We start from the raw sequence: 122,733 nt of genomic DNA, 5'->3' as shown, positions 1-122,733 counted from the left end.
CGAGTTTCTCGCAGTAGAGCAATGCGAGAAAAACTTGCATTGGAATCGGACACGTTAGTGAATGATTCAGCTCGCATTTGCGATTTTTTTCTCAGTCCAAATCGAACTGAGAAAAAAATCGCAGCATGCTGCTTTTTTGCGAGTTTCTACTGCGAGTTTCTCCAATGCAAGTCTATGGGAGCGTGTAAATAATCGGATGTCACGGGACGGCACTAACACCATCCTAGTAACATCCGATTTTCTAAATACATTTCTCGCATGTTTTCCGAGTAACCTCAGTGGCAGCTCAGCTGATCGCGCTACTCACCTCAGTTGCTGCATGGAGGTGACAGGAGCGGCGGTGTCTGCTGCAGCTCCTGTCACCTTCATGCTGGAAGCGACGCTGGAGGTCCGTGGATTACGCTGGACATGAAGGGCTTTTTGGGGCTTATTAAATTGGTAATGAGGGAATTTGTTTGTGTTTTTTATTTCTAATAAAGGATTTTTCGTGTGTGTGTGTTTATTTACTGTAATTTACAGATTAATCATGGAAGGTTTCTCGGGGAGACGCCTGACATGATTAATCTAGGATTTAGTGGCAGCTATGGGCTGCCATTAACCCCTTATTACCCCGATTTGCCAACGCACCAGGGCAAATCGGGAAGAGCCGGGTACAGTCTCAGACCTGTCGCATATAATGTATGCGGCAATTCTGGGCAGCTGCTGACTGATATTGTTAGGCTGGGGGGCTCCCCATAACGTGGAGCTCCCCATCCTGAGAATACCAGCCTTCAGCCGTATGGCTTTATCTGGCTGGTATTAAAATTGGGGGGGGACCGCACGCCGTTTTTTTAAATTATTTATTTCACTGCACAGTATAGACCCGCCCACCAGCCGCTGTAATTGGGTGCAGTGAGACACCTGTCACTCAGCGTGGGGGCTCGTCTCACTCCAACCAATCATAGGCGCCTGTGGGCGGGGAAAGCAGGGAATACGAGATTTTTGAAAAAGCCGGCCGCTCATTAAACATAGTAAAAGCCGCCGCAGCAGTGTGAATGCCGTGCAGCGCCGCGCCGGGGATCGGGGAACGGTGAGTATGAGAGAGGGCTGCTAACTTCAGTCACTCCGGGGGATTAGCGGTCACTGGTGAATCCTTCACAGGTGACCGCTAATCAGGACGCGGCACAGACAGAGCCGCAGCATGACAATTAAGTCGGGTGAAGTTCACCCGAGTTCATTCTGATCGTGCGGCTGTCTGTGTCTGCTGTCATCTGCCATTCAGCTCTGCTACATGGCTGTCTGTGTCTGCTGTCAGTGGCCATGTCAAATATATAGGAATAGGAAAACGGGTTTTAGCCGCGCTGAAAAACCACTGGAGCAGGAATAATGAAGAAGTTTCTTTTTATTACAGCATTTCCTACGCGTTTCAGAGACAAGGACCGTCTCCTTCCTCAGGGAAAAAAGAAAAAAAAAAGTTTTCTTTTTTCCCTGAGGAAGGAGACGGTCCTTGTCTCTGAAACGCGTAGGAAATGCTGTAATAAAAAGAAACTTCTTCATTATTCCTGCTCCAGTGGTTTTTCAGCGCGGCTAAAACCCGTTTTCCTATTCCTATATATTTGACATTTTGCAAGTCACGGGGCCGCTGCTTTTAAACCAAGCTGACACTCACATGCGATTTCAGGAGTTGTGACTGGCACAACCAGATCAGGTGAGTGTACTCTTATTTCTGTCATCCCAAGTCATACCGGGTAAGACCCTATTTGCGCCTTCTGTCTCCCCACCTCTAGCACCTGTATAGTCAGCGGCCATGTAGCAGAGCTGAATGGCAGATGACATAGTAAAAAATACGCGTTACACACGCTAGTAAAATCATTAATTTATTCAGAAAAAGCATCGCACTTGCGTTGCACTCGGGCCTAACGTGAACTAAAATCAGCCGAGTTTTTTTCAGCCCAGTCGGACCGATTTTACTCGCATAGATGTGTTTCCACCCTTAATGTTGTTGTCTTTTTTAGCTGCAGCACCACACTGTTGGCTCATGTTGATTCTGGGATCTACGACTATGCCCAATTCTTTTTCCCCCAGTGTTATCCCCTAGTTCTATTCCGCCCATACTATATATGCTTATTACATTTCTTTTATCCAGATGTAGGACTTTGCATTTGTCCCTGTTACACACCATTCTGTTCTCCTCAGGCCAGTGTTCGAGTATGTCTAGATCCTTTTGAATACGCTCTTTCCTCTCTAGTGTTGACTACCCCTCCTACCTCAGTGTCACCTGCAAAGTTTATGAGTTCCCCAATAATTCCATTGTCTAGATCAATTATAAAGATATTAAACCACAATGGGCCCAGGACAGAGCCTTGCGGCACCCTGCTTTTAACTTTTCTCCAATTCAATGTATAGCCATTTAGTATTACTTGTTGTGCACGATCATTAAGCCAGTTTTTAATCCATCTGATTTTTTGTCGATTCCGTACTTGATCATTTTTCCAATGAGGATGTTATGTGATACTTTAGCGAATGCCTTACTGAAGTCCAGGTATACTATATCCATGGCATTCTACTGGTGCAACCATAGAACTTTGTTATAGAAGGAAATTAGGTTGGTCGGAAAAGATTTATTAGTGCTGGCTTTGGTTAATTAATGCCTTCACATTACTAAAGAGCTGTAATTCCTAAACCCTTACTCTAAATTAGGCCTCCTTCACACGTCCTTGTTTCCGGTACGTGTTTAGTCAGTTTCCTCATGTGCCGGAGAAACGGGCACACGTAGACCTATTAAAATCAATGGGTCTGCACACGTGCATGTTTTGCTATGGACCGTGTGTATGTGTGGAACATACGTATGCCTTTGTGCTCCACACGTAGACATGTCAGGTTTTTCTCCGGTATCACGGGTGTCACACGGCCCGCACAGATGTGATCCGTGTGACACACACTGGAAAAAACACTCGTGTTTGTAAGAAGAAAAAAAACTAAATTCTATACTCACCTTCTCCAGCACTGCTGTCTCTGCTGCTGCTGTCACTTACCTACAACCCCCGCTCATTGAATATTCACTCCACTGCTGGTCGGAAGCAGCAGCAGCGGGGAGTCGGCAGGACCGGAGACCGAAGATCAGCACCATGGACAGCAACGCCAGGGACCGGTGAGCAGAATGTTCCAGTTCTCCGTGTGTTATCACAGAGAACACACGTTGTGCCATAAAAACGGCACACGGAGGACAATACGCACCTTTGACACGTCCGTGAAAAACTTGCGTGGTTTTTCCCAGACGTGTGAATGGGGCTTTACGATGTGAATACTCAAATTAAGGGTACGTTTCCACTTGCGCATAACTTCCCATGTAAGAGCATCGGAAGAGATATGCTAATGACCCTCTGCTGTGAGCATCAGCCGTGGGTCATGCGACTGTGATGCGATCTTGTTATCGTATCACAGCTGCGGAGAAGAGGGAGGTAGCACTTTTTCCCCCTATCTCCTCCGCTACCTGTCTCTGCGTATATCGCACTGCAGTTGGATGACATGCGAGTGCAGTGCGATGTTTCACAAGCTCCCATAGACTTGTATGGGGGTACGTGAGCCAAGAATTGTGATGCGATTCATTTCTCCGGCCGATATGGCATGTGAAATCAATCACAGAGGGACACTACCCCATAGTTTTGCACTGGTGCGAGTGCAGTGCGATGTTTTATCAGATTGCACTCGTCCATGCAAAACTCAAGTGGAACCGAGGACTAAAGCTGAGAGTTTGCACCTTAGCCCTTATTGCTTTTATAACTTTCTTGAATATGTTTTGGTCAAAAGCTAAAATTGCATTATAAAGTGAGTCTAGAGCAAATTCTGTATATGTGTAAACGGCTTAACTCTAGCATGAAAAATATTCTTATTCATGCACAGCAGAGAAGAGTTTATTGATTAGTTAGTAATATTAACATCTTTGCACACCATGATGGATATATAGGTCATGGAACGTTGAAAGGACTTTGGAGCAGGCTAAGAAGCAAAGTCTGCTGTACACAGGGCAGATGCCAGCTATAGCTGGCACTTGCTTCTAACAGTAGCGATTCACTGACAGCAGTGATTCAGCATTTTAATTCACCCTAAACATTAGTTCAGGCGCCCACTGTTTCTCTGCAACGTGAGCGTAGGAAAACAATGGGCTGCCATGACAGGAGTTGTATGAAGACCCTCACGCTTGTCATGTGATCTCTTCTGTGATGACTAGCCTGTGGCTGCATATCATAAACTGCTATTTTCACTAGGGAGACAATAACAAAAACAGAAAGAAAAAAAAGCTTTAAAAATAAATAAATAAAATATATATATATATATATATATATATATAATTTTATTTTTATATATATATATATATATATATATATATATATATATATATATATATATATATATATATATATATATATATATATATATATTCCCAGTTAGTAATAAACAACAGCTTGTAAAAAATGTAATAAAATATACATTTTGTATCGCTGTGTTCAGAAATGTCCAATGTACCAAACTAGCAAAAAATAAAATAAAATCAAGTCGATTGTTAAATGTCAAGAAACCAGATTTGCAGGTTTTTGTTGCTTACCGCAATAAGAAAAAAAAATGCAATAAGTGATCAAAACATAGCATCTACCCCACAACCGTTAATAAAATCACCAGCCCCCACACACCTTCTCTGATGGTACTATAAACAGTAATGGATGTCTTTGATCAGGTAAGCTAATACAATCTTTGGAACATTAGTTCATTGGGCTGGGTAAAAACATGTGATTGTGAATAAAAAACCTTTATTCCGCTCCATCCGCAGCCGTGAAGGCCAATGGTTTGATCTCTCAATATTTCATAACAGTATTACCTATAGAAAATGTGCTGTGCCACATACGAAATAACCAAAACACGAAAAGTATAGCTCTAGCTAGACCCTCATATAAGCTAGCTGCTTATGCAGATGACCTCCTGTTCTTCGTATCCTCACCCAGGATATCCATTTCCAAACTACGGTCTGAACCTCGGACATACTGGGTGTTATCCAATTTTAAAATAAATTACCAGAAATCAGAGGCCATTAATATCTTTCTCTCATGTTCTCAAGGCTCAGATCTGTCAGACTTTTTCTTTAGACAGAGCGAAAGATTTCTTTAAAAGAACTTGCCAGCCTTTATCAATTAAAATACTTTCCATTCCTCCAGCATATAAAAATGACGTAGACCCTGCCCAACGGGTTCACTTACTTAGCACGGAGATGTGCTCAATTTAAAATTAATATTCTCTCCAGCATTCTATACCTATTTCAAGCTCTTCTCTTTCATGTTCTTAGTCCATTTTTCAAATCCTTACCAAAGATGCAAATGTATTTCATTCAGGCAAGGATAGCCCATAACATCCTATTATGTCCTAAGAGTGAGAGATGCTTGTAGATTTACCAGATTCCTATGTTATTACCATGACTCACATCCTCTATGTATTGTTGACTGGTGCAGACTTAGAGAACATAAGCTGTGGGTCTTGATAGAACTATATTTCCTTACCACCCACTGGTTGGGAGGAGAGACCCCATTAGAGGCCCATATAGTCTGCTATGGTGTCCCTCCTAGTCTCATGATCCCAACTACATTCTTGAGTGGGAAATAGATGTACAGCGTACGTTCTCTTCTGAACAGAAATCTGGCTTAGGCCATGTGCGCACTTGAAAATGTCTTTTTCTTAAGGATATACTGGACCCTCTGAAAAAATCCCACACTTGCGGTAAAAAAAACCAAAACACCAAAACTGCAACAAAATCCGCATGCGGTTTTGCCACGGTTTGGTGCGGATTTGCCACGGTTTTTCCACAGGTTGGTCCCTGCAGATTTTTACCATCATCTATGGCAAAAACCACAGGTACCTGCAGAAAAGAAGTGACATGCACATTAATTCCACAGTGGAAAATCCGCGGGTAAATCCGCAGGTAAAAAAAAACGCAGTGCGCACGCAGCATTTTTTTTATACCCATAAGTTTTGCTGGGGAGTGACTCCAGAAATGTTAGGCACATTTTCTGCAGCAAATCCGCAGCGTTCGCACATAGCCTTATACACTTTTACTAACAAATCAACAATAGCTAGCAGAGTACAAAAAGACTGGTTTTAAGCATATTTGTAGGTGGTAAAGGTTGCCCTCCAAGCTGCAGTCTTATGCCAAGTGTATCACCTTTATGTGAGAGATGTGAAGGAAAACGAGGCATGCTTTTACACATTATTTGGGAATGTCCTAAAATGTTACAGAAGTTTGGCGAATTAACTCCACAATTTGACTACTCTATTCCCAAGTCTCACACCTTGTTCCTATTATGCAACATCCCTTATATACCTAAGAGGTTCATCATCTGATGAATGCTACAAGGCTGTGGATTCAAATACAAAATGTCCCCTTCTTTCAATTGTGCTCTGGCTACATGAAATCCAGGAGATCACGAAGCTGGAGAATCTTACAGCATCCTGGAGAGATACATCTGAAAAAATGTCAGATCTTGCTAATATTGGATTCTTTTTCTAAAATAAGATGAATATAAAAGGTTTGTGCAGTTATTAGTACATGTAATTTCTCTATGTGATCTTTGAGTTTCCCCATCTCCCTCATCTTTTACCCTTTACCCCCCCTCTTTTTTTCTTCTCTCATTTTTTCATTCTCCCCTTCCCCTCAGGAGTGGTCATGTGGTATTTATTGAGACTATTTAAGGCGAAGTTCACATGTCTACAAACACAACTTTTTAGTCCGTTAGTAAAGGGAACCTGTCACCTAGAATATGTGTTCTGACTTATCAGCAGACGCATGTGTGCCCTAATTACACCTCCCTACCCATCCTTGTGTTGTAAAATTGTGAAATATGAAAGTAATAAAAAAACGTTTTATTAGTTTCATATTTCCTATGTAAATTAGAGAGCCGCTGGACAGATGGGCAGCGCCTTGCCCTATGGACGTCTGCACACTTTTCGTGGTATCACGCCCCTGTGGGCGTGATACCATGCAGTCATGAGCAACGTCCCCGTCGCTCATTCTATCCTGCGCACGTTTATACTTACCAGTGCGGCAGGCTTCTCTTCCAGGTTCTCCTTGTCAGTTTCATACGTGGTCTGAAGCCGGCGAGTGAACACCCGGAAAAGAAGCCTGCCGCAATGCACGCAGAATAGAATGAGCAACGGGGACGTCGCTCATGTTACTCCATGGTATGACGCCCACAGGGGCGTGATACCACGGAAAGTATGCAGACACCCATAGGGCAAGGCGCCGCCCATGTGGCCAGCGGCTCTCATTTACATAGGAAATATGAAAGTAATAAAACGTTTATTACGTTCATATTACACAATTTTACAACACAAGGATGGGTAGGGAGGTGTAATTAGGGCACACATGCGTCTACTGATAGGTCAGAATGCATATTCTAGGTGACAGGTTCCCTTTAAATAACTGATGTCTGACTTTTTTTTTTTTTAAATATTGGAGCCTATGGAGAACAGATCAGTTAAGAAATTACCATTTAGCCATGTGTTTTTCTTGCATTTTAACAGATTCATTTTTTTTTACTCACAGGATTCATTTCAGATGGAAGATAAATAGAAATCCATTCTTCAGACTTCAATGTTAATAAAACGGATGTGGCAGACATTTTGTCAACGGATCTGTGCAGGATCCGTTCTAATGAATATTTACACTACATGAGAACTCAGCCTAAGGCCATGTGCGCACTAGAGATTGACTTTTTCTCAAGGAAAATTCGGACCCTCTTAAAGAATCCCGTACCTGCGGTAAAAAAAAAAAAAAAAACGCACAAAATCCGCATGCGGTTTTGCTGAGGTTTGGTGCGGATTTGCCGCAGGTTAGTCCCTGCGGATTTTTACCATTATCTATGGCAAAAACCGCAGGTACCTTTGGAAAAGAAGTGACATGCACATTAATTCCACAGCGGAAATTCCACTGGTAAATCCGCAGGTATAAAAAAACCGCAGTGTGCGCACACCATTTTAGTTTTTCATACCCATAGGTTTTGCTGGGGAATGACTGCAGAAATGTTAGACACATATTCTGCGGCAAATCCACGGTAAATCCGCAGCGTGCGCACATAGACTTAGCCTGGTTCTCTTTAAAAATATTGCATGATTCGCATTGATGTTAGGCCGCTTTCACATTGCATTCCTCTCCCAGTTCAGTGTCCAGTTGAGGCTTCCATCCAAATCCCTCGCAAAAAGGGATTTGAACGTATGTGCCAATGGGGTCCACTTACTATAATGGTGCAAATTGAATCAGTGTGTGTACTATCGTGCACCATTTTCGGGGGTCTAAGTAATTAAGTGTATACCCCCGAAAATGGTTCACGACACAGCACATGGTGACTGAGTCTGTACCATTCTAGTCAGTAGCCCAGTTGGTGCATGCGTCCGAATTCCGTTTTGCAGGGGGTTCGGATGGAAGCCCCGACAGGACCACTGAACGGGGAGAGGAACGCAGTGTGAAAGTGACCTTTTCTACTTTTTTGTGTGCAGAGATGTCTTTACATGACAAACCCATAGGCATTTCATTTTAGTTGGGTCATCTTCCTTCATTTATATTAGTTTATTTGTATGTCTGTTCTAAAACTTGTTAAACAAAAGAAATAAAAACTAAAAAAATAAAAAAAATTAAAAAAAAAAAAAAAGATGAAGTTACAGGTCTCAGAAAATGGTGGTACTCACATAATCATACTAACCTGGGCAATCGGGTTTCCAGGTTATTTTTACTGCACAAGGAACAGTGTTTAAAAAACAAACAAACAACAAAATAGAGGTTTTTTTGTTGTTGTTTTTCCCCTCAACACTTCACAGCACTTGGAATTATTTATTTTTTCATTTTGTCTACCTTTATATAGTGAACTGAATTTTGTCATTCAAAACTACAATCTGTTCCTTAAAAATAAGCCCTTATAAGTCTATGTCTGTGCAAAAATAAAGTTCTGGATAATAAAAAAAAAACAAAAACAAAAAACAGCAAAAAATAAAAATACAAAAACAAAAAATTGTCTACAACCATAAAGTGTTGATGTGCAGATCCCTTGAACGGTCATTATTCAGGTAATAGGGTCAATGTTCTCATGGAACCAGATCTTTATTGATCGGTCAACAACTTTTTTTTTTGTTAAAAACACACAAAAATGTTCATACATGCGTCGCACACCGTTACATTAATCAAACTTTCCTTTGTAAGTGATGAATTACTGTCTCACCACAACAAATTTCCATTCGTCCCAGGCTGCCAGTCTTCATGCTATAGAACATTGTGCTTATACGCAATAACCACAATACACAGACTTTTTTATGAAAAATAATTATATCATTCAGAAACATGACAATAGCAGTAATACATGGGGACCAATAGAGATAAAATGTTGAAATAAAGGTAAAAATTTAAAATTCTTTGGGGGAAGGGAGGCTATTTCCCTGAGAGCTGAGATATTTGGGGTGCAAAGGTCACACCCAATCTGCACCCGCACCTTTCCAGGGTACAAACATGCAGAATATTGCTCCTTCAGCATAGCTTCTTTCAAGTTCTGCGCAATTTCAGTGCATGCCTCTCTCCATGTTCCTGGTTACTATGCTCACTACACTTCCCATTAAATTCTTGCACCCAGCTATCAGCTAAATGATTTAATGGAAATTCATGGGAATATTTTTCCCACTATGCAATTAAGCACATTTTATTGCATGTTCTCCATCTTCTGATGATAGAGTAGCTGGACATGCTTACAGCAACCATAAAATTACCATAAAATCCCTCCCTCACCAAGAAACCTTTGGAGTAAAACCCTCCCCAACTCCCCAACCCCCAGATAAAACCCCCAACCCTTAATATGTCAGTCTGCCTTGGGTCTGTCCTCAGGATTATTCTTCCTGGCACAGTCCCCATTCTGCAGGACACGTGATGGCTTCCTACGTGCTGATGCTGGAGGGCGCAGATAGAACAAAAAGAGATGGCGATAACATGGATGGCTTATAGCAAATTTCAGAAATCCATCTGAAAAGAAAAGAACAGTTCAGTAAGAACATTGATAAACACCTAACGCTTCAAATGGCATGTTATAGTTCTACCTATTAATGCCAAGTACTGACTATGCTTCAGATAACATACAATATATTATGCTGAAATGTGGTCTAAAAGCTTTGTAATTATGGCAACTGCAGACGGAACTGTGGTGTTAGCCCCCATATACACAGATTACAGTGTAAGAGGAGAAGGTGCTCAGATCTTTGCAGTCACCACTTTTTTATAGAGTGACTAGCCACTTTATCAGACACCATCTAGAGCTCTGCGGCAGAAAGAGCGCAATAGGGTTTTTTTCTGATGGTGCAGAAATAAAAAAAAAAATGAAGGGTGTCCCCTCATCTTATCTAGTTGTGTGGTACCCAACAATTGAGGGTTTACACAGGCTGCTGCAGACCCAAGGATGATGCCACAGAGAAAGACAATCTGATATGGAGTCGTATGTGGCTTCTCTGCACGACCATTGAACTGGATAAAAAGTTGGAAATTCCAAAATATATTCCGTATGGTTTATGATCTATGCGTTTCAAGGCTATCCAGCCTCTTCATCAGGATACAAGCATTACAAGATTATGGTTATAACCAGGGGTGGGATTCAGCCGGTTCTGTCCGGTTTTGGAGAACCGGTTGTTAAAATAGCAGCCGGTTCCCAGAACCGGCAAGAAACAGCGCTGGCGATCCGGTTCCCTGTATTAATTTGTGCTAGTGTCTCTTTAAGACACTAGCACAAATGAATCTCCATACCTCCGCGCCGCACTTCCTGGTTCAGTGAAGTGTGTCGGCTCCCTGACCCGGCGTGCAGAGACGCGATGACGCTGCACAGAGGTCACGGCAGTGTGAGGAGGTAGCTCCTCCTCCTGCCGTCTGTCAGCGTCACTGTGACTGCAGAGAGCCGCGGAGGAGGACGGAAGACAGAGAAGCAGCCGCCGGTGTTTGGAACAAGGTAAGCGCTTATAGAGCCGAAGATGCAGGGAGAGGGGCCGCATAAGAGGGCAGCTATATGGGGAGAGAGGCTACATAAGAGGGCAGCTATATGGGGAGAGGGGCCGCATAAGAGGGCAGCTATATGGGGAGAGGGGCCGCATAAGAGGGCAGCTATATGGGGAGAGAGGCTGCATAAAGATGGCAGCTATATGGGGAGAGGGGCCGCTATATGGGGAGAGGGGCCTCTATATGGGGAGAGGGGCCGCATAAGAGGGCAGCTATATGGGGCGAGAGGCTGCATAAAGATGGCAGCTATATGGGGAGAGCGGCTGCATAAAGATGGCAGCTATATGGGGAGAGCGGCTGCATAAAGATGGCAGCTATATGGGGAGAGCGGCTGCATAAAGATGGCAGCTATATGGGGAGAGCGGCTGCATAAAGATGGCAGCTATATGGGGAGAGCGGCTGCATAAAGATGGCAGCTATATGGGGAGAGCGGCTGCATAAAGATGGCAGCTATATGGGGAGAGGGGCTGCATAGATGGGAGCTATATGGGGAGAGGGGCTGCATAAGAGGACAGCTATATGGGGAAAGGCTGCCACATAAGATGGGAGCTATATGGGGAGAGGGACTGCATAGATGGGAGCTATATGGGGAGAGGGGCCGCAAAAGATGGCAGCTATATGGGGAGAGGAGGCTGCATAGATTTGAGCTATATGGGAAATGGAGCACATGGGATAAGATCTGCTGGGAAAATAAGCCATGATGGGATGGGATCTGCAGGGGAAAGAGACCACATGGGATGGGATCTGTATGGGAAAGGAGCCACATGGGATGGTATCTGCACTGGAAAGCAGCCACATGGGATGAGATCTGTATGGGGAAGGTCGTCTGTTCCAAATTTTAGCAGGCTCCTTTAGTAATAATTTTTAAAAATTGTAGAAAAACCATTTAATACAATATGACTGAAAGTGACGAGAACAACTAGTGCTGGACGGAAGAGTGAAGGTAGAGGAGAGGAAGAAGGGGAAAGAGATTATACTTTAAATTACTTGTATTTTTTGGTTGAGGAAAGTGCGTGAAAATGAATGTGGCTAACAAAATGGGTGTGGTTACAGAATGGGTGTGGTTTTCAACTGCGCGGGGTTTACAGAGAACCTGTTAAAAATTTGAATCCCACCCCTGGTTATAACCTGATGAAGAGGCTGGGTAGCCTTGAAATGTGGCGATAAACAATCAAGAAAATATTTCAGAATCTGACTCTTATCCACTTCAACAGTAGAGCAGAGATATCACATACTACGCTACTCCATTTCAGACACCCATATAGTAGCATATTAAACCTCCTTTGGAACTGCAGCTTCTTTTCGTGGCCTAGATCCCGCTAGGTGCTCAAATTGTGCTATAAAGGTATTGGCTTATGGGGGCATGAGAGCTTTTCACATGTGGTGCAAATTAGAATGAGGAACTTACAGGTTCTGAACTGCACATTCTACCTTTCCCCAGTGATGCTCTGTAGTATTAAGATTGGATTGTAAAGTGCAAGGAAGCAATAAACACTCGGTTATCTTCCTGGAACCAATCCATTATACAATCCTTGTGCAAAGGAGTCTTTCAGGTGTTTAAGCAATTTATCTACTGTTGGCAGCGGGTCCCCAAGAATCCATGTGCACTTACCCTTCCTGTCCAAATGTCTATCCACAGGTATCACAGGACCTAGGGTGTGCCCCAAAAAAAATATTCCCCACACAAATAATCCATCTCTGCCAGCTTTATCTGTTGACAATTGCTTGCCCTTCCATTAGCATGGTGCTACAAAATTCTGGATTCATTGACCACGTCTTCACTACTGAGGGATCATATTTTTTCCTCTTTAGCCCACTGAGGTACCTGTGTTCCTTACTCTATCCAAATTGTACCTGCACACTTCTGGTGGAGACACCACCACTACACAACAGCTGCACAGATATACCATGGCCAAAGGAATGAAGAAAAAAAAAAAACCAAAACAAAGAGAGACACTCCAAATCATAAAAATGAGGAATCTCTACTACAGTGGCCATAATGTGTAGACTGCCAATGTGTAAGCAAACCCATACCCCAATATATCAGAATATAAAATCCTGCTGTACCAAATGTAATGAATTATTCAGTAGTTGTGGAAAATGTTTAACAACAGCAAGTTCTCTAATAACAGCTACGGTACTTAATAGGTTTCTCACCTCGGGTAAGGCCTCTAGTCTCATGTGGGCACAGCTCTGAATATACTTTGCCACTTTCTGCAGGAGGTGATCCCACAAGTGAACGAAGAATGGATGAAAACCCATCAGCGGAGAGTAAAAAGCAGCCATCAGCATCACAGGTAGAAAAGAGCTAGAAGAGAGTGAATGATAACAGAATATAATTGGCGCAGTTCTCACTGGCTGGAAAGCACTGCCATTTTCTTTTAAGCCATGTTCACATAGCGTTTTGCTGGGGTTTTTTTTTTTGGGGGGGAGGTATGCAGATTAACCCCTTAACAACCGCAGGCAGTAATATTACCTCCTAGCAGTCATAGTATTGCACAGTATCTGCTGCCGGCAGCATGCCGCGATCGGCACACATCTCAGCTGATTTTCACAGCTGAGATGTGCGCCTGCTAGGAACGAGCAGAATCGTTAACTGCTCATGCCGTTTAACCCCTTAAATGGCGCTGTGAATATGTGACAGCGCCATTATAACCGCATCGGCGGTAAACATTTACTTACCGGCCGATACTAGAAGTCACGTGACGTGATCACATGATTTCCAGTGGTTGTCATGGTAGCACAGGGTCATGTGATTACTCCTGTAGCTCACATGAATTACTTTCGGTTTCACCCGGCCCGGAGCAGAGTGAGGCAGAACATATCTGCTGTTTACAGCTGTGTAGCTGTGATCAGCAGATAGGGCAGAATGATCGGATTGTTGATCCATATAGCCCCCTAGGGGGACTAGTAAAATAAAAGAAAACCCTAAAAAGTTCAAATCACCCCCCTTTTTGCCTCATTGAAAATGAAAGGGTTAAAAAAATAAAAAAATATACACACATTTGGTATTGCCGCGTTCAGAAACGCCCGATCTAGCAAAATATAAAATCAATTAATCTGATCAGTTAACGGCGTAGCGGCAAAAAAAAATTCCAAACGCCAAAGTTACGTTTTTTGGTCGCAACAAATTTTGCGCAAAATGCAATAACAAGCAGTCAAAACGTAGCATCTGCGCAAAAAATGGCACTGTTAAGTCAGCTCGAGACGCAAAAAATAAGCCGTCAGTAAGCTATAGATCCCGAAAAATGAGAACGCTACGAGTCACGGAATATGGCGTAAAACATGCGCCACTTTTTTGGACAAATTTCCGATTTTTATTTAACCCCTTATATAAAATTAAACCTATACATGTTTGGTGTCTACGAACTCGCACTGACCTGAGGCATCACACCAACACTTCAGTTTTACCATATAGTGAACACAGTGAATCAAATCTCAGAAAACAATAGTGCAATTTTTCTGCATTTGGAATTTTTTTGCAGTTTTCCAGTACACTATATGGTAACACTTATGGTTTAATTTAAACGTACAGCTCGTTCCGCAAAAAAACGAGCCCTCACATGACCACATTGACTGAAAAATAAGAGTTACGTCTCTAGGAAGAAGAATGGCGAAAAAAAAACGGAAAGCGAAAAATCGTCCGGTCGTGAAGGAGTTAACAGTTTGTTTGTTGGGGTTTTTTTTTTTTTTTTTTTTAACGGTATCGGCAAAAGCTGTAAGATATCAGAAATCTCATCCACATGCCTGATTGTTTTTCCCCTAACTGAATTAGAAAACTACAGCATTTCTTAAAACCTACAGCATTTCAATTCTTGCAGTGGCTTTTTTTCCACCCATACAAAGCAATGAAAAAAAAAACAAACCAAAAAAAACACCCAGTAAAATCTGCAGCAATGTTTTTGGGGAATAAAACTAAACTTTTATTAAAACATATACCATACTGAAAATGCTGCAACAAAAAGGTGTGACAATGTAGAAAAGAAAGCTGCAAAAACGCTGATAAATGGGCGTTTTGAATGCAGCGTTCCTAATGCTTAAAAAAATAAAAAAAAAAAAAGCAGGTTTTGGCACCAGGGAATATAAAAAGCAAACAAAACAAAAAGAAAAAAAACACACACACACGAACATAGTCTAAGGCAGGGGTCTCAAACACGCGGCCCGCGGGCCGCATGCGGCCCGTCAGGCTGCTTCGTGCGGCCCCCAGGCCCATGCCCCTGGTCACTATCGCGGCCGGTGCAGGGGCCGCAGCCACTGTCTGCACTTTGTTAGATGAGTGTTTTGCAGGTACTACGTTCTCAGAGGCAAGGACTGTGCGCGCGCAGCGCCGGCAAAACAACCATCTGATCTGACATAAAACGCTGCCAGGGGCTGCGGTCCCTGCACCGGCCGCGATAGTCACCGGGGCACGGCCTGCAGACAGCAAGAAGCAGAGGTGAGGAGCCGAGGGAGCGCGGGACAGGTGAGAAGAAAGGTGTTTTTTTTTATTTTTTGTGTATGTGAAGGACGGCATATTAACCCCTTAGCGACCTATGACGTACTGGGTACATCATGGCTCCCTGGTACTTAAGGATCCATGACATACCCAGTACGTCATGGCGAAATCGCAGCCCCGGTGGCTGCGATCGCTGTTTGCATTGCAAATAGCAAATACCTTAGATTCGGGGAGGAGGGGACCTCAGGAGGGGTGGTGTCTCCTCCACGGACCTACGGAGGCTGTGATTGGCTGTGCGGCGTTCGTCAGCCAATCACAGCCACTGTAATGTTGCAGCCATTGAAAATGGCTGTAACATTGAAATCCAGCCCTGATCAGTGCAGCTGTAGCACCGATCATTGGTTGGAGCTGGGTGACCTCAGTTTCACCCGCCCCCAGCTCTGATTGGAGAGACCGGCCTTGTGACCGATCTGTCCAATCACTGTGGATCTGGGGCCAGAGACCGCCCCCTCAGCTTCACTCAGGAATCTGTGGGTGGAAGCCGAGAACGATCGGTAAATTATCACCTTTCACCCGCCGCCGCCACTGCCCCCACCACCCATTACTACAGGATGGGGACATTACTATAGAATAGGGACAAGGTGGGCACATGACTATAGAATAGAGACAAGGTGGGCACATGACTATAGAATAGGGACAAGGTGGGCACATGTCTATAGCACGGGGACAAGGTGGGCACATGACTATAGCATGGGGACAAGGTGGGCACATGTCTGTAGGATGGGGACAAGGTGGGCACATGTCTATAGGATAGGGACAAGGTGGGCACATGTCCGTAGCATGGGGACAAGGTGGGCACATGTCTATAGGATGGGGACAAGGTGGGCACATGTCTATAGGATGGGGACAAGGTGGGCACATGTCTATAGCATGGGGACAAGGTGGGCACATGTCTATAGGATGGGGACAAGGTGGGCACATGTCTATAGGATGGGGACAAGGTGGGCACATGTCTATAGGATGGGGACAAGGTGGGCACATGTCTATAGGATGGGGACAAGGTGGGCACATGTCTATAGGATGGGGACAAGGTGGGCACATGTCTATAGGATGGGGACAAGGTGGGCACATGTCTATAGGATGGGGACAAGGTGGGCACATGTCTATAGGATGGGGACAAGGTGGGCACATGTCTATAGGATGGGGACAAGGTGGGCACATGTCTATAGGATGGGGACAAGGTGGGCACATGTCTATAGGATGGGGACAAGGTGGGCACATGTCTATAGGATGGGGACAAGGTGGGCACATGTCTATAGGATGGGGACAAGGTGGGCACATGTCTATAGGATGGGGACAAGGTGGGCACATGTCTATAGGATGGGGACAAGGTGGGCACATGTCTATAGGATGGGGACAAGGTGGGCACATGTCTATAGGATAGGGACAAGGTGGGCACATGTCTATAGGATGGGGACAAGGTGGGCACATGTCTATAGGATGGGGACAAGGTGGGCACATGTCTATAGCATGGGGACAAGGTGGGCACATGTCTATAGCATGCGGACAAGGTGGGCACATGTCTATAGCATGGGGATAAGGTGAGCACATGTCTATAGCATGGGGACAAGGTGGGCACATGTCTATAGCATGGGGACAAGGTGGGCACATTACTATAGCATGGGGGACAAGGTGGGCACATGACTATAGGATGGGGACAAGGTGGGCACATGACTATAGGATGGGGACATTACTAAAAGATGGGGACATTACAAGGATGGGCATAATACTATTGGATGGGGACATTACTATAGAATAGGGACAAGGCTGGGGTCATTACTATAGGATGGGGACAAGGTGGGCACATTACTATAGGATAGGGAACATTACTAAAGGATGTTGGCCAAAATTTCTATATAGTGATAATTGTAACACTATTAGTTACAGGAAAGGGATAAAATGTAAAAAAAAAAAACAACAAAATAAGGCATGACTTTTTTTTTTAACATCAATTTTTTTTTAGATTTAACCAAAAAATGTGCACATTTGTTATAATAAACAAGTGAAAAATGTTGAAAATCAGTCATCCAAAGGTGTGTAAAAAAAATATATATGGTACCAATAAAAATGTCACTTTGTCCTGCAAAGAATGCGGCCCCCCAAATTATTTTTTTCCTCGGTGCGGCCCATACACCCAGCCGAGTTTGAGACCCCTGGTCTAAGGCTATGTGCGCACTTACCGGATTTTGCCGCGAATTTTCCGCGGATTTGCTGCATGTTTCGCTGCAGAAAATGTTCATAACATCTCTGCAGTGAATCACCAGCAAATCCTATGGAGAAAAAAAATCCTGTGCGCACTAGGCGGAATTTGACAGCTGCATGTTTTGCTGCGGGAATCCCGCAGCAAAAACAAGTGCATGTCACTTATTTTCCGCACATCGCTGCGGGATTTCACTCCATTGACTCCAATGTAATCATGAAATCCCGCAGGGAATAACGCAGGCAGCAAATTCTGTGCGGTTCACTGCGTTTTGCTGCGTTATTCCCTGCGGTATTTCGCGGTTTACCTCCGGTAATGTGCATCGCTTGTCTGCGGTTTGCAGGGAAGTGATGTCATTACAGGAAGAGGAAGCCGTGCAGAGTAAACACACACAGATCACAGACACACACAGACACACACATCACAGACATAGAACACATAGACACACATAGAAAGCAAACGGAAATATAGAAAACAAAGCACGTGGGCTCCGCTGTATATTTACCGTCCAGCCGAGGTAAGCACACAGCGGCGGCCCGGTATTCTCAGGCTGGGGAGGGAGAGGGGCAGGGTTAATGTCCCCCGCCTCACTCCCCCTCCCGCAGCCGAGAATATCAGCCGCAGCTGCCCCGGGACTGTCGCATCCATTATGCGGCAGCACCGGCGTGTCCTCGGCTCTTCTTGCTGCCATGTAGCAGTGGCAGCAAGGTAATACAAGGGGTTAATCGTGGTGGATCACCGCCATTAACCCCAGGCTTGATCATGGCAGCGTCTATGTGACAGCTGACATGATCAACCCGTAAGTAAAGTGAAAAAAACACAGACACCAAAAAATCCTTTATTTTAAATAAAACAAACAAGCCTTGTTCACCATTTTATTAACCCCTCCCGCACCAAAGCTCCGGCGTAATCCACCGCTCCAGCATAATCCACAGGGTCCTGCACTGCTGACATCCAGCCGCGACTGTCACAGACACAGCGCTGAATGAATGCAGCAGACAGCAGAGGTAATTACCGGTCATTTCCCACGGCCGGTAATGTGAACTCACTGCCGACCGTGGGAAATGCAGCGATCTGTCATCTATCTATCTATCCCTCTATCTATCTATCCCTCTGTCTGTCTATCTATCCCTCTATCTATTCTTCTGTCTATCTACTATCTCAGAATTAAATGACTTTTTTTTTTTTTTTTTTTTTTTTCAATGTGCTTTATTGCATTGAATGCAATAAAGCACATCCCAACCCGCACGCGGCAAAACCGCGGCAATACCGCGAATAATACCGCGGTAAAACCACAGCAAACTGCATGCGGTTTTCGGGTGCGGTTTCCCGCGGTTTTTTACTGAGAGCCTGCGGAATGTACGCACGGAAATTTCATTTCCCAGTGCGCACATAGCCTTAATGTAAGTCTACAAGAGCCTGGTTCTACATCTCAGACAAATTGAGAAGTGACTTCCATTCTGCACAGCAAACACTGTGCATACACACAGAACACAGTACACACATACATAATAGATCATATATATATATATTTTATATATATATATATATATATATCTATATATATATATATTATATATATATTACACTTAACTACAATACTAAGAGCCCAGCAGAATAACTTACATCAAACGCAAGCTTTGCCAACTCCTCTGCGGAGCGCGTGGCATCCTGAGCTGCTAGGACCAGTGATACTTCTCGGAAATCAATCATTCCACTAGCATCCTGAGGAGACAGAAATTCACATACTGAGCTATTACTTTGTTTTTCAGTCTTCTTCTATAAACTACTGTGAAGTGCTTATCTGTGTTACCATATCATGCACTAGGTACGTGCTTTTGTGTATATCGCATCTAATGCTCATATATCCTGCATACATATATTGTAAGCCTGCGCAAGGAATAGCTTTGTGGAAGTGCAAGCTTGGCTTAGTATGACAGGTACGTGTTCCTTCTAGGCCTGGGTTTTTTTAATTAGACAGTGGAAAGTTTGATAGTGGGCGGCCATCCTCTATCCCAATTTTGCTTCAATAAACTTTTTGCGGTTTGATTTTTTTTTTCCTTCTTCATGGCGCTTATTTTATGGGTTAAATATTTTAACATTTTGACAGACTTTTATAGCTGAAGTGATACTGAATATGGTTATCTGTTTTATTTTTCCTTATGTTTATGTATATATAAAAACATAAAAGGAGGAAAAGTTGGTTTTTTTTTTTAATAACTTAATTTTTCTTCCTAGTCTACTTGGAGGACTTGAATATGCAATCATTTGATCAGTTGTACAATATACCAAAGTTCAATATGATGACAGGCCCATCAGTAAAGGATAATGAGATAAAAGCCAAGAGTGAGCTTAATAAGATTTTCCAACTGCATTTTTTAATGGCTACAATAAAATCTGATTAGGAACATAACAAAAGTATTTCCCGCTGTGCTTTTTACTGGTTTCAGGAAACCACGATCAATATTTTTAGCTCCGATTCCATTTGGATACCCCTAGAAAGCCTCAATACCACAATGCTTTTTTATGGTTTTCCAACACGAGTAGTTAACATGACATTGTATATCATTAGATAGATCAGTGCGTCTGGAAATGGGAGGCTGGTCTTACCAGTGAGGACCCCCCATGGTTGTTGGCAGCATTAATAAAAGACAATATACGCTGCACAGACTTGTTTGTGCCCCAGCAATGTTTGGTGTAGTAAAATTATGGACTCATTTGGAGTTATTCACAGTTCAGGAGACGAAATGGATCTGTAGTTTTAATTTTGGCATGGCCTTCCACCACACAGGGTGAGGAAGTCTAGCGAGGAGGCCCAGGTGTGACCTTAGTCTGTCTGGCCAGGCCTAGAAGAAGCCCTTATCTGCACTGGACTTCTAGGGTTAGGTTGGGGCCAAATGATCAATGGCAGAAAGATCCAGAGGAGAATTCAACTGGACATAACTATACTGCATTTATCTTTACTCTCATCACTAAAAAGAAATCCATTCCCTACAAAACATAGACTGGTTATTTCTGCAATAATGTTTTTAAAGTAGTTTTTAACATATAACAAACTCTTACTCCAAATGTGATGTGAGCTGAGCTTTATATAGCAAAGAGGTCTAATTATACTGAAAATTATGACAGAAAGTCAGAAAAATGATCCAGTCTCTCAATAGCGCCCCAAACCCTTACCTTGTGAAAGTAACTGAAGACTCGCGAAATGACATCAGTCTGCGTGAGGCCAAGTTTCTCTGCCAGTTCATCCAATCCCACACGTGAACAAACCCCCTCCAAGCAGAGATCAATGAGTCCCTGCACACTGTCAAATGAGAACCTGTGGAACAAGTGGACACATTCTCAGAAATGTAGGGCTTCTTTGTTAAATGGGATGTAGCTCCAGGTTTTCAGTATAAAACAGTCTATATAACATACAGTGGAAATACTGAGGAGGGTTGCTTTACAGTACAGTTTAAGTCCTCCTCCCTGAATAGACAATTTGCATAATCTGAACACAGTAGAGGTTAAAGCAGTGAATTCAGTCATGTATCTCTTATCAAGCTGCCTGCTGTTTACTTGTATGAAGGTGTTATCACTAGGGACTTATCATTGCGATTGTGATTAGCAGCTCACTGTCAACACACAATGTATATACAGAGTCTGGTGTGGCCAGGGTTAGGTTGCTCAGCTCTGCTTCTTGTTACATCTAAAGGCCTCTTTACACATTGAGACTTTCTAGCGATCCCACCAGCGATCCCAACCTGGCCGGGATCACTACAAAGTCTCTGGTGAGTCGCTGGTGAGCTGTCAAACAGGCATACCTGGAAAACGACGCAACAGCGATACGGACCTGCAGAACGACCTAGCTAGTCATTGGGGACGTTGTAAAGCAGCTTTTTGAAAGGGAAGTCGCTAACGAAGTCGCTGTAAAAGGCCCCTTTACACACAGACTTTCTAGCGATCATGCTGCACAGTGGGAAAAAAAAAGGACCAAAGAATGGTCCTGAGAGATGTGTAGTGATCAGCAACCTCACAGCAGGGGCCAGGTCGCTGATGTGTTTCACACACACTGCAATGTCGCTGGGGAGGTCGCTATTACGTCACAAAACCGGTGACGTTACAGCGATGTCGTTTGCGATGTTGCAGTGTGTAAAGGGGCCTTAAGAAAGCGGATTGTGTCACAACTGCTGCACCAAGTACACAAAGTGATAAATCTCTGGATTCAAGGTCTCTCTTTTTCTACATTATGCTGCTCTCAGATGAGGTAGCAAAAACCTGGTGACAGATTCCTTTGAAAGACCTGCCTGGACCTTGACGCATATATTTTTCTGAAGGATCAGAATCCTTGATCCTTCTCTGAAAACTATGCACAATATTTATTAGGTGGTGACGTTTTGCCTCGCCAACTGAACCACCCAGCAAGCAGTATTGTTCCTCATGTCCAATGTCAGATAGTTTCATGTTCTATGCCAGGAAAAAACGGATTTTTGTGTACTCACCGTAAAATAGTTTTCTCTTAGCCATCATCGGGGGACATAGGACCATGGGTGTTATGCTGCCTATCCATAGGAGGACATTAAGTAGATGCAAAAAGCATTAGCTCCTCCTCTGCAGTATACACACCCTGGCCGGGCCAGGCAACCTCAGTTTTAGTACACAAGCAGTAGGAGAAGAAAAATAGTAAAAACTTCTCAACTGAGCAACATGAGAAAAAAAAAAAAAAAAAAAAAAAAAAAAGAAAGTCATAACCAAACAAGGTACTGAGAGAACTAAGGCCCAACAGGGCAACAGGGTGGGTGCTGTGTCCCCCAATGATGGCTAAGAGAAAACGATTTTAAAGGTTGAGTACACAAAAATCCGTTTTTCTCTGACGCCTCATTGGGGGACACAGGACCATGGGACGTCCTAAAGCAGTCCATGGGTGGGAAAAAATAAAAGACAACACAACCCAAGGAATAGGAACCAGTCCCAGACAGCCTGGAGCGCCTACTGAGAGAGGTGCTCTACTGCAGTTTGCAGAATTTTCCTACCCAGATTTGCCTCAGCTGAAACCTGGGTATGGACTCTGTAATGCTTTGAAAAAGTATGTAGGGTAGACCAGGTCGCAGCCTTACACACCTGTTCCACTGAAGCCTGATGCCGAATGGCCCACAAAGCGCCAACTGCTCGCGTGGAATGAGCCCGCAGCCCACTAGGAATGGGCTTGAGTTGCAAGCGGTAGACTTCCTGGATCGCAGAGCGAATCCAGCGAGCCAGAGTTGCCTTTGAAGCTGCCTGTCCCTTCTTAGGCCCCTCAGGAATGACGAACAAAGAGTCAGTTTTCCTAAAGGGGGCTGTCCTGGATATGTAATATCTGAGAGCTCTGACGAGGTCTAACAAATGCAGAGACCTTTCCACCCTATGAACTGGGTGTGGACAAAAAGGAAGGCAGAACAATGTCCTTGTTCAAATGAAACGGGGTAGGAACCTTTGGAAGAAAATCTGGAAGGGGGCGCAGAACCACCTTGTCCTGGTGAAAGATCAGAAAAGGCTCGCGGCAAGAGAGTGCTGCCAGCTCCGAAACCTGTCTGATGGACGTAATTGCCACCAGGAATGTTACCTTCCAGGACAGAAGAGCAAGGGAGGATTCCTTGAGAGGTTCAAAAGGGAGACCTCTGGAAACCGTCCAGAACGAGATTGAGGTCCCATGGGTCCAGCGGCCGTTTGTAAGGGGGAACTAGATGGGAAACGCCCTGGAGGAAGGTCTTGACTTGCGGCTTTTGAGCCAGGCGGCATTGGTAGAAGATTGAGAGCGCTGAGACCTGCCCTTTAAGGGAACTGAGAGCCAACCCCACTTGCAAGCCAGACTGCAGAAAGTCGAGAATTTTGGGGATGGCCAGAGGCATAGGCTGGACGTTAGTTTCCCTGCGCCATGAAAAGAAGATTTTCCACGTACGGTGGTAAATGCGGGATGAAGCAGGCTTTCGGGCGCTGATCATAGTGGAGATAACCGCGGGGGAGAATCCCGCTCTTGTTAATACCGAAGTCTCAATGGCCATGCCGTCAGCTTCAGGGCTCTGGAGTTCTGATGGAAAATGGGCCCTTGGGTCAGCAAGTCTAGAATGTCTGGAAGGCGCCACGGTATGTCTGCGAGCATTTGAACTAATTCGGTGTACCAGGCGCGCCTGGGCTAGTCCGGTGCTATCAGTATCACCGGGACTCCCTATGCCTTGATCTTCCTGATTACCCACGGCAGCAGGGGTAGAGGAGGAAATATGTAAGGCAGGCGGAAGTGGTGCCAGGAGCAGACTAGAGCATCCGTGCCGATGGACTGCGGGTCGCATGACCTGGCTATGAACGCGGGTACCTTTGCGTTCAACCTTGAGGCCATTAGATCCACGTCTGGTGTACCCTAGCGAGTGCAGATGTGTAGGAACACTTCTGGGTGTAGAGACCACTCTCCGGCGGCCAGGCCTTGGCGACTTAGAAAGTCTGCTGCCCAGTTCTCTACCCCCGGTATGTGTATCGCTGATATCACTGACCCCGTCGATTCAGCCCAGCTGAGGATCTTGTGGGCCTCGAGATAAGCAGCTTTGCTGCGGGTGCCCCCCTGCCGATTGATATAGGCTACAGCTGTCGCATTGTCCGATTGGACTCTAATCTGACGACCCGCTAGCAGAGGGCAGAACGCCCTGAGCGCGAGGAAGATCGCGCGGATTTCCAGGATGTTTATGGGTAGGGAAGACTCCTGGGGCGTCCAACGTCCTTGAGCAGTGTGGTGCAGATACACTGCACCCCAGCCTAGGAGGCTGGCGTCCGTGGTCAGGACCAGCCAGTTCACTGGGAGAAAAGATCTCCCCTTCGATAGGGATGAGGGCCGAAGCCACCAGCTGAGTGCATACCTGACTGAAGGCGTCAGGTGAAGAAGATATTTGTCCAGGGAGAAGGGGCTCTTGTCCCAGGCAGCTAGAAGGGCTAGCTGCAGTGGGCGGAGGTGCAGTTGAGCAAAAGGTACCGCCTCCATAGCCGCCACCATCCTGCCGAGCACATTTATGCTGAATCGAATGGAGCGAGACGGAGGACGTAGAAGGCAGCGTACCGCTTGTCGAAAAGCGATCGCCTTGTCCTGAGGGAGATAGATCAAGCCCCGACGGGTGTCCAGGGGGACATGCCCAGGAAGGTGATGGATCGTGCTGGGACCAGGGATGATTTGTCTAGATTCAGTAGCCACCCTAAGCGGGATATGGTGTTCACGGTAATCTGTACGCTGGTTGAGCAGTCGCGGAAGGAGGGGGCCTTGATGAGGAGGTCGTCCAAGTAAGGGAGAACGACTACTCCCCTGGCGTGAAGGACGCTCATGGCGGCCGCCATGACTTTGGTGAAGACCCTTGGTGCGGTGGCAAGGCCGAAGGGTAGGGCTACGAATTGAAAATGGGAGTCCTGAACTGCGAAGCGGAGGAACTTTTGGTGATCTGGGGCGATGGGCATGTGCAGGTACGCGTCCTTGATGTCTATGGATGCGAGGAATTCCCCTTCGACCATGGATGCAATAATGGACCTTAGGGACTCCATTCTGAATCTCCGTACATGCACGTTTGTTCAGGTGTTTGAGGTCCAGGATGGGTCGAACTGACCCATCCTTTTTGGGGACCACAAAGAGGTTGGAATAAAAACCCCTGAACTTCTCGTTGTCCGGGACGGGTATTATCACTCCTGCTGTTTGGAGCGAGTGGATTGCTGAGAAAAAGGCCTTGCGTCGTTTTCGAGTCTTTGAGGGGTTTGAGAGAAGGAACCGACTCGGGGGTCTGGTCCGAAATTCTATGTGGTAACCGGAAGACACAAGGTCTTGCACTTATTTGTCGTCTGAGGCGGCAGCCCAGATGTGTTGAAAGAGCCGCAGTAGACCTCCTACAATGAGTGTGTCTTCTGGGGCGCCAAAGGAGTCATGAGGGGGGAAAACGTCGTGGACGAGTCTCCCTAGTCCTGGACTGTTTCGGTCTAGGCTGCCATGACGAAGTGGTTTTCGGGGAGAGCTGAGCAGGTCGGTCCCTGCGTAGTCCTCGGCTAGTGGCGGGGGCAGAGCGGGATGTCGACCAACCAAATGAGTTCCGAAAGGAGCGGAACGAGGACTGTGGATGTCTGGCGAAGGTTGTCCTGGGCTTCAGCTGGGGAAGGGAGGTACTTTTTCCTCCCGTGGCGTCAGAAATGAGCTTGTCCAGACGTTCGCCAAACAATCGGTCTGGAAAAAAGGGAAGGCCCGTGAGAGACTTCTTGGAAGCAGAGTCCGCTCGCCATTGTCGGAGCCAGAGAGCTCTACAGATGGCTATGGTATTGGAGGCATCAAAAGCTACGCAGGTAGCAGCATCAATGGAGGCCTACATGAGGTACTCCGCCGCAGCGGCAATTTGAGCTGTTACCTCTGTGATGGTATGAGGGAACTGGGATTCCTCAAGCGAAGTGTTAAGGGATTCTGCCCAGACCGAGATCGCCTTTGCGACCCACACAGAGGCAAAGGAGGGCGAGAGGGAGGAACCCGCAGCCGCAGAGCGGGCGAGGTGCTCCACCTGTCTGTCTGTCGGGTCCTTGATGGAGGAACCATTGGGTAAAGACAGGAGCGTTTTTGTAGCAAGGCGGGAGACCGGGGAGGGGTGGGGGTGGGGGGTCGACGAGGGCGGATCGTCCCAGCCCTTAGGAGCAGGTGAGGCAAAAGGGTATCGAGAGTCCATGAGTTTACGGTTACCGAAGCGCCTGTCAGGCCCTTTGCTTTGTGAGGATATCCTAAAACTCTGGGTGATCAGCGAAAACCTTTTGGGGTTTCCTTGCCCTCTTAAAGGAGACCACATGGTCAGTGGTAGTGGATGGGGGATCCTCCACATGCAGAGTTTGGTTGATTGCTGCTATAAGGGGGTCTATTGCAGTTTGATCATCTGAGGAGGGTGAAACCAAGGAATCATCCTGGTACAAACAGCATTCTGCCTCCTCCAGCTCTTCAGAAGCCGTGGAGCGAGTGGGAGAGCCTGCCCTGTGTGCTCCCGAGGGAGAGCCATGGGGGCCATGAGAGAGTGCTGGAGACACCCGGCCGTGTGCTCTTTTCCTGATCCCTGCAACCGGTGAAGCATGGGCCCGGATTACCTCAGAAGGATCCTCCATAGGGGTATCCTCAGGCTGCGTTCCGTCCAAAGACCCAGAAGGGTGTGGAGGACGACATTTCATAGCAAGCACCAGGTTCTGTGACAGTTTTTCCATGGATTGGGACAGAAACTGTGCCCATTCCGGTGGGCTGGGAGCCCTAGGCTCTGGGCTGACGGTTGTGGCGGTGGTGGCGCGGGAGTCTTGGGGGGCTATAGGGGCACAGGACTCACAGAGAGAAGAGGTGTGTTTACGTGGTAGCTCAGGGTGGCAGGCAGTGCAGGCTGAATAATAGACTATGTGAGCCTTAGCACTCTTAGTACCCTTAAGCCTGCTTTACATGGTACGATCGATTGTGCGATTTCACAATCGATCGTACCCGCCCCCGTCCTTTCTGCGTCACGGGCAAATCGCTGCCCGTGTCGCACAAAGTCAGTAACCCCCGTCACACATACTTACCTCTCGTGCGACCTCGCTGTGGGCGGCGAACGTCCACTTCCTGAAGTGGGAGGGACGTTCGGCGTCACAGCGACGTCACACGGCCGCCGGCCAATAGAAGCGGAGGGGCGGAGATGAGCAGGATGTAAACATCCCGCCCACCTCCTTCCTTCCACATAGAGCCGGAGGCGGCCGCGGGAGGCAGGTGAGCTGGTCATCGTTCCCGTGGTGTCACACGGAGCGGCGTGTGCTACCACGGAAACGATGATCAACCAAATTAAACGTTATTATGGAACCTAACGAGCAGTACCCGACTCACGATTTGTGAGCGATACTGCGTCGCTAGGAGGTGTCACACAGGCCGGCATCGCCAGCGATGCCGGATGTGCGTCACAAAAACCGTGACCCCGACGATCTATCGCACGATAGATTGTCTGGTGTAAAGCAGCCTTTAGAGTTCTGCATGTTCCTAATAGGAGTATGCCAGGAGGGGGAGCAATGATATGCAGAGCTACAAGTGAAGCAGTGGGAAGCAAGGATTGTATTTGCTTCGGTGTACCTCACCAGAATCAGCCGATGGCCCTGCGTCCTCAGGAAGGAGTCTCTGTGGAGATCTTCGCGCGGTTTCCTGGGGGAGGGGAGGGGGGGGGCTTATCGCAATCAGCAAGGGACTCCCCCTCCTCCAGCCAGCACGCAGCTAGAGGGAATAAATACTGAGTTTATGAACTCTGGGAACCCTCCCCCCGCCACCGTTAGATTATCTCTGCAGGATTCCCTGCAATCAGCAAGGAACTTTCCCCTCCTCCAGCCAGCACGTAGCTATGATGGGAATAAAGACTGTAAATTCAGCAGTCACCGTCTTTCTCCCTTTGTCTGGGAAACCAGTCAGGGGGGATCTCACCTTAACACTGCCTCAGTCCAGGTAGTGGAAATAGCAGAGTCAGCCTGCTGTGTCCGGCCACACAGGTGCAATGTATCAACTCAGAGCCTGCAAAGAGGGGCTGAGGAATTGTGCCTCTGCCCTGGGCTCTGGAAAATCTGTGTGTGTGGGACTCGTCATCCAGTAAAAGGCAGCCCAGGATCCAGCGTCGCAGGAGGAGGTACGTGGAGGCAACACTCCGCGTTCCCGCCCGTTGATGGTATTGGGAGATCGGTCCCTAAGGGAAACAGTCGCCCTCAAAAAATGACAAAACCTTGAAAGGATGTGCCTCCTACAGACACTAAGCTAAAACTGAGGTAGCCGGGCCCGGCCAGGGGGTGTATACTGCAGAGGAGGAGCTAATGCTTTTTGCATCTACTTAGTGTCCTCCTATGGATAGGCAGCATAAAACACCCATGGTCCCATGGTCCTGTGTCCCCCAATGAGGCGTCAGAGAAAGTACTTCTCTTTCTTTGACAGGTTCAGTAAGACTCCTTGCACACTTCCGTTGTTTTGCACTGATGTGACGGATGTGTTGGAGATTGTGGTACAACTGATGGGACGGATCCGTTAAAAAAAACTGATCCGTTGTAGCAGTTTGTACCTGGCATAGAGAATCCAGCTGTGGCCGCGGGTAAACTGAGTGAAGTCATTGCTGATAGCGCAACTCACTTCAGTTGCTCTGTGGAGCTCACAGCGGTGTTCTACGGCCGCTCCTGTCAGCTTCCGACGTATTAGAGCTGAAAGCGCCGTGGGACCTAGTGTGGATTACGTTGGTTTGGGGATTAATAAAGTAGTGAGAGAGGGTGTTCTTTTATGTCAAATAAAGTATTTTTCAGTGTTTGTGTTTATTTACTTTCATTACAGCTTAGTGATAGTGATGGCAGGCGTCTGAGACACCCCCTAAGCTAGGACTTAGTGGCAGTTATGGGCTGCCATTAACTCCTTATTACCCAGATTGCCACCGCATCAGGGCAATCGGGATGAGCCGGGTAGAGTCCCAGGACTGTCGCATCTAATGCGGCTATTCCGGGCCGCTGCTGGCTGATATTTTGAGGCTGGGGGCTCCGCATAACGTGGGACTCCCCATCCTGAGAATACCAGCCTTCAGCCAAGTGGCTTTTCCTTGGCTGGTATCAAAATTGGGGGGGGCGCACACGCCTTTTTGTTTTTAATTATTTAATTTTGTGTACTGCACTATATAGACACACACCCAGTGGCTTTGATTGGTTGCAGTGAGACAGCTGTCACTCAGCATGGGGGCGCATCTGACTGCAACAAATCATAGGCGGCGGTGGGTGGGGAAAGCAGGGAATACGAGATGAAATAATGAGCGTCCGGCATTTTCATAAGCAGGAGAAGCCGCCGGAGCAGTGTGACAGCCGCGCAGGTGATGAGATAGATAGATAGATAGATAGATAGATAGATAGATAGATAGATAGATAGATAGATAGATAGGAGATTTTCTAACCAGCAAGGAATTTACACATCTGAGCATGCTCGGTTGCTAAAAGACTGAACCGTCACGCCAGACTCTGTCATTTGACAGATTGGACGGATTCAGGCGCTCATAGGCTTCCATTATAACCAACGATGGATGCCGACAGAATCCTGCGCACTACGTTTTTTCGAAGTTACAAAAAACATTACATTCTGCATTGCTTCCGCCCGGCGGTCAGTCATTCCATGAATGATCAGTCGCACAACGGATGCAACACAGGGCCATCAGTCACAATCCGTCGTTAATACAAGTCTATCTAAATATTTTGCAGGATACCGTATTTCCTCAAGACGACGTATTGTGACTGACGCAAAACAACGGAAGTATGAAAGCAGCCTAAGCCTCTTATTGAGCTAAACATTCAGTAATATACTGAACACACAGTAAGGCCAGAGTCACACTTGCGAGTGCCTCGCGTGTAACTCGCAAGAGTCTCTCATTGAATCACCCGGCATGGACTCACACTCTCAGGACAGGAGCATCTCAGCTGCATAGACATACATGCAACCGACCCTCTCCTGTCAGGAGAGTGTGAGTCCGTGCTGGATGATTCAATGAGAGACTCGCGCGAGTTACACGCGAGGCACTCTCACATGTGACTCTGGCCTTAGAGAACTTAACTTACCCTGCCTTCTGAAGAATTTTTCCAATCTCCCAGATCTTGGGGTCTAGTGGAACCTTTAGGTGCCCCACAGGGGAAACTGGTGTGTCTCCAATCAGCTCAAACTCAGTAGCTGGTTTCTCTAGGGCTCTATAAAACAATAGATGAAAAAGTTCAATTGAAGGCTCTGAAGAATATGTAAATGTTTTCTCAAGTCATATTCCTACTAGTGGTCATAAGTGGTCCTGCCACTCACATACTTTGCCATAACTTTTTGTATGTTGTTGGCATATAACACAGGATCTGCTCTTTCTTCTGGAGTAGGATTATACACTGGCAAAAACTAAAAAACAAAAAAAAAATTACATGTAAACTCTCAAGGCAAAATCAAAACAAGAAATATTGAATACATTGGTTACATGGAGAGCTCCTATTAAAGAAATTCAGATCTAAAAGACTCCTTGAAGGAGTTATTACTTTAATACTGAGGACCTATCCATATGACTCATTTAGATAAGCCAATAATCAGCAAAGTATTCAGCCCATCAAACACCTGACAAATGAGCAAAACACTTGTTAGCATAAAATAGCTATCGACAATACATTGCTCCATGTTAACAGGAGATACAGTGTCATGCTGTCTAAACATGCCAGTAAAAGGCCACTGATCGGCTTGTATATAGCAAATTGGCAGTTGTTAAATTGCTTGGAGTGCCTCGTGTAAAAGGCCAATTAAAATAGATCATTAAAAGAGCACTCCCATTAACATTTTTATTGGCTATACCTGTAGTGTAAGTGCCGTGATCTACTCACCACACCAGTTCTTTTCGCAGTCTATACCATCTGGGGTCTGATTCTCAGCCGGAAGTCATGTTTCCAATGTAAGGTTATGGAGCCTCGTTCTGGTGCTCCTTACACTAACAGCGACTTCTGGCTCACATATTGGGAAAGATTTATTAAGAATAAGGTTGCATAAGCCAGTCCTAATGAAGGGCTCGCTAGAGAACAATGTACTGAATTCATTAAAAGGGGTATGTCACGTAATGAATTCTGTACAGCTACCTATTGCTATGTGCCTCACCAGAACGGTTACTCCAGTACATCGGCACTTAGCTCCACCCGTTTTGTCAGAAAAAAAATCCAAAAGCAACTGCCAGAAAGACTTTAATGAATCAGTGCTCGACAGCGGGGTAGATAGCGATCATTGAGTATATGACAACACACACACAGGTATAGCCAATAATATTTTTAACGAAAATGCTTCAAGATCATAGAGGGGAGGGGAGGGGAGGGGAGGGGAGTCGTCGAAACATGGCGCCTATCAGCTGTTGTCTGTGGTCTGATCAACTATTAAGCATGTAGTAAGCATTGTTTAATAGATGAGCTGCCGTGCCCAGCAATGGCTATTAAATTGAATAGGAGCTGTAGGAAACGGTGGCTACAGTGTACAGAACTGTTTTTTTTGCTCTATACAAGGTTTACATCTGCCTATCATGAGAGACACAAACAACAGACTTGTGAAGGTGCTGGGTATTAGACCTTCACCATCATTTATGACCTATGCTGTTCTCCTTGATGGCAAGACCATGATCAAAGGTAGTCGAATGAAGCAGCAGGATATCATACTGATGCATTCACCTTCTCCTGGCTGTGGTCATGTTGCTCGGGTATCAAGGGGAGCACAAGTTCCCTGTTCTGGTGATTTGTGGTGCTCCCAGAAGATATAAAGATTGTAGATTTGAATGATTTTAATAATGCTAATCAATTATGGGGAATGATGGTAGCATGGTATGGAAAGTAAAATAAAAGTGGTACATCAGATTTCTTGAATTGTATTATCTTTTAAGCTTGAAAGGTCACATGGACACGAGAGTGAACACACAAGTGGCTCATGCAGTACACCATTTCTATACGACAGGTTTTCATTTGTTTTAGGGTGTGTACACACCCGAGGGTGTGATAGGATTATGAACTATTAAAAGAAAAAATATATGTCCTTTTGCTTTCATGTGCCAACCACACAAGAAGCAGAACAAACAGCGTGTGAATGTAGAGCATGTGTATTTCTTCCATTATAACAATTCTGAAAATATAGGAAATATTTTTGGGCAGTTTACAACTTGGAGGAATATTCTGATCATTCTTTTTGCTTTCATTTACTACTGAAAAAGAAAAAAAAAATTAAATTATATTCGGATTCATTTTAAATTGCTAGAATGTGAAGGATCATTTTCATTTTTCCTATGTACGAGGGGCTGCTGATAAGTCTTTGGCTTTACCTAGCAAGAAACGAGTAAAATGATGACACTTTACATTTATTCCACATACTCTCCACTGATGTCAACACACTTCTTACATCGGTATTTCAAGTTCTGTAAACCTAGCAAAAAGGAGGATTTCGGTTGTGCCTCAAACCAGGCATCAGTCTCAGCCATGGCATCAGAAATGTTGTGAAATTTGGTACCCTTGAGGAGTTTCTTCAAATTTGGAAACAGATGATAGTCGGAGGGAGCTTGATCTAGTGAATAAGGTGGGTGGTCAACCAGCTGGAAGGCCAGCTCTGCCGTAGTCGCTTGTGCAGTGTGAGCGACGACATTGTCCTGCAGGAACAAGATTCCTTTGGACAGCTTGCCACACCTTTTGGCCTTCAGAGCTGCCTTCAGTTGGTCCAAAAGTTCAATACAATACCTTGCATTTATGGTGGAACCCTTTTAAAGGTATTCCACTAGCAGCACGCCCGTCTTATCCCAGAACACAGACGCCATCACCTTAGAGGCGTAGTATTGTTCCATGAACTTCATTGGACGAGAAGAACCATTTTGCCTCCACTCTTTTGACTTCTCCTTGTTTTCAGGGTCATACAAATAAATCCATGTCTCATCCATAGCGACCAGTTGATCCAAGAAGTTCTTAGCAGTCAAGAAACGCTGACACATAGACCGTTAAGTTTTCACTCGCATGCTTCTCTGATCTGTTGTCAAACATTTGGGGACCCACTTTACAGATAGCTTCCTCATGTACAAATGTTCATGAATAATGAAACAAACATGTTCATGGGAAATTCCCATGATGTCTGCTATGACCTTATGTCATAGATGGACATAAGGTCTTCCTTCCGCCTTACAAACTATGTCTGCTATTGCTTTAGCATTCTCCAGTATGAGGTTGTGCAGAGCATCAATGATCTCCAGAACAACAACCACTCTCGGTTGTCCAGGACGTTCCTCATCATTGGTGCTGAAGTGGCCAGTTTTAAATTTGGCAACCCAGTTCTTAACTGTGGGATATGAAGGGCATTGATTCCCCAATGTCTGTGACATATCACCATGAATATCCTTTGCAGACTTTCCTTGCAGAAACAAGAATTTTATCACTCCTCTGCTTTCAGTTGCTGTGAATATCACATTAGAATCCGCCATTTTGTTTTACCACATGCGTAGAACACTGTTGCCTTAAGCAATAAACACAAAATTTTGAAAACATATATTAGACACATAAGGCTTTCATGTGATGTAATATTCGTTACCATAGAAACAAAAAAGATCACAAAGCCAAAAGACTTAGCAGCCCCTCGCACTCACACTCACACTCCTTGCCTAATCCAAATGTCAGCCAGTCCACAGAGAACAGTTGAATAGATGCTTAAAACTGTAAGGCTGTGTGCCCACATTGTGTTTTTACTGCATTTTTTGTTTGCAGATTTTCACAAATCTGCAAGGAAATCTTTATGCCAGCAAAGTCAGACAGAATCCTGAAATGTTGTGCACACGTTCAGGATTTTTTCCTTGCAGTTTTGTTTGCTGTAGAATTCTTTTTGCATTTTTACCATTGAAAGCAATGAAAAAAAAAAAATGCATAAAAAACCCGGAGGCAAAATGCGCATTTTTGCCGCTGCGTTTTTTCTGCCGAGAGATGCAAATTTGGTGGAGAAGTTTCTGCAACAAAACTGCAATGTGTGCACATAGCCTAACTATTTAAAGCACCACTCGAGCGGGTGTTTTATTTCCACCGCTAGAGTGGTGTTTTAAACTTAAGTCCCCTGCCCTCGATCTTCTACTCACTTTCCAGTGGCTTCATATTTTTCATAGTCCCGCGGCACCATCTTGTGCCCAATAACTTTTGACTGGCAATCAAAAGTTAAAGTCACAAGAACTCAATACATGTTGGAGAGCCAAAACGAGGCTGTTGTGACCTCCGGTGAAGGTGCTGGAGTGTAAGTATAAGGCTGGGGCCACACGGGCACTACTGCGATCCACTTGCATGAGACTCGGCTCGTGCTGGCAGTACAGCAGAGCCGAGTGTCATGCCTGTGTCCTTGCAACTGAGGTCCGTTCGTGCGAGCAGACCTCAGCTGCGGGGGGCGGGCCGGCACTCAGGAGGGGAGGGAGGGATTTCTCTCCCTCTCTCCTGCGTAGTCTGCTATTGCCATTCTCGCACTGCACTAGCAGTACACCGGTGTACCGCGAGTGCAGTGCGATTTTTCTCTCGCCCCATTCACTTGAATGGGTGCGAGAGAAAGAGACTCAGCTTACAATCGCAGCATGCTGCGATTGTTTTCTCGGTCCGATTAGGGCTGAGAAAATAATCGCCCATGTGTGCTGACACACAGGCTAGAATTGGTCCGAGGGGAATGCGATGTTTTATCGCACTCCACTCGCACCGTTTTTCTCGCCGTGTGGCTTAGCCCTAAGACTGGGGTCAGGGGACTTAGAGTGAAATCACCACTACTGCGGTGAAATTAAACCAAAAAAGTTGGAGCAGTGTTTTAATTCCAGTCTCTGGTTTTAAAATTTTCTTACCTCAATCTCCAGGTTGATGTAAAACTGAGACATTGTGAGCCAGAGGACTTTTAGCCTGTAAAAAGATACAGTAAAGACTCACAGGGGAATGGTCTCCAAGTGGAAAATTAACTATTGAGTGAAAGACGGGAAAAAAGTAACACAATTAGAAAAAAAGAAGAAAAAAAAAAAAAAAAAGGACCCTATGAACTGGTTGTCTGTATATGGGCAAACATGCACAAATATATAAAGATCAGACAAGCACTACATTACAAAGCCCATGAAGCCACAGTTTGTACATTGATTTTTGTACGTAGTATGATACATAACAGAGCAATTTCAGGACATCTACAGACACGAGAACAGAATATGTGGTGCAGACACAAGAGTACGGATGTAAAGAAATTAAGGATACTCCACTCCACAAAATTACTTACACTCCATTGCCTTTCCAGGTCCATATTGTTGCTGGCTGCAAATGGAGAAGGACTGATTACTAAAGTGAACCTGTATGTAATAAAAAGATGTCTCCCAAGACATTTAAAATCATGTCCTAGGAAAGGGATCATTAGAAAATCAATTAAGAAGGGTTAGTTAAGGTCGGATTGCAGGTGTTTTAGTCAGGTACTCAGAGGTAGATTGGTCACTGATCTATGCCTAAGTGTTTATGAATATAAATGTACAGAAGAATATATTGTATATATTGAGTTGAATAAGGGATTTTGTTTGGGGGGAGGGGAGTGGGAAGGGGATGGGTTTGCATACTTACATGTATGCTTTTTCTTCTTTTGTTAAGCAAAAATGTTAATAAAAATTATTTGATTTAAAAAAAAATGAAGGGTTAGTTACCTCTCTAAACCACCACTACTTCAGTAGTGTACGCTGGGACCTCAAGTGAGGATGACCCATCCCATTCATCTGACTGCCAGGATCACTGGGTACAGGGTCAGGTGTGTAATGACTGGGCAATGTTTCACCATTGGCCTCAGCAGTCAGATAACTGACTTGACAGGACATCATCACCTGCGGTATTGGCAAAGATCAACGGAACAGCTACTGTTCAGAGCAAAAAAGAGATTTTCCCTCACTTTAAAAGTTATTCTCAAATTGGGGAAATTAAATCTTTCCCTACCGGAATGGCACCTCTCCTCTGCATTCATGTGTCCCCTACTGGTCTCCGTGCATCAATCCAGAGGGGGCATCACATGACTGCTGCAACCAATCAATCAGTGGTCGCTGATCAGCTGCAGTCTTCAAGGTCCAGATGAGTAGTGGAAGCTTGATTTTAGGTTTTTATTTTATTTCACTAATGTCTCTTCAGCTCATTGAGAATAACTTTTAAATTAAAAGGGGTTATCCAGTCTAAGTACACAGGTCTGCAGTCACTGTCACTGTAGACCACGCACAACTCACACCACGACTAATGCGGACTGTGAGGATTCTCTGGTGTCCGCGCTGGGAACGGCAGTCACGTGAATGCAAGTATGTGATATGCATACTCCCGGCAAGAATCCAAATACACTATTTCCGGCATACATGCATACACTCACGTGGAGAGCGCTGGAAACAGTCTAGTCTGATTCTAGCTGGGAGACTGTATATCTCATACTTGAATCCTCATCCTCGTGACTGCAGTTCCCGGTGCTGGCAACAGAGAATCCACATAGCGCACAGTGTTCACGGAGTGACGACAGACTCGTCATTTTAGACCAGACAACCTCTTTCAGGAAAAACAAACAAAACCCCTTTAACATAACTTACCAGCTTGTTTGGATATCTCATCAGCACTGGCTGTACAGGCACTCCAGCCACAAAGGCACCTGCGAAAAAAAAGTGGGCCAAGAAGATTGGATATTAATGTAAGAACACTTTTGGCTAATGTACCATCAAATGAGAACTTATGATATTTACCAGGTTTAAATTTCAGTAAAACTTCTCCATTTCCATTTGTCCCTTCTGGGAAGAACAAAACCTACAGAAAAAGATGCATCCACTGAAACATAGAAAGCCAAGGAATGGGGAGGCAAAGAAGGAAAGTAGAAGAACGTAGTTTTGTAGTCCGTCAATAGAGTGTTCTAGAGAACAGGAAATTAAACTCCCACCTGAGGCCACTCTCCATGTGAGGTTGCTCGTCTCTTCACTTCCTCCACCACCTTTTTGCGCGATGCTGGGTCATGACGGGATACCATAATAGATTGATTGAATCGAAGGAGAGCTAGGGGAGAGATGACAATACTGTAGCAAAATTCGGTTCAAATGAGAAATTCTGAAGTCCTTTACAATAACTCAACAAGACATAATACTTATAAGTAAGGAGGAGTGGGCACGGCTTCTACAGGATACAAATGTGTAAAGTGCATAATTACCTTAAATCTTATTTTATAAGCCATTCCGTCCACGTGGATATTGTCTCAGGCATACTCGCCACATGATGGATACTGCAAGCATGACTTGCTCATGTTCCTACAAATTATCCTGAAATCCTCTACTAGTTTCTCAGAGGTGCCTATGCATGTAGAACATAGACAGATCAACAGGACACAGGAAAATGGAAATCTAAAACACTTCCTGACCAATACTCCTGTCCAGCTTGCTTACAAAGGAAGGATGCATGGATTAAGTGGTTGACTATAAGGGCTTATTGGGCAAAGTCTCTCCCCAAAGATAGCCATATTAGATACTGTCTCATGGAAACATGAGCCTCTCTTTTGGTTGGTGTGCAGGAAGACCACTTCTGAATAAATGTACCCTTTAAAGAAGCACCCCCACAAAATTATTTATTGCCTAAACTTATATCTAGTGTAGTTTGATATACTCAACAATCTCCAGCTTCCCGTTTACAGTGCTGCACCGGTTCTCTTCTCACTCATGTGACTTCTATTCTAACGCCAGATCACAATGGGGGCTTGTGTGTAAACGGGAAGTTGCTTTTACAACGTAAGTGTATGAAGCGTCTGAACGAGGTCTATAGGCTTCCACTGTAATAGCTACTTACAGCTCACATATAGATTCCAATGTTATCTAGCAAGTCTGGATAAAAGTCACATGATCCAGAAGAAAAAAAAAACTGTAGCAACGCTGGAAACCAAGAAAGACAGCGATTAGTGAGTATGTTAATGCACTTATAGTCCATTACATATACATTTAGACAGGTTTTGGGAGTAAAAAATCATTTTGTGGAGGGCACTACTTTAAATAAAAAGAGTTTGTCAGTACAAAATCATTGTTCAAATCAAGTATCGGCAGTCGGTGCACCCTTGGTGTGGCCAACCATTACGTGCAGCTTCCCACCTACTTGTTTTACATCTATTGCAAACCTTCCCTGGCTCTTTAAACCTGAGTTATCAATCAACAGAGGAGAGAAGTGGGGAATAGAAATCTAACTAGAAATAAAACAAGCATATGATTAACCATGCCATGATGCACCGCCTGTACTTGATTTGAACAGTCATTCTGTACTGATTGAGTCCCTTAAAGCTCATGAATACCTGTAAAATTATTCAGATGTACTGGGCCTTTCATAAGTTACAACTATTGTGCTCACCTCCAATCACAGGAATGTTGAGATTCTCCACTCTGGACACAACGGATGGAAGATCACACACCACAGTAACAATGGGATCAAAGAAGGTGGAGTGAGGGGCCACAACCAGAAGTGGGGCCTCAGAGCTGGAGGCACGGCGTCCACGGATGGTGATCCAGTGGAAACCACACATGAAGAACATTGTGCGGCTTAGAAGGTAAATCAGGTGATGTAGAATGCTGTGTGCATAAATAGACACATGGAATGGGAAATGGAGGGGGAAGATATGGAAATAAATGAACATGTTGCATTCCATAATGAGGACAAATACCTCTATACACTACCACTATAACCACTATGAAAAGCTTTGGACTTACGTGCGTCTGTATCTTATTGGGCGGCTGAGATCTTCCTTGGTCATCCCAGCTACGCGCAGAGCGGCAATTGGCCACATCAGGAAGAGGAAGATGGCAGCCAGTAGGAAACGCAAGGGGAATAGTATTGGACCCAGGACATAGAACTGATGGAAACAAAATACAGAGAAACAGTGAATAGAAAGAATATGATTAACATGGGTCTACAATACGCAACTCTTGTCCTACAAAGAGCACTGCAAGCTCAGACCAACACTTGAGTATGTCTAACATCCATTTCTTTTCTCACTAATATTAGGGAAGCCGATGGTGAATGATGGATACCACTTCTAAAAGAGAACAGCATTATAGCCATTTTTAACAATATTACCATCTGAATTAATCCTTTGCTTTAGAGATCAACCTTTAGAGCAGGTGATGGACGCAAGGGAGGCTCTCCTCTGAAAAGCTAATACGTAAAAGTTTTCACGAATCATAAGCCTGCTCTGACTATCCAGGTTCACTTTAAAATGACTGTCCAGTGACATAGTAATGGTCAAGCATGGGGAGGGGGACTATTTCCTAAGAAGTCCAATTTAGAGATGAATGTAAACATCCTACTAATTGGCTTAATGGGCCGGAAGCCAAAACTTCACAAGCCACAAGAACAGACAGTGACATAACACAGTTTCATACAAAGCATATTCCTTTTTTCCATAACACCGATCAACAGATATTAAATGAGTACTGTAGGTTGTACGTAAAGCATTTGTGAGTGCCAATTCAGAATCTGCAATCAGAATTTTCCTATCATTCTCCAATTTTCCATCATTTTGTTTGGGGTTTCTTTCCAATAAATTTAGCCCACATAAATCAGTTTTTCTTTTTAGGTGCTGGGATTGCTAGATCTTTGCACTTTTCTTATGAAGTCTGTTTGTTTTCATACTTCGGTAATAAAGAGCTCTGGGTTTTTCCCAAGGTTGACTAATATTAGGGATTTGCACACTTTGGGGTGTCACAGTTACATGCCAAAAAGCTTCATTATCTCACTGTCCTTTATGAATATCAAAGAAAAAACTGGAGAAAACAGGTTTTATGCCGCGCTTGAAGACCACAGACATTGATGTCGGAACAGATGATTCTTTTATTATTTCATTCCTACGCGTTTCGGAGATCCCAACTGTCTCCTTCTTCAAGGAAAGAACTTGAAACTTGAAAGTTCTTTCCCTGAAGAAGGAGACAGTTGGGATCTCCGAAACGCGTAGGAATGAAATAATAAAAGAATCATCTGTTCCGACATCAATGTCTGGTCTTCAAGCGCGGCATAAAACCGGTTTTCTCCAGTTTTTTCTTTGATGTTCCACTTGTGTAGCAGGGAGCTGCTGGACCGCTTGGGCGCTCATTTTTGCTATCAATGGTGTTGTGACTGGCACAACCCGATCAGGTGAGTGCATTACTTCTTTATGATTTTGCCCAATATATCGGGTAAGACCCTATTGCGCCTTTTCTCTCCCATATAGTCTGTCCTTTATGAATATCAGTTTTCTTTTACTTTAAACTGTTTTTCTAATAAATTGAATTTTAATTCCGTTTTTGTGCCTTAGGACATTCTAGTAAACATGTCGCACAGTTGTGTAAACCGCCCCAACAACTTTTGCTATATTTGTGGTGAAGGGACTATAAAAATCACAGAGAAGAAGCAGAACGCAGTTAATGAAGAAAAGTTATTTCATGTATTTTCAGTGCAAAATTGGAGATCAAAACTAATTTTGGCCCCCCAAATTTCTCTCATATCTTGTGCTACACGACTAACAAGTTGGCTCAGTGGTAAATCACGGCACATGGCTTTTCCTGTTTCAATGGTATGGAGTGAGCCAAGAGACCATTCTACTGATTGCTATTTCTATATGACAAAGACTGCTGGAATAACAAAGTAACAAGAAATTCAGTGAAATATCCAATCATTCCTTCAGCAATTAGGCAGGTCACATAGCTCAGCGTTGACAGTCCCCACTCCACCAACATATAGGACCTTGGACCCGGAAGAAGATTCAGCTGCCGATTTGGTTGAAGAAGAAGCTGATCTAATTTTCTAGGCCATGAGTCCAGGGAGCATCCCAAACTACATCAGGTTGATCTAAATAATTTAGTTTGTGATCTGAACCTTTCAAAAGTCAGGCGGTGATTCTGATTGAGGCTCAAAGGCTGGCACTTGCTGGAGTAGGGGGACCAAAATATGTTCTTTCCACCATAGGCAGTAAGAGCTTGACCCATGAGCATAGCTACCAGGGGAGCAGACAGGGCAGTGGCCCATGGCCCGGCCACCTCAGGGGCCCATCCAGAGCTTCCGCTAATGTACCAATACAGTTAAGCTTTGCAGTAGTGCAAGGAGACACGATCTCCCTGCACTACCGCTCTCAGACACACAGACAAGGCGGAGAGGTGGAGCGACGTGATGATGTCACTGTGCTGCCCCCGTGCCAGTAGCCGGGCTGCTCGGATCCGGATCCGCGGTGGCTCGAGGGGTCTCCAGACCCGGGGGTGGCGCGGCCACTGAAATGAAGGGGGGTATTTACAAGGGATTGAGTTTAGAGTTAGTGACGCCACCCGTGGTGCATGGTAATGTGGAGTACCACCGCTGCAATTTGGAATACCCGGGGGCGATGGAGTGGGGCAGCCAGGTGTTAGAACCCTCCACGGGTGGGGGGGGGGGGGGGAATGCCCCGGGACTTGGTGATGGTGTTCAGGGAGTGCCGTTGGGTGCGAAGGGGTCATTTACATACTCAGTCCGTTAAGCTGACACTGACAACTGGATAAACCAAAGTAATGTATACCACTGCCGCTGAGGGGAGCTAGTTTGGATCTCGTCCCCAATGGTGCTGCCTGGTGATTCGTGACCTGCCTCCTGACCCTAAGTTTACTTCTTTGTTGGTCCCGGTAGTATGGAACTAGTCGGGTCCCGCTCCCCACTATGGCTAAGTGTGGGAGCTTGCTCTCAGGGTTCACGCTTGGGATTTTCTGGACCGTTTGAGTGGAAAGTCCTATCCCCCTCATTGCACTAGTACCCAGATTTTGGAGTGGGTGGAGAGCGGATCTTGAAGGCTCCATTCTCGTCGGGTAAATAAATTGTCAGGTTGCCTGAAGCTACTCCCTGAGCTAGGGTACACATACCCAGTCGTGCCCTGGTCCCAGCCCAGTGATGGTGCAAGTCCACCGGCTGTCCTCCTCGACAGTTCCGTGCCCCTTGCAACGATCCCCTGCGACCAGGGGTCCAGCTCCCCTAGGCTCAGACCACCGTCTGCCACCTACGTAACTACTTAGGAGCCCTGCTCCTGACCTCCTCTCTCCTTCACTTCCAAACTACCTCCCTCGACTCACTGACACTCCAGACATTCCTGACCTCCTCTAACCAACCCCCCAAGTGGGCGACCCTATTCCACTCAGGCCGTCCACTGGTGTCTCTGGTGGGTGTGGAGCAGAGTGTACCCAGGATTTCGATTAGCTGATGTAGGCAGCACAATGTAGTTGGGGACCCATAACCAAGAAGGAGGTGGATATTGCAAGGGAGGGCAGATTGTGCAATACCCTGTGACAACCTGATATAGTCCAGGGGCGTCATATCACCACGCTGGGACTCTACGTACCCAGCATGATGACATCACTGCGTTGCTTCTCCCACACCTTGGTCCCGTTGCTGACGGACACCTCATGATCCATGGAATCATGAGTATAGGAAGTTTGTATTTTTATTTTTTGCTCGTGGGCGGAAATATTGGGGGTCATGATATACTGTAGAGGGAATAGAGGGGGCCATATTACACTGTTGGAAATCGTGGGGGCCACGACATAGTGTGGGGTAAAAGTGGGGTCCATGATATAGTGTGGGGGAGATACCGTACTCGGCCATATATTACAGTGTGGAAGCAATGCTGGGGGCCACATTATAGTGTAAGGGGCAATACTGAGGGCCGTCAGAGTGAGTAACGTTACTGGGGGCTGTCAAACAGTATGTGTGTTGGAAGGAGGTGGGGGGAATCTACCGGGGATCGTTATACAGTGCGAGGGGGCTACTATGGTGGACATCATGCTGTGTAGAGGGTAACTATATATGGGAGGACTCAGGGGACATTGTTAAATGTGAAGTGGCCACTTGAGAAGCAATATTATTATAGCAGTACTCAGTGTATTGTGATTGTTAAATGGGCACACTGGGGGCATTATTACTTTCTTTGTAGCGGGCAAAATGTTGGCACTATTTTCTAGGCCAATTCAATCAGTTATATCAGTAATAGGGACATATACATCAGCAGTGGTTCGGCATTGGGGTATCAGAAGGATGAGGAGTTTTTGTAGATTGGGAATAGATGGGGTGGGGCTAGAAATGTGAGAAGTCAAATGTGTGTTTTTTGTAATCTCTACAGGAGAGTTGTGACTGGAAGAAGTTGTTTGTTGGTCTGGGCCAGATGGAAAAACTGGGAAAGTAAATAACGTCAGTTATAAGTCACCATATATAAAATTGTACTGTAATGACTTGTATGTTCTGCAAGACTGGTATCTACCAGAAAAAAGATTAACACCGGTATTGCCGCCATATGGCGACTGTGGTTAGTGATTTACAGTAACAGTATGGTCATCTGCTAATGTTCCCTTATACTTATCATTCGTATGCGCCACCATAGTTGTACACATGGTTATCTGGGTAGGGGCCACTCAGATGTTTGCCCCCACCCCTATGCAACTATGCAAACTCTGTGCTAGAAGCAATGGAACAAAAGCACAGACAAGAATAGAGGCTTTTTATAGAGTTTTGAAACACGAGTATAAAAGCGATACTTCTGCATAATGGCAATATTAATCCATCTGTTCCTCTTTATTATGGAGCAAGTCTGAAAGAAAAATGAAAATATGCTCCTTCTGTTGTCAAAAATTTGTGACGAAATCCACAAGTGGAATATTTGTGGTGATCTGAAGGTGATAGTCTCGGTGCTTGGGTTGCTGCTTGGCTATACAGAGTTTCACGGTTTTCCCTGCGAATAGGACAGCAGAGATCGCAAAAAACACTTCACAAAGAAACAATAGCCACCAAGAAACAGTTTGACTCCTGGAAGAAAGAATGTCCTGAATCAGCCTCTGGTAGCTCCAGAAAAAGGTTTTCCTTCCGTCACTCCACAATAAAATTGGGCTGATGAAGAACTGTGTCAAGGCGATGGATCAAGATGGCAAGTGTTTTGCATACCTCAGAAACAGGTTTCCACAAATTTGCGAGCCAAGATCAAGGAAGCAATTTTTTGTGGGGCCACAAATAAGGGAAATTATGAAAAACTGATTTTGACACAAAACTAAGACTGAGGCACCAGCTTGGAAGTTATTCAGAAATGTAGTGGTGACCTTCCTTGGCAACCATAAATCACTAAGGTATTACAACTAGTAATGGGTTGTCCAGGACTAAAAATCCAAATCCACGCAAATTCAAAAGTACAGTGCACCGACCCTGGGCCCGGAGTTCTCAGGGAACTCTGAGTAACCATCTGGATCCGGCAGCTCAGATAATTAAAACAAAAATAAAGCAAGAGCGTTATACTTACCAGTGTCCCGAGTGGCTGTAACGCTTCTTCCGGGGTCGCTCACTATCCCTCATGCATATGTACTGCTTCCCCCGCCCACTGGCAGTCCCAGAGTCTGTGACTGGTTAAAGGGAACTGGTCACCAGATTTTTCACTATTAAACTAAAAGTATCACCTTCTGCAGCTCCTGGGCTGCATTCTATGAAGGTGCACCTTGTTCCTGACTAAACTTGTAGACCCCTGAAATAACTTTATAAAATCTGACCGCCAGGTATGCCAATTACCTTATCTAGTCAGATGGGCGTGATAATTTTCTGCTACTTTATCTCCCTCTGGCCACGTTCACCGTCCTCCTTTCCTGATTGACAAAGATGGCGCCGTCGTCGTCATCCATGCTGCTCGGCCAAATCTCACGCAGGCGCAGTTAGCTCTGCCACACTGTGGGCCGAGCAGGAAACAGTTGTCCTCGCGCGCGCCGGTGAGGTATTTGCACAGGTGAGAGATTATGCCTATTGCCAGTCCACATTATACATATATAGCCTGGATCTCAGCTTCCCATACACAGTAGGTTTTTTAACTGCAAGAGAGGACACACATTAGCTAGGGATCCCAATGTAAGAGAATACCGTGACGAGGTGTTGGGGCTCTGTTGTATTGCTCAATTCAATAGCTAAATTTCTCTTTATTCTTACAGTTCATAGCAGTTATGCAGATATCATGGTCATATTTTCATTTTTACATATAGCTATTGTATTTTTCATGCCAGTATTCATAGAGCAGTTTCTGCTTTACATTTATTCCCCTTGCACTGTCGCTGGTGTGCAGCCCTTCTCTGTATATAGGTTCCCTTTAAAGTCAAACAGCGCCTCCCAGCCTGTGTGACAGCATGTCTGTTTACTTCAATCACAGACAGTGTGTGTCTATATTAGTGTAAAAATAAATAAAAATTGGCAAAGGATCCTCCGATATTATGATACCTAGCACATATAAATATATGGCTACAGGCTGCAGTCCCCAGCCATATGCTTATCTTTGTTGTGTGCTTGTGTAATAAAAGTAAGAGGGACCGCATGTGTTTTGTTAGTTTGGTTTTTTAACCGTTTAAATAAGTACAATAATAAAAAAAAAAAAAAAATTGGTATGCAGTGCCCCCCAATTTTCATAACCAGCCATGATGAAGCTGACAGCTGAGGGCTGGTATTCTCAGGCTGGGGAGTTCCATGGTTATTGAGCCCCCCACAGCCTAAAAATAGCAACTTCCAGGTGTGACCGCAAATAAACAATGATGTTCTCGCTCATTGCGGCGGCTCAGTCATTCAGCATAGTAGTTCCAGCCAGGAAGTAGTGTTCCAGTCATGTGGGAGACTGGTAAGTATAATGCAATTGCTCTAGTCCCCCTATACCTTCTACCACCATTTTAAAGCAACAGATTCTGGTCCCCATAGACTTATATGGGGACCAGGGTTTTGTTTGTTTGTTTTTTTAAACCCGGTTGGACCCGCCGATCCCAGGTATTTGCGGGTCTGCCCATCACGAATTACAACAAAACAAAGACATATTGCATCCTATGGTCTCTCAAAATGCATTTCCTGGAGACTCCCATTTAGATTTTTTCCCTCCAATAACCTTGGAAATGTCAGTGACAAGCATGGAAGCAGTTTCATCAGGACCTTGTGCTACTTGAAGGCTAAAGGGAAATGAAGCCTAAAAATGCTGGCAGACTACTGTTGGGGGCTTAATATTCAAGAAAAATAAAAACAATTTCTTATTTTTTTTTTAAAAACCCTAAAAATTATTTTAAGTATTTTCTGTAAAAAATAATACAATTTCAAACGTGTTTAACCCCTTTAGGACGAAGCCAGTTTTGTACTTAATGACCAGGCCATTTTTTGCAATTCTGACCAGTGTCACTTTATGAGGTCATAACTCTGGAACGCTTCAACGGATCCCGGTGATTCTGACATTGTTTTTTCGTGACATATTGTACTTCATGATAGTTATAAATTTAGAACAATATTTTTTGCTTTTATTTGTGAAAAAAACGGAAATTTGATGAAAATTTTGAAAATTTTGCAATTTTCAAACTTTTAATTTTTATGCCCTTAACCCAGAGAGTTATGTCACACAAAACAGTTAATAAATAACATTTCCCACATGTCTACTTTACATTAGCGCAATTTCTGAAACAAAATGTTTTGGGGTTAGGAAGTTAGAAGGGGTCAAAGTTCATCAGCAATTTCCCATTTTTTCAACAAAATTCACAAAACCATTTTTTTAGGGACCACATCACATTTGAAGTGACTTTGAGAGGCCTAAGTGACAGAAAATACCTAAAAGTGACACCATTCTCAAAACAGAACCCCTCAAAGTACTCAAAACCACATCCAAGAAGTTTATTAACCCTTCAGGTGCTTCACAGGAACTAAAGCAAAGTGGAATGAAAAAAAGCAAAAAATAAAATTTTACCTAAAATGTTGCTCTACCCCAAATTTATTCACTTTTAGAAGAAATAACACAACAAAATGAACCCCAAAACTTGTTACCCACTTTCTTATGAACGCGCCAATACCCCACATGTGGTCAGAAACCTTTGTTTGGACAAATGGGAGGGCTCGGAACAGAAGGAGCAATATTTGAATTTTGGAAAGCAAATTTGGCTGAAATAGATTGCGGGCACCATGTTGCATTTACATGTCCGCTAAGGTACCTAAACAGCAGAAACCCCTTACAAGTGACACCATTTTGGAAACTAGACCCCTTAAGGCTTCTATCTAGGGGTATAGTGAGCATTTTGGATCCACAGATTTTGATAACGTTACGTTGTCACATTGAAAATTTTCATTTTTTTCTCAAAAATGTTGCTTTAGCATCAATTTTTTCACTTTTTCAAGAGGTAATTCCAAAAATTTGACCCCAATGTTTGTTACCCACTTTTTTATGAGCGCGGTGATACCTCACTTGTGGTCTGAAACCTTTGTTTGGAGAAATGGGAGGGCTTGGAACGGAAGGAGCAATATTTGAATTTTGGAAAGGAAATTTGGCTGAAAAAGATTGCGGGCACCATGTCGCATTTGGAGGACCCCTAAGGTACGTAAACAGCAAAAAAACACCACAAGTGACCCCATATTGGAAACTAGGCCCCTCAAGGAATTTATCTTGATGTTTGGTGAGTACCCTGAACCTCCAGGTGCTTTACAGAAGTTTATAACGTTGAGCCATGAAAATAAAAAAATAAAATTTTACCACAAAATTGTTACTTCAACCAGGTAGCTTTTTTTTTTCACAAGGGTAACAGGAAAAAAATCACCATGAAATTTATTGCGCAATTTCTCCTGAGTTTGTTGATATCTTGTATGTGGTGGAAATCAACTGTTTGGGCACACTACAGGGCTCAGAAGAGAAGGAGTGCAATTTGACTGCAAAATTGGCTGGAATCAATAGCGGACGCCATGTTGCATTAGGAGAACCCCTGAGGTGCCTAAGCAGTGGAGGTCCCCCACAAGTGACCCCATTCTGGAAATAAGACCCCTCAAGGCTTTAATCTAGGTGTATATTGAGCATTTTGAATCCACGAATACTTCACAGAATTTGATAAGCTTAGGTTGCCATATTGAAATTTTCATTTTTTTCACAAAAATGTTGATTTAGCGACACATTTTTCACTTTTTCAAGAGGCAACAACAAAACGTGTACCCCACAGGTTGTTATCTAATTTCTTATGAGCGCAGGGATACCCCACATGTGGCCAAAAACCTTTGTTTGGATAAATGGGAGGGCTTGGAATGGAAGGAGCACCATTTGAATTTTGGAAAAGTTGAAGTAAATTGCGCGCACCATGTCACATTAGCAGGGCCCCTTGGGCACCTATACATCAGAAACCCCCCACAAGTGACCTCATTTTGGAAACTGGACCCCTCAAGGATTTTATTCAGGAGTATAGTAAACATTTTGAATCCACAGGTACTTCACAAAACTGTTGCTGTAGCAACAAATTTCTCACTGTTAAGGGGGCTTTACACGCTGCGACATCGCTAATGCGGAGTCGTTAGGGTCACGGAATTGGTGACGCACATCCGGCCGCATAACGATGTTGCTGCGTGTGACACCGATGAGCGATTTTGCATCGTTGCAGCAGTAACGATGTAGTTCGTCGCTCCTGCGGCAGCACACATCGCTATGTGTGACGCCGCAGGAACGAGGAACCTCTCCTTACCTGCCTCCCGGCCGCTATGAGGAAGGAAGGAGGTGGGCGGGATGTTCCGGCCACTCATCTCCGCCCCTCCGCTTCTATTGGGCGGCCGCTCAGTGACGTCACTGTGACGCCACACGGACCACCCCCTTAGAAAGGAGGCGGTTCGCCGGTCACAGCGACGTCGCCGGGCAGGTAAGTATGTGTGACGGGTCTGCGCGATGTTGTGCGGCACGGGCAGCGATTTGCCCGTGTCGCACAACAGATGGGGGCGGGTACCCACGCTAGCGATATCGGGACCGATATCGCAGCGTGTAAAGTAGCCTTTAGGCTATGTGGCCATGATCCAGCGACACGGCGTCTAGTACCCAGTGTCAGCCTCCTGCAGAAATGTGAGTGTTGTCCACGGGAGAACGCAGCTGCCCGTGCCCACGATTTGGGTTCAGGCTGCTGTGGAGCTCTATGCTACCTGCAGAAAGCACTCATCTCCGCAGCATAAATTGACATGCTGAGGCTCGGGAAGCTGCGCCACAGGTCGATTTATGCTGCGGAGAAAAGAAACACAGTGGGCACGGGATTTCTAAAAATCCTGCCACTGTGCTTCTACTGCACAACGCAGCGTTATGGACGCAGGGAAAACACTCTGCGCCCAAAACGTTGCAAACCCTGATTGTGGGCACACAGCGTAAAATGCTACAATGGATGAATGGATAGATGTCAAACATATATAACGTCCCACCCCCCTGCATATTCTAAGCTGGCGCCCTTTAGTTCCTTTCATGTGACACTAAAGGATGCCTAGCCTTGTATTTAGTCCAAAAAAAAAAAAAAAAGAATTAAAATAAATGACGTGGGGTCCCCCCTATTTTTGATATCCAGCTAGGGTAAAGCAGACAGCTGTAGCCTGCAAACCACAGCTGACAGCTTCATCTTGTCTGGTGATCAATTTGGAGGGCTCCCCAAGCTGTTTTTTTTTTTTAATTATTTATAAATAAATAATTAAAAAAAAAAAAAAAACAAACGTGGGGTCCCCCCAAATTAGATCACCAGCCAAGGTGAAGCTGACAGCTGGGGTCTGGTATTCTCAGGATGGGAAGAGCCACGGTTATTGGACTCTTCCCAGCCTAAAAATAGCAGGCCGCAGCCGCCCCAGAAGTGGCGCATCCATTAGATGCGCCAATTCTGGCGCTTCGCCCCAGCTCATCCCGCGCCCTGGTGCGTTGGCTAACGGGGTAATGAATGGGGTTGATACCAGGTGTGTAATGTCACCTGGCATCAAGCCCAGCAATTAGTTATGTCACGGCGTCTATCAGACACCCGACATAACTAATTGACAGTAATAAAAAAAAAATTGACAACAAAAAAAATTTTATTTGAAAAAACACTCCCCCAAACATTCCCTGATTGACCAATTTATTGAAAAGAAAAAAAAAAAATCCACAATAATCCATTTGGACGTCCCACGTCGACTCTGGACCTTCTAGAATATAGGGGACACGTTCAGGGAACGTATCCCCCATTTTCTAGGAGGGCAGACCCTCCATTTGAGGAGAGTGGGTGCAAAGAATCTGCACCCACTCTCCCCGGGTCACAGCTGCAGTGTGCGAGCAGCCAGCGTCCTGAACACAGGAAGCTGACAGCTGCGCTCTGCTCATGTGACCGGAGTCTGCTGTGAAGGAGCCGGAGGAGGGGGCCGCGGGGGATCAGCGCTCCGACAGGTATGTGTGACACCGGGGGACACCGGGGAACACCAGGGGGGGGTAGGGGGGGACCCGGCAGGGCCTAGGGAGCAGGTTTCTGTCGTATGTGTTTTGGCACATACGACAGAAACCATAGGAACAGTGGAAATGCGGCCGGCGCGCTGCTGTGCTCGCCGGTGCGCGCGGCCATCTTGGATTTTCGGGAGGGGGTTGGGGGTCGGGGGGGGCACTTTGGGGACACCGGGGGACCGGAGGGAACCGGGAAAAAGATTTATCTCCCATCTGGCATGTTTGATCATGCCAGATGGGAGATAAATCATTTTTTACCGGCGCGGTCATTTACTATAACTTGATGATCGGTATACGGTGTATACCGGTCATCAGGTGAGCGGGGACCGGAAAAACCGGCCAGAATCATGATCTCCAGGGTCTCAGCTACCCCCGGCAGCTGAGACCCCGGAAATTTTCTGACTCTGGGGGGCGCTAGACCCTTTTTTCCGACCGCCGTTAAAAAGCGGCGGATCGGAAAAAGTACCCTTATTTACCGCCGTTAAAAGGCGTATCGGCGGTCGTTAAGGGGTTAAAAGAAACTTTTTTTTTTAATCCCTGAAAAAGTTTGACAGCAGATTTGGAATCCGGGAACAAATTATCATAAGATACAAACTATTTCATGTATTTAACAAAAGAAAAAAAAAAAAAAAAAAAGTAAAAGTTTATATGCTAGTTATAATTAGTATTATCTCTCAGTGTTTCGAAATGTAGCCAGGTCACACAATCAATGATTAATATGGACAGAAAGCATAGGGTAACAGATACCACATCTCGTGCGCTGTCATTGTAAAAACACAGAAATACATTTTCTGATTTTTCATAACGATGTGTAAAATGATCTGCAGTGCATTTGTGAAATTGCAACACATCAATTTCTCTTGTAGGTAAGCAGAGTTTTATGTGCATATTTTCCCTATAGAATTTTAGATTCAGAAAATGAAAAGCTGCATGTAAAAACCGCAGGTTAGAAGGAAAAAGATTAAAAAAAAACAAAAAAAAAAAAAAAAACCTTAAATAAAAACCTAACGTAAAAAACATGTAAAAAAACAGAAGTGACTACATTATGGTAACAAGCGCAGGAAATGCGCAGCAATAAAAAAAATTAACAAAACATTAAATCGCAGGAACTTTGACTTATTGCAACGGCTCAAAAGAATAAAACAAAAAGCCTGCATGTGAGGTTCTGGCCTTATGCTGCAGAATACACAGAATTTTAAAGAATTGCATTGTCAGTAAGGGACCTATTAGAACTATGTATGGTGCAAATGAAACAAGGGAGGTTCGCTCTCACCTCAGCCACTGCACCAACATTTCGGTTGTATATTAATAGGGAATCTGTCACAGGAGTTTTGCCACCTAATCAGAGACAGAAACCCTGATTCCAGAGATGTATCACTTACTGGGCTGTTTAGTGTAGTTTTCATAAAATCAGTGTTTAATCAGCAGGAAATTATCATTAGCACGCTACTTGGTGTGCTGCCAGGTAGTCAAGCATATTCATGAGCTCTGTATAAGCCCACCCACAACACTAATTTGCAGCTTTCTATATACACTGTATATAGGCAGAAAGCTGCCAAATCAGTGGTGTGGATGGGGTTATAGAGCGCCACATTCAAATAAATGCTAGATCTGCAGCAGAGAAAACCGTTATTTTATCAAAATGACAGCAAGCAGCTCAGTAAGTGACACATCGCTGGAATCACTGTCTCTGTTTCTACATTACACTGCTCGCAGAGTCACATTTACATATTGCTTCTGATGCGAAAATGATATGCTGATAACTCGCAGCTCAGGTTTTGCTGCGAGCATGAGCCGAGTGTCATGCGACTGTGGTCTGTTCCCGAGATCGGATCACAGCTCCGGAGGAGAGGGAGGGATTAATCTCCTTATCGCCTCCATTGTCAGCCTGTGTGTATATCGCACTGCACTTGGATAACATTCAAGTGCAGTCTGATGTTTCTCTCACACCCATACACTTGAATGGGTGTGAGTGACACGGCTCTCGCAGACAATCACAGCATGCTATGATTCTTTTCCTCAGTCCGTTTAGGGCAGTAGCGATCTCGTTATGTGTGACACCTACCAGCGATCAGGCCCCTGCTGTGAGGCAGCCGGTCATTGCCGAATGGTCCAGGCCATTTTTCTTCAAAGGCGATGTCCTGTTGGGCAGGACGCATCGCTGTGTCACTACTGCGACCTGTATCGTTACTGAGTCGTTGGTAAGGTCTGACTGTGTGACATCACACCAGCGACCTCCCAGAGACTTACCAGCGATCCCTATCAGGTCGCATCGTTTTCGGGATCGCTGGTAAGTCGTTGTGTGTGACTGGGCCTTAAAGGCCCAGTCACACACACAATGACTTACCAGCGATCCCGAAAACGATGCGACCTGATAGGGATCGCAGGTAAGTCGCTGGTGAGAGGACACACGTTCAGATCTTACCAGTGATGCAGGAACAATACAGCAGTTGCAACCTGTATAACGATCTCAGCAGTCACTGTGACCCTGTCACACAGTGTCAAACACAGAGATGTGTCCTGCCCAGCAGGACATCGCCTTTGAAGAAAATGGCCTGGACCATTCTGCAACCACTAGTGATCTCACAGCAGGGGCCTGATCGCTGGTAAGTGTCACGCATAACGAGATCGCTAACGGGATCGCTACTGCGTCACAGAAACCGTGACTCAGCTGCGATCTCGCTAACGATCTCGTTGTGCGACGGTACCTTTAGGAGTACTTCACACACAGCGAGATCGCTACTGAGATCGCTGCTGAGTCACGTTTTTTGTGACCTCATTAGCGATCTCGCTGTGTGTGACAATGAGCAGCGATCTGGCCCCTGCTGTGAGATCGCTGCTCGTTACACACAGCCCTGGTTCATTTTTTTATTGTTGCTCTCCCGCTGATAAGCACACATCGCTGTGTGTGACAGCAAGAGAGCAACAATCCTGAATGTGCAGGGAGCAGGAGCCGGCGTCTGACATCCTGCGGTAAGCTGTAACCAAGGTGGTTACCCGATATTTACCTTCGTTACCAGCCTCCGCAGCTCTCACGCTGCCAGTGCCGGCTCCTGCTCCCTGCACACGCCAAGTTAAGCGGTGTGAGCTGGTAACTAAGGTAAACATCGGATAGCCATACCCGATGTTTACCTTAGTTACCAGTGTCCGCAGCTTCCAGACGCCGGCTCCGTGCAAGCGCAGCGTCGTTTGCAAGTCGCTGCTGGCTGGGGGCTGGTCACTGGTCGCTGGTGAGATCTGCCTGTTTGACAGCTCACCAGCGACCATGTAGCGATGCAGCAGCGATCCTGACCAGGTCAGATCGCTGGTCGGATCACTGCTGCATCGCTAAGGGGTGCTTCACACATAGCGACAGCGACAACGACGTCGCTGTTACGTCACCATTTTCTGTGACGTAACAGCGACCTGGTAAGTCGCTGTTATGATCGCTGCTTAGCTGTCAAACACCGCGACGCAGCAGCGATCATAACATCGCTACATGTGCAGAGAGCAGGGAGCCGCGCACACTGCTTAGCGCTGGCTCCTTGCTCTCCTAGCTACAGTACACATCGGGTTAATTAAACCGATGTGTACTGCAGCTACATGTGCAGAGAGCCGGAGCCGGCAGCACAGGCAGCGTGAGAGCTGCGGAGGCTGGTAACTAAGGTAAATATCAGGTAACCACCTTGGTTACCCGATGTTTATCTTGGTTACAGCTTACCGCAGCTGCCAGATGCCGGCTCCTGCTCTCTGCTCGCTTCATTTCGTCGCTCTCTCGCTGTCACACACAGCGATCTGTGTGTCACAGCGGGAGAGCGCCTTTGAAGAAAACAAACCAGGGCTGTGTGTAACGAGCAGCGATCTCGCAGCAGGGGCCAGATCGCTGCTCAGTGTCACACACAGCGAGATCGCTAATGAGGTCACTGTTGCGTCACCAAAACCGTGTCGTAGCAGCGATTTCGGTAGCGATCTCGCTATGTGTGAAGCACCCCTAAAGTGTGAAGGTACCCTAAAGCTGGGTTTACACACTGCAACATCGCAAAGGACATCGCTGTAACGTCACCGGTTTTGTGACGTAACAGCGACCTCCCTAAGTCTCTGTTAAGTCGCTGGTGAGCTGTCAAACAGGCAAACCTGGCCAACAACGCAACAGCGATCCGGACCTGCAGAACGACCTAGCTGGTTGTTGGGGACGTTGATAAGCAGCTTTTTGAAAGGGAAGTTGCTAACAAAGTCGCTGCAAAGTCTTTCACACACTGAGACTTTCTAGCGATCATGCTGCACAGCGGGAAACAAAGGACCTAGGAATGGTCCTGAACGATTTGTAGCGATCAGCAACTTCACAGCAGGGGCCAGGTCGCTGATGTGTTTCACACACTGCAACATCGCAAACGACATCACTATTGCGTCACAAAACCGGTGACGTTACAGCGATGTCGTTTGAGATGTTGCAGTGTGTAAAGCCACCTTTAGACTACACAGAGCAGATAAATTAAGTTGTCATGATACCGTAGTCAGTGTGTGCCTCTATACAGGGATATTGACAGAAATCATTGTTTAGACTCTACTGTATAGTGGTTCCTATTCTTTTACATGCCATCAGTTATCACAAAGTCCAGCATTATCAGTCACTTATCATATTTTATAGCTTCGTCACGGCTGGAGAGGAGGTAATTGTGTGAGGATAGCTCCCACTAGATTACTCCTATGTAGATAAGTAGAATTTATAAGCAGTACAATCTTCCAGTGAACTGGATATGCATGTAAAGACGGCAGAAGACGGTGGCAGGTCTCACACCTATCACAACTCAATGGAAACCGTGGCACAGCCTGTGCCAATCATACAACAAGGCTCTTTTGCTGATATTTTCTAACTGCCATTCTAACTGCCGATTAGGTCACCCTCGGTCCAATTCTACAATCATTCCATTTTGCTTGAAGTGTATACTTCTATCCATTATGACACAAAATGCACAAATACCGGTTTCTTTGATGCTTGGAGACATTAACCATATTAAAAGGTATACCGAGGATTTTTATTTTGCTAAATTGTACATTTATTTATCACTACATAACCAAAATCAAAAGTTAGAGAGGATGTCAGCATTTATGTATATAGATTTTATTTCAAGATACACTGCCTTATTTATTTTCCATTTGTGCAAATGAATTGCTGCCATATTGGTTATTAGGCTCCCATCTAACTGCTAGTAACAAAAGGAGTCACAGAACGGCACGTACAATTCAGAAACCATCAAAGAAATAAAAGGCAGCCGTATATACTGTATGTACAGACCCCAGGTCACTATACTAATGCACTGCAGGATGCAGCGGCCCCCCTGATAAAGGCCGAGGCAGCACAGCTCCAAAATACTGAGGAGACAGCCATGCTCCTATGTAGTATTCCAACAAAAGTCCAAAAATACATCTTTAGTCCAGCCACAAGAGTAAAGTATACAAATCCTTATTGAGTACTGAATAAAAGCATACCATGATTAAGGAAGGTAAGCTGCTCGAGTCGAAACGCGTTGGCTCAGAACCTCATTTTTAGGTCACTCTCTTTAGGCTTTCTTCCTGCGGTTGGACTAAAAATGCGTTGTTTTGTTAATTTGTAGCTGTGGTGCATCCTTTAGTGCTTTTTAAGTATTATGAGGTGATACTGGTAAATATGGCTGCCTTTGATTTTTTTTTGTTTAATGGTAACAAAGTGGCATAAAGTGACAGTCTGCTGCTGAGAAGCAAATAAAGGGACAAGTAAAAAAGACGGACCTTGTTAATTAATATATTATCGCGTTTAGAAGGGTTGTCCTACTTCCTCATAAATATGAAAAGGCAGGGCATGTGATTACGAATATTAAGGCTAATTAACCTTTCGGATATTTTTGATATGTCGTAAGCCCTGTCATTCTGTGCAGGGCGGTGCGGTTCTGGGTGAATTCGTACTTGGCCCTGTTGAAGCTCTCAGGCAGCAGCTTATACATTCCTGCCTGCAGATACGCACACTACTAGGGGGTTTATTGAGAGATTGATGTGGTGTCTGGAACCAAACATTGATCTGATATATAGGGCCTACAGCAACTAAAAAGTTAGCAAAAAATGTATTTAAACCAGCAAGTATCAGAAAAAGTGGTGATGTTCAACTCAAATACTAGCCAGTGGTGAGAAAGGTATGTTGTGTGGGGTTTACTGTGATAGATCGTTTTAAAGGTGTTGTCCAGCACTTTATTAACCATCCTTAATAGGAACCTGTCAGGTGCAATATGCACCCTGAACCACGAGCAGGTCTGTGTGTATATTACTAATCCCTGCCTAACCGTCCCTGCATACACTAGCATAGATAGAAATCTTTAGAAAAAGTATATCTAAAGATCTTATATTGTGTGCTGAGCAAGGGGACTAGTCCCTTGGGCGTTCGTTCCCCTGGGCTAGTTGGCCATTAGCATGTTAGCACACCCCTGTGGGCATACTAAAATGCTAATTAATACGCAGCGTCACAGGATGATCTCACTGACCTCTCCGCTGCCATCACGTGTGACACTGGATTTCGGCTCAGTGCGTATGATCCCGGACTTTTGGTTATGCGCACTACTTCAGTTTGAAGCCAGGACGTGTACACCCGGCTTCATAGTGCGCATGACCAAAACTCCAGGGTCATGCGCACTGAGCCGAAATCCAGCATCTGGCAGTGGAGAGGTGAGGGAGATCATCCTATGACGCTGCACATTCATTAGCAAGTTAGCATGCCCACAGGGGCGCAATAACATGCTAATAGAGCCAACTCGCCGGGGAACTAACGCCCAGGGGACTAGTCTCCTCGCTCATTAGCATACGATAAAAGATATTTAGAAATACTTTTCTAAAGATCTCTTTATCTATGCAAGTATATACAGGGACGGTTAGGCAGGGATTAGCAGTATACAACCAGAACTGCTCGCGGTTCTGGGTGCATATTGGACCTGACAGGTTCCCTTTAAAAAGGAGACCCATCAGATCCTCCATGCCCCCAAACCTAGCAGCATTCACATCTGTAGAACTTTATTCCCTGCCTGACCAGCCCTATATAATGTTATTCACTTAATGTTTAAATGAAAAGTATTTACTAATCTCCGCTTTTGCTATGCCAATTAGGACTTTCACTAGTTGATGGGGCATTAGTTTCCCCAGACTAGTCGTCAGGGTGGATAAAAATCTTGATTTTTTTAAAAAAATCAAAAAAATCAGATTTTTTTGATTTAAATCAGATTTTTTTGATTTAAATCATTTTGATTTAAATCAGATTTTTTAATCAAGTTGTACACAAGCAAAACTTTGTCTTTTTGCAAATCTAATTGTTTTACACAAATAAAAATATTAAAACAGTTGATTATGAAACCTAATAATTTTTATTTGCACTATTAAACACTCAGAATTGAACTACAGAGAGTAAGTACTTTTTAACAATAGCCTATCTCTAACGTTTGAAGTATAAGTGAAAACTGTGGAAAAAGAAAGCGCAATAGGGTCTTACCCCAATATATATAGGGTGAAGCAAAGAATAATCCTACTCACCAATTCGGGTTGTGACAGTCACAACACCTATAGCAGCATGTAACACCAAGTCCCGGCAGCGGTCCCCAAGAGGCAGATAACAGAGAGTAGTAGAGAATGGGTTTCACAGCCGCGCCAAAAGACTACTGGATTCTTCTCAGATTAATGTTTCTTTTATTTCATAACAGGTCAAGTCTACGCGTTTCAGGAGAACACAGCTCCCTTCTTCAGGACAAACCAGCAAAGAATCATCAAAGATGATTCTTTGCTGGTTTGTCCTGAAGAAGGGAGCTGTGTTCTCCTGAAACGCGTAGACTTGACCTGTTATGAAATAAAAGAAACATTAATCTGAGAAGAATCCAGTAGTCTTTTGGCGCGGCTGTGAAACCCATTCTCTACTACTCTCTGTTATCTAACGTTTGAAGTAAGCAAACATCTTCAGTGAATACATCAGTAATTTAAGCCTACTGTTTATTTAGGACTTTTAATAGGAAAACCAGTTGTCCTGCTTTAGCAGTTCCTAAGCGGTTAATTGCCAGACTTACCACTAGTACTAGGCTCCTGGTGCATAAGAAGCTGTGGGGGTTCATTGACATTAGTTGTATCACTATCAACATCTTCATTTCCCTTCTGGTTGCAGTTTTCATAATGTGATTTCAAACGGCAAACAAGTCCTTGGATATCCTTTTGACAGTATTTGCACTTTGCTCTTGCACCTTTCTTTCCAAGATCTGCTGCTGGCATCTCAACAAAATGAACCCAAATAGGGTCTCTCTTACGACCTGCTGCCATGGCTCACACAGATCACTTATGAAGTTTGATTGTTACTACAGCCTGAGCCAAGCACTGCTGATGTTACTACAGCCTGAGCCAAGCACTGCTGATGTTACTACAGCCTGAGCCAAGTACTGCTGACTATCCAACAAGTTTGGGCATGTCAACTGAATGCAGGGAAAAAGAAACTAAACCAAAACTGAAACCAAGCTAGAAGTGTGGAATTAAAGGGGCAGTATGAACAAAATGTGGAGGCTATTAATAGTTTATACAATTAAGACATGCTGCTTTTAAACACCTACCTATTGCCATATAGTAAAACAAAAAAGATTTTTACTTACTTTGGGGTCCCCCCCTCACCCTGGCGTTAGATCGTTGCCCCTAGTTTCGTCCGTGTAACTATGGGCGCACATGCACACTGCTCTCACTTCTCATTTTAATCGTGATTTATATTAAAAAAAACCTTTTGATTTAAATCAGTGATTTAAATCATGATTAAAATCATGATTTAAATCGATCCGATTTAAATAGAAAAAAATCTTGTGATTTAAATCGTGATTTAAATCATGATTTAAATCGGCGTGATTTAAATCAATCCACCCTGCTAGTCGTCCCTCTTTCCATGTTATCATGCCCCTGTGGGTGTGATAACATGATGTCCAAGAGCCAGTGTCACCGGCAACTGCTCGAAATCTCGCGCATGCGTGCGGCTCATTTCAATAACATCACTGCACCTCTGTAGCAGGTTGTACGCGTCCCGGCTTCAGAGAGGTGCACTGCGCATGATCGGAAGTGGAGAAGCTGTTCTTACGATTATGGTCAGTGCGCCTCACTGAAGCCGGCACTGACGCTGCTGAAGTGAGCCCTGCATATGCAAGAGATTAAGGCTATGTGTCCACGGTAGAATGTACCTGCGGATTTTTCTACCTGAAAATCCGCGACTTTCGCGGCAAATCCGCACCCGCGGATTTTTTTTTTTTTTTTTTTCCCCCATTCAAAACCAAAAATCCGCACCAAATCTGTACCAAACAATTGACATGCTGCAGATTTTTCCGGATCAAAATCCGCGGCAAATCCGCAGCGGAAAAATCCGCAGCATGGACACAGCATTTCCAAAATGCCATTGAAATGGCTTGGAAGTGCCGCTGCTGCAGATTTTCGGGAAATCCGCGGCAAATCCGCGGCAAAATCCGCAGCGTGGGCACATAGCCTTACAGTAGCTGGTGATGACACCGGCTCTTGGAAATCAGATTAATGCTGGTGGGTAGAAGGGCATAGGGGACCTGACAGGTTCCATTTAACATAGGTCATCAATATCAAATGGGTGGGGGTACGACACTCCCAATTAGCGGTGTCCGATGCCAGACGAATGTGCTCAGTTGCAGAGTGGACCTAAACAGCGCCGTCACCTGTACACACACATACATACATACATACATACATTTGCATGAAATGAATATTTGATCACTGACCAACCAGCATGAACTCTGCCTCTCACAGACCTGTTAGGGTATGTGCCCACAATCAGGGTTTGCAGCATTTTGGACGTAGCGTGCTTCGATTGCGTCCTAAACGCTGTGGTGTACAGTTCAAGCATAGTGGACGGTATTCATAGAAATCCCGAGCCCACTGTGCTTGTTTTTTCTGCAGCAAACACTGACCTGTGGTGCGTCTTTCCAGACTGCAGCATGTCAATTGTTTCCTGCTGTTTCAAATGCGTGCTCCGTAGGAAAAAAAAAAAAAAAAAAAAAAAAAAAAACACAACACAAGCGAGAGACCGCAGCGCACAGAACCCTGATCGTGGGTACAAGCAGCTGCGGTCTGCTGCTGAGGAGACATGGCACTGCAGGTCAGGATGCAGTGAGTCCTGATCGTGGGCAACATACCCTTATTTCTTCTTTAAGAAGCCCTCCTACTCTGCACTCATTACCTGTATTAATTGCACTTGTGTGAACTTGTTACCATGTATAAAAGACACCTTTCCACACACTCAATCACACTCCAATCTCTCCATCATGGCAAAGACCAAAGAACTCTCTAAGGACTTCAGGGACAATATTGTAGACCTGCAGAAGGCTGAGATGGGTTACAGGACAATAGGCAAGCAGCTTAGTGAGAAGGCAACAACTGTTGGTGCAATTATTAGAAAATGGAAGAAACAAAAAAAAGAGGACTGTCAATCTTACTTGGTTTGGGATTACATGCAAGATCTCGCCTCAAGGTAAGGATGATTCTGAGAAAGATCAGGAATCAGCCAGAACAACATGGGAGGACTTTATCAATTACCTGAAAGAGCTGGTACCACAGTCTCAAACATTACCAACACTAACACACTGCCACCATGTATGAAAATCCTACTGGGCACGCAAGGTCCCCCTGCTTACTCCAGCACATGTCCAGGCCCATTTGAAGCTTGTCAATGACCATCTTGATGATCCAGAGGAGGCATGGGAGAAGGTCAGATACAAAAAAGTTCTACTTTGGACTTATCAACTCTACTCACCGTGTTTGAAGGAAGAAGAAGAAGTATAACCACAAGAACACTGTTCCAACTATGAAGCATTGGGTTGGAAATATACTTTGGGGGTGCTTTTCTGCATAGGGGACAGGACGACTGTACCGTATTGAAGGGAGGATGGATGGGGTCATGTATTGCGAGATCTTGGCCAACAACCAACTTCCCTCAGTAAGAGCATTGAAGATGGTCGTCGCTGGGTCTTCCAGCATGACAATGACCCGAAACACAAAGCCAGGGTAACTAAGGAGTGGCTCCATAAAAAGCATTCCAAGGTCCTGCAGTGGCCTAGTCATTCTCCAGACCTGAACTTAACTTTAGAGAGAGCTGAAACTCCATGTTGCCCAGCGACAGCCCCGAAACCTGAAAAATCTGTATAAAAGAAGTGCGACAAAATCCCTGCAGCAGTGTGTGCAAACTTGGTCAAGCACTACAGGAAACAACTGAACCCTGTAATTGTAAACAAACGTTTCTGCACCAAATATTACATTGTATCAAAAAAAAAACAACAACTTATTTCATGCAATAAAATGCAAATTCATTATTTAAAAATTATGCAATGTGATTTTCTGATTTTTTTTTGGCGGGGGGTGGAGGGGGGAGGATTCTGTCTGTCACAGAGAAGTATACCTATGATGAAAATTATAGACCTCTCCATTCTTTGTAGGTGGGAAGACTTGCAAGCCCAGCAGTGTATCAATTACTTATTTTCCTGCCTATAATATTAATTACACACACGCACACTCAAACAAACAAAAGAGTAAGGGCTCGTGCGCACGTTGCGTAATTGCATGCATTTATGCTGCGTATAGCACTGCAGCGTAAATGCATAATCTATGAAGATTGTGCATGATACGTGCGCATGTTGCTTTTATGAACGCAGCGATTTGGGTGCTTAAATTTTGACCCAAATCCGTGTGTTCATAAAAGCAGCATGTCAATTATTTGTGCTTTCTGGATGCAGCTGCCACTCTGTCTACGGTGGGGGCAGCAGCCAGAGCGCATGAAATCGGCTTTTTTCTACATAAAAAAAAAAAACTGCATCCATTATGCAGTGTTTCTGCAGCGATTTGAAGCGCACATGTGCTGTCAAATCGCGGCAGAATATTCAGCAGTTACGTGCGCATGAGCCCTTACAATGTTTTGAACTTCTATCAGGCTCCATATTTCATATCCACTACAGCTTTGAGCGTGAGACTTTCTTCATTTTATAAACTATCATCTTGGCTATCTCATACATATATTTGACATGCAACTATTTGACATATAATTAGTTAAGCAGATTCTTGTCGTATCACTGCATTGTTACTATTTTGCTCCTAAAAATCTAAATTTACATGTTTATTATCTTGTTAGTATTTTGTAAATCCACCTTTGGCTTTCAACACTGCCTGAATACTGCAGTCAGATTCAGCAAGTCTAGACCAAAGTCTGTTCCCAGGTCTCGTTTACATATTCCCAATGTTGGTGCATACTGGTCAACTCACTTGGGTATAATTTTGAAAGGAAATCCAGCAATCAAGTCACGGAAAAATGTCTTCATTAAAAATGTCACTTTTATTTATAAATCCATATTAAAAAAACTCACTTGGGTATGTATACAGCTTTTTCTTCAACTCTACCCACAAGTATTCAATTGAGTTGAGGTGTGAGGACTGTGGGGGACAATCCAGCACCTCTACGTCATTGTCACTGAACTATTTCTTCACCAAACTTGACGTATGCTTCGGGTTGTTGTCCTGCTGGAACACCCTATGTTGTCCTTTTCATACTCATAGTACTCGACTGTATTAAGTAACTTGTCTTTTAGGATACTCCACATATAGCTCAGCATTGAGACCACCATCGATCCTGGTCAAGCGTCTAACGCCTTTGGCTATGAAACAACCACATATCGGGCTTCCTCCACCGAACATGACAGTTCCTTCAATTTCTCGATCCATTAGCCTCATTCACACCCATCACAGTCTAGTCTATTGACTTTCGTCTCATCGCTCCAAATCACCCGTTTCCCATCTTCTACTGTCCACTTTTCATAATTTTTTTGCAAACTCGAGCCAAAGCTTCTTATAATTATATTGAAGTCAAGGCTGCTTCATCTTTTTTTGGGCCACCATTCCAGACTTGTGTAATATGCGTCGCACAGTGCTTGCATGGACGTCTGTGACTTCTCTATTACGAAGCATACAAGCTACCTCCACTGCAGTGTTTGTCACGTCGGAACTGATAGGCCTTGTGATGAACCGACTTATTGACTCCAATATTCTGCCTCGATATCCACCTCTTGTCGGAAGAATGGACTTAATTTCTAATCCTTCCAACTGTTATGGCACTCATAAGATGCAGTTTGACAATTTTCTTGGCCGAGAAACCACTATCGATGAGCTGGATGATGCTGTTTTGCTTTTCTTGGGAAATTTTTGATTCAATCCAGTGACCTTTTGCTTAGTAATCAACCTAATAACACACTGAGCTATTAGGGAATGTGAGAACAGGTTGTAATTTGTAGCATACATGGAGAAAAAGAAAAATACAAACACCAGGAACAAAAAACTAACAATGCAGTGACACGACAATCTGCATAGCTAATCATGTGCTGAATAGTTGCAAGTCAAATTTATGTAGTAGTAGATGGTGAGATATGGAGGTTGAAAGTCAAAAGTAAAAACATTGTTACCCTTTTGCTTGTCACTAATAAGGACAGATTTCATTTTTGCATCTGTATGGTACAAGCTCAGCTCCTGAAAGATGATGCCTGTAACAGGGTAATATCAGTGGTGCATTTTCATTAGTATATCTGCAGCAATAGGTTTCATCTGTATACCTCTACTTTCCAATACTTAATGGCTAACACAAGTGCTATGCAATGATTCCTAGCACTGTATATAGAAAAATAAACTGAGCTCCAATGAAGCAAGACGTTCCGGACGGCCCTGCAATCCATTAGTGTTATAAAACAAAGCACAATAACTATTGTAAAGCATCGGATTCTTGCATAACATTTTTCTAAAAAAAAAAAAAAACAAACACTTTTTTCAGTGTTTTTAACTGGTTTTACCTTGTCAATTCACTATGCAACACCCAACATAAAATGTGTTTTGGCGGTAAGCCTCTGGTCAGTAGTGGATCCACTTGCAGCATTTATTTTGCTTACTTATTGTGTCATCATATTCTGCAGAGCTTTACATACATTATCTCTGTCCCCATTGGGGCTCACAATCTAATATCCCCATCAGTGCTTCTATGGAGTGTGGAAGGAAACTGGAGAACCCAGAGGAAACCCACACAAACACTGCGAGAACATACAAACTCCACTCGTGCAGATGCTGTCCTTGGTGGGATTTTAACCCCCTGGTCTCCAGCGCTGCAAAGCAACCGTGCTGCTCTGCTATATGCGTACTATAGGTAAGGGGTTTATCTATAATCTTCAATATAAGACTTGAAAATGCCCTACAATACACGTTACAGTTCAATTAGCCCCTGGTTTTATACTGTGTCTTTCTGGCATTTTATCCCCAGATAACAGGCTGTCTTAGGAACCGTCAGAAAGTCCTGCCATACCCAGGGCTGACCTCTAACGTAAGCGGACCCGACACGGGAGACTATTAATAGCACAATTGTGATCTGCAGAGTGATCCGATGAAAAGGCGATATTAATAATGTATACGTGGATACATAATGCCGATACTATACATTTCATTCCGGCCTGCACACATCTCTTATAAATGGGGCATAGATCCAGTATATTACTGGCAGATAGGTCTACAGGGAGCGATGTGTACAATAGATGATGGATGGGCCCGGATACACATTTATATATAGCACATATACACATGTGGTCAATGTCTGCCTGTCAGCAGCGCTGTATACACTGCTGTTGTATAAGCAGAGCTGTTACACGCCAGAAATGGCCATGTTTCCGTGGTTACTAATTAGCAGTTAGTGTGGTTAGGCCTGTTACCCAGACTCTCACACTGCTGTCTTGTCACAGACTTGTGGGCAAAAGGCCATGTATAAGGTGAGCACACAGAGAAGGCTGCGCTGATACAAAGTGACATTATAGCCAGCGCTGACCTAAATCTGTCACTGACAAGGCGCTATACACAGCCCGGACCGTCATGGCTACACAGAAGCCCATTTCATACAATGTAAACACATGCAGGCCACATGATCCAAATCTCCTCACATGTTCTGCATAGCTCCAGAGGGAGCAGCAGCCCTCACTACCAATCAGATCCCAGCTTGCTCTTCTCCTGGGCAGGTTCAAAGATAAAAGCAGTGATGTGATTGGTTGCTATGGAAGCCTGGAATGATTAGCTAGCCATGAGTGAGCCCCTCTTCTACAGACCTCTAGAGGTCAGCCCACCCCCTGATCCAGACACACACAGACAAAATGGAGACCCTGCCGGCCTCCGCAGGGCACAACGCCGCCGGCCTCCGCGGGGCACAACGCCGCCGGCCTCCGCGGGGCACAACGCCGCCGGCCTCCGCGGGGCACAACGCCGCCGGGCTCAGTGGGGGCACAACGCCGCCGGCCTCCGCGGGGCAGACCCCGTTGGGCTCAGTGGGGGCAGACCCCGTTGGGCTCAGTGGGGGCAGACCCCCGTTGGGCTCAGTGGGGGCAGACCCCCGTTGGGCTCAGTGGGGGCAGACCCCGTTGGGCTCAGTGGGGGCAGACCCCGTTGGGCTCAGTGGGGGCAGACCCCGTTGGGCTCAGTGGGGGCAGACCCCGTTGGCCTCAGTGGGGGCAGACCCCGTTGGCCTCAGTGGTACATCTCTGCTCACACACAAGCCTTCTCGCTGCTCTTCCCTAGGGCTTCTGCATTGCCTCTCTCCCACCCACTGCAGAACTTTCCACCCGTGTCAGTGCCACAATTCCCCCATTCCCTCTCCCCAGGTTTTTCAGGTGACCCCTCACATCCTCTTTTCTTATTTCAGCTCACCCTTAATTTCTGCCAGAACCCCTCAGGATGAAATTCGTGCAGGAAGGGGTTAAACGGGGTGCCTTCTTCTTCCTCGTCGCCCTCCATTCTGTCCCGGGGCACCGCGGCACCGTCCATACTCACGGCTGCTGTACTGGCCTGGGCCCGGGTGGGAACGGCTGCGAGGATGTGGGCGGAGCCACTTCTTCCGCCTCCCACCCGCCTTTATTAACCCTATCGCTGCTGGAGTGCCCACACAGCCGTGTGCCGGAGGTGATCAGGGCTGAGCGGACGGGATGAACCGGTTCTTCCTCGTGAATGGCCGGTTCTGTGCTTATATAAAGGCGGGCGGGGAGGGAGACGACTGTACGTGCCCAGATCATGGACGGAAAACGGGCACCCACAACGCCTGACCGTGCTGGGTGACCTTTATCTTGTAGCTGTGAGGCTGCACCATGGATGCCCACCTCACCTCCCCTTACAAGGGTGGCACTGCCAGCGAGTTACTGTCACCTCTGATTGTTATAGAAGTGTTTAGGGGTTATTGAAAGCTCAGGGATAAACTGATGTCTGAGAGTGGGATGTACTGAGAGTGGGGCAGGCTGGTGGTCCGAGAGTGGGGCAGGCTGGTGGTCCGAGAGTGGGGCAGGCTGGTGGTCCGAGAGTGGGACGGCAGAGTGGGACAGACTGGTCATCCGAAAGTGAGACAGACTGGTGGGACAGAGTGGCGGTCCGAGAGTGGGACAGAGTGGCGGTCCGAGAGTGGGACAGACTGGTGGTCCGAGAGTGGGACAGACTGGTGGTCCGAGAGTGGGACAGACTGGTGGTCCGAGAGTGGGACAGACTGGTGGTCCGAGAGTGGGACAGACTGGTGGTCCGAGAGTGGGACAGACTGGTCATCTGAAAGTGAGACAGACTGTGGTCATCCGAGAGTGGGACAGAGTGGCGGTCCGAGAGTGGGACAGAGTGGCGGTCCGAGAGTGGGACAGAGTGGCGGTCCGAGAGTGGGACAGAGTGGCGGTCCGAGAGTGGGACAGAGTGGCGGTCCGAGAGTGGGACAGAGTGGCGGTCCGAGTGTGGGACAGAGTGGCGGTCCGAGTGTGGGACAGAGTGGCGGTCCGAGTGTGGGACAGAGTGGCGGTCCGAGTGTGGGACAGAGTGGCGGTCCGAGAGTGGGACAGAGTGGCGGTCCGAGAGTGGGACAGAGTGGCGGTCCGAGAGTGGGACAGAGTGGCGGTCCGAGAGTGAGACAGAGTGGCGGTCCGAGAGTGAGACAGAGTGGCGGTCCGAGAGTGAGACAGAGTGGCGGTCCGAGAGTGAGACAGAGTGGCGGTCCGAGAGTGAGACAGAGTGGCGGTCCGAGAGTGAGACAGAGTGGCGGTCCGAGAGTGAGACAGAGTGGCGGTCCGAGAGTGAGACAGAGTGGCGGTCCGAGAGTGAGACAGAGTGGCGGTCCGAGAGTGAGACAGAGTGGCGGTCCGAGAGTGGGACAGACTGGTGGGACAGAGTGGCGGTCCGAGAGTGGGACAGAGTGGCGGTCCGAGAGTGGGACAGAGTGGCGGTCCGAGAGTGGGACAAACTGGTGGTTCGAGAGTGGGACAGACTGGTCATCCGAAAGTGAGACAGACTGGTGGTCCGACAGTGGAACAGCCCTGTAGTTCGAGCATGAGACAGTCTGGTGGTCCGAGGGTGGAACGCACTGATGGTCTGAGAGGGAAACACACCATTAGAGTGAATGAGACTGCTGCGGTTCCCTGAACACACAGGCCAGGAGCATCACTGTGCAGGGAACGCCTATGAACGGACATGAGAAATGGCTAAAATTGTAAAGTACTTGTAAACAATCAACTTTGCATTTTTCTTGTTAAAAATCCGCTATGTTCTCAATAATGGAGGGATTATGAATTCTGTAATTTACTAAATTACTGGCCACTGCTGCATTAAATCAGAGGTGGCTGGTCCAGGCAATGAGAGCAGCTCTTAGAATTTCTTTCTATTGAACTTGTAAGCACTGCACTGTAGCTGTCCAGATAGCTGGCGCTCATATTTAGGTCCTGATTCCAGCCATCTCCACTGCCCTTGTGCTCCTCCCGATGCTAAGCTGTCTCTGCCAGCAGCCTGGGAGACCGCACAGTTTGGGCTACAAGTTCATGTTAAAAAAATAAAAATAATTTAAAGGGTTTGTCTGGTCTAATACGACAAGTCTGCAGTTACTCTGTGTCCCTCTATGTGACTGCAGACTTGTGAGTCCTCCCATCACATACACTGTGAGGATTCTCTGGTATCAGTCACGAGGCAGTGAGTATATGATATACATATTCCCGGCCAGAATCCAACCAGACGCACTGAATGCAAGTGTATTGAGTGAGGCTGGAAACAGCTGTAGGATTCTGGCCGTGAGTATGACTATCGCATACTAGCGGCCATGTGACCGCCATTCCCGGCTTTGACACCGGCGAATAAAGAGCACAATGTGTGCGATGTGAGGACTTACAAGTCTGCAGTCACATAGAGGGGCACAGAGTGATGGCTGACTTGTGGATTTTGACCGAACATCCCATTTAATTCCATATTATTTTTTACATAAGTCAGAGAACAGATTTTCTGATTGAGATTCGGATCCTCTGCTTCCTTTTACACAAGCAATGAGTAAAGATGGAATTCTTTCCAGTTATTTCTGGAACTGGATTAAGAAACATTAGTGGAACATTTAGGGGAGCAGCATGAATAATATAGAGCAAACTGTGGTCACAGGTCAGATGCTGTACTCACTGGCGGACACAGACAGAAGAGGCCTCTGCAAGAACAATATATGGCCCCTTGTAGCTGAAGATTTTTTCATAATGCACAATTCCACCTGCTTTGGATGTGGTAATGGGCCCCTTACATCTGGGACCCAGTGCAGCCGCACAGGATGCACCAATAGGTCTGTCCTTAGATGTACTTGTGGCGCCCCAGGACTTGGTCGCCACAACAGCATTGCCCCTCCAAAGGGTTAATGCTGAGCCTGGAGGTAATTGGGAGGTCTATTGGCCAGTAAGTTTAACATCCAACGCAGTTCTCCCTCAGGCCAGCAGGGGGAGCTCTGAACCTGGAGTTCCAGGGAGCATTCCTTAAGTCTGGCCTGAGGGAGGAGTTAGTGTTCAGTCTGTAGGAGAAAGCAGAGAGTGCAGACGCAGAGTGTGCTGTCCTGTGGAACTGGGGCCTAGAGCTAGAGCAGCTTGGCCCAGTGAAGCAGGGGGAGCAGAGAGGCACAGAAGAGACTCGGACATCGGAGTCTGTGGCCACCAGGGCCTAAAATACTCCCTGGTAGCCGAATCCGAAGGGCAGGAGAGCTGCAAGCACCTGGCCCATAAATAGCCCGAAGGTACAGCTGCATCATCAGGGCCCGGTGTGGACTCCAGCAGAGAAGCACCAGAGAGGGTCTGTGCAGCCTACCACAGAGGGAAAGGGACATACCACTGGTCCCAGCAGAAAGAGGGCCATTGCTAAATCCAGAGAGCAGGGTCCTATCACAGTAAAGAAAAGAACAGGAGTAGGCCTCATACTCAGCTGGCCAAAACGACATCTCCGTTACTTCCAGACCGGCCGGAGCCCTCTACCACCTGTAACGGTCTCCCAGGATTAACCGTTTGTGAAGTAAAAGAAGAGAAGGTAAAGAGACTGTTGTTTGTGCCTGTTTCTTTCATTGCCTATCGGCCCTGCACCGTGTTATCCACACAACACCATAGACTCTCACGAGCACCAACAGTGTCCCCGGGGCACCGCTCCACCTGTGGGGAGCAGTACCACCATTGCTGCCATATCATCACCCCTGAGGCCTTACACAGCAGCTGCGTCCTTAATAGCCGCATACCACAGGTGGCGTCACGAACACAAACCCCAAGTCACCAGCCATATTTAACTGACACCCACCAGGGCCACGGAGTCGGGCCCCGCCACCACTGACTACCCCCAGACTAGTCCGGCCCGGCACCGGGTGTCCCATAGCCCTGGGGTGGGCGAGTCAACTTTGGCGTCACGAACAGGATTTTGTGCCCGGTCCCACCGGGTACTGTGCACCTGCAGAAACTGTGCCTAAAAGACTGTGTTACTGTTTGAAAACTGCCGCCACCATTAGCCTCGCTGAGCGCAGGAAGAAGGGGGGCGTGCCCGAAAAAGAGCGCGAAGGGTGCGCGCCATCAGAGCAGAGGGTCGTTAACCCCGCGCTACCCAGAAGAGATTTTGAAAAGTGAACGGAGCCTGGTGAGGTTCACTAAGGGGGAGGAAGATGTCCGACACAGAGGGAGAGCAGGTGGCTGTGGTAGCTCAAGACGCAGCAGCACCGGCCGATGCAATCCCAGTCGCCGTCGCCCCAGCCCCCGCTGTAGCGCCGGTAATGCCGATCACAATGCCGTACATCCCGGAAGCAGAATGGCTGCCGCAGTACTCCGGGGAGTCACATACCCTGAGCGATTTCAGAGAAAGACTGCACAGCTTGTTCATAGTGTATCCGCTGACTGAGAGCCAGAAGGTGGGCATATTAATGGGGCAGCTAGCCGGCGCGGCCCAGCGTGAAGTGAAGTCCTGGCCTGATACAGATAAAAGGACAGCAACCCAGATACTGGCCAAGTTAAAGAGTACTTTTGACACCCGCACCGCAGCAGAAATAAAGATGAGATTCTTTGGGTGCAAACAACGGGCCACAGACAGCATAAGGGACTATGCCTTAAACTTGCAGGAGGCCCTGAGAGCAGTTAAACAGGTGGACCCAGAGAGTGTACGTGAAGAAGACAAACTCCTAACTGAACAGTTCATAGAGGGGCTCCTGTCAGACGCCCACAGAACACAGCTGCGTATCATGGTCCTGCAGAACCCTGCTCTGGACTTTGCAAAGTTTAAGGACCAGGCCATCCGGGTACTGAGAGAATCTACACCGAATGACCCAGTACCCCTCCGGCCTCTTGCTATCACGTACCCAGGGGTGGTGCCTGCAACATGAGCCGCTGCGGGGGCTGAGGCGCAGACCCTGGATAAAGATCCTACTGCAGAGCTCAGACAGCAGGTCCAGGAGCTGACCAAGACTGTAGCTGCCCTTGCCAAGACCGTGCAGTCTCTACAAGTGACCCCATCGCCTGCAAGAATCGAGTTGGCCTCCAGCCCAGATGACGTCCCATGGATGCGACATAGGAGGATACTGCCGACCCGAGGAAAAGACACAGACTGGTATGATTCAACTGGACAACCGATCTGCCGCCGCTGCAGCCAGGCGGGCCACATTGCAAGACACTGTCCTTTAAATGGGCCGAGCCTGGGGCCAGGAGCCAACCCCCAGGTGTAAGGAAGCCCGGCTCAACCCCCAGCCGCAGCAAGTATGTGGGAGGACGACCGGTCCTTCCTATTGTGCTGGATGGGATCCCGTTGAATGCCCTCCTGGATACGGGGTCCCAGGTAACAACCATCCCTTATAAATTGTACAAAAGATATTGGGCTGATTCAGACATTGACCATGGCCCAGATGATGATTTAACAATTGTGGCCAGTAATGGTCAGCCCTTGCCTCAAATTGGGTATAAGGAAGTAACCATTAAAGTGGGGCGGGTAGAATTGCCATGTCAGGGGATGATAATTGTAGATATTGATCGCAAGGAATCTAACCCACTGCTAACCATTGGTACAAATGTGATGGAAAATTGTCTTGCCGAAGTGATAATTTTGTTGCAACAGGCGTCTGAAGGTGCCAGCTCCGGGCAGCAGCGTGCCCTATAGAGGGAGATCAGAGCCCTGATGAGGAGGCAGCAGGTAGAGCTGGCCGGAGGAGAAATTGGCAGTGTAAGGGTAAGTGACCCTCTCCCCATTGCAATTCCCCCCAAAAGTGAAATGTTGATATGGTGTCGGGCAGCAATAGGCCTCAAGGGTCAAGATTACCAGGCCCTGGTGGAACCTGTGTATTCAGAAAGTAGGCCTGGTGTCCTGATAGCCAGAGGGTTGGCAGACGTCCGCAAGGGAAGAGTGCCCGTCCGTGTTCTGAATTGTGGGGAGGAGGAAGCCAAATTGCCCCGGTACACCACTGTAGCAAAACTGTACACTGTCAGTAACAATACCATCAAAGCAGTGGAACCCTTGATCCCGTCCGACCAGGCGGAAGACAATGGCTCCAAGGGACAGCTGGAAGACTGGTGCCAAAAATTACATGTGGGCACCGACTCCACCCCCACACACCAAAAGCATGGGGTTTACCGGGTGGTACAAGAGTACGAGCGGGTCTTCAGCAAACACCCCCTAGATTTTGGGCAGGTAAAAGGGGTTTAACATCAAATCCCCACGGGTGATCATCATCCCATTAAAGAGAGATACCGCCCTGTACCCCCAGCACAGTATCAGCGTGCCAAAGAAATGTTACGGGAAATGAAGGAGGCTGGGGTTATCAGAGATAGTTGTAGCCCCTGGGCAGCTCCACTAGTGCTCGTAAAGAAAAAAGATGGTACAATGAGAATGTGCGTAGATTACAGACAAATTAACCGCATTACACATAAAGATGCTTATCCACTACCCAGAATAGAAGAGTCACTAACAGCCTTAAAGTCAGCTAACTATTTCTCCACCTTGGATCTCACCAGTGGGTATTGGCAGGTTCCCGTGGCAGAGGTGGACAAGGAGAAGACTGCATTCACGACACCAATGGGCCTCTGCGAGTTCAACTGTATGCCATTCGGGCTCTGCAACGCCCCAGGGACATTCCAAAGGTTGATGGAGTGCTGCTTGGGCCATCACAACTTTGAAACCGTGCTGTTGTACCTGGATGACGTCATAGTCTACTCCAGGACTTATGAAGACCACCTGAGGCACTTGGCAGAAGTGTTCGAGTCCCTGTCGGATTATGGCCTGAAGATAAAGCCGTCCAAATGTCACCTCTTGAAGCCAAAGGTACAGTACCTGTGTCATGTGGTCAGTGCAGAAGGTGTGGCACCTGATCCAGAGAAAGTCACAGTAATCAAGGACTGGCCGAGACCCACCACGGTAAAGGAGGTGCGGCAGTTCCTTGGGCTGGTGGGCTACTACCGAAGGTTCATTGATGGTTTCACCAAGATAGCGGCGCCTCTTCAAGATCTCCTGGTGGGCCAGCCAAAGAAGGATAAGAAGCAAAGCCCTCCATTTGAATGGAACAGCCAAATAGAAACGTCTTTTGTCCGGCTGAAAGGGGCTCTCACGGGAGAAGAAATTCTGGCCTACCCTGACTACAGCCAGCCGTTTGTACTGTACACAGACGCCAGCAACGTGGGCCTGGGAGCAGTACTGTCCCAGGTGCAGGGAGGCAGAGAGAAGGTGATAGCTTACGCCAGCAGGAAGCTTCGTCCCACAGAAAGGAATCCAGAAAACTACAGTTCCTTCAAGCTGGAGTTCCTCGCTATTGTTTGGGCAGTGACTGAATGCTTCAAGCACTATCTGGTGTCGGCCAAGTTCACCATCTTCACGGACAACAATCCGTTGACACATCTGGCAACAGCCAAGCTAGGTGCGTTGGAGCAGCGATGGATGGCCCGGCTGTCTAACTTTGACTTTACCATCAAGTACCGGGCTGGCAAGAAGAATAACAATGCTGATGCGCTGTCCAGAATGCCTCACTTACCCGAGTCTGGAGAAGACCTGGATGAACTCGAAGAGATAGTTACCGGCTTTCCATCACCAAGGTGTTTCCCAGTGTGAGCATGCTGTAGGAGAGAAGCGCTCGAGCCAGCACGAGGTCTCGGTCAACCCATTACTCCACCATAATTGGGAAGAGACACAGAACGGTGACCCGGCCGTGCGATTGGTCAAAGAAAAGCTAGCACAAGCTGAGACCCATCTTGGCCCAGATGCTCCAGAAGAAGCCCAGCAGCTGTAGAAGGAGAGGGGACGACTGTTCACCTACCAAGGCAAGCTATGCAAGAGATATGTCAACTGGCGAACGAATGAACTCGTCTGGCAGATAGTGGTCCCACAGAGGGATGCTCCAATGGTCCTAGCAGCTTACCATGATAAAGCGGGACACTTCGGGTGGAAGAAGTTGGAGACCCTACTCCGTGATCGGTTCTACTGGGTGCACATGAGAAAGACAGTCGAGAAGTGGTGCCGAGACTGTGGTCCGTGTAACCTGAGGCGGAAAGATGGTGCCAGTCAGAGGTCTCCCCTACAGCCAATTGTCACGAAGCAGCCCCTAGAGTTGGTGGCCCTGGACCACGTGAAGTTAACACCGAGCCGGTCAGGCTATGTTTACGCCCTCACCATTGTGGACCATTACTCTCGTTTCCTGGTAGTAGTGCCTGTGAAAGACCAGACAGCCAGAACAGCAGCTAGAGCGTTTCAGGCATACTTTTGTCGACCTCACAGTTACCCTGAAAGGGTACTGACTGATCAAGGTCCTGCATTCGAGGCAGAAGTGTTCCAAGAGTTCTGTAACATGTACGGTTGTAAGAAAATCAGAACAACACCGTACCACCCCCAAACCAATGGATTGTGCGAGAAGATGAACCATGTGGTTATTGATATGCTCAAGACTCTACCGCTGGAAGAAAGAAACCAATGGCCAGAGAAGTTACCAGATCTGGTAGACCTGTATAACCATATCCCAGTAAACTCGACCAACTGCAGCCCTGCTTACCTGATGCGAGCAAGACCTGGCAAGTTACCTGTAGACTTGGAGATGGGAACTGTGTCACCTGAAGCAGTTCAAGAGATAGAAGATTGGGATAGAGAGTGACAACAGCAGTACCGCAGAGTTCAGGAATGCGTAGAAAAGAGCCTGTCCCAAGCAAGAACGAGACAAGAACAGAACTACAATCAAACGGCCCCAGCAACTCCCTTAGCACCTGGAGAACAGGTCCTTAAGAAAAAGCGGAGGGCGCATAAATTAGATGATCAGTGGGAGAATGAACCCTACACCATTATTCCCTCCAACTTTGACAATACTAAGGTATGCCTCATAAGCAAGGATGAAGGCAAGACCTATTAAACAGTTTCCAGAGACCGCCTGAAAGCGTGCCCTGAGCGGTGCAAAATCCAAAAAGAAGTGGAAGAAATTCAAGAAAAAGAGGAAGAGATGATACAAATAATCCTTGGCAAATTCCCCAAAACTTGGACCCGAATAAATAATGCCATAGTGGTACCGGTCTTGACGTTCCCGCAGTTGGTCGAGCCAGAGACAGAAGAGGTTCCAGATCCATCTAAGGAACTGTCCGCCCCAACACAAGATGACACGCCAGCAGTAGAACAGGAGAATCAACCCCCTGCCAGTGGTGAACCTGTCGTACCCTTGGCGAATCTGAGACTCCGTAGGCAACCAACACGCATACCTGTCAGGGTTAGGCCTACCAGTAACACGGAGGGGGCAGACACTCCAAGTAGTCAGGGACAAACCCCAGAGCTATGCCGGTCCCAACGTAGCACTCGGGGATAGCCCCCTCCAAGGTATAGAACATAGAAAGTAACATACCTAACAGAATGTATATAGTTAGTTGAAATGTCTTGTATAAAATGTTTTTTGTCTTAGGTGATTAAGTAAATGGACAATTGGGCCACTGGACTATGGGTGGCCAACACTCTAATTGTACATAGTTAGCACCAGTGTGCTCAACACCCCTGAAGAAAAACCCGTCCGGCGTGCATAGAGTGGGGTCAGCAATGCTCTGACGCACGCCCAGAGCCTACGTTGGGGGTTTTATCGCGGCGGGTCCCCCATGGAGCAGTGTAATGGACACCCGGCAGGGAGCCACACTGGACTCTTATAGTTGTTTAAGGTTGTAACATGTTATGTCTTGTTTTGTTTCCTTCAGTCCGGGAGTACTGAGTTTAACTAAGGGGGAGTGTGGCGCCCCAGGACATGGTTGCCACAACAGCATTGCCCCTCGAAAGGGTTAATGCTGAGCCTGGAGATAATTGGGAGGTCTATTGGCCAGTAAGTTTAACATCCAACGCAGTTCTCCCTCAGGCCAGCAGGGGGAGCTCTGAACCTGGAGTTCCAGGGAGCATTCCTTAAGTCTGGCCTGAGGGAGGAGTTAGTGTTCAGTCTGTAGGAGAAAGCAGAGAGTGCAGACGCAGAGTGTGCTGTCCTGTGGAACTGGGGCCTAGAGCTGGAGCAGCTTGGCCCAGTGAAGCAGGGGGAGCAGAGAGGCACAGAAGAGACTCGGACATCGGAGTCTGTGGCCACCAGGGCCTAAAATACTCCCTGGTAGCCGAATCCGAAGGGCCGGAGAGCTGCAAGCACCTGGCCCATAAACAGCCCGAAGGTACAGCTGCATCATCAGGGCCCGGTGTGGACTCCAGCAGAGAAGCACCAGAGAGGGTCTGTGCAGCCTACCACAGAGGGAAAGGGACGTACCACTGGTCCCAGCAGAAAGAGGGCCATTGCTAAATCCAGAGAGCAGGGTCCTATCACAGTAAGGAAAAGAACAGGAGTAGGCCTCATACTCAGCTGGCCAAAACGACATCTCCGTTACTTCCAGGCCGGCCGGAGCCCTCTACCACCTGTAACGGTCTCCCAGGACTAACCGTTTGTGAAGTAAAAGAGGAGAAGGTAAAGAGACTGTTGTTTGTGCCTGTTTCTTTCATTGCCTATCGGCCCTGCACCGTGTTATCCACACAACACCATAGACTCTCACGAGCACCAACAGTGTCCCCGGGGCACCGCTCCACCTGTGGGGAGCAGTACCACCATTGCTGCCATATCATCACCCCGGAGGCCTTACACAGCAGCTGCGTCCTTAATAGCCGCATACCACAGGTGGCGTCACGAACACAAACCCCAAGTCACCAGCCATATTTAACTGACACCCACCAGGGCCACGGAGTCGGGCCCCACCACCACTGACGACCCCCGGACTAGTCCGGCCCGGCACCGGGTGTCCCATAGCCCTGGGGTGGGCGAGTCATACTATTACGTCATCATTTGGATTCACATCTTTGCAGGCAAACACTGGCAGAATTACACAGCTTCTACTATGACTTTTAGGATTACTGCTTCCAATAGGTGACACTAGGGTTCAAGTCTTCTTCCTCTCTGAAGAGGCAATTTGCATATTTAATTTCCCGGAGGAGCATACTGGCATGCCACAAGGACGAACCATACTCCTTAGATCTGAGTCTTAAGGGTGCTTTACACAATGCGACTTCGCTAACGATATATCGTCGGAGTCACGTTGTTAGTGACGCACATCCGGCGCCGTTAGCGACATCGCAGTGTGTGACACCAAGGAGCGACTATCAACGATCGCAAAAACGTCAAAAATTGTTGATTGTTGACACGTCGCTCCTTTTCTTAATATCGTTGCTGCTGTAGGTACGATGTTGTTCGTCGTTCCTGTGGCACCATACATCGCTACGTGTGACACCGCAGGAACGACGAACATCTCCTACCTGCATCCACCGGAAAAGAAGGAAGGAAGGAGGTGGGTGGGATTTTTCGCCCGCTCATCTCCGCCTCTCCGCTTCTATTGGACGACTGCCGTGTGACGTCGCTGTGACGCCGCACGACCCGCCCCCTTAGAAAGGAGGCGGGTCGCCGGCCAGAGCGACGTGGCAGGGAAGGTAAGTCCGTGTGACGGGGTAAGTGATGTTATGTGCCACGGGCAGCGATTTGCACAACCGACGGGGGCGGCTACGCTCGCTAGCGATATCGGTACCGATATCGCAGCGTGTAAAGTACCCTTTAGCCTCTCACATAGCCAAATCTGATCTCATACTTTGTACTGATGAGGGGCAATGCCACAAAACATGGTGTCTGCAAATTGAGATTCTGGTTTGGCTTATATCCCAAGTCAGATGACAAGGCTTGTTAAAGGATCAATATTGACTTTTAGGATTGCTACTCCCAATAGGTGACAGTAGAGTTCAAGTCCTCTTCTTCACTGAAGAGGCAATTTGCACTGATCACTGCCATTAAATGGCCTTGTCAATCAAAGCAGTATTTTAAAGCATGCGATCTAGGTGGGGGGGGGGGGGGGGGGTGAGGGCAGCATTCCATTCAACTATCAGCCCCCAAGACTCAATCACAGGGTGCCTATGGGTTGCCATAATGGCCAAGGGCCTGCTGAAGTCTCCCTTGTTTACTATGATGGTACTACAGTGAAATCCAACATATGGGCTGACTTTCATAGGAGACCCTGATTTATACTGCTGTACATGCTGTAGTATTGCAGTATATAATATACGGTAGGTAATAGGATGATCAAATCCTCAAGTACTAAAAAAAAAAAAATTTAAAAATATTTAATTTTTAAAAGAAAAAAATAGAGAAATCTGAATAACCCCCTCTATTCATCAATTAAAAAATAAACATATTTGGTATAACTGCATTCATATTTATAAAAATCCAAACTATCAAAACAGAAAATGAATTAACCCAATTTGTCAACGACATACAGAGAACAAAAAAAATCAAAATGCCATAATTACATTGCTGTTTTTTCCCGCACAACTCCGCACAAACAAATTTACTATAAAGCGATCAAAGCGTCATATCTGACCCCGAAATAGTAAAAATAAAAACAGCTCAGGGCGAAATAAACAAGCCCTCGCAGCTCCGAAAAATGAAAATGTTACATGTCTCAGAAAATGGAGATATAAGCAAAATTATATTTCTTTTTACAGTATATCCACACTTTTTACACCCAATTAAATAAAGTACGCAAATATGGTATCTCCATAATTGTGCTGAATTGGAGAGTCGTGTTGACAAGGTTTTTTTTGTTTTTGTTTTTTTTTTATAATACAATGAATACTGAAGTGAACAATTTCTGGTAATTAAGGCACACGCAGCGATATCGCTAGTGAGCATACCCGCCCCGTCGTTTGTGCGTCACGGGCAAATCGCTGCCCGTGGCTTACAATATCGTTCAGAGCCGTCACACGGACTTACCTGCCTAGCGACGTCGCTGTTGCCGGCAAACTGCCTCCTTTCTAAGGGGGAGGTTCGTGCGGCGTCACAGCGGCATCAGTAAGCAGCCGCCCAATAGAAGTGGAGGGGCGGAGATGAGCGTCCGTAACATCCCGCCCACCTCCTTCCTTCCTCATTTCCGGCGGCCGCAGGTAAGCTGTAGTTCGTCGTTCCCGAGGTGTCACACGTAGCGATGTGTGCTGCCTCAGGGACGACGAACAACCTGCGACCTCAACAATCAACGATTTTTTGAAAACGAACGACGTGTCAACGATGGACGATTTGGTGAGTATTTTCCATCGTTAACGGTCGCTCGTTGCTGTCACACGCAACAACGTCGCTAACGATGCCGGATGTGCGTCATGAAATCCGTGACCCCGGCGATATATCGTTTGATACGTCGTTGCGTGTGACGGGGCCTTTAGAATTGTAAATTGGATAGCGTCATTCAAAAGTACAACTGCTCAAGGAAAAACAAGCCCTCGTACGGCTGGTTGACAGAGGGATAAAAGGTAAAAGCATTATGGCTCTTGGAAGAAGTGGGGGGAAATAATTAAAGCGCAAAAATGCAAAATCACTGTTTTTTTCCAAGAAGTTAGGCCCTGTGCACGCGCTGAGTATTTTGTGAGTATTTTTACCTCAGGATTTGTAAGCCATAACAAGAATTAGAACAATCAGAGGAAAAGTATAAGGCTGGAGTCACACTTGCGAGTGACACGAGTGAGTCTCGCATCACATCACCCGTCATGGCCTACCGCTCTCCAGATAGCTGCATGTATTTCTATTTAGCTGAGAAGCTCTTGTCTGGAGAGCGGTGGCTGTGCCAAGTGATGCAATGTGAGACTCACGTGAGGCACTCGCAAGTGTGACTCCGGCCTAATAGAAACACATTAAATGTAGTATTAGTGTGCACTCAGCCAACAAGTCTTTTTTAGAGGCGCTAGTGAGGGGACCGTAGTCCACGTCATATATCTATAGAGGAACACTGCACTCTCTTTACTTTTCTTATTCAATAAGACAAAGAGATTTGAAAAAAGGAGTGATTTTTATTTTTTCGCGACTTATAGAAATGATGGACGTTTTGGCCTCACAGGGCCTTTTTCATACAAAGTCTCTCCATGACAGAAGAGAAAAACTTCAGAAAACTGAAAGGTGAGGGGGGTATCCCATAGTCCCAAAGTGATGGTCTTATTTGTATATTTGTACATACCCAACCTTTTCTGGGGGGGTGGTAGTCTTCTATAGTGATAATCTCAGGTATTGACACGCAGCCATATCCTGGGAAGGAGGCAGTAAGACGGAGGTATCCCTATTTGGAACCACATACAGGCATTAACCCCCTATGGTCCAGGCAACTGAAAACAGCCACCAGGAATAATATACTACAGAATCTCTACCTGAGATTATCACCATAGAAGACTACCACCCCCCCAGAAAAGGTTTGGGTATATACAAATATACAAATAAGACCATTACTTTGGGACTCCTTAGGCTAAGACCGTACTTTGTGTTTCCACCTGCGTTTCAGGTGCTTTTTAGGTCCGTTTTGAGAAGCACTTTTTTCATGCCAAAAGGCATGTGTTTTGATTTTACAGCAAAGTCTATGGAAAATGGGGATTTCTAGACCGCACTTTGCGTTTCTAAACGCTGCGTTTAATTTGCATATTTTGTGACAAAAACCATGCGTTCAAAGAAGCAGCATGTGAATTGTTTTTGCCATTTTGGGTGCGTTTTGCTGACATTGAAGTCAATGAGAAATGGCAAAAAACAAGATTCCTTCAAATTCCTGCGTTTTACCTGCTTTTTATGTGCAGAAAACATGCATTTTGGACTACCAAAACGCATGTTTTTTGGACAGTTAAATAATGATTTCATATGTCCCTTTAGACACACACATAGTCCGACAATTAAATTAAAAAATAATAATAATTTTTTGCTATTTTTCCAATAAATAGTATATTACCGCTATAATTTTATTCAATATTTCTATTTTCTTTATTATTTCTAAAAATCTATGTGTTCCTTTTTTTTCTCTTTTTTCATTGTGTTTAACAGATTAAACTTTATTTAGCAGTGTCTTGATGTTCAAAAAGCATCTATCAAAACGCAGGTGGAAAAGCAGGTAAAAAGCACTGAAAACGCATCAAAAACGCGGTAAATACGCATGCGTTTTCAGCGCTAAATTTCTGAAAAAGGCAGCTTTGTTCAAATCAATTAAGCCCAAAACGTGCGTTTAGAACTGCAAGTAGGAGAACGCAAAGTGCGGTCTTAGCCATATACAATATACTGCTCTGGGATACTCCCCTCACCTTTCCCTTTTCTGAAGTTTTAGGGCTCATGCGCACATAACTGCTGAAAATTCTGAAGCGATTTGACAGCACATGTGCGCCTCAAATCGCTGCAGAAACACTGCATAATGGATGCAGTTTTTTTTATTAAAAAAGCCAATTTCATGCGCCATGGCTGCTGCCCCCACCATAGACAGAGTGGGAGCTGCATCCAGAACGCACAAATTAATTGATTTGCTCATTTTATGAACGCACGGATTTGGGTAAAAATTTTAGCACCCAAGTCACTGCGTTCATAAAAGCAAGGTGCGCACGTCTCATGCACAATCTATATAGATTGTTGCGGGGACGCAGGACGCATGCATTTACGCTGCAGTGCAATACACAGCGTAAATGCATGTAAGTACGCAACGTGCGCATGTGCCCTTACTCTTTTGTCATTGAACGACTTTGCATGAAAAAGGCACTGTGAGGCCAAAACGTCCATCATTTCTATTGGTCGCCAAAAAATAAAAATCACACCTTTTTTTTTGCAAATCTCTACTTTGTCTCATTGAATAAGAAAAGTAAAGAGTGCAGTGTTCCTCTATAGATAATAGGAACACAGGCACCACTTCTGTATTTTGTACCCAATACTAGGTTTGGCTTAAAAATACTGAGGTAAAAAAGCTCACCAAATACTCAATGTGTGCACATGTTGACTATTTGGTGAGGTTTTTACCTCAGTGTTTTTAAGGCCACGTGCGCACGTTGCGCCCAGTACCTTGCAGAAATGATTGCATCCTCTGGCAGAATTAGTCATTGTCAAATTTGGTTTTGACCACAAAAACGCTAAAAATACGCATGCGTTTTTCCTGCGTTTTTACCGCGTTTTGACCATGTTTTACATGCTTTTTCATTGCTTAAAGTCAGATGCGTTTTCAATACAAATACACTACTAAATAAAGTTTAAACATTCAAACACTATAAAAAAAGGAAAAAAATGATAACAAATATGTTTTAAATCATAAACAAAATAGCTAATTTTATTAAACATATTAATGTGATCTAATATTTATGTATAAAATAATGTTAAATTATTGATTTTCTATTATTTTCTAGTCGGACTATATGTGTGTCTGAAAAGGGACACATCATGACCTCACTATATTGTAAAAAACGTATGCGTTTATTTTGTCAAAAAAGCATGTAAAACGCTAGGATTTTGATTTAGGATTCGTTTTGAAAGTTCACATTGACTTTCGTGTTAATGCTGCCAAAATGGCAAAAACAATTGACATGTTGCTTCTTCAGACGCAGACATTTTGACAAATTTTCTGCAACTAAAACGCTGTGTTTTTAAAAGCATTGTGCGCACAAGAAAGCCCAATTTCCCATATACTTTGCTTGGAAATCAAAATGCATGCATTTTTGGATTAAAACGCTGCAGTTGAAAACGCTGCGGAAACGCATGGAAAAACGCGCACAGCCTAAGCCAAAACAAGGAGTAGAACAACCGGAGGTAAAGTATAATAGAAACACAGCATCTCTTCTGTATTTTTTACCCACTCTTGGGTTTCGCTTACAAATACTGAGGTAAAAATTCACCAAATACTCAATGTGCGCATGTGTTCAATATTTTGTGAGTTTTTTACCTCAGTATTTGTAGCCAAAACCAGGAGAAGAACAATCAGAAGAAAAGTATAATAGCAGCACGTCACCACTTCTGTATTTTTTTTTTTTACCTATTTCTAGTTTTGGCTTATAAAGACTGAGGTAAAAAACTCAACAAATACGCAACGTGTGCACTTGGACTTATACTATAAGTCCTGGTGTGTGCATTATTAAACAAAGGCAATAAAGACGATGTGAAAATGGTAACTTAGTATATTCTTGTTAGAAGTGTTTTAGGCGTGGGAGCGATCTAAAAATAACATTCAGGGCCCCAAACTATTTCTAGTTTCCCATGCTGTGTTGTTTTCTAAAAGCAGTTACCAGCATCAGGGTGTGTGACCATCGGATTAGTATGCCGACCCGATGTGCAGGTTTGGTTGTGCTTTCTGAGCCAAACACAAGAGAAGATAGAAACCAGGAAAGCAAAGTCAAGTGTCAGATTTGAGTAAAAACTATTTCCACATAAGTAAATGGAGTAATTTCATGCTGCCCAAGCTCCTTCATTGCAGTGAACCATGTTTTAGTTTTTTAGTTTGGCACATGGAGAAGTTTCTGGGCAGAGAGAGACATGCTGGGCAATTCTCCTTTCTTTTTTTTCCTTACTCCGCTTAAGGGCCCATTCAGACATCAGTTTTTCACGTACTGGTTCTATCCGTGTTTTTTTATGGATAGAACTCTTACATGTTATTGGCGATGGGGCTGTTCATATGAACAACTGGTCCACAACAAAACACGGAGATACAGTATGTCCAACTTTGTTCCGAGTCACAGATCAAACGCGCCAATACAAGGCCATGGGTCCGAGAAAAAATCAGTCAGCACTCAGATGTCATCCATGTTTTTGTTTTTCACGGACTGTTTGATAGAAGTATTAGTGGGGTTTTTTTTTGTTTGTTTTATTCTTGCATAAGAAAAAAACTGATGTAAATCGTTCAGTTTCTTTGCACACAAGAAAATCATCTGAATGAGCCATAAGGCCAACATCACACAATCGCAATTTATAGAGAACCATCCACAAGGATTTTGCAATATGAAGTAAAGGCAGTGCCATCCTGACACTAAGATGCTGAATGCAGTCATACCTGTCATAGAAAGATCAGATGTTTGGTTGCAGAGATATCTTTAATCAAAGTTGCAGAAATGCACTGCACTTTGATTGACAGGTACAATGTGGGCCGGCCTTTGTGGATTGGCTCTATGGCGTCCTCTATGCCGTGCCACCTTCTCTTTATCTGAATATCACGCAGGGCCGCCATTACTGTTGTTGGCAGTGTGTTCGCATTAACAGTAATTCTGTCTTCATTAAAATGGCACCGGAGTTTGCGCATATGCGTACCGTGATCTCCAGCACCATTTTATTGAAAACACTGTGGCGAAGACTATGAGCGGCAGGGGCGTTGTACATAGATGTAAAAAAAAATCTGCTCACGTGCCAATGTCTTTCATAGTCTTCACTGCAGCATCTTCAACAAAATGGCACCTGTGTCAATGCACACATGCCGCCAACAACAGCAATGGCGGCGCGATATTCAAATAAAAAAAGGGGGGCATGTAATATGGGACGCTGGAGACTTTACAGCGAGGACACAACCCACAAAGGCCCCACCCCGTTGCACCCATCAATCAAAGTTGAGTGCATTTCTGTATCTTAGATTAAAGATATTTCCGAAATCAAGCATCTGATTTTTTTAAAACAGGTATGTCTGGATTCAGCATGTTAGGCTGGACTCACACTAGTGTATGGCATCCAATGCTAGAGCATCGGATGCGATATGCTAATGACCCCCGGCTTAGGCTCTGCTGCGAGCGTGAGCCGAGTGTCATGTGACTATAACCCGATCTTGCAATCAGGTCACAGCTGCGAAGTTGACGGTGGGCTCTGCGGAGGAGAGGGAGGGGTTAATCCCCCATCTCCTCCATTGTCAACCTGTGCGTATATTGCACTGCACTGGGATAACATCCGAGTGTAGTCCAATATTTCTCTCACACCCATTGACTTGAATGGGTGCGAGTGATACGGCTCTCGCAGAAAATTGCAGCATGTTGCGACTTTTCTTGCATCCAGGATGCGAGAAAAGCTGACCAACTGCTCTCCCTCATTGACTAATGTTGGTCAGAGTGCAATGCAAGATTTTCTCGCATTGCACTCGTTCGTTTTTCTCATTTTTTTCGTGTGAGCGTGCCCTTACTGCCAGTATGGCACTACCTTTAGTTCATATTGCAATATTGTGAAGGACTCACCGGTGACCGCTAATCCCCTGAGTGACTGAAGTGAGCAGCGCGATTTGCGCTGCCGTCACTAAGGCTACCCGCGGTCAGTTGGAGTCCTCCCCCCGAGACCGCAACTCACCTGTGACTTCATTGCTGTCACTTGGGCAACTTGCTTTCACAGTTGGAGGATCCAGCGGTGGCCGCAAGTTACCAAAGTGACATCATCGCTGATCGCGCTACTCACCTCAGTTGCTGCGTGGAGCTGACAGGTGCGGCGGTGTTCTTCTGCAGCTCCTGTCACCTTCATGTAGCAGAGCTGGAAGCAACGTGGGACCTCCGTGGATTACGCCGGACATGGATGGGTTTTTGGGGCTTAATAAAGTGGTGAACGAGGGTATTTGTTAGTGTTTTTTATTGCAAATAAAGGATTTTTCGTTGTGTGTGTTTATTAACTTTAAATTACAGGTTAATCATTGGGGGTGTCTCATAGATGCCTGCAATGATTAATCCAGGACTTAGTGGCAGCTATGGGTTTCTGCCATTAACTCCTTATTACCCCAATTGCCAACGCACCAGGGCAAATCGGGAAGAGCCGGGTAGAGTTCCAGAACTATCGCATCTAATGGATGCGGCAATTCTGGACGGCTGACGGCTGATATTTTTAGGCTGCGGGGCTCCCCATAACGTGGAGCTCCCCATCCTGAGAATAGAAGCCTTCAGCCGTATGGCTTTACCCTGGCTGATATCAAAATTGGGGGGACTGCACGTCGTTTTTTTTTTAATTAATTATTTATTTTACTGCACAGTATATACCCGCACACCGGCGGCTATGATTGGTTGCAGTGAGACAGCTGTCACTCAGCGTGTGGACGTGTCTAACTGCAACCAATCATAGGCGCCTGTGGGCGGGGGAAGCAGGGAATAGTAGATTGATTAATGAGCAGCCGGCATTTTCAAATTAATTGAAGCCGCATATCTTTGGAACAGCTGTTCTTTGCCGCGCTGATGATCGGGGATCGGTGAGTATGTGACAGGGGAAGATACAGACCGAGCGCCAAAGGGATGATGACTGAGAACAGCAGAAAAAAAGGTAAGTAGACTGACATTTAACAAAAAAAAAACAAAAACGACATTGTTCGTTTAAAAACGCACACGGACGGTACGTGCTGAACACGGACATGCTACGTGTGCCGTCTGTGCAGGCACGGACCCATTGAATTTAACGGGTCCGTGCCTGCGTGCTGACCGCCAAAAACGGACATGTCGGCCGTGTGGGAAAACGCACACACGTACTAACCACACGGACACACATTCCGTGTGATTTTACGTGTGTGTGCCATCTACCATAGGGTAACATTGGTCAACGTGTCTCCGGTACCTGCAAAAACGTACCAAACACGTACCGGAGGCACGGATGTGTGTTGCAGGCCTAAGGTCTGTATGCAACCAGTGATGTCCAAGCTGTATTGCAGGTTTACTGACCCAAATTCACACCTCCATAGACATTTGTGAAACCCATGGCCGGTCTGGGCAGTACCTGGATAAAGGGAGAAAAGTTCACTGTGCAACTTCCTTCTGATTTCTTTCCAACTCTGGCCACGTTCAGGTGAATATATGAAAAATGACCGTATGTTCATCTAAATTCCATCTATGTTATTTGTATTGAATCTGTTTTTATAAATCAACATTTAAAAATGTGTCTATGACCAAATTTAGTTTCCTATGTTTATGGCAATGTGTCTGTAATAACCGGATACTATACAAGTGAGTTATATGGGATCCATGTTTTTTTTTCCACGTTGACATTCGGTCCATGTAAAAAAAATGGTCATCTCACCAGCCCAATTGAAGAATTTTGGTCCTAGTGGTGTCCGTGTAAGATCAGTTTTTCCACACACAGCACTCAGACTGAAAATACAGCTTGTAAACATAGCCCAACACTGACCGCACACTTGTCTAAATGCGCCCTAAAGACATTTTCTCAATGCATGGTTTCATTTCGCTTTCCCAGTTCAGATGAGACCTGGTAATGCTAAATCACTAACCAATTACCTTACCTTTTTAACATTAAGGGCTCGTGCGCACCTTGCGTACTTACATGCATTTACGCTGCGTATAGCACTGCGTCCTCTGCACAATCTATGAAGATTGTGCATGAGACGTGTGCACAATGCTTTTATGAACGCAGTGACTTGGGTGCTAAAATTTTGACCCAAAGCCGTGCGTTCATAAAAGCAGCATGTCAATTATTTGTGCATTCTAGATGCAGCTCCCACTGTGTCTATGGTGGGGGCAGCAGCCATAGCACAGCCATAGCGCATGAAATTGGCTTTTTTAACAAAAATACTGCATCTATTAGGAAGTGTTTCTGCAGCGATTTGAAGCGCACATGTGCTGTCAAATCGCTGCAGAATATTCAGCAGGTACGTGCGCATGAGCCCTAACAGTAATATTGGAGTTCATGTATTCATTAATCACAGTGTGCTGACGCATCGTGTATGTATATGTCTGTATATTGGCCACATAGCGGATTTATGCATCTGAACAGTAATATAATACTAAAGGTGTGTGGGCCCTATGTTGGTTCTTTTTTTCAACATCAATAATGCTTAAAATTGCAATGTGCTTGTAAAAATAAGCAACATTGTAATTTTTATCGATGAAGAAACAAGGGATTTTTTTTTATATTTTGTTGTTAAATGTGTGTCGCCCAGGGCAATGGGGTACTCGGTCCCAGGCCGTGTATTTATGGGGGATGCTGTGTCACGGGTGTTTGCTGGCCGTTGCCCGGTTCCGTGGCCCTGGGTGCTTTTTAATGGGGAGTATTTACAGGGGAGATTAAAGTCATTGGTGTGACGCCACCTGCGGGTTGCAGTTAAGATGGTGGAACCACCGCTGCTGGGTTGGTTATCTCTAGGGCTGGTGGTAATAGCAGCTGTGGTGGTAGGCCCTCCGCAGGTAGGGCTAAGCTCAGGAGATGTATGATGGAGACTTTCGCCGAATAATGGAGGCCACACCAGGGTTGCAGTTTAACAGTTCTTTACTCACGGTTGGGCCCTTGGACGGCTGGTTCAGGTCCCTGTATTTTCAGTGCCAGTTTGATGACTCGGTTGCTCTGTCCCCGGCACCCTCAGTCTGGTTGGGTCCCCGTAGCTTGAAGCAGATTTGGGGGCCCCGACTGTATTTTGGCAGTCTCCTCATTCGTACGGCGGGCAGTGTGGACCTTGTAGGGCTGGTCCTTGGTCCCGAACCCTGATCCTTGCTTTACTGCTGATGCCCCTGGATTTGTGGGTCAGTGAGGTCCGTGAAGATCCCCTCACTGTGCAGGTATTTGCCAGACTATATAAAACTGACGTCTGACGTAGGGCCCTGTGCCCCGTCTGTGCTCTGGTTCCAGCGGTACTCGGGTGTACCTGCCCTGGCATCCACTCTCTTGTGTCCCCCAGGTCACCGTTACATGAACCAGCTCTAGGCACGTCTCTACTCTTCACTCTCTACTCTTGACTGTCTACAGTCCCCTCCCACCAGGCTGTCTAGTCCCCTGGACTGGCTCTGCTGTCTAGGTGGCCATCCTCTTTGGAGTCTAACTAGCCAATTACCCCTGGTGTGGAGTGGAAACTGGGATTCTGGTGTGTGCTGATATCACTGGCACTGGTGTTCCAGGTCCCTGGTGGTAGGCCCTGCATCCTGGTGAGGATGCAGTACCTAGTAGTGCTCTGAGTGGGTCAGGGGCACTACAAATTGTATATCAACCGCTGTTGCAGCCTAGCAAAGTGCTGGCACATGTGCAGCTGTGAGCACCGTTGTAAAGCTGGCTGGATTACTTGAGCGCAGGATCTGGCCAGCTTTAGGCTATGTGTCCACGGGAGAATGTAGCTGCGGATTTTTCTGCATCAAAATCCGCAGCTTTCCCGCAAAATCCGCACCTTTTCAAAGGTGCGGATTTGCCGCGGATTTCCCGCGGATTTGATGCGGATTTTGGTGCGGATTTTTTTTTATTTTTTTCCCAATTTTAAAGCCAAAATCCGGATGAAAATCCACAACAATAATTGACATGTTGCAGATTTTTCCGGATCAAAATCCGCACGAAATCCGCTGCGGAAAAATCCGCAGCGTGGGCACAGCATTTCCAAAATGCCATAGAAATGGCTGGGAAGTGCCTGAGCTGCAGATTTTCGGGAAATCCGCGGCTTTTCCGCGAGAAATCCGCGGCAAAATCCGCGCATTTTTTGCAGCGTGGGCATATAGCCTTAGTCTTGATGCTGCTGCAGCTTCAGAGAGCACACAGGTGAAGCCAGCAGTGTAACCACGTCGCAGGTCCGACTGTCAATGTTCGGGAGCGCACTGCCCCTGGCAAGCAGTTAGGCTGTAGGCATAGGAGCAGTGCGCTCCCGAAGATTAAATCTACGAAGAAAATTTAAGGCTGCGTTCTCACAATGAATATTTGGTGCGTTTTTGATGTTGCAGATTTTCTGCACCTATTAGATAAATTAGGTAACTTTGTTTTTGTAACATTTTTGAGTACGTAGTTTTTACATGCGTTTTTGTCTCTTATTTTGTTATGTTAATATGTTAAATAAAGCTGCTTTGTCATTTATACTTCGCAGTATTTGGCTTTGACAAAACCTTATTGATCCAGTCATGTGTGGATGACATGCGTTTTTAGTGTGTTTTTTCGCAGATGAGTTTTTTTTACCTGCAGATTTTCTGCCTCTAATGCAATCCCATGGGGAAAATCCACACATAAAACTCAATGTAGCCCAAGAAAAATTAACACGTTGCGAATTTAAAAAAAAAAAAAAACGCCACGCAGGTCAGATGACCCTGAGTTAAAAAAAGCGCAGTGGCATAAGATTTCTGTAAATTCCATCCACATTGCTGGAACTGTATACACTGCGCTTTTCTGCACTGCGAAAAGACTTTGCAAACCTGGCCTTATCGTATGTAAGGGATTTGCCCTAAAATACTCAGATCCTTAAAACTGTTTGGAGAACTACTGGTACTATTAATATTCGCTATTAATACTGGCTTGCTAAGGTTCTGGCAACCATAGTGTTAAATGTAAAACCATCCCCACTTTCACTCCCATCTCAGCCATGGTCACATGCGTAGATTGTATTCCTTCTATGGGCTGCACTACCAGCGAGGTTACTGCAGGGCACGAAATAGCAGCTCCAAATTACCAAGATGAGAGAGGAGCTGCTCTCTGGATCCAGTTCTTCAGTTGAGAAGCCGATATCTAGAATACCTCCTTCACAACAGCTATTCTTCAAAAGTTCGATCGTGAACACTTGTAAAAATCATCAGAATTTCAATGCTACAGTCAGTAGTGTGCTTCCAAGTCCTTAGTTCGGTTTGTTTCGTAACATTTTAAAAACAAATTGCACAATTTTTTCTAACAAAAAATGAATGTGAAGATTGACATTCCATGTATTATGTCTATTAGGCTACTTACTACTGCCCATGAGGCTCCATGCTTTTACTGCATAGTTTGTGTCCCCCTTCACACATCAGTGTAAAAAAAGCATGTTTTGGACATCCGTATGGCCATCTGTGTGACATCTGTTTCACGTCCATGTGTCATCCGTGTGGTATCCGTGTGCCTGCATTTGATCCCACATCTGCATCCCCGACCCCTGGGGCCAGCTGTCACAATATCGTGTCTCTCTGAGTGGCACCTGGCGGCTATATTCCAGCATAAGCTTATCCTCACTATCAGAGGCAGAAAAGGTGGTTGCTTAGTCACGCCCTTTCAGGTCAAGCTGGTACTTTTACCCAGTGGATCCACTCCCGCTCACACCAGAGAGCATAACAGAACCCCTCTTTTTGAGCCACACTGTTCCTTAACTGCAATAGGCATCCATGTGTTCGACATTATTGTAGTGGGAAGAACGTACTTAATTTACTGGGCGCTTGTCTCCAGAAGCATAATCGATTGTCACTAAGCTGGCATATTTGCTGTTCTCCAGAAAAAAAAGCATAGTGTTGATGTTACAAAGCGAAAATATGTGTGGAGCCAAAATAGTCACTGCAACCATAGATGAATTCATTCAGAGGTGCAATATTTAAAATGGGGTCACTTTTGGGATTTTTCTGCTGTTCTGCCACCTACTATATTCTAGTGTGGCGCCCCTGACCTGGTCAGGCACCACTGAGTACTGCACCCATGCTGGGACAATGCTTTCAGGTAATTCCAAAGGCCGGAATAGGGTGTGTACGCACAGACACAAAGCAACCAGGTCTCCCACACCTTAGAGGGGACCCTTGGGGCAGACCCAAGAAGGGGCGTTCCTCCACATCTCATCTAGGGGTGTAGGGGAGGGGCTGGAAGCTAAGGTGGCAGCGGCTGTAAGGAAAGTGGATTTAAAAAATGTGACAAAATTACCCAAAAGATTCCTAAATGCTCCATGATGCCTCCCACATTCTCCTATATACAAAAATGGACTACATTTGTTGACTTCTTTATACCTGGCAAAACCTGTCAATTAACGTGGACGAAAGCGGCCAAATCATTCATATGATCTATATATAAGAAAAACCAGTATAAGATTTTATTCTTCTTCACAAAGCTAATCCAGATGTACCTGATGCTTATTGGAGGGTGTGGGGAGACAGAGTCTGACACAACTCACACCTTTTGGTCTTTTGCTTTAATCCAACCTTACTGGATAGAAGTCCAAAATTTTATTTCAAGGGTAATATATATATGGATACCATTGAACCCGTTATATTTCCTTCTAAACATCTTTCCATTCACAACACAGAAAAAATCTGCTAGGTTACATCTTCATGGGGCACTGCTACACCCTGATAATACAATGGTATTCTGACCTGACGGAAACCCCAAGTTCCATCACTGACAGACCCATACTCACACATTAAAGATGTTAAACATATAGACTATCTCACAGCACTTCTTCAGAATAGCATGGATGCTTTCAATGGCATTTGGCCTCTGTAGGACTAAAGGCTCAGTCACACTAAACAACTTACCAGCGATCCCAACAACGATACAACCTGATAGGGATCGCTGGTAAGTTGCTAGGAGGTCGCTGGTGAGATGTCACACTAAGCGACGCTCCAGCGATCCCACCAGCAACCTGACCTGGCAGGGATCGCTGGAGCGTCACTACACGTGGAAGCATGCTGCGCTTGGTAACTAAGGTAAATATCGGGTAACCAACCCGATATTTACCTTGGTTACCAGCGCACACCGCTTAGCGCTGGCTCCCTGCACACCTAGCCACAGTACACATCGGGTTAATTACCCGATGTGTACTCTGCTACGTGTGCAGGCAGCAGGGAGCCGGCTTCTGCGGACGCTGGTAACCACGGTAAACATCAGGTAACCAAGAAGCCCTTCCCTTAGTTACCCGATATTTACCTTCGTTACCAGTGTCCGCCGCTCTCACACTGTCAGTGCCAGCTCCCTGTTCCCTGCACTCCTTGCCACAGTACACATCGGGTTAATTACCCGATGTGTACTCCACCTACGTGTGCAGGGAGCAGGGAGCCAGCACTGACAGCTGAGAGCGGGGGACGCTGGTAACGAAGGTAAATATCTAAATATCGGGTAACCAAGGAAAGGGCTTCTTGGTTACCCGATGTTTACATTGGTTACCAGTGTCCGCAGAAGCCGGCTCCCTGCTCACTGCACATTCAGTTGTTGCTCTATCGCTGTCACACACAGCGATGTGTGCTTCACAGCGGAAGAGCAACAACTAAAAAATGGCCCAGGACATTCAGCAACAACCAACAACCTCACAGCAGGGGCCAGGTTGTTGCTGGATGTCACACACAGCAACATCGCTAGCAAGTTGTGCCTCAGCAGCGATGTTGCTAGCGATATTGCTTAGTGTGACGGTACCTTAATATTGAGCTCAACATGAACTATAAATTACTGATTACATAGGATCCATATGGTAACTGTGACAGTCATGAATATTAGGGTGTAGATGACCATCTTTTGGGGTCACAGGATCATTATGCCCCTTTGATTTTTTTCTTTTGTTTGTGTCTTGTCTTGTATTATTGTATTTTACTGTTTTTGTTTCTCTGATTTTTGTAATTTTTTTGCTAAAACGTTATTCAGTTCAACTCTTGAGCTGTGATCATAAATGTATGGATATTCCAATAAGTCAGCAATGTTTTATTCTTGTGTTTGTAAAAAAATTAAATAAAAACAAAGTAAAAAAAAGAAGCTCTATAGATGGCGAAAATGTCTAAGAAAATGTTAACTATATATATATATATATATATATATATATATATATAGTTAACATTTTATATGTAATATATATATATTACAGTGCCTTGCGAAAGTATTCGGCCCCCTTGAACTTTTCAACCTTTTCCCACTTTGCAGGCTTCAAACGTAAAGATAAAATTTTTTAATTTTTTTGGTGAAGAATCAACAACAAGTGGGACACAATTGTGAAGTTGAACGACTTTTATTACTTATGTTAAACTTTTGTTAAAATATGAAACTGAAAAGTGGGGCGTGCAATATTATTTGGCCCCCTTAAGTTAATACTTTGTAGCGCCACCTTTTGCTGCGATTACAGCTGCAAGTCGCTTGGGGTATGTGTCTATCAGTTTTGCACATCGAGAGACTGAAATTCTTGTCCATTCTTCCTTTGCAAATAGCTCGAGCTGAGTGAGGTTGGATGGAGAGCATTTGTGAACGGCAGTTTTCAACTCTTTCCACAGATTCTCGATTGAATTCAGGTCTGGACTTTGAGTTGGCCATTCTAACACCTGGATACGTTTATTTGTGAACCATTCCATTGTAGATTTTGCTTTATATTTGGAATCATTGTCTTCTTGGAAGGCACATCTTCATCCCAGTCTCAGGTCTTTTGCAGACTCCAACAGGTTTTCTTGAAGAATGGTTCTGTATTTGTCTCCATCCATCTTCCCATCAATTTTAACCATCTTCCCTGTCCCTGCTGAAGAAAAACAGACCCAAACCATGATGCTGCCACCAACATGTTTGATAGTGGGGATGGTGTGTTCAGGATGATGAGCTGTGTTGCTTTTACATCAAACATATCGTTTGGCATTGTGCCCAAATAGTTTGATTTTGGTTTCATCTGACCAGAGCACCTTCTTCCACATGTGTAGTGTGTCCAGCTGCCTTGTGGAGAACTTTAAATTACACATTTTATGGATATCTTTGAGAAATAGCTTTCTCCTTGCCAGTTTTCCATAAAGGCCAGATTTGTGCAGTGTACGACTGATTGTTGTCCTATGGACAGACTCTCCCACCTCAGCTGTAGATATCTGCAATTCATCCAAAGTGATCATGGGCCTCTTGACTGCATCTCTGATCAGCCTTCTCCTTGTTTGAGATGAAAGTTTGGAGGGACGGACGGGTCTTGGTAGATTTTCAGTGGTATGATACTCTTTCCATTTCAACATGATCGCTTTCACAGTTCTCCTTGGGATGTTTAAAGTTTTGGAAATCTTTTTGTAACCAAATCCGGCTTTAAATTTCTCCACAACAGTATCACCGACCTGCCTGTTCTGTTCCTTGGTCTTCATGATGCTCTCTGCGCTTTAAACAGAACACGTAGACTATCACAGAGCAGGTGCATTTATACAGAGACTTTATTACACACAGGTAGCTTATATTTATCACCATCAGTCATTTAGGACAACATTGGATCATTCAAAGATCCTCAATGAACTTCTGGAGTGATTTTGCTGCACTGAAAGTAAAGGGCCCGAATAATAATGCACGCAGAACTTTTCAGCTTTTAGTTTTTTATTTTTTACAACAGTTTAACATAAGCAATACATTTTGTTCAATTTCACAATTGTGTCCCACTTGTTGCTGATTCTTCAACAAAAAATTTAAATATTTTATCGTTATGTTGGAAGCCTGAAATGGGTAAAGGTTGAAAAGTTCAAGGGAGCTGAATACTTTCGCAAGGCACTGTGTGTGTGTGTGTGTGTGTGTGTGTGTGTGTGTGAGTATATATATATATATATATATATATATATATATATATATATATATATATATATATATATATATATAACACATAAACACTATAGTACAAAAAACTCACCAAGAAAAAGCCAGTTTCCTGAAGTGGCTTCAGCTTGAAAAACTCATCCTTGTTGATTGCCTATAAATGTTGTATAGAGATACCTTGGAGTGGTTGCTAACTTTCAAGAAATTGGGCCCTAATGATTTAGAGTACCTAACATAACAATCTCAGTAGGTACTCGCCCTTCCTTGGTCCAGCATCATCTCCCCACCAATAGTTTGGTCCTGGTGACGTTAAGTTTACCGTGTGCATTACCGCTATAGACAGTCAGTTACTGAACTTAGCGTTGCATGCCATTGGCCTCTGTACATGAGCATTGAGTTTAGTGATTGGTTAGAGTGGCAAAGTGCATTATTGAAGTGGCGTCACCATTGTAAGCAAAACACCAGGGCCGGAGAAGTTGTAGGGAATCAGCGCTGCATCCACAGAAGGTGAGTGCCTGCTCAGTTTGGTATTTTATGTTCTTTACACAGTTTGGGACCCACTTCCCTAAAAGTAGACAACCAGTTTAGATTTAGAACTTACAACTGTGTTGTTTTTTTTCCTTACATACGTTTTTACATGCGTTTTTGTGGGGGCTTTCAGGATCCCCAAAGAAGCCTCTACAGAGAATGTATGAAAAGATGCACAGTTCAACAGAGTTTTTTGACCCACAATGATTAGAAGTTTTCAAGAAATAACATACACTTTGCTTGGATAACTAAACGCAGATTTTGTGCAAAAAAAACCCCACAGAATTTGCATCACGTGGGAACATGGCCTTAGATTGGTAACTTTACTTTGATCCAACCCTGTATAGAAGCTTATGGAAGGCTATAGACTTTTATGTCAAATCGAGATGAAAAACACGACAAGAAAACACTGCATCCTTAAAAAAAAAGTGTGTGATGGCATCATAGCATATCATTAATTGCCCTCACAATTAACCATTGAGTGCTGGCAGATTCTATGCCACGAGCCTGTTTCTAATATACTGTATATCGTATGCCCTTCAGAAGAAATCTCGAATACACTTAGTTATTAACGGGCTGTGGCTTTCACCGTTATTTTTTTACAATATGACAAATTACAGGTTTCCATAGCCCCAAGCTGGGAGGTACAGAAATTGTTATCAAGCATAGTAAAGGTAATGACTAGCTCTACAGAGAAAGGTTACCGCAGGTCCTGTAGTTCTGATGGAACAGATGTAATAACGTGAGGTGCACAGACTATGTTGGTTTTAGGATTAGGTTGAATTATCTGGTTGTCTGGAAAGACCTAACGGCTGTATAGATGGCATGTGATGTTTGGTCAGCAGCGAGAACCTAATCGCGGCCGAGGTGGTTTGCGCTGAGGTTTATGACCTCAATCACTGGATTACTTTTGTTCTGTAAGAAACTTTCATTACACTACTTCAGCACAGGGTTAATCTGAAAAATGATGAAGAATGTCAGGAAACATATTAGGATTTGGGATAAGGTCAGCTTTGTGGCTCAGTGCTTAGCACTGTTTCCTTAGGTACTGAGATCTTGAATTTGACTCAAATGAAGGGTGATGGCATGGAGTTTGTATATTCTCCCTTTATGTTATGAGGGTTTCATCTAGGTACTCCTGTATCTTGTCACACTCGAAACATATACAAGGAGTCAGTTTACTTGTTATGAAACTGACTCTAAAGTATGTGTTCAACATAGCGAACGTAGACTGTGACCCTTAAGGCCCCTTCACACTCGACGATATATCGTGCGATCGCATGAGCGATCGCACCCGCCCCCGTCGATTGTGCGTCACGGGCAATTCATTGACCGTGGCGCACAATGTCGTTAACCCCCGTCACACGTACTTACCTCCCTAACGACGTCGCTGTGGGTGGCGAACATCTTCTTCCTGGAGGGGGTTGGACGTTCGGGGTCACAGCGACATCACACAGTGCCCGCCCAATAGTAGCGGAGGGGCAGAGATGAGCGGGACGTAACATCCCGCCCACCTCCTTCCTTCCGCATTGCCGGCGGGACGCAGGTAAGCTGTGTTCGTCGTTCCTGGGGAGTCACACGTAGCGATGTGTGCTGCCTCAGGAACGACGAACAACCGGCACGCAGAAGGAGGAACGACATTATGAAAATGAACAACGTGTCAACGAGCAACGATAAGGTGAGTATTTTTGCTCGTTAACAGTCGTGGTGGTTAACAGGTGGTGTCACACGCTACAACATCTCTAACGATGCTGAATGTGCGTCACAAATTCCGTGACCCCGACGACATATCGTTAGATATATCGTAGCATGTGATGAGGCCTTTAGGCCCCCTTCACACGTCCGTGTCTCCGGTATGTGTTTGGTCCATTTCTTCACGTGCCGGAGACACGGGCACACGGAGACCAATTAAAGTCAATGGGTCTGCGCACACGTGCGTGTTTTGCCATGGACCGTGTGTACGTGTGGAGCATACGTGTGCCTGTGTGCTCCACACGTAGACATGTCTGTTTTTCTCCGGGATCACGGGTGTCACATGGACGGCACACGGACCGCACGGACGTGTGAATGGGGCCTTAAGGGTGCTTTACACGCTGCGACATCGGCTAGCGATGTCGTGCGCAATAGCACCCGCCCCTGTCGTTCGTGCGACATTTGGTGTTCACTGCCGTAGCGAACACTATCGCTACGGCAGCGTCACACGCACATACCTTTTCAGCGCCGTCGCTGTGACCGCCGAACAATCCCTCCTTCAAGGGGAAGGTACGTTCGGCGTCATAGCGATGTCACTGCGGCGTCACTAAGTGGCCGCCCAATAGCAGAGGAGGGGCGGAGACGATCGGCTGGAACATGTCGCCCACCTCCTTCCTTCCTCATTGCCGGTGGACGCAGGTAAGGAGATGATCGTCGTTCCTGCGGTGTCACACAAAGCGATGTGTGACGCCGCAGGAACAACGAACAACCAGCGACATGCACCAACGACATTATGAAAAGGAGCAACGTGTCAACGATCAACGATTTTTGACGTTTTTGCGATCGTTGCTCCTTGGTGTCACACGCTGCGATGTCGCTAACGGCGCCAGATGTGCGTCACTAACGACGTGACCCCAACGATATATCGTTAGCGATGTCGCAGCGTGTAAAGCACCCTTTAGAGACAGGGAGTGAGGTAAATGGTGACAATCACAGCATTAAATAAGCACTGAGAGATAAATCAAGGAGGCCCTCAATCTGTATTACATGTGAGATTAAAGGTACCATGGTCGATTCCAACCTTTCTACCAACTACTGAATGAACTATATGGTGGTTTCAGTATGTGATACAATTCACAAGTTCACAAAATATGGACTTTGCTTGGTTGCCATACTTGGCCAAACTTATGGGGCAGTTGGCTCATGGCAAAATACATGCTGGTCAGGCCAGATGTTGTGATCCCAGAACGGTCCATATTTCACAGATTTGTATATTTGGCCATACATAACTATAATTATGTATATCTATTCCAAGGCTACATTCTTTTCCAAGGGACTAGCTAGGCCTTGCACTGATCAGCAGACCGGGGCACCTTTATCCCCATTAGAACGGAATGACAGTGCACATTGTCGACCGCCATTCCATTAAATCCTTACAGGGCAACTGTGTGCTATCCTTGGCTTATTTTCAGAAAATAGAAAATTAACAGATCGATGCTCGGACATGTGCACTGTTCCATTCTAATGGAGAGAAAAGTTTCTGTCTTAGTGGTCGGACCCCTGCTGATCTATAAAGTATCACCTAGTATGTGGATGGGTGATAGCATATTTTCACTGGAGAACCCCTTTACAGGTACATTCTTAGGCTATGTGCGCACGTTGCGTCCTGACCAGTGCGTAAAAGGACGCACCCTCTGGCAGACGTGACGCTGTGTGTTGACAAAAAGAATGCATCCAAAACGCATGTATTTTGGATGCATTTTGCATGCATTTTACATGCGTTTTGGATGCATTTTTGTCAGTGCGTTCCCCCAGCAATTCAGCTCTGCTACATGTCCGCTGACAGCAGATACAGACAGAGTCAGGCAATGAGAAGGAACTCGGATGAACTGCTCCCGACTTCATGGTCATCGCGCGGCTCTCTCTGTGTGGCAGCCTGATTTGCGGTCACACGTGAAGGGCTCACCTGTGATCGCAAATCCCCTGAGTGACTGCAGTGAGCCACGCAATCAGCTGTGCTTTCACTCAGGTTACTCGCGGCCACAGCTGCAGTCCTCCACCTGAGAGCGGTGGCCGCGAGTAACCTCAGTTACAGCACAGCTGATCGCGTGACTCACTTCAGTTGCTGCATGGAGCTCACAGGATTAATAAAGTGGTGAAAGAAGGGGTTTTTTGTCTTTTATTACAAATAAAGGATTTTTTGGATGTGTGAGTTTATTTTCTTTAACTTACAGGTTAATCATGGAAGGTATCTCGGGGAGACGCCTGCCATGATTAACCTAGGACTTAGTGGCAGCTATGGGCTGCTTCCATTAACTCCTTATTACCCCGTTTGCCTCCGCACCAGGGCAATTCGGGATGAGCCGGGTAGAGTCCCGGGACTGTTGCATCTAATGGATGCAGCAATTCCGGGCGGCTGCTGGCTGATATTGTTAGGCTGAGAGGCTCCCAATAACGTGGAGCTCCTCATCCTGAGAATACCAGCTTTCAGTCGTGTGCCTTTACCTTGGCTGGTATCCAAATTGGGGGGGACCGCACATTGGTTTTTTTTAAATTATTTATTTTTTCAACTGCTCGATATAGACACGCCCACCGGCGGCTGTGATTGGTTGCAGTGAGATAGCTGTCACTCAGCGTGGGGGAGTGTCTGACTGCAACCAATCATAGGCGCCGGTGGGCGGAGGAACCAGGGAATACGTGATGGATTAATGAGCGGCCGGCATTTTCAAAAGACGAGAAGCCGCCACAGTGTGAACGCCATGCAGCGCAGCGCTCGTGATAGTGGATCAGTGAGTATGAGAGAGGGGGTTGGAGGGAGAGACCGACATGGACAGAGAGAGAAACCGACCGACAGACCGCCTGCCCGAGAGAGAGACACACACCGAAAGACCTGCGTTTATTATGTCAAAAACACATGCAGATCGCTAATAAAAAGCAAGTGAAACGCATTTTTTCTTGAAAAATATGCGTTTAGACATTTCTCATTGACTTCAATGTTATTAAAATGATTCCAAAATGGCAAAAACAATTGACATGCTGCTTCTTCAAACGCAGGGATTTTGACAAATTTTCCGCAACTAAAATGCAGCGTTTGTAAATGCATCGTGCGCACAAGAAAGCCCAATTTTCCATAGACTTTGCCTGGAAATCAAAACGCCTGCAATTTTGCATTAAAACACTGCAGCTCAAAAAGCAAAGTGCGCACACAGCCTTAAGGTTCAAATCTGCTGCAGAAATTCCATAATGACATTTGCAAAGATAAAATTCACACCATATTGTGCTGATTTTTTTGTGGAAGGGCTGATGATTTACTGCAGATTTAAACCTTTGATTTGCAACAGGTGAAAGGCGCATTGAAAGTCTACAGTTATAAATTCACATGCTGCAGATTTAAAGGTAACCTGTCATTAGAATCATGCTGCCTGAACCACATGCAGCATGGATCAGAGGCTGGCTGTGCGATTGCTGTTAGGTACATGTTACTCTGAAGCGCTGCAGGGTTTCAGAGAAAACATAGGGTCTGATTCATCAAAGCTTGGAAAAAGTAATTACATTTTGATGCAACTTGCGCCAGTTTCTTTCCGCTCCAATAAAATGGGCGGAGCTGGGGTGGGAGGGGGGCAGGAACCACAGCTCATCTAATTCATGACGAGATGTGGCTTTCAGAAATTTCACTCCTTTCAATGACTAAACTTAAATTTCAGGCATAGTGCACAGAGGCACGCCCACTCGTCAGACCTTCCAAATTTATGAAGAGGTGTGCACCACTTCATGAATCAAGAGCATCTGACTCCAGCACACTCCTCATCAAGACCGGCGTGAACAACCCCGGTCTTGATGAATCAAGTTAATTGTTTAATAAGCCAACTGGGGACTATGGGGAGAGACCTCAGACCGATATGGCCCCAAACGCTTCTCCCCGCCCTGTTCCAGTTGATTGACACATCACTGCCTATGCACATGTCGCGGGCGGGGAGGGGACGCTGCGCTCACCACTCTCGGGTCCAGCGCTGCTGCTGCTCAGTGGCTCGAGCGGTGGGCCGGATCCGGGGACTCGAGCGGCGCTCCTCACCCGTGAGTGAAAGGGGATGATTTCTGGGTTTGGGAAGTCAGTCCGTGACGCCATCCTCGGTTTGTGGTGATAATGGGACACCACCGCTGCTCTGGACGGGGATCCCGGGAGCGATGACAGGGAGCAGCTGAGGTGTTTCTCTCCCCTCCGTGGGTAAGGGGGTTTGGTGGTCCCGGGGTCCGGTGATAGCGACTGGAGGGTGGATGGCCGGAGTTGGGGAGGTGCAGGGTCGCGGGGGGCAGCGCAGTGCCAGACGGCACGGTGGTACTCACTCAGCCAGTAACGTACACGGAGTCTCTGGTAAAACAAACGGCTGGATGGACGGGTCCCACAGACGGTTGCGGTGGTCACTCCCGGTAGGTTAGCGGTGACTGTCTCTCCCTGCACCTTTGATGTGTTTTTGGCCCCGATGGCTTCCCACCGGTGACCCGCCCCCAAGCGGTGTAGTTGCCAGAGGAGCCCCTTTTGCCCGCAGGCTCTGGCCCTGGGAACTCTAGCTGTGGCGGTAGCTGTATTTCCCTTCACGGTTGAGCGGTTGCCTTCAGTTGGGTCTTTGCTGCTGGGAAACCCCAGAGGTTCCCGTCGCTGACGGATTTGACTGGTTTAACGGCGACTCCAAGCCTGGTTGGGGTCCGTAGGCCCTGCCGCATGGTGCTGAATTCTCTTCGCTCCCCGGTCCGGTACCGGCGGGCCACCGCCCGTCCCCGGTCCTTACGGTTGCGCGTCAATTGGCCTCGCCTGCAGACGGTCACCACCGTCTGCCAACCTTGCTGTTTCTGTGCCCGGGCCACGTACCCGGACACGGCCAGTGTGCTCCACTACCACTTCCTCACTCTCCAACTCCTCTCTCCAAACTCCTCCAAAAACTGCCTTCCTTTTCCCGCCTCCAGGACTGTGAACTCCTCGGTGGGTGGAGCCAACCGCCTGGCTCTGCCCCTCCTGGTGTGGAAATCAGCTCCTGGAGGGAGGCAACAAGGATTTGTGTGGGACTCTGGTGTTCCTAACCGGGGTGTGCGGTGTGTTGTTGCTGTATCTGTGACGTCCTGGCTTGTCCAGGGTGCCACACACACACAGGGGAGAAACTTGTCAACTGGGACGAAGCAGGGGCTGCACTGGACTAGTCAGGTCTCTCCCTATAGTCAGCTTGTCACGATAGCTATGGGATAGTGGGAAGTGGGGCTCCTAGGCTATCTTTCAAGCTAGGGGGAACTATGCTATCCCTAACTCAGTGATACTCTTAATGATGGAGAGGTCGGAGTCTCCTTCTTGGCACTGCTATCCACCAGTCCTGATCTGATTCCCCCCTCCCCCCAGGGACGTATGGGACAGGAATGTGATGAAATCCACAGATAAAGACAGACAAGGGGAAACTAAACTCTGTCACACACACACACACACACACACACCTGGTGTGGACATCAGCCCCTGGAGGGAGGCAACAAGGATTTGTGTGTGATTCTGGTGTTCCTAACCGGGGTGTGGGGTGTGTTGTTGCTGTATCTGTGACGTCCTGGCTTGTCCAGGGCGCCACATTCCCCCTTGGTTAAACACAGACCGTCCGCGGGCTGCCTGTCCATCACCGGTTTTATTTTCACAACTGAAAAAGTAAAACAACATGTAAAAACAAGCATAATTTATACATCTTCCCTTACGGGAGGCACGGTACTTAAACGTTATAGTCAATTTTATTAAACAAACAGCTTCCGCTCTCCAACCGCCCAAACAACCTGGCCCTGATGCTGCCCCTAAGAAGTGGGCAGCACCCCTTGCCCCAGTCCAGAACCAAATTGCCCGAGCGGGTACGGTCTCTTTCAGGGGACCCACGTCCATGGGGGACCCCTGATTCCCCCGGAGGATCGCCACCGGTTACAGTAGTGGCAGGCCTGGGCCATCCATTTCCTCCAGGTCCATCCTCCAAATCAGCCTTTCCGGAGGCGGTAACGGTACAAGCCAACATTTTTATTTACATGTCACTAGTTTGTGGTTGCCCTGCAAGTTCTCGGGCTTGTCCGTAAGCAATTTCTTACGCAAACGGTGCAGAAAGTCCCAACGGGGACCGGTTGCCGGCAACGGCCGGTTCAGTCACGGTTGCAAATCAGATAACAGTTCGGCTGATTATTTTTCCTATCATTCGGTTACTTAACGGTACTGGTGGTCCCAACGGGGACAAATTGCAGCGGGCAACTGCTGACATCACTGCTGGTTCACTACAGCGGCCGGAGGAGGGGGTTGGGCCGGTGCTTGGGCCTCCTGACTGCCCCTCAATTTGGCGTCTAGTGCAAACCAGCCCCTCTCTCCACAGTGCCGTGTGTATTGCACCAGGTCCCCTGGGAGCAGGTTACGGTCCGGGTGGTCCTCCGGTAGGTGTGCGTTGACGTCCCGGCGGGCCACGAAAACTTCGGCCTCCAGGCCCGGCTCAAAGATAAACCCGTATCCCTGACGGACATCGAACCTCCTCACTTGCCCCTCATGGATCGGGCACCGTACCCGAAAGGTGGCTCTGCGGACGCTCTCCTTCTCTCTGATGGTGCGGGCTATCATCTCAGCTCTCAGCCTCTCCCTCTCCGCGATTTCTCGGCCCAGCGGGGTCGGTTCCCTGTCCCACTAAGGGGCTACTACTTGCCCCTGCGCGCAGGTCGGGCCCCGCGAGACTTCCACCACGCTGCCTACCATTGGCGCCCTCCGTGGAAGATCCCGCTGTGTCGTGGCCTGGGGTGCTGCCTCACAGCAACGACCCGGCGCAGCCTCAGCCGAGGCGTGGGGGATGGGTACAGGGTTCCTCTCCCGCTCGACCTCCGCCTCCTCCTGCACGGGACGGGCTGCCGGAGTCGGTTCGGGATCAGGCACGGTCACTGCATGTGCCTCCGGTACATCTCCGCCAACGGGCTCGGTCTTCGGCAGCTTCCAGGGGAGCAGGTCAAGACGGTTATCGGCTTCAGCCACAGGTCGGTCAGCTTGGGCGGACGGACAGGATACCGCTACTGGTTGGGCAGGTAGCGGGCCTAGTGGCGGGGTGGTAGCAACCAATACGGGTAGCGGGGGAGGCAGCAAGGGAAGCGAGTGCAGGCCGGGCCCCTCAGCCGCTACGGCCGATCCCTTCGAACTACAGGGGCGTGGGTCGCTTACCCGCCTCTCCATCTCTTCCTCCACTTCGCGTCTACGCATAGCTGCCACCACGTCCGCCATGTCGGCCTCCCACTCCTCCAGGAGGAGCTGTACATGGACCTGCAGACGGCTGCTTAGCTGGACAGTCCGGACCTCCACCCACGCCGCGGTGCTTGGCGCGGGGCTACGGTGTTGCTGGCTGGACGGTGCATCACTGCGGCGGCCTCTTCCAGGAACCAAAAGATGGCCGCAGGGTCCTGGCGTCCCTGCTTTTATACCCGCGGTCTACATGCGGCCAGACGCCATCCGTCCCCCCTTGGTTTCTTTCCGGCACCTCCTCTTCAGGGGCAGAGCTTTGGCTTTCGCGCCTCCACTGCTCGGGAAGACGCTTGAGCGGGGAACTTTTCGCGGCCAAGATGGCGGCTTCTGCAAATTTTCGGCCGGACACCTCCGGCGGGACACAAGGCGCACTTCTACCAGGCGGTAGAACGGTAAGATCCTGTTCGTGACGCCAAGTTGTCGCGGGTGGGGAGGGGACGCTGCGCTCACCACGCTCGGGTCCAGCGCTGCTGCGCTCGGTGGCTCGAGCGGTGGGCCGGATCCGGGTGGCGCTCCTCGCCCGTGAGTGAAAGGGGATGATTTCTGGGTTTGGGAAGTCAGTCCGTGACGCCACCCACGGTTTGTGGTGATAATGGGACACCACCGCTGCTCTGGACGGGGATCCCGGGAGCGATGACAGGGAGCAGCTGAGGTGTTTCTCTCCCCTCCGTGGGTAGGGGGGTTTGGTGGTCCCGGGGCCCGGTGATAGCGACTGGAGGGTGGATGGTCGGAGTTGGGGAGGTGCAGGGTCGCGGGGGGCAGCGCAGTGCCGGACGGCACGGTGGTACTCACTCAGCCAGTAACGTACACAGAGTCTCTGGTAAAACAAACAGCTGGATGGACGGGTCCCACAGATGGCTGCGGTGGTCACTCCCGGTAGGTTGGCGGTGACTGTCTCTCCTTGCACCTTTGATGTGTTTTCGGCCCCGATGGCTTCCCACCGGTGACCCGCTCCCCAGCGGTGTAGTTGCCAGAGAAGCCCCTTTTGCCCGCAGGCTTTGGCCCTGGGAACTCTAGCTGTGGCGGTAGCTGTATTTCCCTTCACGGTTGAGCGGTTGCCTTCAGTCGGGTCTTTGCTGCTGGGAAACCCCGGAGGTTCCCGTCGCTGACGGATTTGACCGGTTTAACGGCGACTCCAAGCCTGGTTGGGGTCTGTAGGCCCTGCCGAATGGTGCTGGCTTCTCTTCGCTTCCCGGTCCGGTACCGGCGGGCCACCGCCTGTCCCCGGTCCTTATGGTTGTGCGTCAATCGGCCTCGCCTGCAGACGGTCACCACCGTCTGCCAACCTTGCTGTTTCTGTGCCCGGGCCACGTACCCGGACACAGCCAGTCTGCTCCACTACCACTTCCTCACTCTCCAACTCCTCTCTCCAAACTCCTCCAAAAACTGCCTTCCTTTTCCCACCTCCAGGACTGTGAACTCCTCGGTGGGTGGAGCCAACCGCCTGGCTCCGCCCCTCCTGGTGTGGACATCAGCTCCTGGAGGGAGGCAACAAGGATTTGTGTGTGACTCTGGTGTTCCTAACCGGGGTGTGAGGTGTGTTGTTGCTGTATCTGTGACGTCCTGGCTTGTCCAGGGTGCCACACACACACAGGGGAGAAACTTGTCAACTGGGACGAAGCAGGGGCTGCACTGGACTAGTCAGGTCTCTCCCTATAGTCAGCTTGTCACGATAGCTATGGGATAGTGGGAAGTGGGGCTCCTAGGCTATCTTTCAAGCTAGGGGGAACTATGCTATCCCTAACTCAGTGATACTCTTAATGATGGAGAGGTCGGAGTCTCCTTCTTGGCACTGCTATCCACCAGTCCTGATCTGATTCCCCCCTCCCCCAGGGACGTATGGGACAGGAATGTGATGAAATCCACAGATAAAGACAGACAAGGGGAAACTAAAACTCTGTCACTCACACACACACACACACACACACACACACACACACACACAGAAAGGTAAAGACAATTAGAGATTCAGGAGTAAAAACAAAAGCAGGAAGGAAGATACAGAACAAAAGAGGTAAACTCCACAACCATGCCAAACAATGAGCACAACTTTCACCAGTAAGTCTGGGACACCACACCTCACAGACCAACATAGAATACAATATAGCTGGCATAGGTGGAAAGTTTCAAGCAGCATGAATAGGAGGAGAGCAGATGTGATAGGCCTCCTCCCAATATGTGACCAAAGGAGCAAGCAGACCAGCAAAGATCAACTCTAGTCTGCCTATGAATCAGCACACAGCAGGTAAACGCCGAATCTGCCTGTGTTGATACCAGACACCAGAATAACTATCAAGCAGAGTGTCAGAATCTGCAATCTGAACAACACCCAATGCCGCCATGACAGTCAGCTTAGTTTGTGCAAAACTCCATGTGACACAGCCCTAGTCTGTCACTCTATGGTAATATAGTCCCTGGCTTTTTATACCTTGTTTTCTCTGAAACGCTATAGCATTTCAGAGAAAAACATACCATTCAGCAATTGTGGAGCCCATTACTCGGGCAGCATGATTCTAATGACAGGTTCCCTTTAAAATCTGCAGTACATGTAATTATCCGCTTTAGAGTTTTTATTTATTCAGCATGTGGATAAGATTTGGTAAAATCTCATCCACAATGTTGGTACTGTAATACATAGCGGATTTTCTGCCCAGAAATTCCACAACACAGCCCCCACCCTCCGAGTATATGGATAAAATTTGTAGACTGGACTTGGAGGTTTTAGCTGTTGCCCTGCATGGTCAGTTGTGCAATGTTACTGGTCTGGAATTTATAAATTCTTATTTCCACATTGAGTTCTTTAAACTGAACTGGTTTGGGGGTCATTTCTAATCTACAAAATACTTTCATTTATGTTGCCATTTTTTTGGAAGGGTTTGCAGTCGCACACCCCACAAATACAATCAAAACCGATGATGTGACATTTCTTTGTGAGTTTCTGAGAATCTCATCACTATTGCACTGCCCTGCGCCCTGCAGCTATTGCACTAGTAATCTGCTGTGTCTATCGTCATTTTCTTTCCTGCGAGCAATACCATTGTACATTGTATAGTATACAGCAGTTTACTCCCTAGTAGCTGCTAAAATTAGATTTGTCAGAAGTGGAAAATTCTGACTGAACTGGCAGAATACAAACTCAATTCTGTCAGCTACCATTGATTCAGCATTGTGCATATATTTGCATTCAATCACTCAAAAAATCCAAGAGATCAGATGGACAATTTCCAGCAGTAAATCAAAGGGATTGAATTATAGTATAGTAAAGTATATGTAGTACTGTTAGAGAACAGTACAGTACTGGTGGTAAACGTTAAAAGCAGTACAATACAGGAATATAACAATGGTATTGTAAAAACAGAGAACATTACACTATATGTGTGACACCCTGGCAAAACCAGGTAGTCACAAATAGTTCATCCTCCTTGTTACCATCACAACCCACACCTAGGCATAACACTCAGCCATAAAACCCTGGTCACCCTCTCATGATAACTAGGACACACCAGTGGGCGGGATCAGGCGGATGAGAGCGCCCACCTAGGTGTCCTGATGAGTCAGGGTTGGGAACTCGAGAGAAAAGCTTGGACAGTTGAAGTGTGGAGAGCTGACTGTAGTGTAGTCAGGGGTCGTAGCCCCTGGACTACTTGGCTAGGTGGCAGACGGTGAGCAGAGCCACAGGCGACGGAGATCCGGTCGTGGGAGACCTACAGTGGACCGGGGCAGGGTTGTAGCCCGCCGACACTGACATCGGGAATCCAGTCCGGAGGCTGTGCACAGTCGGGGTGCTTGGACCCTAGGGCGAGGAAGGTTGCAAGCCCCTGTCCAATTAAGCAGCCGGGGACAAGGTTCCAGACTTTGTCCCAATTTACTGTCCAGATAGAGCGAAACGGAAGCCCAATGCGGGGGATAGGGTGTCCGCCAAGAACCCACTAAAATCCCAAGGGTCAGTTTTCGCGGGCCACAGCTCCCAACACAAATAGAACCGGGAGTGGACTTCTCCGTTCCATGTGAAGTTGTCCAAAAGAGAAGGAAACACGAAGTGCAGGAGGAAGGGTTATCTGCTCATCAATCTGGGTGCACCTCCAAAGGCGGCCGTCCACTGACAACTTGTTTTATGGTTTACTACTGGACTTGTGTGAAGTTATTGAACTGTGAATATGTCGCGGGCGGAGGGGACGCGCTCGCCACGCTCGGGTCCGGGGATTCTGCTGCTGCTGCTCGGTGGCTCGAGCGGTGGGCCGGACCCGGGGACTCGAGCAGCGCTCCTCACCCGTGAGTGAAAAGGGATGGTTTGTTTGGGGAGATGGTTCGTGACGCCACCCACGGGACGTGGTGATGATGGCACCACCGCTACTGGTGACAGGGATCCCGGGAGAGATGGTAGGGAGCAGCTAGGATGTTGTCCCCTCCGTGAGTAGGGGTTGGTGATCCCGGGGCCCGGTGGTGTAACGGGGAGGCTGGATGGCTGGGGGTGCAGGGTTGTAGGGACAGCGCGGCGCGGTGCCGGATGGCACTGGTGTACTCACTCAGACAGTCAATGACAGAGTCTCTGGTAAATCAAACAGCTGGATGGACGGATCCCGCAGCTGGCTGCAGTGTTGTGCTCTCCCCGGACGGCTGATGGTGGCTGTCTTTCCCTGCACCTGTTAGAATGTTCTGACTCCTGTGGTTGCCCACCGGTAGTCCGCTCCCCGGTGTATAGGTGCCGTAGGAGCCTGTTTTGCCCGCAGGCGCTGGCCCTTGGATCTCTAGCCTATGGTGGTGGCTGTATATACTCTCGGTGTGGACTGTTGCCTTCTGTCGGGTCTTGGTTGTTGGGAAACCCCTGGGGTTCCTGTCACACTCGGATTTGACTATAGTCGGCGGCTCCAAGCCTGGTCGGGGTCTGATGGCCCTGCCTGGGTGCTTAGCTTCACTCTGCTCCCCGGTTCGGTACTGGCGGCCCAACGCCCGTCCATGGTCCTACGACTCTGCAGAGATTCACTAACTCCTGCAGACGGCCACCACCGTCTGCCAACCTTGCTGTTTGTGTCTGGGCCCCTACCCAGACACCGACAGTTTGTGTCCTCTCACTTTCACCTCCAAAACTAAACTGACTCTTTTACAGCCTCCAGGCCTGTGAACTCCTCGTTGGGTGGGGCCAACCACCTGGCTCCGCCCCACCTGGTGTGGACATCAGACCCTGGAGGGAGGCAACAAGGGTTTTTGTTTGACTGGTGTAACTGTCTAAGGAAGAGGTTGTGTATGGTGTTATGTCTGTGACTACCTGGCTAGTCCAGGGCGTCACACTCCCCCTTGGTAAAATGCAGACCGTCCGCGGGCTGCCCGTCCATCACCGGTTTTATTTTTCTGTAAAAGATAAATTAACATGTAAACATTCAACATAAGCATATTTTAGTTCTTCCCTTTCGGGAGGCTCAGTAGGTAAACATTTTTATTAAAACGGACGGGTTCATGGTCATCTGCTCCCCCACCCAAGCAACCTAACCCTTGATGCTGCCCCTAAGAAACGGGCAGCACCCCTTTACCCCAGTCCTGGTCCAGGTTACCTGAGCGGGAACGGGTACGATATCTCGCACCCGGCTGTCACTTCAGGGGACCCCACGTCCAGGGGGACCCCTGACCCCCGGAGGGTGGCCACCGGTCCCGGTGGTGGCCGGACCCCAGCCTGCTCCGCTGTGGATCCCTCCTCCAATCTGCCTCTCCGGAGGCGGAACGGAATAAAAAACGGCCCACAAACTATTTACAAGCCCACAAGTTCGTGAGTGGCCTGCAAGTTCCCGGCCATGTTCATGAGCAGTTTCTCATGTGGACTGTTTAGGATAAACACACTGATGGTCCCAACGGGGACAACTTGTCTTACAACGGACGGCAATCAGGTGAGACTTCGGTGATTGGTGTTCATTCAACGGAAAACAAGGGGCTGAGGGTCGCAATGGGAACAACTTGGTTGCAACGGTGGACCGCTGCCATTATTTGAGGTCGCCCTCCTCATAGGCCTCCATACACCGGGCCCCGCACCCGAAATGTGGCGTTGCGGAGACTGTCCTTCTCCTTCATGACGCGTGCCAGCACTTCGGCCTTCTGCTGCTCCCTAGTGGCAATTTCATGGCCCAGCTGGCTCGGCTCCCTGTCCCAGTAAGGGGCGTTTGCATGCCCCTGCGCGCAGGTCGAACCCCGCTGGACTTCGCCCACACCGGCCACGACCGGTAATCTCTTGTGGAGGTCCTGCGGTGACATGGCCTGGGCTGCTGCTTTGCAGCGACGACCCGGCGCAGCCTCAACCGAGGCGTGGGGTGCAGGGACAGCAGGGTCCTGCAGCTGGCTGCAGTGTTGTGCTCTCCCCGGATGGCTGATTGTGGCTGTCTTTCCCTGCATCTGTTAGAATGGTTTGACTCCTGTGGTTGCCCACCGGTAGTCCGCTCCCCGGTGTATAGGTGCCGTAGGAGCCTGTTTTGTCCGCAGGCGCTGGCCCTTGGATCTCTAGTCTATGGCGGTGGCTGTATATCCTCTCGGTGTGGACTGTTGCCTTCTGTCGGGTCTTGGTTGTTGGGAAACCCCTGGGGTTCCTGTCACACTCAGATTTGACTATTGTCGGCAGCTCCAAGCCTGGTCGGGGTCCGATGGCCCTGCCTGTGTGCTTAGCTTCACTCCTCTCCCCGGTTCGGTACTGGCGGGCCAACGCCAGACCCCGGTCCTACGGCTCTGCAGAGATTCACTAACTCCTGCAGACGGCCACCACCGTCTGCCAACCTTGCTGTTTGTGTCTGGGCCCCTACCCAGACACCGACAGTTTGTGTCCTCTCACTTTCACCTCCAAAACTAAACTGACTCTTTTACCACCTCCAGGCCTGTGAACTCCGCCCCACCTGGTGTGGACATCAGACCCTGGAGGGAGGCAACAAGGGTTTTTGTTTGACTGGTGTAACTGTCTAGGGAAGGGGGTGTGTATGGTGTTATGTCTGTGACTACCTGGCTAGTCCAGGGAGTCACAAGTACACCACTGTTCCCTGGTCCGGACTGGCGCGCCACCTCCAGCAGCCATCACTCCCGTGTTTCATCCCAGGGCCCCGGGACTATACCTCCCCTACCCGTGGAGGGGATCCCAACTAGCTGCCCTGCTCCATCAGCCCCGGTCGCCCCCATCAACATGCAGCGGCGGTGCCAACATCCTTCACCGCAACCCACGGGCGGCGTCACAGACAACCTCCCTTGTAAATATCCCCTTTCTGACGGTTGTGAGGACAGGCGGCCGTGTGAGCTCGGGTCCGGTCACCACTCGAGCCGCAGCAGCGAACCCGAACCCGAGCAGGCCCCCGAGAGAGAGAGAAGCGGCAGCGGCCCCCGCCCGCAACATATGAACTTCAGGTAGAGATCAGTGTATTACAGACACATTATAGTACATGAACTTCAGATAGCGAGCAGTGTATAACAGAGAGCATTATAGTACATAAACCAGATAGACAGCAGTGTATAACAGACAGTGTTATAGTACATGAACTTCAGGTAGGGAGCATTGGAAAGTGGAAGAAAATCCAAATGTGGAGAAATAATGAAAAAGTGAAATTCCACATTGGTTTTGTTTTTTTCATTCATCATGTTTAGTACATGGTAAAACTGACATGTCAATATGATTCCCCTGGTCAGTTGTTTGTAGATACCAAACATGTATACTTTTACTTTTATCTAAGTGGTGGAAAATATTCAGAAGTTTTTGCAAAAAAAGGATATCACTTTTGTCACCATTTGACTCATAGCATTCTCATTTTTCGAGATCTGGAGCTCGGTGATGGCTTATTTTATGCGTCTTGAGCTTGCTTTTTTAATTATACCATTTTTGTGTAGATGCAATGTTTTCATCGCCTGTTACTGCATTTTAATGCAATGTTGCAGCAACCAAAAAGACGTAATTTTGGCATTTGGAATTTTTTTTTGTCATGCCATTTACTGACCAGATTAATTGATTTTATATTTTGATAGATCGGGCATTTCTGAAAGCAACGACACCAAATATGTGTATGTTTTAAAAAAAAATTGTTTTATTTTCAACTGGGCAAAAGGGGAGTGATTTGAACTTTTAGAATTTTTTTTACATTTATTTTACATTTTTTTATTGATTTTCCTAGTTTCCCTAGGGGACTTAATGGCTACACTATCCGATCGGCAGTAGAACGCATCGATGCGTTGCAATGCCGAGCCCTCCATGTGTTCCAAAGCACGTCCTTGCGCTCCACTACACTGCGTCTCATCTTCCCCTGCTGGCCGAAAGCAATCAGTATCATCAGATGTGGTGAGTGAGTGAATTTGTGCGACCTTATGTGTGATCTGATGTATGTGAATGTATCGGCCGGGGAGGACCGCTGTGAAGCAGGGGAGGACCGCTGTGAAGCATACCTGCTGGGAGTACCTGCCGGAGATTGCAGGAGGACCTGGGAGCCATGCAGACGTCCGAGGACTGGTAAGTACGAGTCTCCTGGGAAGGGGGGGGGTCTGCTTTTTTGAGGGGTAAACTTACCCCAACCATGTTTATTCAGCACTTTTTTCGGGGCAAAAAAAAGTATAAGACAGTGTCTTATTTTAGGAAAAATACGGTGTTACCAAACCTGTCACTCAAAGAGAGCTCACCCGACAATAAACCAAGAAGTAAGTAGATTGAATAACTCTGAGCAGCTCAAGAGAATTCCTGTTTAAAGGGAATTTTGAGTTTCGAAAAGCCCCTCTTCAAACTGTGCTTACCCGGATCCAGTGCTGAGTCTCCACCACTGGTCCCGGTGTCTGTTATTGTCCACCATGCTGCAGCCAATAACTGAGCTCAGCGGCTCATGACTTACAATCAGGTAGAGCCGATAATGAGGTGTGTCCCAATAGTTTGGTCCATATAGTGCAGGTGTAGCGCCCATGAACCCATCAGGGTGCTACAAGGTTCTGCATCCCCACCGGGATGCAGGGCCTATCACCTTAGGGACCCAGAACCCCAGTGCCGGTAACATCAAAAACCCAGGTAATCCCAGTTTTCCCCAACAATCCCCCATACAATGGTACCTAGCTAGGGTGGGACCAATGGATGGCCGCCTAGAGGTGGAGCCACTCCAGTCCACTAGTTGACCAGGTGGGAGGGGCAGACTGTGGAGAGTAGTCAGGACACAGGAAGACAGAAGGGAGAAGGAAGACTGCAGTGAAAGGGAGCAGACACAGTCAGAACTTGTGTGACTGTTGAACAGAGTTGACAGTAAAGTGTGAAGGTGTGACTGAGAAACGTCCTGACTTGAGTTGATGGTGACCTGGTACCCAGGAGAAGTGGTTGCCGGTGGAGTACGCCCGGAACTACGCACTGACGGGGTACATGACCCTAGGACAGGAAAGAGCTTCAAGCCGACCTGCTAACACCTGCACAGCAAAGGAGACCATCAAGGACCTTGCTGACCCTAAAGAATCCGAAGACTCCGTAGCAAAGGGAGAACTGGGGACAGGACTAGAGACTCCAACCCCACAGGGTTCACGCTACCGACAGGCAGACAGAAGTGGACAAACCACAGAACGGGGAACCCCAGTGTTCTATACCACGGGGACCCACTTACCAGAGACAGGTGCAGGGGAGGAAGGTACCTGAGAACCAGACTGGCACTGGGACGAAGGAGACCCGGAGGTGAAACCAGCCGGCCTCGGGCAACCAGTTAACATCTAAAGTGAGTAAACCAGTTGCACTGAATACCTGTCTGGACTCCCTTCTTCCGACGTCCACCACACCATACACCCACTGGGGCAATACCCTACTTGCAGAGGGACTATTATACTAGCTGCTAATACCACCAGCCCCAGTAGAGACATTCAGCAGCGGCGGCTCCCTACACTTAGCCGCACCCCCGCAAATGGCGTCACGAATAAACTTTATTCACCAATCCCCTGTAAATATCCCCAATACAAAAAGCACCCATGGCACGGAATTGGGTAACGGCCACCATCGTGACATTCCCAAGACGTACACTGCCCGGAACCGAGTACACCATAACCCTGGGCGCTACACAGGTAAAACTATTTTTTTTTATGTTGATAGCCATTATTTGCAATTGCGGCTTTTCTTTTATGATATGATAACATTTATATCTTTCACTAATTGTAAAGGGTTTTGTAATATTGGTTAATTATGCGACTACCTGATTTCAGCTATACATGTTTCATTACAAGTGACCGCTAGATGCCTGTTTCTATAATGGGATCTGCTGACAATGGTTTTTCAATTAACATTTTAATGGCCAAGGATTGTGAGCGATCTTTTAGTATGATCATTTGGGCAATGTAAAAGGCCATTAACATTATTTATGATTGATTTAATATAGGAAATGATTTTGAGGGAGTGTGAAACGTGAAACTAGATAGGTTTCTGCTAGCTACAGACAGATCATCCGAGTCAGTCTACAACACCCTACCAAAGCATCTGGAAAAACCTGCTGTATGTATAGCTAATTCATTGACATCCTGCACTTCTTTTTGAAAACCACCAAAAAAGATCACAACTGCATCAAAACATAAATAGTCAAAGGTAATCGAGATATGTCTCAAAATATAACATATAGTCCAACAAAAGGAGAAGAGAAGCATGAAAAATATCTCAAAAGATATAAATATATTTTATTAAAATATATGAAAATACAAAGGTTAGCTTTATAAGACAAGGTCTCTATGAAAAATAGATGGGGACAGGCAAACATCAAGAGTAAAAAAAAGTCTACCACGAGACAAAGCTATATAGACTGATGGCAATATGCACATGGAGTTAGGTCCAGAAATATTTAGCCAGTGACTGAATCGTCAGGTTTTGGGCTTTGCTCACCACTATTATGTATTTAAAATGAAACCTCTTAGATGTAATTGATGTGTAGATGTGACGCCCTGGCGCCGCCAGGTGGTCACACAGAATAGGCCCCCACATAACACCTTCCCACACAGGGTTACACTCAGCCAACAAAACCCTAGTCACCCACCCCAGGGTAGGAAAGGCGGATGGAGAACGCCCACCTAGGGGTCTGGAGAACTCGGGGCAGGAAAAGCAGTTAGTTGAAAGTTGAAGTTCAAGTGGGAAAGTGTCAGTCTAGTGGAGTGAAGTTGAGAGGAGAAAGTGAAGTGGAAGACAGAATAGAAAGGCGTCGGGGTTGGAGCCATGGCGTACTGGCTAGGTGGCAGACGGTGGTCCGTGTCTGGATGGGAAGACAGCTGCCGGAGATCCGAGGTGGACCGGGACAGGGTAGGAGCCCGTCGGTACCGACACCGGAAAACTGACCCGGAAACCGTGCACAAAGAGGGTACTTGGAGCCTGAAGCCAGGACCGGAACCAACGGCCTAGCTAATTAACCAATTGAGGGCAGGATTATAGGTCCTGTCCCAACCAAAGTTCCAAAAGCAGACAACCACCCACCACGGGGGATAGGGCATCCGCCAGGGCCCGGTAGATCCCAAGGGTCAGCGTCAGTGGGCACGGCTCCCAACCAAAGTACCGGGAGCGGACTCCCGTGTTTCACACCGGGAAGTCCACCACACCAAAAACACAGTGCAGAGGAAAGTGGCACAGACCATCAGCCCGAGTGTGGGACCAGAATACACCCGGCCGCGGCGGCCGGCCACCAGCACCTTGGTTTACCATTGGACTTGAGTGATTCATTCAATCGTGAGTAAGCTAACATCCCCCGGTCTGACCGGGTGCGCCGGTTCCTGCAATCACCAACCTCAGCACAGAGACACTGGGCCCCAGGGCATCCATCCCTACCCACAGAGGGGTTAACATCCAGCTGCCACCCCATCGCCCCCAGGAGTCCCATAACAGCAGCGATGGTACCACACTTCACCACACACCGTGGGTGGCGTCACAGACTGTTTACGGCAAATCCCGTACAAATATGTCCCCTTTTATTTGAAGTGTCCGCGCGACCCCGGGTCCGGTAGAATCCCTCGAGCCACACTGCGAATCTGGATCCGAGCAGCCCGGCTGCTGGCACGGGGGTGGCACATAGACTTTCAGGTTTAATTAATACACCACTCCATCAGGTTTTTCTTTTTTCAGTACTGGAGAGAAAACCTAAGTCTCTTGCCCTAGTCTTAGACCTAAGACACACGGCATGAAAATCGGTGCGAGTGGAGTGCAATAAAACATCGCATTCCACTCGGACCAAAATTAGCCTATGTGTCAGCACCCATGAGCGATTAGCCCTAATCGGACCGAAAAAACAATCGCAGCATGCTGCGACTGTAATGCATTTCTGGTCTCTCTCGCACCCATTCAAATCTATGGGGCGAGAGAAAAATTGCTCTGCACTCGCAGTACACCGGGGAACATAGCTGGGACTGGGTATACTTAGCACATTGGGTGTACCAATATGGCCATCTGGGGAGGACCTTGTCACATGGGTAACTGTGTCACTGAGTGGAGGCAGTGTGACATCAAAGGAGGTGGAAGGTGTGGAAATACAGCGTGGTGTGGACGATTGGTGGGCTAACCCACAGGAAGCACAGTACATGGCAGTGGGACAGTTTTTGCTGGGCACAGTGTGGGCAGGTAGAACAATGTAGACCCTCGGCGCCATTATAGGGCGGTGGTTGTAACAGAGACTTGTAGTAAACATAACACAATACATTGTCTTTCTTATCACATACTTCTCCTTCCATATAACTTTCTTTTACAATTACACAGGGTACCCAATATCAAGCTTAGGCTGTCCCAAGTAATCCTGCATCTTCCAAAGTTCCCTTCTGTTCTTTCAATGCCTTATTCCATTGTTCATGTTGTAATTGACATACTGCAAATTGGCATCAGCTTCTTCATTCATTTTTTTTCCTCTTTCACATGTTTTTTGCCATTCCGGTGGTAACCAAATCATGAGCTTTCATGTGTCCGGGGGTTAAGCCACCATCGGACTCTGACCAGTTGTGATCCCTGAGACAGTACCTAACCCCGTGTCCACTCAGAGGGACACCCAACTTGGACCTTGATTGGCCTTTTCCCACTACTCAGAAGACAGCTAGTCTGAAATCTGTAGCAAGGGCGTATACCTTGAACGGGCCTTATGACATTTAAATCTGTCACTACTACCAATCAACTGTACCTAGTCTACACAATACAATTGACCCTGAAAATCCAGCTTCAGAAAACACAACAAGCTAGACATATCCTCGAGAACAATTTCAGCAGACAGACACTCACAACCTTTTTGGTTCTTTAAGGTCGCCCAGGAGGACGGGAATCCGGTTGTAGAGATAGACTCAAGAGACCGACTAGACTGCCCCAGGCTAATGAGGGCCACCCAAGGACACAGATATGAGAATAATTATAAATCAAAACTCTAAGGCGGGCTTTGCACACTACGACATCGCAGGTGCGATGCCGGTGGGGTCAAATTGAAAATGACGTACTTCCGGCATCGCATGCGACATCGTAGTGTGTAAAGGCTCGATGATACGATTAACGAGCGCAAAAGCGTCGTAATCGTATCATCGGTGCAGCGTCGTCGTAATCCATGATTTCGCTGATGCGACGGTCCGAAGTTGTTCCTCGTTCCTGCGGCAGCACACATCGCTGTGTGTGAAGCCGCAGGAGTGAGGAACATCTCCTACCGGCGTCACTGCGGCTTCCGTAGGATATGCGGAAGGAAGGAGTGGGCGGGATGTTTACATCCCGCTCATCTCCGCCCCTCCGCCCCTATTGACCACCTGCCGTGTGACGTCGCAGTGATGCCATACGACCCGCCCCCTTAATAAGGAGGCGGGTCGCCGGCCAGAGCGACGGTCGCAGGACAGGTGAGTCCATGTGAAGCTGCCGTAGCGATAATGTTCGCTACGGCAGCTATCACAAGGATATCGCAGTTGTGACGGGGGCGGGGACTATCGTGCTCGGCATCGCAGCATCGGCTTGCGATGTCGTAGTGTGCAAAGTGCCCCTTCCCGTAGTCTGTTTGGAGTTGATCAGGCTCCACGGGTTGGGGAGCCTGCAGTCAACCACAGGGATGTCGGCTGTCGGTCTCCTAACTCTCCATTCCTTCGAGTGATCCGATTTACAGCACCATCTGTTAAGGAAAAATTCCATAGTTTTCGGGAAATCTCCTTCTTAACAGTGAATGTCTGCTGTAATCTCGAATTGAAGATCACTGACTGCCAGCAAGGAATTCAGACCACACAGAGAATATCTGGTACAAACTCCTCTCAGTAAGAGCAGGGACATATGTGTCGTGCTTTATTTTTACAAGACTTTTATTGAGCAATAATGTCGTAATAAAATTCCTACGTATTCCATTGGTTATATTAAATATAATATATATCATATATTATGCAGAAATCCTGTGACATTTATCCATTTTTTGGGACTTTCCCTCCAGCCCCTCTTGTGTTCCAACTCCATAACTTGCAGAGTTTTTGTCACGTGCCAGATACAGCCGATCAATGTTATCAATATTTTCATTCTGTTCCCTTGTTTTACGATATCAGCTGCTGACCTTGGTGTATACATGCTTACAGGCTCTTGTTACTCATATAGAAAAGAAAGCTTGGTTATAAAAAAAGGCATATAGAAAAAATATATTGGATTCTCATAGTAGAAAAGCACATAGAAAAAAATGAGAATTGTATTCTCACAACGCGAGCCTAGTGACGTATTCACAGGTAAAGAAGTATTATTTCACTTTACATCAAAACTGTTTCATTTTGTCCTTTTGTGTTCTATAATATGGTATTAAAGCCACCAATATATTGTACTTCAATAGTTTTTATTTTATCTCATCACGATACATTTCGATCCTGGAGGCTCTTCTCAAATATTGGTTAAGCTTCAGCAATACTTCTTACAGAAGCTCCACTAAATTGTTGTCTATCCTTTGTGAATGTAAACTGTCTAGTGTATGTCTGTCTTGTGCTGCTGTGATACCACCCAGAGGCGGATTATAATGAGGGCAATCTTCAGGGGGCAGGGGGCCCATGCTCCGAAAAGTAAATTTCCCCCATTATAATCCGCATGAAGCATTTAAAAGATGCGGGGTTATCCGCCTGGCCTGCTGCCCACCTGAAGCACGTCGGCAGGACCAGGGCCACCATCAGGGCATTACAACCGTGAGTCCTGTAAGGGGTCCCGTGATCTGAAGCCAGGAGGGGGGCCCAGCCGCTGACACCCCAGCCCCCCCCTTTCATTCCTTTGTTCACTGGGCCCAAGGGAGCGGGGCCGCCGTCAGGGCAATGAAGGGGGCCCGAGCACTCATAGAGAGCTTCCCTCTCTCTTCCTGCTCTGCACTGATCTATGTGATCAGTGCTGAGCAGGACAGGAAATGTACTGGACCAGAATGGAGGCTGAGAAGGTAAGGGACCTTCCAGGTCATCTGACTAATCATAAATATAATTAAACCAGGCACTCCAATATGGAAAGTAGAAGAAGGCTTTTATTATTCACAGCAAACAGTTCAATTGAAACGTTTCGGTCGATATGTTAACCTTCATCAGAGGACCTCTATTAAGAAGCAAGACACTGGCCTCCATTACACCGCAGATAGATACCATGTGTTCTTCTCCTGATTCCTTTTGCAGCTAGACCTGGCTATTGCCTGACTCCGTATCTACCAGTGGGGATCACTATTTACCTGATCAATTAGGTCAGTGTCTTGCTTCTTAATAGAGTTCCTCTGACGAAAGTTAGCATATCGACCGAAATGTTTCAATTGCACTGTTTGCTGTGAATAATAAAAGTCTTCTTCTACTTTCCTTATTGGAGTGCCTGGTTTAATCATATTTATCTTCACGGAGTTGGACCTTTACAGAGCACCCACTCCTTTATCAGAAGTGCCGTGCTACTTCAAATCTGACTAATTATATGCATGATCACATTACCGGTGAACTGGAAGGTCGTGTAGCTGTTCAGCTGCTGCAGCCTCCGTGCAAGACTCAGTGGCTCCTCTCCTGCTCTGCACCGATCAGAAACTGCAAGATGAGGTAATGTATAGTGTGTGTAAATAAATGTGCCTGTTTTAGGGTTGTGTGTGTATATGTGCATGTAGTCTGTCTCTGTCTGCCTCTTTCCCTGTCTGTGTGCCTCTTTCCCTGTCGGTCTCTTTACCTGTTGGTCTCTTTCCCTGTCTGTCTCGGTCTTATTCCCGGTCTGTCTCCGTCTTGTCTCTGTCTGCCTCTGTCTGTCTATCTCTTTGTCTATCTGTCTGTCTCTGTCCTTGTTTGTCTGTCTTTCCTTGTCTCTCTGTCTCTTTCCTTGTCTGTCTGTCTCTGTCTATCTGTCTCTATCTCATTCCCTGTCTGTCTCTGTCTGTGTCTGTCTGTCTCTTTCTGCCTGCCTCTGTCTGCCTGTCTCTTTCCCTGTCTGTTTGTCTCTGTATTTTTCTTTGTCTGTCTCTTTCCTTCTCTGTCTGTCTCTTTCCTTGTCTGTCTTTCTCTCTCTCTCTGTCTGTCTCTTTCAGTCTATCCGTCTCTCCACAAAAATCATATTACCTCCCACATAAGCTTCTTATACTAAGAATGTCCTTCATTGCCTATAGCAACCAATCAGAGCTGCTATTAATGAGCTGTAGCTTCCAGCTCCATTGACTTTAATGTAAGGAGCTTATTTGGAGAATAACTGTAACGCACGGGGTTAAATTTTCACCTCAAAATGAATGATGTTCCCTGAGTCAAATGGGGTGTCTGTGCAAAATATTTAGCGGACATACACACATACATACACATACATATACATACACACATATACACACACATACATATAGACACACATACATATACACTCAGCTTTATATATAAGATTTATGCATATGGTTGATGATTCTGACTGGGGCTCATCATATTGATGACCCAAAAAATGTTGCATTCAGCTTTTTTCGAGCTGTCAAAATGAGGACTAACGGTTAACCTTTGTTTAGTGAGGACTGTTTGCAGAATTAGAGATTTTCCAAGAGTGATGGTGGGACTGTGGAAGGTTCGAGGGAAGTATGCACAGGAAGATCTCAGCTCACCCGGTAAATGCATCACCTGGGTGCTTTCTCTGGGAGACGGTGCAAGGAGGTCAGCTCCATGTTCAAAGAGGCAAAGTCCGGCAATAGAAAAAAGTTGTTTCTAGTATCACGTTCAAGATATATGGTGAAAACATTTTATTCCATAACTTACGTGTGCAAATTTATTAGGATATGTCTAAAGGGGGCTTTACACGCAACGACATCGCTAACGAGATGTCGTTGGGGTCACGGAATTCGTGACGCACATCCGGCCTCGTTAGCGACGTCATTGCGTGTGACATGTACGAACGACCGCTAACGATCAAAAATACTCACCTAATCGTTGATCGTTGACACGTCGTTCTAATCCCAAATATCCAACTTATCAGACAATTTCAAGGGGGATCCTGTGTCTCCTATGTAAGACTTACTGTATTTTTCGCTTTATAAGAAGCACTTTTTTTCCCCCCAAAATTGTGGGGAAAATAGGAGTGCGTCTTACAAAGTGAATGTAACTTACCGGGCAGTAATGCGGCGGTGGAGTGAGTCACAGGAGGCTGGTGCTGGAGCTGCCGCTGGAGCGGAGGCGGCCGCCATGGATCCCCCGGCAATCGGCTGCGGTGGCGGCCACCATGGATCCCGCGGCAATCGGCTGTGGTGGCGGCCACCATGCATCCCCCGGCAATCGGCTGCGGTGGCGGCCGCCATGGATCCCCCGGCAATCGGCTGCGGTGGCGGCCGCCATGGATCCCACGGCAATCGGCTACAGCAGTGGTCACCATAGCCGAAATCTTTATCTGCGCCTGCGCTGCCTCCAACGCGACTTCCGGAAAATGGCTGCGTAGGTGACGCAGGCGCAGATGGAGATCTCAGAGAAGCGAGATCTCCATCTGCGCATGCGCCACCTTCCGTTGCCATTTTCCTGAAGTCCATCGCGTCGGAGGCTACGCAGGCGCAGATAGAGATCGCGGCTCTCGAAGATCGCGATCTGCGCATGCGCGGGCTCCATTTTAGATCTCCGCAGCAGACTGAGACTATCATAAGAAAGAGGAGAGAGAGAAGAACGATTCTCCTCCTCCTC

General features: G+C 46.7%; 1 protein-coding gene across 1 annotated transcript; it reads right to left on the bottom strand.

The window, feature by feature from the left end:
• Positions 1-9,307: 9,307 nt before the first annotated feature.
• On the bottom strand, positions 9,308-66,431 carry LPCAT4 (lysophosphatidylcholine acyltransferase 4). The gene is made up of 14 exons (XM_075319788.1): positions 66,197-66,431; positions 38,961-39,103; positions 38,605-38,822; positions 37,163-37,275; positions 36,972-37,032; positions 36,822-36,880; positions 35,498-35,532; positions 35,082-35,136; positions 30,543-30,625; positions 30,307-30,432; positions 20,911-21,052; positions 19,360-19,458; positions 13,196-13,346; positions 9,308-10,021 (listed from the first exon to the last, which is right to left on the bottom strand). The coding sequence occupies exons 1-14, from the start codon at positions 66,311-66,313 to the stop codon at positions 9,861-9,863; spliced, it is 1,563 nt and encodes a 520-aa protein (XP_075175903.1). The 5' UTR covers positions 66,314-66,431; the 3' UTR covers positions 9,308-9,860.
• Between the last annotated feature and the right edge of the window lie 56,302 nt (positions 66,432-122,733).

The sequence above is a fragment of the Anomaloglossus baeobatrachus genome, chromosome 1 (assembly GCF_048569485.1).
Source record: "Anomaloglossus baeobatrachus isolate aAnoBae1 chromosome 1, aAnoBae1.hap1, whole genome shotgun sequence".
Classification (NCBI taxonomy): Eukaryota; Metazoa; Chordata; class Amphibia; order Anura; family Aromobatidae; genus Anomaloglossus; species Anomaloglossus baeobatrachus.
This window is presented reverse-complemented; position numbering and strand designations above follow the sequence as displayed.

Coding starts and splice junctions, on each gene's coding strand:
- LPCAT4 (XM_075319788.1), bottom strand. CDS start 66,313: ATGGACGGTGCCGCGGTGCCCCGGGACAGAATGGAGGGCGACGAGGAA. Junction 35,533..36,821: donor TGAGATATCCAAACAAGCTG/GTAAGTTATGTT, acceptor CTCCATTTGCAG/CCAGCAACAATATGGACCTG. Junction 13,347..19,359: donor TGGCAAAGCTTGCGTTTGAT/GTAAGTTATTCT, acceptor ACTCTCTTCTAG/CTCTTTTCTACCTGTGATGC.